The 139847-nt window shown below is 50.9% G+C and overlaps 5 protein-coding genes across 13 annotated transcripts; 3 read left to right on the top strand and 2 right to left on the bottom strand.

Moving 5' to 3' along the window:
* Positions 1-3319: 3319 nt before the first annotated feature.
* GIPC1 (GIPC PDZ domain containing family member 1) lies at positions 3320-17029 on the top strand. Of its 2 annotated transcripts, none has more exons than XM_066272415.1 (9): positions 3320-3561; positions 6981-7034; positions 10878-10964; positions 13433-13752; positions 14425-14610; positions 14682-14862; positions 15613-15725; positions 16019-16100; positions 16232-17029. In XM_066272415.1, exons 4-9 carry the CDS (start codon positions 13465-13467, stop codon positions 16381-16383), a joined length of 1002 nt encoding a protein of 333 aa, XP_066128512.1. In that variant the 5' UTR covers positions 3320-3561; positions 6981-7034; positions 10878-10964; positions 13433-13464; the 3' UTR covers positions 16384-17029. The 2 variants fall into 2 exon arrangements, with proteins under 2 accessions (XP_066128512.1, XP_066128502.1); XM_066272405.1 differs by lacking the exon at positions 3320-3561 and adding an exon at positions 4664-4789.
* Positions 17030-18922: 1893 nt separating this feature from the next.
* On the top strand, positions 18923-22483 carry PTGER1 (prostaglandin E receptor 1). The gene is made up of 3 exons (XM_066272364.1): positions 18923-19281; positions 20118-21073; positions 21664-22483. Exons 2-3 carry the CDS (start codon positions 20138-20140, stop codon positions 21928-21930), a joined length of 1203 nt encoding a protein of 400 aa, XP_066128461.1. The 5' UTR covers positions 18923-19281; positions 20118-20137; the 3' UTR covers positions 21931-22483.
* A 74-nt stretch (positions 22484-22557) lies between these two features.
* On the bottom strand, positions 22558-50851 carry PKN1 (protein kinase N1). 4 transcript variants are annotated; one of them, XM_066272065.1, is made up of 22 exons: positions 50697-50851; positions 46271-46574; positions 44827-44978; positions 42543-42678; positions 39470-39615; positions 38906-39119; positions 37996-38190; positions 34003-34112; positions 33772-33915; positions 29861-29936; positions 29640-29781; positions 29449-29542; positions 26542-26621; positions 26392-26467; positions 26206-26297; positions 24502-24678; positions 24246-24308; positions 24043-24119; positions 23738-23880; positions 23378-23485; positions 23215-23295; positions 22558-22830 (listed from the first exon to the last, which is right to left on the bottom strand). In XM_066272065.1, exons 1-22 carry the CDS (start codon positions 50715-50717, stop codon positions 22627-22629), a joined length of 2835 nt encoding a protein of 944 aa, XP_066128162.1. In that variant the 5' UTR covers positions 50718-50851; the 3' UTR covers positions 22558-22626. The 4 variants fall into 4 exon arrangements, with proteins under 4 accessions (XP_066128162.1, XP_066128164.1, XP_066128161.1 ...); XM_066272067.1 differs by lacking the exon at positions 50697-50851 and adding an exon at positions 49622-49686; XM_066272064.1 differs by lacking the exon at positions 50697-50851 and adding an exon at positions 47446-47575.
* Positions 50852-73161: 22310 nt separating this feature from the next.
* DDX39A (DExD-box helicase 39A) lies at positions 73162-80966 on the top strand. Its single transcript, XM_066272349.1, has 11 exons — positions 73162-73303; positions 77065-77276; positions 77411-77538; positions 78102-78194; positions 78559-78742; positions 79443-79561; positions 79901-80032; positions 80124-80233; positions 80324-80468; positions 80590-80737; positions 80818-80966. The coding sequence occupies exons 2-11, from the start codon at positions 77069-77071 to the stop codon at positions 80832-80834; spliced, it is 1284 nt and encodes a 427-aa protein (XP_066128446.1). The 5' UTR covers positions 73162-73303; positions 77065-77068; the 3' UTR covers positions 80835-80966.
* ADGRE5 (adhesion G protein-coupled receptor E5) lies at positions 80938-98474 on the bottom strand. 5 transcript variants are annotated; one of them, XM_066272089.1, is made up of 20 exons: positions 98346-98474; positions 94356-94406; positions 94038-94172; positions 93424-93579; positions 90115-90246; positions 89397-89543; positions 88188-88334; positions 88061-88104; positions 87873-87950; positions 86076-86259; positions 85887-85994; positions 85454-85677; positions 84313-84492; positions 83082-83273; positions 82600-82826; positions 82414-82480; positions 82189-82280; positions 81945-82113; positions 81751-81849; positions 80938-81665 (listed from the first exon to the last, which is right to left on the bottom strand). In XM_066272089.1, exons 1-20 carry the CDS (start codon positions 98383-98385, stop codon positions 81636-81638), a joined length of 2502 nt encoding a protein of 833 aa, XP_066128186.1. In that variant the 5' UTR covers positions 98386-98474; the 3' UTR covers positions 80938-81635. The 5 variants fall into 5 exon arrangements, with proteins under 5 accessions (XP_066128186.1, XP_066128201.1, XP_066128193.1 ...); XM_066272104.1 differs by lacking the exon at positions 89397-89543; XM_066272096.1 differs by lacking the exon at positions 90115-90246.
* Between the last annotated feature and the right edge of the window lie 41373 nt (positions 98475-139847).

Below are 139847 nucleotides of genomic sequence, written 5' to 3'. Positions count from 1 at the left end.
CTGGAAATGCCAGCTTACTAATAATGGCATTAGTAATGGGGTGTAATGGGGGCAGCTAGTCTGAGGAGTCAAATAGCAATTGAGTGTGCCCTATGACCCAGAATTTCTGCATCCAGGTCTCTCCTAGGGAGATTCTTACCAGCTCCCTAAAGGGGTATGTCCATGGCTGTCCACTCTGGTATGGGGAGCTGGACACTACCTGGTGACCATCATTAAGGGACAAATGGGTAAGATATGAGAGATGCATCTTGTCTACGGTCATACCACCCTGAATGCGCTCGATCTTGTCTGATCTTGGAAGCTGAGCAGGGTTGGGCCTGGTAAGTACTTGGATGGGAGAGATGCATCTCATGGAGCATCAGGCAGAATTTAGAAGAAAACAAAGTCAAGAAATACAGATGGATCTTTAAGGTATAATGCAAAACAAGCAATTCCATGCTAAGTGGAGAAAAAAGAAGCCCAACATAATAGCATGTCCGTATAAAACAGTGCATATTTTCAAGAAAAGACACAAACTAACAGGTGCACATTAAACTCACTGGAAGTTTGCCTTTGGGGATAGGAGAAAAAATGGGGATATTTTTCCACAATGTTTATTCTGAAAATTTCAAAGCCATAGAAAACTTACAAGAATAATAAAATGAGCCTGACCAGGCGGTGGCGCAGTGGATGGAGCGTCGGACTGGGATGCAGAGGACCCACGTTCGAGACCATGAGGTTGCCAGCTTGAACGCGGGCTCATGTGGTTTGAGCAAAAGCCCACCAGCTTGAACCCAAGGTCGCTGGCTCCAGCAGGGGCTACTCGGTCTGCTGAAGGCCCGTGGTCAAGGCACATATGGGAGAGCAATCAATGAACAACTAAGGTGTTGCAGCATGCAACGAGAGGCTGATGATTGATGCTTCTCATCTCTCTCCGTTCCTGTCTGTCTGTCCCTGAGGAGTCAAATAGTCTATCCCTCTCTCTGACTCATTCTCTGTCTCTGTAAAAAATAAATTAAAAAAAAAGAAAAAAAGGCCCTGGCCGGTTGGCTCAGCAGTAGAGCGTCGGCCTGGCGTGCGGGGGACCCGGGTTCGATTCCCGGCCAGGGCACATAGGAGAAGCGCCCATTTGCTTCTCCACCCGCCCCTCCTTCCTCTCTCTCTCTCTCTTCCCCTCCCGCAGCCAAGGATCCATTGGAGCAAAGATGGCCTGGGCGCTGGGGATGGCTCCTTGGCCTCTGCCCCAAGTGCTAGAGTGGCTCTGGTCGCAACAGAGCGACGCCCCGGAGGGGCAGAGCATCACCCCCTGGTGGGCAGAGCGTTGCCCCTGGTGGGCATGCCGGGTGGATCCCAGTCGGGCGCATGCGGGAGTCTGTCTGACTGTCTCTCCCCGTTTCCAGCTTCAGAAAAATACAAAAAAAAAAAAAAAAAAAAAAAAGAAAAAAGAAAAAATGTTTAAAAAAAAAAAGAAAAAAGAAAATAATAAAATGAATACCCATATACACATACCACTTTCCTGGTTCCAGAGGCAAGTGTTATTTTGCCACAGTTGTTTTCTCTCTCTTTCTCTCAATATATATATATATAATATATATATATATAAAATATATATAAAAAATATATTTTTTTTTTTTGTGTGTGTGTGTGTGTGTGGCAGAGACAGAGAGAGGGACAGATAGGGACAGACAGGAAGGGAGAGATGAGAAACATCAGTTCTTTGTTGTGGTTCCTTAGTTGTCCACTGATTGATTTCTCATATGTGCCTTGACCAGGGGGCTACAGCAGACCGAGTGACCCCTTGCTCGAGCCAGCGACCTTGGGCTCAAGCTGGTGAGCCTTGCTCAAACCTGATGAGCCCGTCAAGCTGGCAACCTCAGGGTCTCGAACTCGGGTCCTCCAAGTCCCAGTCTGACGCTCTATCCACTGCGCCACCGCCTGGTCAGGCTCTCTCCCTATATATTAACACTAATGTATACCGTATTATGATGCTATATATAAAATACTGTATGCATATATTTTTCTGAATCGTTTGACAGATGCAGCCATCACCAATTTACTGCTAAATAATTCACCATGTATCACCTAAAATTAAGACCATTCTCTTATATATGTAAGCACAATGCTTACCTTCAGGAAATTCAACATAGATATGCTTTTGTTATCTAATATTTCCTGAACATTCAATTATCCCTGATTATTCTAAGAATATCCTTCATAGATATTTTAGTTTTTGAAAATTTTGTGGAAAATCCAATCAAGGATCATACAATGATTTTGGTAGTTTTGCCTCCTTAGATCTAGAACTGTTCCCTAGACTACTATTCATTTATTTAAGAGATTGATTTGCCTTTCAGGACACAGATCTGTTTGAAAAGTGCAGGTCAGTTTTCTTTTTACTTCCTTCCTTCCTTCCTCTTCTTCCCTTCTTTGTGCTCTCTCTCCCTCCTTTCCTTTTTCTCTTCCCCTCTTTCTTTCCAGAATGTCCCTCAATCAGGATATGTCCAGTTTTCTCCTCAAGATTAAATTCAGGTTAAACACTTTAGGCAGGACAAAATATTTTGCAGGTGATGTTGTATGTGACTCAAGACATCACAGCAGGGGGCACATGAGCATGACCCGTCCCATCACTAGTGATATTAACTTTGGTCATTTGGTTAAGTTAGTGATTTCCAGGTTTCCCTACTGGCACCTTTTCCCCATTGTAATTAACAAGTAATCTGTGGCCTGCTCCTTTGAGATTGAATATCTACTTCCTCATTGATAAGACTTGCCTGAATCATTTATTCATCTACTGGCTGCAAAATGGTGATTTTCTAACTCAACCTTTTTTGTGCATGTAATATAGTTGGCATTCCAGCGTTTTTTTCCCCAAAGGGACAGAAGTAACATTCATATCTTAGCTCCTCACCAGCTTCAGTCTCCAGGCGTGCTTCTTGAGCTCTAAAAGAGAGTAGGAGGTGCCAGGTCTGCTCTGTGCCCTTGGACAACTCCCTTACCCCTCCCTGGGCACTTCTTCACAGTCAACAGGTAGATTCAGGAGATTCTGGCTCAGGACATACTGTTCCTATGGCCTTTATCCTGCCCTCTCCAGGTGTGTAAGGGGGCAACTCAGGTGCCAGGTGTACCAGGGCAGTGGGCACAATCCCACAGAAGGCACTGGCCCAGCTGAGGTAACCGATCGCTCAGTGGAAGTGGCAAAGGTCAGCAGAATAGGAAGAAGAGGACAATAGCTGAACCTGTTGCCATGGCAATCTCGGTGTTGGCCGACTGGGTGGGGCAGGGCCCGCCCCGCCCGGCAATCCTGAGCAGCTAAGCCCAGGGCCCACTCTCCTCATCCATTTTGCCACTCCTGTGGGCTTGGCGGGGCTGGGATGCAGAGCACCTAACTCTGGGGATTGCAGAGACCCAGTCATTTAATTAGGCTTGAGAAAGGTCGTAGCAGTTAGAGGCCTCCAAGAACTACATTTCCCAGAACACACAGCGAAATATTGGTCTAGCTCCAGCTTCCCCCGCAGCCGGCTTGGAGCTAGAACAAGGAAATCTCTCACCTGTCCTGGGACTGAGCGTCCTGGCCTTTGCAAGGTACGTTTGTTTCTCGGATCTCCCCTCGCCTAAGCAATCCCGGTTACAAGCCAAACCTGAAGATAGTGAGATTACCTGGTCCTTTCATACACATATGTGTGCTCTGTACGGCGTGGGGTGGCAGGTTTTTCAGTCAGATTGAAGAGACTGCATCATTGAAAGGTCAGCTCCCTGAGGGCAGCGGCTTGGGTTGCCTAGGTATCCTTTGTAATCTAGTACTTAGTATATGCTCTATAGATACAGTATTTGCTGGTCTATACTGAACAGGTGAACAGGCTACCTCTCTGTCTTCCATCCCATTCCATCCTTTCACACTGCTTTGCTAGTTCCCACGATATTGCACTATCCCAAAGGGCTTTATCTCTGTTTGGCCTCCAGGCCTTTGCACGAACTGTACCCTTTACCAGAAACAGCACATTCAGCTTTCTCGTTGGAGTGTCTTTAGAGATAGGACAGAGCCTGGCACCAAGCAGGGGCACATTAAACATTTGATTAGTTGAGTGAATTAATGAATGAATGAATAAATGCCCTTGTCCATTGTACACTTCAGGAAGCAGGGACACTCAGGACCCTCCCTATTCATCTCTTTCCCCCGCCCGCCAGCCTGGAATGAATGCCTCTTTTTATCCTCTCCGAGGATAGCCGGGCTCGAGCAGGAGCAGGCCAGGCGGAGAACTGAATTGGGGGCTCCCTCGGCCCTTTCCCAGGCCTCCTAAAGGGTCCACTTTTCAGTATATTAAGAGTTTACATCCTCTCCCCAAACCTCAGCCAAGGTCACCTGACTCCCACGACCAGCCCACTCCGTCCCTTACCACCCAGTACCCCCGCATTCAGCTCACAGCACGTGGTCCAAGGCCTCCAGCTTTCCATTGGTCGCTTGTCTCCTCCTTCCCCCTCAATTGGCCGGGGTCCAGACGCTGCAACCCCTGCACTGCTCAGCGGTGGTACAATCCGCTGCGGCTTAGGCGGAGCGGGAAGGTCCACTGCGCTGCAGCGCGGGGAGGGTCGGGAAGAGCTGAACAAGGCGGAGGGATCCCTCTGGAATGTTTCTGTCGACCCACCCCAACCCGTTGAGGCGCTGCGTTGATTGGCCGTGAGCTCTAGAAGGCCACCCCTGATTGGTCAGGCCCGATCTTTGGGTCCGCCCCTTTTTAAGACTGCGGCTGACGCCGGGGCCGGAGTTTGTGACTAGCAGAGCTCCGCGCGCGTAAGGGAGTTGGCGGCGCAGGTGAGTGGTCCCCGCAGGCGGGTCTCCTTGCTTCCGCTCGGGGGACCCTGTCGTGACCCGCAGGGTCGCGGACTCACGGGGATCCGGCCAATCGTACGGGGTAGGGCCTACCCCTTAGACGCGGCTGGGTGGGCGAGGGGGTCCTGAGACTCCTTCCCAGCTGGAAGCCTCCCTTCCCCCTGGGTGCGGGGGTCCGACGCCTCCCACCGCTGGGATGGGGTCTCCAGCTGCACCTGTGCCCCCTGCACCCCTCTGGACAGCCCCGGACCCGGCGGGGACAGCTGGGGGATCGATATTTCTGAGCCCTACTCAGGCGCCTCCCCAGTTTTGGCCGCGTCTCAATTCCCCAGGGCCCAGGGGGTCTTGGGAAGGACCGAGATGCGGATAATAATAGTGAAAAAAAAAATAACCTAAAAAAAAAACAAAACAAACAAACCTCGACTAGCATTGATTGAGCACTTCCGTGTCAGATATTTATCATGCAGATGATTGAATTTAAACACCTCATGAAAGATACTGTTACTTCTTTTAGGAGTGAAGCAGGAGACCCAGAGAGGTGGAATGACTTGCCCAGGGTCATACAGCTAGTAAATGGCAAATCTAGGACCCAAACCCATACTTTAGAGGCCAGAGCTGGAGTCTCAGCCACCAGACTACATGTCCAGTGGCTCAGATGTTCCTGAGCAGCTCCTCCGCCTGCTGCTAGCCACGCCCCCCCATACACAAACACTATACATACTACCTGGGCCACACCTGCTGGTCTTTGCTCCCCCCTCCCCCTCTCCCTCTCCAACCCAGAGGTCACCAGACACCAGCCACAGAAGCAATAAGCTGCCCCCATGTCCCTTCTTCCCTGAGCTGGAAGGCCAGACCCGAGTACCTGCGTCCTTCAGGGGAGATAGTCAAGGGGCCTCCCTGGGGAACCTGGGCCCATGCCAGAGAAGTAGGTGTTCTCCCAGGAGCTGGTTTTACAGGACTGAATCAGAGTCTTCCCGCCCTCCCCTCCAAAGCAATACCATGCTGGAAAGGGGAACCTGGGTGTGGTGTCCTCCCTCCCTGAGCTTAGGCGAGCTCCCAGGAACCCCATTCCTCAGTTTCTGCTTCCTGCCCCCCCAGTTCTGTGTGGTTGTGGGGTTGCTAAGTTTCAGGCCCCTCACAGGGAAGAGAGGGTGGGGATGCTGGAATTCCAGCTAACCCACTCAGTGCCAAGGCTGAAACTGCTTTTCTCCGGCCCTGTGTTCAAGTTTGAGAACAAGAAGAGAGCATGGCAGTTTGCAACTCCACATGTTCTGATGATCCGGGGCCTCAGAGAGCACTCAGAATGATACATAAGATACATTCATTCATTCTACAAATATTTATTAAGCACCTACTTTGTGCCAGGCACTATTCTGGGCACAGAGGACTCAATAGTGAACAAAACAAAAATCGTTGCTCTTGGGGAGCTATCATTCTGGCAGGGGAAACAGGCAACAAACAAGCTAACGTGTAAATAAAGAAGTACCTACTGATGATAAGTGTTATGAATAAAATAGGGGGTGGCATGGTAGAAATACTGGGCAAGGGGGACACTCAGAGGAGGTGACTTTGGAGCTGAGGCCTGAATGACAAAAAGAAGCCAGGCCTGCATAGATCATGCAGTGGGCACAGCCAGGGCAAAGGCTCTGAAGCTGTACCAAGCTGGGAATAGGGTGGCTGGGGCAGGAGATATATAGCCCAAGAGGCGATTCTGCGAGTTAAGGGGTCACATTACGGAGTTTGGAGCTTTTTCTCTGTAAGATTGGAAACCCTTGTAAGATTTGAGGCAGAGTAACACAGTCTGGTTTACATTTTAAAATAGAGACATAGAGTTAAATGACAGCCTAAGACTGGAAGACAAAAGAGTTCTGCCAGGGCAACATGTAATTAAGTTCATAGTCCTGAGCCATCTGGACCCCAGCGTGGTTCTAAGAGGCTGGGAAAACTGGGAAGGCTGCCTGGAGGAGGTGGCCTGGAATAGGCCCTGGCTGGCAGAAAGGACAGGGATATTCCTGGGCAGGACAGGGCAGGAGAGGAGGTGATATAATAATAACAATAATAATAACAGCTTCCTTAAATTGAATGTCAGGTGAAGTGCTAAACAGATTACATGCATAATCTCTTTGAATCCTCACAGGCACTGGGAGAGACAAGAATTCTGTTTGTTTTTCAGATGAGGAAATTGAGCCCCATTAAGTGAAGTGACTTACCTAGGGCCACTCAGCTGGTAAGTGGTAAGGGTGGGATTTGAACCCTGGCTACCCTGCCTTTTCCAGCCTGGAAATCAAATTCATTAATCACCCACTTTTCTTTACCATTATTATTCCTCCTTCACGAGTCAGGACTTGGCAGCCAGCTTGAACCAGGGTAGTGAGTATAGGCAGAGGGAATAAGGAGGGTGGGAATTGGTGAATAGAGTATGGGGGTCCTGCGGTAAAGAGGGAGTTTGAATCTTCCCATATTTATTGATGGAAATATTAATAATCACCAACATTTATGGAACCCTTATATTGTGTGCCAGGAACTGTTCCAGGCATATGTATGATTTCCTTAGATTTCAAAAGAACTTTAGACACTTTCCCAAGGCCACACAGCTATTAAGTAGAGAAGCCAGACTTCAGACTCATGTTCTTAGTATCCTGCCTCCCAGTGTATGGTGGAGGAGGGAAATCAGGGGAGGTGATGTGGGGTTTTTGTGTTTTTTTATCATTAACTAATGAAGTAACTTGAGGAGGCAGTACTGATTTATTCATTCAAAATTTATTTTTTGTAAAATACTCAGTTCCTGCTGTATGCTAAATCCAGTGATGGCTACTATTAGTGGAAGTAACTAATAAAAGACTAGTATTCAGAATATATAGTGTTAGTATCCAGAATATATAAAGAAAATAAGAAAAAAGACAAGCTGTGCAGTTTTCTTAAATGGGCGACGATATAAACAGGCAAGTCACAAAAGGGCAAATCCATTTGGAAAATAAATGTATTAAAAGGTATTCAGAAAAAAAAAAAGATATTCAGCATAGCCCTGGCTGTGCACCTTGGTTAGTTAGAGGGTCATTTTGACGTGCAGAGGTTGTTGATTTGATCCTGGGTCAGGGCACATACAGGAACATATTGATATTCCTGTTTGTCTCTCTCTCTCTCTCTCTTAAATCAATAAATTAAAAATATATATTTTAGGTGAGAGGAGGGGAAATAGAGACAGACTCCCACTAGCACCCCAACTGGGGTCCACCCAGCAACCCCTGTCTTGGGCCTATGCTCAAACCAGCTGAGCTATTCTCAGCATCTGAGGCTGATGCTTGGACCAGCTGAGCTATCCTCAGTGTCCAGGGCTGACTCTCGAACCAATTGAGAGGGGAAGAGAGAGAGAAAGGGAGGGGAAGAGAAGCAGATAGTCGTTTCTTTTTTGTTTTGTTTTTTTAAGATTTTATTTATTCATTTTAGAGAGGAAAGAGAGAAGTGGGGGAGGAGCAGGAAATCAACTTCCATATGTGCCTTGACCAGGCAAGCCCAGGGTTTCAAACTGGCGACCTCAGCGTTTCAGGTCAAAACTTTATCCATTGTGCCACCACAGGTCAGGCAGATGGTCGTTTCTTTTTTTTTTTTTTTTTTTTTTACAGAGACAGAGAGAGAGTCAGAGAGCGGGATAAACAGGGACAGACAGACAGGAATGGAGAGATGAGAAGCATCAATCATTAGTTTTTCGTTGCGCATTGCAACACCTTAATTGTTCATTGATTGCTTTCTCTTACGTGCCTTGACCGTGGGCCTTCAGCAGACTGAGTAACCCCTTGCTGGAGCCAGCGACCTTGGGCTCAAGCTGGTGAGCTTTTGCTCAAACCAGATGAGCCCACGCTCAAGCTGACGACTTCGGGGTCTCGAACTTGGGTCTTCCACATCCCAGTCCGACGCTCTATCCACTGCGCCACCGCCCGGTCAGGCAGAAGGTCGTTTCTTATGTGTGCCCTGACTGGGGATTGAACCTGAGACATCTGCATGCCAGGCTGCTGTTCTATCCATTGAGCCAACTGGTCAGGGCCAAAAAAATCTTTTAAAGCTATTCAGCATCATTGATTAAGGGGAGTAAAAAGATAACCACAATGAAAGGTAGAGATATAGTACCTATTTCCATAGCTAGATGAAGTGTCTGCTCTGTGCCCAACTCTATGCTGAGAAGCAATAGATAGGGGACAACAAGGTAGGGCTTATACAGTGTCCATAAAGTCATGGTGCACTTTTGACTGGTCACAGGAAAGCAACAAAAGACGATAGAAATGTGAAATCTGCACCAAATAAAAGGAAAACCCTCCCAGTTTCTGTAGGATGATGTGGCAGCATGTGCACATGCGCAGATGATGATGTAACAACGTGTATACAGCGGAGCAGCCCACGGTCAGTCGAGATATGGATGGTACAGAGGAAAGTTCAGTGTGTTCTGTGGCTCACTAAATTTGAATCCGTGACCAAAGTGCAATGTGAATATCGGCGCGTTTATAACGAAGCGTCACCACATAAGAATAACATTACTCGGTGGGATAAGCAGTTGAAGGAAACCGGCAGTTTGGTAGAGAAACCCCGTTCTGGTAGGCCATCAGTCAGTGATGAGTCTGTAGAGGCTATACGGGATAGCTACCTAAGGAGCCCTAAAAAATCTGCGTGAGCCCACATCAAACTGCACTGAATAGTATGAAACTGGGAGAGTTCTCCTTTTATTTGGTGCAGATTTCACATTTCTGTCATCTTTTGTTGCTTTCCTGTGACCTGTCAAAAGTGCACCATGACTTTACAAACACACTGTATTTTTTTTTTAATTATTTTTTACAGAGAGAGAGGGATAGATAGGGACAGATAGGAACGGAGAGAGATGAGAAGCATCAATCATCAGTTCTTCATTGGGACTCCTTAGTTGTTCATTGATTGCTTTCTCATATGTGCCCTGACTGTGGGCCTTCAGCAGACCGAGTAACCCCTTGCTCGAGCCAGCGACCTTGGGTCCAAGTTGGTGAGCTTTTTTTTTTTTTTTTTTTTTTTTTTGCTCAAGCCAGATGAGCCCGCGCTCAAACCTTGGGGTCTCAAACCTGGGTCCTTCCGCATCCCAGTCCAACGCTCCATCCACTGCACCACCGCCTGGTCAGGCCAAACACACTGTTTTTTTTTTTTTTTTTGTATTTTTCTGAAGCTGGAAACGAGGAGAGACAGTCAGACAGACTCCCGCATGCGTCCGACCAGGATCCACCCGGCACGCCCACCAGGGGGCGATGCTCTGCCCCTCTGGGGCGTCGCTCTGTTGCAACCAGAGCCACTCTAGTGCCTGGGGCAGAGGCCAAGGAGCCATCCCCAGCACCTGGGCCATCTTTGCTCCAATGGAGCCTCGCTGCGGGAGGGGAAGAGAGAGACAGAGAGGAAGGAGAAGGGGAGGGGTGGAGAAGTAGATGGGCGCTTCTCCTGTGTGCCCTGGCCGGGAATCGAACCCAGGGACTTCTGCATGCCAGGCCGACGCTCTACCACTGAGCCAACCGGCCAGGGCCAAACACACTATATTTTTGGTGGGGAGATAAGACCCTCTCAAGGGCAGAGACTACAGCCTGTGCCCCATTGTTGCCCCAGAGCTGGGCCCAGACTCTGGTGGGCTGGTGAATATTAGGGTAAGTCATTAAACAAATATTTATTGAGCGCCTGCTGTATGCCAGGCACTGTTCTCTGAACTGAGAATATAGGGATGAATTGGACAGAATACTCTGCCCTTTCAGAAAACAGACAGTGAACAAGATAAATGAATGTAATATATTTTCCACCTAAAAGAGGTAAGAGAGTGAGTTGTGTGGCTACCAGGGAGCACAGCCAGTGCAAAGGCCCTGAGACGGGACTATGCCTAATGTGTTGGGACAAGACTGTGTGACTGGAGGGAGTGAGCAAGGGGAGAGTGGGAAGGCACAGAAGTAATAGGAGGCAGATCTTTGGGGGCCCATAGGCCAAGGGAAGAATGTTGGCTTTTATTCCAAATAAGTTAGGAGCCCTGGGGGGATTCAGAGCAGAGAACAGATGTGGTGTGGCTTATATTTTATAGGATCACTCTGGCTGCTGTGTTTACAAGAAACTGGGGGGACAAGAGTGGAAGCTGGAAGATCCAGAGAAGGCAATTGCACTAGTCTAGGTGAGTAATGATGGGGCTGGACCAAATGATACTAGATGAATTGTTGGAGAACAGATGAATGATTGAACAAATGAATGGATGCATGAGGATAGGTGCAGCCCACTGAGCTCAACTGAATCCAGGACAGCTCCTGGAATAGGGAGGGAACAAGAAGCCTTTTGCACAGAAAAAGATAATTTGGTATAATTTGATCCTCACCACAACCTGGCCAAGGATAGAATACTGTATTCCTACCTGTAGGCCAAGCATCTGAGGCCCAGTAAGATTGAGCCCTTTAGGGGACAGCTTTGTGGTTGTGAACTTGGGCTTGGGAGTTGGACCCTAGGATGCAGCCAGCCTTTATGACTTTGGACATGGGTCTAAAAAATGAAATCAGAACTCTCCCAGTCTATAAGGTCCTGAACATTCAGGTAATGTCACCTCTTTTACCTTCTCTCACACCTTCCCAATGCTTTCTCCACTCCATCCGCACTGGTGTCTAGCTGATCTGTGAGCCTGAGGCTGTGAGTCTGCTTAGACCCTCCATGGCTGTTACTTCTATCAGAGCAAAAGCCCAAGTCCTCCCTGCAGCCCACAAGGCCCTGCTATATCTGCCTGTCACCTCCCTACCCTCACTTCCTCCTGCTGTCCCCCTCACTCACTCTGTTCGAACTACACAGGCCTCCTTTCTATTCCTTTTTTTTTTTTCGTTGTGCATTGCGACATCTTAGTTGTTCATTGATTGCTTTCTCATATGTACCTTGACCGCGGGCCTTCAGCAGACTAACACCTTGCTCGAGCCAGCGACTTTGGGTTGAAGCTGGTGAGCTTTTACTCAAACCAGATGAGCCCGTGCTCAAGCTGGTCTCGAACTTGGGTCCTTGACATCCCAGTCCGACACTCTATCCACTGCACCACTGCCAGGTCAGGCTTTTTTTTTTTTACAGAGACAGGGAGAGAGTCAGGGAGGGGGATAGATAGGGACAGACAGACAGGAACGGAGAGAGATGAGAAGCATCAATCATTAGTTTCTCGTTGCGATATCGTAGTTGTTCATTGATTGCTTTCTCATATGTGCCTTGACCACAGGCCTTCAGCAGACCGAGTAACCCTTTGTTCAAGCCAGCGACCTTAGGTCCAAGCTGGTGAGCTTTTGCTCAAACCAGATGAGCCCGCACTCAAGTTGGCGACCTCGGGGTCTCGAACCTGGGTTCTCAACATCCCAGTCCGACGCTCTATCCACTGCGCCACTGCCTGGTCAGGTGTCCTTTCTATTCCTTAAACATGACAAGCACCTCAGGGACTTAGTACTGGCTATTACCTCTGCCTAGAATGTTCTTGCCTCGCATTCTTGTGTGAATGCTTCTTCCCATCAGTCAAGTCTCAGGTTCAGCTTCACCTGCTCAGAGGCCCTCCCTGATCTTGTCTATAGAACTTGTCTTATTGTCTTCATGGGACTGTTAGAAGTTATATTAGATATTTACACTTCCTTCTCTGAACTGCATGCTTCTGGACAGCACAGATAGGGCCCCATCTAGCCAGTTTCCACCTAGGAGTGATTTAGAAAAAGGCAGCCCTTCTTCCCAGCATGCACATCACCACACCAGGGGCCTTTGCTTTTGCACAGTGAATAACCTGTGTAACTGCACATGGTGGCCCTATTCAGGGACCTTGCTTATTGAAGTCAGTATCTAAAATGGTGTATGGAATGTTGTAAATGTCCAAACAATATTTGAAGGGAGAGAGAGAGAGAGAGGAAGAAAGAAGAGAAAGAAACAGAGTGAGGGGAGAGAGGAAAGAAAAATAGTATATCGGGCAGGACAGGTTGTGCCTCAGTAACAAACAGCTTAGTGGCTGAATTCAGCAAAGGTTTAATTTTTATTTCTGCTCCATGTCCATTGTAGTTTGCTGGGAAGTTCCATTCACTGTAGTTACTAAGGGCCTGGCCTGATGGAACCACCGCCACCATATCAATTGTGGCTGGTCACTCTGCCAGGGAGAAACAGACCTCTGGAGGCTCTCGCTCTAGTAATTAAATGCCTCAGTTCAGAAATGTCATGTGTTACTTCCTCTTAAAATTCATTGGCCAGAAGTACTGACATGTCTGCCCAGTCATAATGGGAGATCAGTGAGTACCATCTTCCTACGTGCTTTGAAAGGAGAATCAGAAATGTTTTGCACAGCACCAATGACTGCAACTGATAGAAAAATAAAGAGAAATTTAACCACTCTGAGCCTCCACTGTCTCATCCATAAAATGGGTATAATTGTAATATTGTATGACCCCTGTATCACAATGTAGCATAAAGATTAATAAGTAAGGTCATGGAGCAATTAGCATGGGGTTGTAACAGATATTAGCTGCTAATATGATATATGAGTGTAAAAGTGCTTGGATGAGGATTTGCATGGAGCCCAATGTCATTGGGCTGACAGGGTGCTGATGGCTCGGGGCCCCTGCCTACCCTAAGCCTACTTTCTCTCTGCAGATCTCCTGGGTGTGCCCCTCTTCCTGCTGCTCATGCCTCTGGGACTGGGGCGGCGGAAAAAGGCACCACCTCTGGTGGAAAATGAAGAAGCTGAGCCAGGTCGTGGGGGGCTGGGCGTGGGGGAGTCGGGGCCCCTGGGTGGAGGTGGGGCAGGAGGCCCCCAAATGGGCTTGCCTCCCCCTCCTCCGGCCCTGCGGCCTCGCCTCGTGTTCCACACCCAGCTGGCCCACGGCAGTCCTACTGGTCGCATCGAGGGCTTTACCAACGTCAAGGAGCTGTATGGCAAGATCGCTGAGGCCTTTCAGCTGCCAGCTGCTGAGGTACTTGCCTGGGAGCCCCCGGGTCCTGATGGTGGATTAGAGACTTGGACTTGCATTCTGGACCTGTGCTGGGCTCAGGTGCCAAAGCAGTAGATGATGAGACCTGCACCACACTGAATTATGGGGGACTGGAGGCCAGGGCTGGCTGCTGAGTTTCCATCAGGTATTAAGAAACCAGTGCCCCAGTGGATTATGGGAACTGATGTCCAGGACTGGGTGGTGCAGTCTCCTCATGCATTGAGAGGCTTGCACCTGGGTGGATTGTGGGTGCTGGAGGCCGGATATAAGATTCACTTCTCCATGATGTACAGGGAGGTCTGACCCCAAGAACTTTGGTCACAGAGAAAACAGGCCAGGAGGGCAATAGTGGGATTGAGCAAGAAGTAGCTACAGGGGTCTCAGTAGGCTAGGTGGGTGTCTCCCCTTTATTCATTCCATAAGCATTGACTAAGCACCAAGAATGGGCCAGGCTCTACCCTGGAACCAGCAAGGAGGTTTTGCTAGGACAGAAAGTCCAGCTCTAGCAGAGCTGATATCCCAGTGCGGGCCCTTCCCTCATTCCCAGGGGTGGGGACTCCGGGGCCTTTCTGGACTCTCCACCTGTCTCCCCCAGGTTGGGGTTGCAAAGGACAAAGGGAGGAAGGTGAGAGTGAGTGTCTGCTACTTCTGCAGGTGATGTTCTGCACCCTCAACACCCACAAAGTGGACATGGACAAGCTTCTGGGGGGCCAGATTGGGCTGGAGGACTTCATCTTTGCCCATGTCAAGGGGCAGCGTAAGGAGGTGGAGGTGTTCAAGTCCGAAGAGGCGCTGGGGCTCACCATCACAGACAATGGGGCTGGTTACGCCTTCATCAAGGTGCCTGAGGTTAGGGCAGGCTGTAGGGCCCAGGGGTGGAGCCATGGGGCTGACAGCTCCTATCTCTGCAGCGCATCAAGGAGGGTAGCATCATGGACCACATCCAACTAATTAGCGTGGGTGACATGATTGAGGCCATCAACGGGCAGAGCCTGCTGGGCTGTCGGCACTACGAGGTGGCCCGGCTGCTCAAGGAGCTGCCCCGAGGCCGCACCTTCACTTTGAAGCTCACGGAGCCCCGCAAGGCCTTTGGTGAGGGGCTGCCACGTGAACCATAAGTATACTACTCCCCGTTCACTTTTGTCCAGGCTGATGTACCACAAGCTACCAAAAGGTGGCGCCTAAGCCCAGCTGGCTGAATTAGAAAGTGGGACAGCTCCGCCCTGTGTTGGAGAGGGGGTGTTAGCTCTCTGCCCAGTCTGGGTGGAGAGTGGAGGCAAGGAGGAAGTTTCCCCCACACCCAGCTTCCAGGAGCCATTAGCCCAGCCAAGTGCCCCCAACCCTGGCCAGCCTTCCCTGCTCCAATAAGCCAGGCTTGGCTGCCCTGTGTCAGCCCCCCCACTTTTCAGTCTGGCTTCACTAACTTTAAGGAATGGGCTCCAGGCCCCTAGGATGGGGGTGGGAGACTTTGAAACGCTTCCCCAGGCAGATAGGGCTGGTCTAAGGCTCAGCAGCAATACCCCCTTGGCCCTGGGGAGAGCAGCTAGAGATCAAGGCCCCACCCCCTTCCTGTCCCTCAGGCCTGGGAACAGAAGTGGCTCCCTTCAGTCTCCTCTTCAGCCTTTTCCATTCCCAGCCCCTGGCTGCCCCTCCCCCATCCGTGCCAAGCTTGAGTCAGGAGTCCTGCCTTCCTGGGATTACCTCAGCCCCCAGCTGCCCCCAGAGCCTGCAGGAGTTTGGAGAAGGTAGAAAGGGGTGCCTAAGGCCAGGATGTCTAGGTTCCTGTCCAGGACATACTGGAATTGGACTTCCCCCACCCTTACACTTCCCCTGCCTCTGCAGACATGATCAGCATGCGTTCAAGGGGTGGCCAGCCGGGCTCTGGCCCCCAGCTGGGCACTGGCCGAGGGACTCTGCGGCTCCGCTCCAGGGGCCCTGCCACCGTAGAGGATGTGGTGAGTGTTCCAGCTAAGCTCCAGCCCCTCTTCCCTGCACACTCACGTAGCAGCATCACCTCTGCCTCCTCCAAGCTCTAGGACCTTTCTTGGATAAGTGGGTCTTATTAGTTTCCTTGTCTATAAAATGGGGGGGGCTAATAACACTGATTATGTCAGGATTGTCAGGAGAATGAACTGTGGATCAATATACGTAAAGTGGCAAAAAGAGACCTGGCACTTAGTAAATACAATCACAGTTATATATTCACATTATTATGATGCTGCTGTCCCTCTTCCCACCCTACCTCTAGCCCTCAGCCTTTGAGGAGAAGGCAATTGAGAAAGTAGATGACCTCCTGGAGAGTTACATGGGCATCAGGGACACAGAGTTGGGTGAGTGTTTGGCACTTGAATCTGAGTAGGGGTGGGAGTCTGGGGGGGGAGGCTTCCGGGTACTGTGGACTGAATCTCCCCTGAGCACCTCTCCTTGTCTGTGCCTCCATTCTGCTCCTCCCACACCCCAGCGGCCACCATGGTGGAACTTGGGAAGGACAAGAGGAACCCAGACGAGCTGGCTGAGGCCCTGGATGAGCGGCTTGGTGACTTTGCCTTCCCTGATGAGTTTGTTTTTGACGTCTGGGGTGCCATTGGAGACGCCAAGGTTGGCCGTTACTAGCCCTCCCACTGGACTTTGCAATGACCTAAGCCCAGACTGGCGGGAGCCTCTGGGGTAGGGACACCAGGGCCAAGACTCCAGCATCTGGCTTGGACTGGCCCTGGCCCAGCAGTCCCAGGATGACATGACGCAGAGGTGGGGCAGAGCCCCTGTCCTACTCCAATTGGTACCACCCCCTCCTTGGTTCCCAGCCTGGCTGGGGTCCCCAGCGCCCCCCCCCCCCCCACACACACACCTGTTCCCCACCTACCTCAGCCAGGTCCGGCTCTGGGAGGGACCATCCAGAATGGGCAGCCAGTCCCCACCCCCAACACTTTCCACATCAGCTGCCAAACTGGTCCCTCCATCTCCCTGGGGCCTTGGATTCTGTTTGGGGGTCCTGACCTCCCTGGTTTTCAAACACAAGGAATCCAAAAGAGGGGTATCCCCCTTAGCAAATGCAATAATTTCCTCCTCCTGCCACCCCCTTGCAGTGGAGCTCCCTACCTCCACCTTTGAAACACGAGTCTGCTGTGAACCCCCAACCTCCCACTCCATTCCTGTGTTCCCCTCAGCCCAGGCCCAGATGGAGAGGGCATGAGGGGCGATGGCAGTGGGCTTTTGTATCTGAATTTACTGTCTGGAACATAAAGGCTCTGCTGTTGGACCTGTCTGGTGGCCTTGGGGTGGGGGAATGTGGGGTGGGCCTAGGCTAGGAAAGAATGTGGCAGCTGAAATCCATCCTTCTTGGGCTCCAAATTGAATTAGGAGCTGGCCTGGCCGCACACGCCCTCCCACCCGTTCTGCCTGATGAGGCTCCTGGCTGTGGGCCACCAGGCTTCCAGGCAAGGCCTGAGCTTTTTGGCCTACTGAAGGTTCAAGTCTTGCTCCCTTTTGAACATGGCCTCCTGCCACCCTGCCTGATGTTAATAGTGGGCATAAAGCTGTTGCAATACAGCCCAGGGTTGTGGGGAGCACCAGGGCTGGTGGGGGGCCTGATTTGGAAAAAGAACGATGGGGGCAGGGGCTTAAATGGAGTCTTGGGGCTGCTGGGGCAAGAGCTATGGGTAGGAGCCAGCCTGTGAAGCTGGAGAAACGGTCATGACGCCACTACATACCACCTGTTAGGACACGCAAGGTTTGTGGGTGTCCATGGCGGGCCGTATTGTGTACTGGACATAAAACCCAGCCTGCTTGTTTTGACAACCCACTTCATACTTGAGGATTGGAGGGGGATTAGGGAAGGGAGGGGTTGGTGGTTGGGACCATGGCCAGACTTGGAGGGAAGAGCCAGGATTGAAGGGAGGAGAGCCAGCTAGGCTGGAGGTCCCTGCAAGAATGTTTGGGGTGAACCGAGAGGGGAAATGTGAGCCCAGCCTTCTCTCCATTTCCACTGGGTGGGCAGTTGGCCTCCGGGTTGAGAGAGGTGCAGGGACTGCTATGCTGGGGCTGCATGACTATTCTCTGGCAGGGCAGGGGCAGCGGCTGTCTGGGTTACTCCATGCACTCCTGGGCACCAGTGGGTGTTTCATATGTCTGTGCCAGTAAAAGACTCCGGTTTGAAGGGTTTGGTGTGTGTCTCATTGTTGAGAGTAGGATATGTGTGTATCAGTGTTGATGATCTGTGACCAAATGGAGGGCTGGAGGCATGGAAGGATGGGGCTGTGGTTCCCTCTGTTGAGGAAACTGGGTGCAACGACTGTGTGCGCCTGGGTGTTTGTGTGTGTTAACTGGCAGTGTCTGCGTGGAGTTTGGCCACGAGACTGGAGAATGTGGAGCATAATATGTCTGGATGTACCTGTTTCTAGGGTAGGGGGTGACTGGCAAGATCTCAGGGTATCCAAGGTATTGCGACTTGTATCTCAGGTGTGGAGTGTGCCTATGGAACTTATCTTGGACTATTAGTGAGAATCCCTAGGTGATACGAATGTGATTGGGGGGCTGTATTTCAGGGTGTTGAGAGAAGTGCCCAGTGTTAAGAGTTGGTAACTATGGGGATATCTCTGGTACTGGGCCTGCAAATTTCTCAGTGATTTCAGGGGTGTGACAATGGCTGACCCCAAGGCTCTCAGGAATGTGGCTGGCTGGGGGCAGGCTGAGATGGTGGCTATCTCGGGGTATTAGGAGATATGACAGTATTCAGGTGTGAGACCGTGTGTGTGTGTGTGTGTGTGCCTACTTCTCAGGGCAGAAAGTGAGGCTGCAGCTGTGTGTCCACAGGTGTGTCCCAGGTGTCACTTGCATCTTAAGCAGGATCTAGGAGAGTCCCCTGGTCACTTGGCCTCCTTCTCCCCTCCAGGGGTATGACTCTGCTGCTCTGTCCTAGCTGGACCCGACCCAAGCTACTCTACCCAAAGCACTGCCTACTGCCCACCACCACCCACCCAACACCCATGAATATTCTGGCAGGGCAGAGTGCTGCTTCCTCCACAAGGGCTAGCCCCCCAACCTCACAGCCCCCATGGGCGCAGCGTCACCCCCTGCAGTTGTCCCAGCCCGCCCCTGGTGACGCTCACATTTTCCAGTGTTTAGATTTTATCTGCTTTATTAATGAGGCAGGCTAGAGGCCCAAGTCTTGGGGGGAGGGGAGGTGCTCCTGCCCTGCCAGGAGGAGGGGGTCACCAGGGCCATAACTCCCTGGGAGCTCCCCTTCCTCATACCAGGTGCTGGGGCCTAGAGTGGCCCCCCACATTGCCAGGAGCACAGAGAGGGGTCTCTGCTACCCATGGCCCCTTGGCAGGCTGATGCTGGGTGGAGCAGCCCCTGGAGGCCTGAGTGGGCAGCAGGAGGAGGCAGGGAGCTGAGGAGCCGCCCCTATTGGAAGGGAGGGAGGAAGCTGTCTGCCGAGGAGCTCTTGCGCAGCGGGCAGCAGGAACTGAGAAACAGGCAATGGGGACCCAGTGTCCCAGGCACCACCTGGTAAGAAGGCTGGGGTGCAACGATCTCAGGCGGGGCTGGAGGGCATGGAAGGATGGGGCCATGGTTCCCTCTGCCTGTCTGTCCTGTGTTCCTTGACTCTGTCCTGTCCTTATCATCTGTTCATTCTCCTTTCCCATCTGATTCAGGGGGCAGTTCTGCCCTCTCAGTCCTCACCATCGGGTATCAAGGGGTGGTGTTCTGGGTCAGCCTGGAGGCTTCTGGGACAGGGACATGGAGTTGGCAGAAGTAGAACCTTGGGCATCCAGCATGAAGTAGCTGTGGTCAGGGGTAGGGCCTGAGTGAGAGGCAGCAATGGAGCTCAGAGATCAGGCTGTGGGGGACAGAAATGCAATCATGGGGACAGATGAGTCTGGGGACAAAGATGTGGCAATGGGGAGAGATGGGTCCATAGTGGTCGAGGTGGAAGTGTGGGCATCGAGGATGAGACTGGAGTTGAGGTGATATGATGACTGTCAGAGACGGGCAGTGGGATCATGTGGGGCCCCAGGATCAGAACTGGGTCAGTGAGTATCAGATGGGACCAGGGACCAGGAATTGCTGTGGTGTAAATGAGAAGTGGGTCTGTGAGGCCCAGAAGCTACGACAGGGCTGGAGCTGGGGGTACCAGAGTGAACAGAGAAAGGGGCGGTGACGCTGGAGCAAGAACTGGGATGGTAGGAGGCCAAAGAGGAGTCAGGAACTGGGCAGCCAGGGTTATTGGAGTTGCCATGGGTCACTAGGGCCCTAATGCTCTGAGAAGGGACCATTAGCTGGTCCCAGCCCTACAGTGGGCACTGCCCTGGGTCAGCCTCAACTTGCCCTCCTATTTTCCCCAGCCCCAACCCCGGGACCTGACATGAACCCTTACGGGCCCCTCAATCTGAGCCTAGCTGGCGAGGCGACCACGTGTACAGCAGTTGGGGCCCCCAACGTGTCTGCCAGGCCGTCGTCTGGGGGTGCATCGCCAGCGCTGCCCATCTTCTCCATGACGCTGGGTGCCGTGTCCAACGTGCTGGCTCTGGCGCTGCTAGCACAGGCCTCAGGCCGCCTGCGGCGGCGCCGCTCAACGGCCACCTTCCTGCTGTTCGTCGCCAGCCTGTTGGCCACTGACCTGGCTGGCCACGTGATCCCGGGCGCTCTAGTGCTGCGCTTATACGCCGCGGGGCGCTCACCAGCCGGAGGTGCCTGCCACTTCCTGGGTGGCTGCATGGTCTTCTTTGGCCTGTGCCCACTTTTGCTGGGCTGTGGCATGGCAGTGGAGCGCTGCGTGGGGGTCACGCGGCCTCTGCTGCATGCAGTGCGTGTCTCCGCGGCCCGCGCGCGCCTTGCACTGGCCGCGGTTGCCGCGGTGGCCTTGGCAGTGGCGCTTCTGCCGCTGGTGCACGTGGGCCGCTACGAGCTTCAGTACCCCGGCACATGGTGCTTCATCGGCCTGGGCCCAGCGGGCGGCTGGCGCCAGGCACTGCTCGCCGGCCTCTTCTCCGGCCTCGGCCTGGCTGCGCTGCTAGCCGCGTTCGTGTGCAACACGCTTAGCGGCGTGGCCTTGCTGCGCGCCCGCTGGCGCCGCCGTTTGCGACCGCAACCCCCGACCTCAGGCCCTGACAGTCGCCGGAGCTGGGGCGTGCGCGGACTCCGCTCAGCCTCCACCTCATCAGTCGCTTCAGCCTCCGCTGCCTCCAGCGTCGTCCTGGGCCGTGGCTCAACGCGTAGAGCTCGAGCCCACGATGTGGAGATGGTGGGCCAGCTTGTGGGTATCATGGTGGTGTCGTGCATCTGCTGGAGCCCGCTGCTGGTGAGGGGCACACAGGCTCCTACACCCAAGTTTCTTCCCTCTCCCTCTTTAGGCTTTCCTACCCTTTCCCCCCAGGGATACTTGGATCCACTATCCCTTCCCAATTCAAGGCTCTGTCCTCTCGAAGTCGTCCTCTCAGGAGAGCCTGCTCTTTGCCCTCTCCCTCTGACATTCCACCCCTCCTCCCAAACTTCTTGGGGTTTTTGTAGGTAACTCCAATCCACACAAGCCTCCTCCCCAGCCACACCCCTCTAGACCCCGAGGCTACTTTCTCTGGCCCCCTTTCACCGCCCCCCCAATGCGTTTATCTTCTCCCCTTCAATCCCTTGCCCTTCGTTAACACTTGAGACTTCCCTCCTTTCAAGCCCGAGTCCTCACCCAATGAAGGCCTTTGCTTCTACCACGCCAAGATCCCTGTTCGCCAGTCTTTTCATAGCTTATTTTCACGAAGACAACCATTTACCCCCGTGATGCTCCGCCCTCCTGACATATCCCCTTACTTTCCAGACACGCTTCCATCCATCCCAACCTCACCCTTTGCTGGTCCGCTTTTACACCCACCCCAACGCTCACATTGGCCTCTCCCGCAGGTATTGGTGGTGCTGGCCGTCGGGGGCTGGGGCTCCAGCTCCCTGCAGCGGCCATTATTTTTGGCTGTGCGCCTTGCTTCATGGAACCAGATCCTGGACCCCTGGGTATATATCCTGCTACGCCAAGCTGTGCTGCGCCAAGTGCTAAGCCTCCTGCCCCCGAGGGCCGGCGCCAAGGGCAGCCCCAATGGGCTGAGCCTAACCAGAAGCGCCTGGGAGGCCAGCTCACTGCGCAGCTCCCGGCACAGTGGCCTCAGCCACTTCTAGGCACACTCGGAGGCCCAGGAGCTAAGCCAGACCACTTCGGGCCGGGCAAGGTTCTTCGAGGAATAAAGCCATTTTGCGGACCAGTCCAGGGAGGTTTGTCCGGTTGGTGGCGCAGCACACCTGTAACTGCGGGGTGGCAGAGGCACAGGGTGTTCCTTTGGGGGTGCAATTCAAGGACTTACCACGCGGGGGCTCAGGGACACCCGACGTGGAACCAGAGCATGCGTAGAATGCTGCGCCTGCAGCCCCAGGATCCCAGCTCTGCTGGGAGCTGAGCGAGAGTGATGTGGAGAGCTTCTTGATCCTGCTGCTGCAAGGACTGACTCCCGCAGCCATTTGCCTATTGTGGCTCTGAGTTCTCCCAAGACTGTACTCTCAAGCCACGCCCCATCACAGCCTGTAATTCCTGCTGTCCCTCAACACAGTTCCTAACCCTGCTCCCTTCGCAGCCTGTCCATGCTCCCACCATAGTGATAACCTCCCCTTGGCCTTCTTCAAATAACCCCCCACCATAACCCAAGGTGCCTCCCCATCTCTCCCTAGGCCTCCCGCTCCACCCCACTCTCCCCATCTCCAATCAAGCCCCTCCATTCCCATTTCGAACAAAAAGAGCTGGGGATGCATGGAGGGGGCAAACCTCAAAGGCATTTTTAAAAACTACTAACAGCTGGGTAGGAGCAAGGACAGGGGAGAGGGCTAACAGCCTCCGGCTACAAATTCAAAGTCCTGGAAGGCCGCCTGCTCTGTGGCCGTGAGGGGCCTGGAGTCTCGGGGTGGGCTCAGCGTGGGGGCCTCCCCTGTGAACTCCTCGTCAAAGTTGCTGACATCCGTGCGGCCGGACAGCGTGGGCACGAAGGGTGGCGGCAGGCGTCGGGCCAACAAGGCATCCCAGCCCAGGGTCTGCAGGGGAGTGGAGGGGGGTCAATGTGGAGTGCTGGGGCATAGGCAGCATAGGGGCTTGGGACTCAGATGGTGAGGGGCCAGCCCCTTGTGCCCCATCCAGCCCTGGATCTGTGGGATCGTTCTAATGAGTCACAAGATACAGGGAAGGGTTGGGGCGACTCAGAGCTCAGGAAGGATCTCATGAGCGTGGGGAGTCCTGGGGATTGGGAGGGCACCTGGGCTCACACACAGGGCAGTGGTTCCCATCAGGCCAGCCTGGAGTCGATGTGGGCATAGGAGGGTCAGTGTGGGAAGGGGAAGACGAGGGGGTGAGAATGTTGCAAGTGCAGTGATGAGGTCTTAGGGGGAAATGGCCAGGCCGTTGAGGGTGGGGGTTCTCACCCTGAAGAAGGGCTGTTTCTTCACATCCTCTGCATCTCTCTCACTGGACCCCAGCCTCCGCTCAGGATTTCTCCGCAGCAGCTGGAGGGGGACATTGTGTCAGTCTTCCCCTCTGGACCTCAGAGCCCCTTCCCAGACCCACCCATCTAGGAGTGTTCCTCACCCTGCGCATGATGCCAATGGCTTCAGCTGACAGGAATCGGGGATAGCGAACCTCATCGTTGACAATGCTATCAAATACTTCTTCCTCATCATCCCCTGGGAAAGGGGACTGGGGACAGGGAAAATAGCATAAATAAATTAGGTACTTCCTCTGGCCATGCCCCACCCAACCCCACCCAAACCACCTGCTCTGACTACACCTTCAATATAGAAGGTAAGTACCCCATTTTACAATTTAGAAACTGAGGCCAGGGAGAAGCCACCTGCCCCTGATCACACAACACTGATTATAGCCCTGGGCACATGGAGATTAGAGTGCCATCCTAGGGACAAGTAGAGTGGTAGCAACCTGGGACCTCACCTCGCCAACCAGCATCTCATAGAGCAGCACGCCTAGTCCCCACCAATCCACTGCCCTTGTGTACGATGTGTCTGTCAGCACCTCGGGGGCCAGGAATTCCGGGGTTCCACAGAATGTGCTGGTCCGGTCCCCATAGCCCATCCCTGGCACAGCAGGGATATGTGAGGTTACTGGGAGGCAGGGGGCGTCCAGCCAACCCTGTCCCAGGATCAAGGGTGGGGCTGAGATATAATCTGGGTATGGTTGGGGACTCCATTCCTCCCCCCGACTGTCTAATGCCCTCAGATCCCAGCCCCACCCCTCACCCTCCTTGCAGAGGCCAAAGTCTGCGATCTTGACATAGCCCTCGGTGTCCAGGAGCAAATTGTCCAACTTCAGATCCCTGTGAGGAGTTGGGGGGATGTAAAAAGGGATAAGTGGGAATGGGGACCCTGCCTGTAGCCTGTGGGCCCCCAGTGGGCAGAGCATGCATGCACAAGCATGCATGCACATGGAAATGCACACACACCTGTAGACGATCTTGTGTTCGTGGAGAAACTGCAGCCCCAGCACCACACAGGCTGAATAGAAGCTGCAGAGAAAGGCTAGTATGAGGGAGCCAGGCTTCCCCACATGGAAGGTCATATAAACCTGACTGCCACATCCTCAAAAGCCCCATTTCCTCAGACTCCAAGAACTAGGGGGTGGAGGGATCTTCAGGGAGAAGAGTGGGGAGGGGGCTGAGAAATGAGGTGCAGGTGGGTGGGCTCAGGGGCCAGGCTCACATGGCGCGGGGTTCAGAGAAGACATCGCTGTGGATGTGCAGCATCAGGTCCCCACCGGCCGAGTACTCCATCACGAAGCACACGTGCTCCGGTGTCTGGAAACAACCAAAGAGGTTCACCAGGAAGGGGTGTCCTGCGCTGGTCACCGTTGTCAAGATCCGCTTCTCACACATCAGGCTGGGCAAGGTGGGGATAGGGGTCAGAGAGCACAGAAGCTCTCTACCCCCAACTCTCACACTCCCTAAAGTCCTCGAGCGTCAAATATTTGTTGAGGGCCTTGTGGCTGTGTAACCCTTGGCAAATTGCTTAATGTATCTGAACCTCAGCAGCCTTGTCTGCTAAACAGGCAGTTAGAATCCATTTGCCATACAAGTCATTTGCCATCCATTTGCCAGTAAAAGTCCTCCAACTTTCTTTTGGGGAACTAGCAGGGGTGGGCTGTTTGGAGAACCCCATCTCCCTGGCCAGGAATGAGGAAGCCAGGCCAATGGGACTCAATCTCAGGATTTCTGCTGGAATTTTTTTTTTTTTGTATTTTTCTGAAGTTGGAAACGGGGAGGCAGTCAGACAGACTCCCACATCCCACATGCGCCCAACCAGGATCCACCCGGCATGCCCACCAGGGGACAATGCTCTGTCCATCTGGGGCGTCGCTCTGTTGCGACCAGAGCCATTCTAGCGCCTGAGGCGAGGCCATGGAGCCATCCTCAGCACCCGGGCCAACTTTTGCTCCAATGGAGCCTCGGCTGCGGGAGGGGAAGAGAGAGACAGAGAGAAAGGAGAGGGGGAGGGGTGGAGAAGGAGATGGGCGCTTCTCCTGTGTGCCCTGGCCGGGAATTGAACCCGGGACTCCTGCACGCCAGGCCGACGCTCTACCACTGAGCCAACCGGCCAGGGCCTCTGCTGGAATTTTTAAGGAAAAAGAGCTAAAGCTGGTGGATGAGCCTTAAATTGCTGAGTAGGAAGCATCTCTGTACCCATGAGGGAACTGCAAGCAAAGCCCAATCACAGGAAAGCAGAATTGAGACACATCATCTGAGCTCCTGGATATAACCATGCCTGAAGGCAGACACCCCTGGAAATGTCTTATTCAGAGTAATAAATTCTATTTGCTTAAGCCTGTCTGAATTAGGTTCTTGATTAACAAAAGGATGTCAAGAGGACTGGGGACAATCTCAGTGCTTCTTCCAAGCATTTACAGGGAGCCAGGCACCGTGCAGAAATTTCTAGATTTAGTCTCTCATTGAATCTACCTGATTACCCTATAAGAAGGGCATTATTATTCCCTTCATAGGAGGCTGAGGTTCAGAAGGGCCTCCCTAGGATATCTAACCATGTCTGTGACAGAGACGGGATATGAACTCAAGAGTCCTGACCCCAAAGCAGAGGCAATGCAGTGGCACTATTAAAAGCACAGGTTCCAGAGCCTCAGTCCTTAGGTCTGAACCCTGGTCCTGCTGTTTATGTCTGTGTGACCTCAGGCAACTTTCTCAACTTCTCTGTGCCATTGGCAGAATGGGAACTATAACAGTATTTATCCCATAGGGCTGTTATGGGGAATAAATGAGTTACTGAGTATAAAGTGCAGAGTGGGTGTTTTCTAAGAGTTAGTATTTAGTACTAGCTGAATAGATACAAAGAAGGATGCTCTGTCTCCCACTTCCCAGAAGAGAAGACTGAAGTCTCAGAGAGCAGGGTCCCCACCTCTCCACCTCATCCCGGGCCACAATGTCCCCTTTCTTCAGAGCCTTGATGGCAAACAGCTCCCCACTGGGCCGGAACTCCGAAAGCAGCACCTGGAACCACAATGGGCATGGGTGGCCTCAGCATCTAGTCCAGGGGCCCAAGGGTACAGACTTCCAGACCTCAAGCCCCTTGCCCCCATCTCACCTTCCCAAAGTGACCTCGGCCCAGCACCGCCAGGAATTTGAAATCCTCGAGGGTCAGGGGTGACTTTCTGAATGGGCTGTGGACAGAGAACACTGGTGGGTATGGGGACAGTGGGCAGGTGGTAGGTGGCGGGCAGGGGAGGAGTGTAACCTGCATAAGGTGGGGCCTGGGGTCTCCTGGGTCTCTGAAGACAGCTCAGATATGGTGGAGGTGTCCTGGACTGGTGAACTCTGTGGCAGAGAGGAGGGCAGAGTGAGGGATGTCAGAGGCACCCTAAAGCACAATAGCCACCAAGGCTCCTGCCACCTCTCCAACCTCACCTCTCCTCCCACTTGCCCCCTCATTCACTTTGCTCTAGCCACAAGTTCCTCTCGCTGCGCCATGAACAGACCAGGCATGTTTCCATCCCAGTACTTTGCACAGGCTGTTCCTACTGCCTACAACTCTCTTTTCCAGACACCTGCATACCTCGTCCCTCACTTCCATCAGGCCTTTATTCAAATGTCACCTTCGTCGGTGACCAATCTATTAAATAAGAACAGAGACCCCCAACACCAACACTCTCAGTCTGCCTTCTCTGCTTAATTTTTACCCCCAGCACATTTCATGCTATTAACATATTTCATTTATCTACTAATTCCTTTTATTGGTATTAGCCCTTTGGAGCCACTTAATTCTTTATATCACATGCATATGTAACTTTGAAAAGAATTAGTATTTTTCTGGGGGAAAAAGTACCTACTGCTCCACCATCCTCCACTGTAGGCACAGTTCCAAAAATTCTATCAGTGCAAACAACTGAAAACTCAGTCTTTCCCCGCCTCAGCTGCCCTCCCTAGCACCAGCTGCTATTAATGACTTTCTAGATGTATTTTATACGAATATGAGCAAAAGTGCCAGTCTTGCCTCTCCCACTGAACAATCTGTCTTGGAAATCATTCTGTGCCAGCACACCAGACCAGTTTCATTTTTCACAGCTGTGTACCATTCCACCTTGTCATTTCTTCAGCCCTGATTCCTATGGATGGACCCTGAGGTCTTCATTTTTTTGCCCTTACAAAGCTGTCGCAGTGAACATCCTGGTTGTGTGTGTGTGTGAAGATCCAAGGTAGATGTCCAGGAGTGAGATTTCTAGATCAAGACAGTGTCCATTTCTAACTCATCCAGCTAGACCCTCCCAAGTGGATATTAATGATGGCATGCCTCTCACCAGCTGCCTGTTTTTCTGCATCTTTCTCAGCCATCAGTGTTATTAAACATTTGGATTTTTTTTTTGCCAAACTCATTTCATATAATGAGGTATCTCATTTAATTCTATGAAGCATATATATATATATATATATATATTTATTTATTTATTTATTTATTTATTTATTTATTAGTAGTAGTAGTAGTAAGTGAGAGGTGGGGAGGCAAGGAGGCAAAAGACTCTCACATGTGCCCCAACTGGGGTCCACCTGGCAAGCCCCCTACAGGGTGATGCTCTGCCCATCTGGGACTGCTGCTCCATTGCTCAGGAACCGAGCTATTTCAGCACCTGAGGCAGAAGCCATAGAGCCATCCTCAGCACCCATGGCCATGGCCAACTTTGTTCCATTAGAGCCATGGCTGCGGTAGGAGAAAAGAGAGAGAGAGAGAGAGAGAGAGAGAGAGAGAGAGAGACCAGGGGAGGGGAAAGCAGATGGTCACTACTCCTCTGACCAGAAATTGAACCCGAGACTTCCACATGCCAGGTCAATGCTCTACCGCTGAGCCCTGGTTGATTCCCGGCCAGGGCACACAGGAGAAGAACCCATCTGCTTCTCTACCCCTCCCCCCATTCTCTCTTTCTTTCTATCTCTCTCTTCCCCTCCTGCAGTCATGGCTCCAATGGTTTGAGCAAGTTGGCCCCAGGTGCTGAGGACGGCTCCATGGCCTCCGTCTTAGGCGCTAGAATGGCTCTAGTTGCAATGGAGCAACGCTCCAGATGGGCAGATCATCACCCCCTAGTGGGCTTGCCAGTGGATCCCGGTCAGGCACATGCTAGAGTCTGTCTCTCTGTCTACCTGCTTCTCACTTCAGAAAAATTAAAAAATAAAAAGAGATATAGGCCCTGGTCAGTTAGCTTAATTGGTTAAAGCATCATTCCGATACTCCAAGGTTCTGGTTTCAGTTCCCAATCAGGGGACATACAAGAATGAACCAATGAATGCATAAATAAGTGGAACAACAAATTGATGTCTGTCTCTCTATCCCCTTTCCTCGCTCTCTAAAATCAATAAATTTTAAAATTAACAGATGAGATATAAAATGCACTCAGTGAAGTGGGTGAAGGCACTAGCTGTCATATAGATATGTCCACACGGGTTCCCATGCCTAGGCCAGGGGTGGGTCAATGCTGTTTTCTATGGTCTGTGAGCTAAGGATGGTCTTTAAAGAGATGAGAAAACAAAAGACTATTTCCTGATCTATGAAAATGATATGATACTGAAACTTCGGTGTCCATCAGTAAGGCTTTCCCAGAACAGCCACGCTCATTCGTGTAAGCAAGTATTTTGTGTGGCTGCTCTCTACAATGGCAGTGTTAAATAGTTATGACCGAGGCTATCAGGCTCACAAAGCCAAGAATATTATATCATTCTTTAGAAAAAAAGTATGCTGACCTCTGACCCAGTTCAAGATGCAGAACACTCCCATCACCTGGCAGGCTCCTTTGTGTTCCCCTCATATCAATAACTACCCCCCAACCATCCTGCCCAGAGAAAACCATCTTCACTTCTATCTTGGATATGAGTTTTAAACATGCTCATTTGAACAGGACAGTGCACTGAGCACAGACAGGTGAAGTGGCTTGGCATGGGTCACATAGCTATGAGGTGGCAGAGCAGGAATGTGGTCTCTGGAAGCCTGGCTCTTGAGCTCACATTTTTATCCAAGATTAAGAACTGGACCCTGGTTCTGCCAAAGGGGTGCTGTGTGACCCAGGGAAACTCCTGGTGGTCTCTGGGCCTTGACCTGGGAACGAGGCTCTCTGATGCCACCTAGCCAGGTTGAAGGGGGAAGGAGAAAGACACCTACCAGACAAGATGGGCTGGAAGGAGGGCCCAGAGCGTTCTTCTGGGGGGAACTGTCCAAATCAGCCCCAAGGTTCAGCTTCTCCATAGATAAGTCACTGCAGTGCCAAAAAGGAGGGTGTATCTGGAACCTAGCACCTTAGGAAGCAACCAGGGCACCCCCAAGGCTGGGACTCCCAAGGCTGCTCTCCTTACCCTGTGGACCGAGCCTCAGCTCCGGGAGAGGCTCCTGGGCTGAAGGTGCTGGTGGCCGTGGCATTGGGAATGAACCTTCGAAGCAGCCGCACCCAGGTGGCGACATCGATGTTCATCTGCCTAGCACGCTGAAATGTCTTCCCTTGGGGGATACAGGTAGTATCACCTCTTTAATGCTCCTGGGACACCTGGCCTCTCCCCGCCCTGACCTATCCACTCACCTTGCTGTTTGGAGAAGATTTTCTTCTGCCTCTGAAGCCGGGGAATCCTCTCAATGACAGGGTTGTGGAAGGTGACCTGGGGAGGGGGTCAATGGGTGAGGACCCTCGCCCACCTCCAGGCAGCTTGGTGGAGTAACACTTAGGAGCACAGGTGTGCACACTCATGTTTTAGAGGCTCTGATCACTGTGGCATTGCATCCTATTAAAGGGTTACAAACTCAATGCATTGCTTGGCAGGACCACCTCCTAAAGTGCCATCTTGGAAAGATAACAAGCAGGCACCCAGAGGGGTGGGGAGGGAGTCTGACCCAACAAGATGCACATTCAACCTGGCAAACATCATCTTGTGCTCTGATTCCCGTGGGTAGTCCCAGACCTGCAGATCAGTATTACCTGTGCTAGAAATGCAGATCCTTGGCCCCCCACCTGGACCCACTGATTCATAAATGCTGAGGTGCTGGGGAACGGTCTGTCGGGCAACCACTGGTCTCGCTGAATTCACCCAACTCCAACACATCTTCTACAAAGTGATAAAGTCACAGAACTGTGTATTGTACATGTGTCCAATATGGTTGCCACTAGCCACATGTGGCTAATTAAATGAAGAAAGCCTAACCTGTGGTGGCGCAGTCGATAAAGTGTCAACCTGGAACACTGAGGTTGTCAGTTCAAAACCCTGGGCTTGCCCAGTCAAGGCACATATGAGAGACAACTACGTGTTGTTGCTTCCTGCTCCTCCCCCTTCTCTCCCTCTCTCTCCTCTAAAATCAACAAATAAAATCTTTAAAATAAACGAGTAAATAAATAAATAAGTGAAGTAAAATTTGAGTAATATTAACATTCAATTCGCCTGGTCATACTGGCCACAGTGACGCAGACATAAACATGTCCTTCCACAAAAGAATGCAACTATTGTTGGCTCACAGACAACAGAACTGCAGAAAATTCTGGCATTTTGAGGAAGCATTAAACAAAATCAAATGCTGGAGCTAAACCTTGAAGGCTACAGAGCTTGGCCCTGGTGCCACACCTCAACATTCTCACTTGGTTTCAGACGGTTCCTAACGGAAAGAACTGCCCTTCCACTGAAGTCAGCCCCTCTCGTTTCCTTGAGTGGTCCTGGATTATGAAGTCACATAAGAATTTCCACATGGGTATACGGATATGGGCAGATAGGCATATATACCTACAACATGGCACATGAATAGGTTAGAGAGAAATTTAAACATTTTTTGCCCTGTCTAGATAGCTCAGTTGGTTAAAGCGTCATCCCAATACACACAGGTTGCCAGTTCAATACCCTCTCAGGGCACATAAACAGATTGGCCTGACCAGGCGGTGGCGCAGTGGACAGAGCAGCGGACTGGGATGTGGAGGGCCCAGGTTCGAGACCCCCGAGGTCGCCAGCTTGAGCGTGGGCTCATCTGGTTTGAGCAAAGCTCACCAGCTTGAGCCCAAGGTCGCTGGCTCAAGCAAGGGGTCACTCAGTCTGCTGTAGCCATCTCACCCCCCACTCCCGGTCAAGGCACATATGAGAAAGCAATCAACAAACAACTAAGGTGCTGCAATGAAGAATTGATGCTTCTCATCTCTCTCCCTTCCTGTCTGTCCCTCTCTCTGACTCTCTCTGTCACTGTCACTAAATAAATAAATAAAAATAAAAAATAAAAAAAAGAAACAGATAGATGTTTCTGTCACTCTTTCTCCCTTCTAAAATCAATAAAATAAATTAAAAAAACAATTTTTTTAAGGTAGCCCTGGCCAGGTTGCTCAGTGGATAAAGTGTTGTCCTCGAGTGCCAAGGTCATGAGTTCAATCTGCGGTCAGGGCACATATGAGAAGCAACTGATGAGTGCACAACTAAATGGAACTAAGTGGAGCAACAAATTGATGCTCTTCTCTCTCTCTCTCCCTTCATTCCTCTCTCTGTCTCTCCCTTCCTCTATCTCTTTCAAACTAATAGGAAAATTAAAAACTAATTTGGGGAGAGGAGACAAGATGGCGATGGAGTAGGCAGACGTACCAACTTCCACCTCCCAGAACCAAAGTGGATTACAAACTAATTTTAAGAATCATCATCTGCCTGACCAGGTGGTGGCGCAGTGGATATAGAGTGTCAGACTGGGATGCGGAAGGACCCTGGTTCGAGACCCCGAGGTTGCCAGCTTGAGTGCGGGCTCATCTGGTTTGAGCAAAAAGCTCACCAGCTTGGACCCAAGGTCGCTGGCTCGAGCAAGGGGTTACTCAGTCTGCTGAAGGCCCGCGGTCAAGGCACATATGAGAAAGCAATCAATGAACAATTAAGGTGTTGCAATGTGCAACGAAAAACTAATGACTGATGCTTCTCATCTCTCCATTTCTGTCTGTCCCTGTATATATCTCTCTCTGACTCTGTCTCTTAAAAAAAAAACAACCATCATCTGGAAAAACCAACTTTGGACTAAACTAAGAGGACTCTTCAACCAAGGAACACTGAAGAAGCCACACTGAGACTGGTAGGAAAAGCAGAAACACAGGGAGGGCTCCCCAGCTCCCCGGAGAGAACGGCAGCCAGGAGAGACTCGCGTGGCAGGAATACCCTGATTTATCAATGTCACCCCATTAAAATTAATTTAAAAAACAACAACAAAAAAACTAATTTGGGGGGGATAACTTTGGCTAAAAGGAGCCAGGGATGTCCCTTCTCCGTGCCTCAGCTCCCTCCTCTGTCAGCTGTGCATTGGGTTGCTACGAGGACTAATATCAGCAAAGCACTTGGGATAAGGCTTGGCTCATACTACAAGGGGTCGGCTAAGAATGTTATTTAGACCATGGTCTCTTGACCTGGGGACACTGGCAATGTCTGTCACAACTGGGGTGTTGCTACTAGCATCCTAGGGGTGGAAACCTGGGGTGCGGCTCAATACCCGATAGTGTACAGGATAGTTCTTGCAGCTGAGAATGATCTTGCCCTCCACATCTAGAGTGCCAAGGGCAGGAAGCCCTGAAACAAGTGCTAACACCACTGCAAGAGGAATCTCTCCACTCGACTGTGGCTCTGCTAGCACATGCTCCCACGTGCCATGACATGTTGCCATGTTTTTTCTTTTCTGGTTTGACAAAATTTTGTGATTTTAATTTTTTCTTAATTTTTTATTCTTTTTTATTTTTTTAATTTTTCTTTTTTTATTTTAGTGAGAGGAGAACGGAGAGAGAGAAAGATAGCAACACAAATCTGTTCCTGTACGTGTCCTGACCAGGGATCGAACCAACAACCTCTGCACTTTGGGACAATGCTCTAATCAACCAAGCTGTCCAGCCAGGGATATTCTTTTTTATTTTTCTTTGTGTGTGTGTGGGTGTGTGTAACAGAGAGACAGATAGAGGGACAGCTAGGGATAGAGAGGAAGAGAGATGAGAAGCACCAATTCTTCATTGTGGCTCCTTAGTCGTGCATTGACTGTTTTCTCATATATGCCTTGACCAGGGGGCTAGAGCAGAGTGAGCGACCCCTTGCTCAAGCCAGTGACCTTGGGGCTTAAGCCAGAGACCATGGGATCATGTCTATGATCCCACGCTCAAGCCAGCAACCCTGCACTCAAACTGGTGAGCCCACGCTAAAGCCGGATGAGCCTGCGCTCAAGCCGGTGACCTCAGGATTTCGAACACAGGTCCTCTGCATCCCAGTCCGATGCTATATCCACTGCGCCACCACCTGGACAAGCTCTTGTTTGTTTCTTAAAAAAAATTTTTTTTTTCATCTTGCCTCAAAACAAAACCAATTCAGGCTTAAGGTGTGTCCTTAACTAATTAGATGTACTTTTCTATCAAGGTTCTGAGATTGACTGAAAACATATCTTCCCTTCCCTTTCTAGAAAACTGGGATCTGGAGATGCAGGAAGCATTTTCTTAGGGTCAGGAGTCAGCTGTACCTCAGCCACCAGGCAGCCCTGGGGTTCCATGTCCAGCTGGACCTCATGTCTCTCGTTGTCCAAGAAATCCTCCAACTTCAGGAATTTGAGGGCGCACAGGCCCCGCTGGTCCCGCCAGAACACAGCCAATTCCAGTTCCCGTGCCTCAAGGGAAAGGAAGAGAGCCATCATTTAGGGTGCCGAAACTCAGAGCCTTTCCCTCTCACACTGCTGTTCCCCACCCTCGCTCACCCTCTCCAGCTCCAGGGTGAAGCTCTGGTTCCAGGCGTTGGGGCCGCATGGCTTCCAGGCTGTCTGTCCCACAACTGTGTTATCCAGCTTGAGCACAGTGCTAACCTCACCTGGAACAGGGGTGGGGGGGGAAGAGTCAGGAAATGCTGGGGTGCGGGTATCTCGCTTACATCTTATCAAATATTTTTTGTCATAATATTTCCTATCATAATATTCTGCTATGCTATCTTAACAAAGTTTTATAGTTCTTCTACCTTTTACATTAAGGCCTTTAATAGACCTCCAGTTAATTTTTGTGTATGATTTACCTGAAACCTATGTACTCTTATTGATCCTGTTAAATTTAATTTTCTAAATAAAATTTTAAAAATAAAAAATTTTATTATGGGACCCAAACCAGGAGCTCTTAACGCTGTGACCTAAGATTGACGTTCTCCATAGGATGTAATAGACACTCAGTAGTGCTATGTTTCCCTGAGGAGAATACATTTAGAAAAGAGAGAAAAAAATTTTTTTTCTTTCTTTTTTTTGTTTTTGTATTTTTCTGAAGTTGGAAATGGGGAGGCAGTCCAACAGACTCCTGCATACGCTCGACCGGGATTCACCCGGCATGCCCACCAGGGGGCATTGCTCTGTTGCAACCAGAGCCATTCTAGTGCCTGAGGCAGAGGCCATAGAGCCATCCTTAGCGCCCGGGCCATCTTTGCTCCAATGGAGCCTTGGCTGCAGGAGGGGAAGAGAGAGACAGAGAGGAAGGAGAGGGGGAGGGGTGGAGAAGCAGATGGGCGCTTCTCCTGTGTGCCCTGGCCGGGAATCGAACCTGGGACTCCTGCACGCCAGGCCAATGCTCTACCACTGAGCCAACTGGCCAGGGCAGAAATTTTTTTTTTTTTTTGTATTTTTCTGAAGCTGGAGAGACAGTCAGACAGACTCCCGCATGCGCCCGACCGGGATCCACCCGGCACGCCCACCAGGGGCGAAGCTCTGCCCACCAGGGGGCGATGCTCTGCCCCTCCGGGGCGTCGCTCTGCCGCGACCAGAGCCACTCTAGCGCCTGGGGCAGAGGCCAAGGAGCCATCCCCAGCGCCCGGGCCATCTTTGCTCCAGTGGAGCCTTGGCTGCGGGAGGGGAAGAGAGAGACAGAGAGGAAGGAGAGGGGGAGGGGTGGAGAAGCAAATGGGCGCTTCTCCTATGTGCCCTGGCCGGGAATTGAACCCAGGTCCCCCGCACGCCAGGCCGACGCTCTACCGCTGAGCCAACCGGCCAGGGCCAGAAATTTTTTTTTTAATTAAAAAAAAAAATTGTGTATGTGAGGTAGGGATCCTAATTCACTTTCATTCTCTATGCACATTCCAGCAATATACTGCTAAATAGTTATCCTAGAAAAATACATGCAGATATACAACAGGAGATGCATAAGTATAATTTCTCATATAATGGCCCCAAGCTAGAAACATTTCACTGTCCACTAACAGAAGAACTAATATATAAATGACAATATAGTCTTATTAGCTGAACCATGAAACTGCTGACATTCAACTATTTTTGACTTAAAAAAAGCAGAAGACATCAATTTAATATGACTTGGTTTAAAACAATACACTATTAAATAGGAGTAAAAATGAATGAATGAACTAAACTGCTCACAAAAATTAGGGAATATTTTATAGCTGCATATTCATTTTGAAAATATCCCCTAATTTTTGTGAGCAGTATATATAGTTCCACACAACAATATGGACCATCTCCCAAACAATGGTGAATGAAAGAAGCCGCTGCTATGGAATACATTCTCTATGCTTCCACATACATGACGTTCAAACATCAGACAAAATTAAACTACATATGCTGAAATGCATACATGGGTGCTAAACCTACAAAGAAAAGCAAAATAATAATAAAAATAATAATAACCAGCCTGACCAGGCGGTGGCGCAGTGGATAGAGCATTGGACTGGGATGCCAAGGACCCAGGTTTGTGACCCTGAGGTCACCAGCTTGAGCCCAGGGTTGCTGGCTCAAGCAAGGGGTTACTCGGTCTGCTGGAGGCCACGGTCAAGGCACGTGTGGGAGGGCAATCAATGAACAACTAAGGTGTCGCAACAAAAACAGAATATTGATGCTTCTCATCTCTCTCTGTTCCTGTCTGTCTGTCCCTGTCTATCCCTCTTTCTGTCTCTGTAAAAATAATAATAATAATAAATAATAATAATAATAACCATAAAGTCAGAAGAGTCCTAGAGGACTTCCTCTGTCCTAGAGGAAGGGGCTGGAATTAGGGAGGAGACCTGAGGGGCTTTCCAGAGAACTCTATTTCTTGACCTGGGTGGTAGAAGCATGGGTGTTTGCCCTATTGTTATTCTTCTTTGATACATACCTTTAAATATATATATATATATATATATATATATATTTTAATTGTGGTAAAATTCACATAAAAAATTACCATCAAAATTTTTAGGTGTATGCATACCTGATATTAAGTATATTCACACTGTTGTGTGATCATCACCACCATCCATCGCCAGAACTCTTTTTTTTTTTTTTTTGTATTTTTCTGAAGTTGGAAATGGGGAGGCAGTCAGACAGACTCCCGCATGCACCCGACCGGGATCCACCCGGCATGCCCACCAGGGGGCGATGCTCCACCTATCTGGGCCATTACTCTATTGCAACCAGAGCCATTCTAGTGCCTGAGGCAGAGGCCACAGAGCCATCCTCAGCGCCTGGGCCAACTCTGCTCCAATGGAGCCTTGGCTGCGGGAGGGGAAGAGAGAGACAGAGAGGAAGAAGAGGGGGAGGGGTGGAGCAGATGGGCGCTTCTCCTGTGTGCCCTGGCCAGGAATCGAACCCAGGACCCCTGCACGCCAGGCCGATGCTCTACCACTGAGCCAATTGGCCAGGGCCTCCAGAACTCTTTTCATCTGCCCAAACTGAAACTCTGTCCCACTAAATATTAACTCCTCATCCTTCCCCAGTCACTGGGAACCACCATTCTTTCCATTTCCATAAGTGGAACTACTCTAGATATCTCACATAAGAGGTATTTTGTGTATCTCACAAAAACATAGTATTTGTTTTATTGTTTGGCTTATTTCACTCAGCATAATGTCCTCAAGTTCATTCATGTTGTAGCATGTATCAGAATTTCCTTCTTCTTTTTCTTTTTTTTTTTTTTTTTTTTGAGAAAGAGAGAGAGGAAGGGAGAGAGATGAGAAGCATCAACTTGCAGTTGTTCATTGATTGCTTCTCATACGTACCTTGACCAGGGGAAGGGGGGGCTCCAGCCAAGCAACTGACCAGTTCTTCATTGTGGCTCCTTAGTTGTACATTGACTGTTTTCTCATACATGCCTTGACTTGCTCAAGCCAGTTCTTAGGCTTTAAGTCAGTGACCTCTGGGCTCAAGCCAGAGACCATGTTGATAATCTCATGTTCAAGCCTGCAATCCTGCACTCAAGCCAGCGACTTTAGGGTTTCAAACGTGGGACCTCAATGTCCCAGGTCGATGCTCTATCCACTGTGCTACCACTGAGTAGGCAATTTCCTTCCTTTTTAAGGCTAAATGATATTCCATCACATGGTTATACCATTTGTGTTTTATACATTCATTCATCAATGGACATTTGGGTTGATTCTACCTTTTGGCTATTGTAAGCCATGCTGCTATGAACACAGGTGTACAAACATCTCTTCAGATCCTCTTTTCAATTATTTTAGGTATAAACTCAGAGGTAGGATTGCTGGGTCACATGGTAATTTCATGCTTAATTTTTTGAGGATCTGTCGTGGCTGCATTATTTTACGTTCCCACCAACTGTGCATAAGGGTTCCAATTTCTCCACATCCTCCCTGACACTTGTTTTGTTTTGCTTCATAGCACCTATCTTCATGAGTATGATGTACTAGTTTGTTCAAGTCTTACAAAAGTGGGGCATCCCAGGATCCCCCCCCCACCCCACATTATCCATCCCAGCTCTTGATGCTGACTCACTGGTGTTCTCAGCTTCTGGTTTGAGGCTGCTCCGGCCACTAAGGCTTCCACTTCGGCTGTAAAGGCCACGGGCTGGGCGGCTCAGGAAAGGGGGGCGGCTGTCCAGAGTCCCAGGCCCTCCGGTTGAGGGTGTGGGGTTCCAGGGGATGGTCTCTGGAAGATCCCTGCAGCCCACCACACGCACCTCCAGGGTACCTGAGGGAGGGTCGGGCTCAGGGGGGACCACATTTGGGGCAGGTCAAAGGGAGGGGCCCCAGATAAAGTGGACATATACAGAAATAGCCAGCACACAAGCGGGAGTTGGTGAGGGACAACCAGAGCGGGCCTGGGGGGCGAAACTACCACGGACCAGGCTGGGAGGAGCTCTGGATGCTGGGGTTTAAGGTTCAGGGCATAGACTGGAAGTTCAGGCAAGGAGAAGCAGAGTAAAACTAGGGGGTCCTGGGTGTGACTGAGAGAGCTGGGACAGGGGCTGGGGCCTACAATAGGGCTGGTTTGATGAGGTAGTTAGTGGCTGAGGGGGTCTAAGGAAGATGGGGCTGGAGTGGGGTCAGAGGTTCAGGACTGAGGGTTCTGCCAGTAAATGGCTGGACTGTGGGACTATGGCTGCGGGAAAGAGACCGGACCACGTGGCAAGGGTGGAGAAAGTGAAGATAGAGATATGGCGGACAAGAGTCCAGAATCAGAAAGCAAAGTGGGGCGTTAAGTCCAGGGTGCATGAGGCAGTCTGACTTGGAGGAATGGAGCCCAGGCTAGAGGGGTGGAGTTAATGGAAAAGTGAGGGAATAATGCAGTGGGAATCTGGGAATCTGGGTGGGGGTGAAGGGTGGGGTCCTAGGGCTGGGGACACTTACGGTTTGGGAGTACAGAGCTGTCGGGGTGGGTTCGGGTAGGGGAGGTCGAGACCCACCTGTGAGTGGTGCGGGCTTGCACAGGGTGCTATAGTGAGTAGCAGGGAAGGGCCCGGCCATTCGGGCACTGAAGGCTGCGGATGAAGCCGCAACAAGCTCCTCACGCAGCAGCCGCCCCTTGGGGTGGTCGGCGGGCAGTTCCCCGAGTCGCCGCTCTAGAGCCTCTCGAAGTAGTCCCAGCTTCTGGTTGGACTCGGTCAGCTTCTCCTGGGCCTGCGGTGGGAAGGGTGGGGCCGGGCTGGGGTTGCAGGTGGGCTGGGGTTGCAGGTGGGCTGGGAGTGCACTTCTCCAAGTGCAGACCCAGGCGCCTCCCCTAGACCAAGACCTAGCTAGGGCTCCTTTTCCCTGGAAGCCCCAAACCCAAACCTCCTTGACCCTACGCGTGAGCTCCCGGAAAATCAGGTCCAGTACAACCGATGGACGGACGGACGGACTGCCCCTTGCTGAAGTCCCACCCCTCACCATCTTCCTCCCAGGCTAAGGCCACGCCCCATCAAGGTCCCACCCCCTCGCCAGCCAACGCCCTACCCTCAGCCTTCTCTTATCGAGGCCTTCCTGCTCACCTCACTGACCGCCTTGCGGTCAGGAGCTTTAGCGGCACTGAGCAGGCGCAGTACATTCTTGGCACCTTCAGCCACCGCATGCTCAACTCGGAAGTGGTGCCGCAGCTCCTCAATGCGCAGCTCCACGCCCCCCAGGTCCGAAATCCCTGTGGGCACGGACATGGGTAGGTGAGTCCAGCCTGGGACCCAGGTCCGGCCAACCTAGCCCAGACACATAGCCTTATGCAAGAACAGGCACTGGCCACAAACATATCGCCACCTACATGCATCAGTTTCACCCAAGGGGCAGTCAGGCATTTTTACCCAAATATCATCAGCCACAGGATGGTCCTAGGGACAGAGGTTGTCACACTGAGGCAGTCATATACACAGGTATGCTGTCAACACTGGCTTAGGGACAGAAATATTGTCAGGGTCTCACTGAACCCCAAGGGACTGTGATGGGGACACCACATACAATTGGACAGCCACAAGGATATAGTTACATAGACACAAGGACACTTTTTCAAAAAGTAACTTTTATTCATTGCTGATGGGAATACAAGTGGCTTTCCAATGGAGGCTGTTTGGCCATATCTATCAAAATCATAAATATAGCCTGACCAGGCAGTGGCACAGTGGATAGAGTGTCGGACTGGGATGCAGAGGACCCAAGTTCAAGACCCCAAGGTAACCAGCTTGAGCGTGGGCTCATCTGGTTTGAGCAAAAGCTCACCAGCTGGGACCCAAGGTCGCTGGTTTGAGGAAGGGGTTACTTGGTCTGCTAAAGGCCATGGTCAAGGCACATATGAGAAAGTAATCAATGAACAACTAAGGTGTCGCAACGAAAAACTGTTGATTGATGCTTCTGATCTCTCTCAGTTCCTGTCTGTCCCTATCTATCCCTCTCTCTGACTCTCTCTCTCTCTGTAAAAAAAAAAAAAAAAAAAAATCATAAATATATTCACTTTTTGATGCAGCTTCCCAATTCAGTGACTATGTCCCATAAGAATACCTCTGCACTTGACATACGTACATGGTTATTTATGGTAGCCTTCTTTCTAAGAGCAAGAGACTGGAAACAACCCAATTTCCCTCAGCAAAGGGACACTGTCACAGGAGCAGATGGACATGATCACAAGACCTTTGTAAGACATAGTCACACCATGGCAGAACTCCCAGGATTCTAACTGCAGCCCAGGGAAAATCATAAGAATGCAGTTACACTGATACATAGATAAGGAATAGAGATAGGCAAAGAAATGCCATCACATTGTCACACAGGCAAGGCAGTGTCACCAATACCCACAGGCATGGAGACCCAATGTCAAAAAGAAATAGGCTAAAATAAAAAAAAAAGAAATAGGCTTGCTGCCACACCCAATATGAAGTCACAGGAACATAGCCATAGCCTGACACAGGACACAACCAATCACCCAATGGCATACAAACAGGCACAAGGACATACTTGTCACCCAGAGGCACATGGCCATGATCATATCACCATACATTGTCACTGAGAAACCCTCAAGGATATTCACAATATAGATAGACAATCACACTGACAGTTACACTGATTCCCCCTCAAAGACATACACTGTCCTCTGAGTTACAAGCTATGTAACTCACTGCTATGGTCTGAATGTTTGTGTATCCCCAAAATCCATATATTGAAACCCAGTCCCAATGTGGCAGTATTAGGAGGTGGGACCTTTGGGAGTTTAGATTATGAAAGTGGAGCCCTCATGAATGGAATTAGTGCTCTTATAAAAAAGACTACAGAGAGCTCCCTCACCCCTTTCACCACATGAAGACACAGCTAGAAGACAATGCCTATGAATCAGGAAGTGGGCCTCATCAGATACCAGAACTGTCAGTACCTTGACTTCCAGCCTCCAGAACTGTGAGCAAGACATTTCTATTGTTTGTTAGCCACCCAGCTATGGTTCTGTAATAACTGCCTAAACACCTAACACCCACCGAGGGCTGGCACTCCTCCATCGTCATGGTGACACACAAACTATCATAGTTTCCAGGGCATACACTCAACCACTGGTCCCCACAGTCAACATCACATTAATACTTACATACATCAGCAGCACAAACACGTCACACAACACATCAAGACCCTGTCACCAATTCAGGCCGACAGTGAGGTTGAGACAACCCCAGGCATTCACTAACAGAGACACACACGCTGTGGGTACCCACAGTTCTACACAGCAGGAACCAGAACGACAAGGCATACATTTAGTCCGAGTGTCTGTAATTTTCTTCTATAAAGAGCCAGGGAGTGCCCTGGCCGGTTGGCTCAGCGGTAGAGCGTCGGCCTAGCGTGCGGAGGACCCGGGTTCGATTCCCGGCCAGGGCACACAGGAGAAGCGCCCATTTGCTTCTCCACCCCTCCGCTGCGCTTTCCTCTCTGTCTCTCTCTTCCCCTCCCGCAGCTAAGGCTCCATTGGAGCAAAGATGGCCCGGGCGCTGGGGATGGCTCTGTGGCCTCTGCCTCAGGCGCTAGAGTGGCTCTGGTTGCAACATGGCGACGCCCCAGAGGGGCAGAGCATCGCCCCCTGGTGGGCAGAGCGTCGCCCCATGGTGGGCGTGCCGGGTGGATCCCGGTCGGGCGCATGCGGGAGTCTGTCTGACTGTCTCTCCCCGTTTCCAGCTTCAGAAAAATGAAAAAAAAAAAAAAAAAAAAAAAAAAAGAGCCAGGGAGTAAATATTTTTGGCTTTGTGGACTAAATAAATAGGCTCTGTTGCCACTACTCAGCTCTGCTGTCCCATTGCAAAATCAGCCTAAAATCATTGACAGTAAGCAAATGGGCATGGCTGTGTCAATAAAAATTGATTTACAAAAAAAAAGCAGTTGCAGGTTGGCCTGTGGGCTATAGTTTGCCAATACCTGATCTAGTGTAACCTCTTGAGTGGGACAAAATAGGAAACTGAGGCCCAGAGAGAATTGGAAATGGGTTCCAGTCACAGAGTGAGTCACAGCATCCACCTGCCCACCACAGAAAGGGCCCCCTCACAGGGTTGGGAGCTGGTCTCTGCAGGGTGGAATGCAGGCTAGGCTGTCTCAAGGTGAGAGGCTCACCTTGGGCCTCGTCTGGGGCTGCCTGGCTCTCCAGCTGGCAGGCCTGCAGCGCCCGGCGGAGCTGCATGCGGATGATGTCAATTTTGGTCTTACTGTCCTGTAGCATCTGCTGGGCTGTCAGCAGCAGCTTCCGGTCCTGGGGACAGAGATGGCCATGAGAGGATGGCTGGACAGCTGGGGTCCAGCCACTAGTCCTACTGTCCACATAGTGCAGGCCCTGGGTGACTATGTGAGAGTATTTGTGTCTGTGTGTTCCTAGATGTAGAGGGATGATGTAGTACATGGGGCTTTAATCCTGGCTTTGCCACAATGTGTGGCATTCGGGCTTGTTTCCTCCATCTGTAGGAATGGGATCATGACTAAGAGCACCAATCCTCATTGGCCTGAGGATTAAAGGAGCCGGTCTGTATGCGCAGAGATCAAGGCTGTATTCACGTCAGCTATTAGCACGCATGCATGTCCCCATAGCAGGTGTAGCCCTGACTGTAGTCACGTGGGTGTCTCCAAGAGTGACCAGGTGTGTGTGTGAGACAGTTTGCTAGAAATAGGGCTCCAGATGTTTGTATGTGCAGTTCAAGGGAAGACAATGACTGCACACAGGCCAGGACTCTGTCTGTGCACAAAGTGCTGGAAACTGATTGTGGATTTTCCCATCCACTTTGTGCTGTGTTTCAAAACCAGGCAAAGCTAACCTGTAGTGACAGAAGCCTGGGTATTGACTAAAAGGGGCAGGAAGGACCTTTCTGGGTGATTGGAAATGTTCTGAATTTTGTTGGCAGTGGTATGTACACAGGTAAACATTCACCAGGTTGTACACTTAAGTTTTCCACACATTACGTCTATATGTTATACCTCAATAAAAAGTAGAAAAAATAGGCCCTGGCCAGTTGGCTCAGCAATAGAGCATCGGCCTGGCGTGCAGGAGTCCCAGGTTCCATTGCCGGCCAGGGCACACAGGAGAAGCACCCATCTGCTTCTCCACCCCTCCCCCTCTTCTTCCTCTCTGTCTCTCTCTTCCCCTCCCGCAGCCGAGGCTCCATTGGAGCAAAGATGGCCCGGGCGCTGGGGATGGCTCTGTGGCCTCTGCCTCAGGCGCTAGAATGGCTCTGGATGCAACAGAGCAACGCCCCAGAGGGGCAGAACATCGCCCCCTGGTGGGCATGCTGGGTGGATCCAGGTCGGGCGCATGCGGGAGTCTGTCTGACTGCCTCCCCGTTTCCAGCTTCGGAAAAATGAAAAAAAAAAAAAAGTAGAAAAAATAACCCTGGCCAGTTGGCTCAATGGTAGAGTGTTGGCCTGGCGTGCAGGAATCCCGGGTTCGATTCCCGGCCAGGGCACACAGGAGAAGCGCCCATCTGCTTCTCCACCCCTCCCCCTCTCCTTCCTCTCTCTCTCTTCCCCTCCCGCAGTCGAGGCTCCATTGGAGCAAAGATGGCCTGGGTGCTGAGGATGGCTCTGTAGCCTCTGCCTCAAGCACTAGAATGGCTCTAGATGCAACAGAGTGACGCCCCAGATGGGCAGAGCATCGGCCCCTGGTGGGCGTGCCGGATGGATCCCGGTCGAGCGTATGCGGGAGTCTGTCTGACTGCCTCCCCGTTTCCAGCTTCAGAAAAATACAAAAAAAAAAAAAATTAGAAAAAATGTTCGGTCTCCATGTAATATCTGTGTTTGTGTGTGCACATGAGCATGGATGAGCAAGTGTCTCTAGAAGCAGGTCTGACTGCACTTGTCTGTATGAGCATCTCTGGGTTTTGGTGTAGACCTGTGACTGCATCACCCATGCTGGTATGACTGGAGGGTTGGATGTGTCTGTGTGACAACCGTGGTCTCTGGGTATGAATTTATTGGTGTATCTGTGGGTCTAGGTAGTGTCTCTACATGTTATGATGATGTGTATGTGTGTCTAGGTGTTGTTATGACTCTGTAACTCTAGATATGACCATGGGTGTGTCTTTCTGTGTCTCTGGATTTAGGATGACGTGTGCATCTAGGTGTTGACCTAACTGTGTGGATAGGTGTCAGAGAGATGCCACTACCAGCAAGTGGCTGTGTGTTGACCTGACCATGTATGCACTCAAGTCTCTGGGGTGTGACTAAGCTGGCAGGACAGTCTCTGGCGTTTATCTAACATCACACAGTCACTCCGTTTCCCATATGCCCCTAGGAGCTGCCTGTACCCCAGTCCTGCCTCCCAGCCACCTGTCAGCCCTTGTCCTCCCCCACCCCCTGCCCATGACCTGTTCACAGGCGTGCATGCATATGGGGGTGCCTGCTTGTGCCCCACCTTGGTGCTGCCGTTGCTGTACATCTGGATCATGTTCTCTGCCCCCTGCTTCACCTTCAGCTCGATGGCCAACTGCTTCTCCAGGCCGGCCACGCGGCTCAGGTTGGTGGCCGAGCAGGCTGGGCCACCTTCACCAGGGGACTGGGGGGCATCTGGAGAAGGTGGGTGTGACAGAGACACCAGGGCTTTCATCTCCATCTGTCCAAGAAGTTTGGCCTAGCTGAGAGGATCTGCCCTCTGCCCAGCCTGGATTCGTAGCTTCTAGGCCAGGGCCCTGAGGATCCAACCACCCAAGACCCCCCAGGGCACCCCCTCAGGGGTAGAACAGGATCAGCATGAATGGACATGGGCAAGTGTCCAGGTGTACGTGAGTCCTCAGTATTGGTGGGACTGTGAACAGAAGCTCCTAATTCTTTACAGAACTGTATGGAGTCCACAGATGTGGGTGTAATTATGTCTGCAACCCCCAGGATATCGGCAGGATGAAGTGAGTATCTCCCTAGGTGCTTGTCTAACTATGTGAGGCAGCAGTGTTAGGAGGACTGTGTGAGATTCTGGGTGCTGGGCAGCCCATACATCTGTTTCCAACCATTGGCACAACTATGTGTTCAGATCTCAGGTGCTGGTCCAACTGTGCCTGAGTGTCTAGGTGTGGATACAGCCAGTATTCATGTCCCTAGATGTTGGCATGGCTCTGTGTGACTGCAGCGGGTACTCTAGATGCAGATGTGACCATATGAGATTCTTGGGTGCTGGCTGAACTCTCTCATTGTCTCAGAGTGCTGACATGACAGTGTGGGTCCCTGGCTGTTGATATGCTATGTGTATGAAAAGGCTGGATGTTGGTGTTGAGTCTTCAGGCCTGTCCTGCCCACTGTGTGTATAACTCTCTGGCTGTTGATGAGACAGTGTACATCAGAAGAGCTAGGCACTGTGTATGTGAATCTATGGGGGTTGGTGTGATCATGTGTGAGTCTCTTAGTGTTAGTGTGACTCTGTGTGCATTTGTTTGGGTTCTGGGTAGCAGTATGGAAGTCTCTGGGTATTGTTGTTACACTGAGACTTTCTGGGTATTCATTCACATGATAATGTCTAGGTCCTTGGATATTAGTGTGATTGTGTGATTCTAGACACTGGTGTGACACTGTGTAGGTCCTTTGGTGTTGTCCAGGTGTCGGTATGACTCTGTGTGTCTTTGGATACCTGTGTGACATTGTAAGTCTCTGGATGTCGTTCAGGTGTTGCTGTGACCACATATACCTTTCTCTGGGTACTGGTTTTGAGTTTTCTCTAACTATATTTTGAGGCTGAGGACTGTTGTGACCAAGTGTGTCTACCTGGGGATCAGTGGAGATAGGGCTGGCCTCTCTCTAGGAGCCTGCAGCTGAGCCCCTGGCCGTGGCACCCCTGAAGCCCCACCTCCCCTGGGGAAGGGCCTGCTCACCATGGGCGGCAGCCGCAGTGTCAGGCAGTACCACATGGGCGTGCAGCTCCTGCAGCTGCTGGTGCAGCAGGTCCAGCCGGCGTGAGGAGCCACGCAGCAGCAGCTCCACAGGCCCAAGGCTGCAGCCCAAGTCAGTGGTGGCCCGTCGCAGGTTCTCGGCACCCTCCTTCAGCTTCAGCTCCTTGCGGATCTCTCTCCGCAGCCGCTCCCGCTCTAGTTCCAGCTGCTGTTGCACCCCAGGGGCCGCCAGGTCCACACCTGCCAGGCCCAGCTGTTCAAGCAGGGACCAGCTGTGGGGCTCGCTCTGTGGAGGATGGAGCAGGGTCAGTGGGGCCAGGAGGATGTGGGGTACAGATTGTACTCAGCCAGCTAGGCCTGGCTTCCTCCCAGCCTGGGGCTCCCAACACAGGGCCTGCTCTACATCTTCTGACCCCCAAAACATGAAGGTGAGACAAGGTCCCATCTCAGGGACCCCACAGGTGCAGTCCTATCTCCCTTCACCCGTTTCTTACACAGTGGGATTCTGGAGGACAGACCCCATCACCCACCCCCACTGTGCTCCCCAAACTAGGCAGGTCCCCTAGGACAGGCTCTATCTCCCTTCCATTGTCTTTCCAAATACAGGGTCCCAACAATAGGCCTTGTCTCCCTTTTGTTGCCCCCCAAATGACAAGGTCCTGAGGGCAGACCCCTTCTCCCATTTGCTGTCCCTCCAAAATAGGAGGTCCTAAACGCAGGCCCCATCTTCCTTCTGCTGCTCCCCAATCAAGGAATTATCAAAGCAGGCCTCTGTTGACACCCAAAACTATGAGGTTAGGGTCCTGAGAGCAGTCTCCTTCTCCTCTTTTCTGTGCCTCAAACTAGCAGGTGCCTAAGACAGGCCTCATCTTCCTTCAGCTATACTCCCAAACTACAAGGTCCCAAGGACAGGCCCCGTTTCCCCTCCTCCCCTCCTCCCATCCTCTACAACCAGGACCCTATGGAGCAGAGCCCGGCCTCCTTCTTCCTCTATCTCTCTGACATGAGAGCCCCAGAAGGCCCCAGATAGTTTTATCTTCGAAACAGAAAACTCCAACCCATCTCTTCCCCTCAGTTCTGGACTGAGGGCAGGGCTTCCAGCCTGTGCCGCTTGCGGTCCTCTTCTGCCCTCCACCCACAGAGTCCCCAGCCCCTACCTCCAGCTCCTGGTCCAAAGGGAGATCAGCTTCCGCCATCCTGGGTCCTGCCCGAGGGCCCTGCCCTCTTCCTGAACCTCACTCAGCCCTGCCAGGGCCTCTCACCAGCCACTTCCTCTTTCCTGCTAGCTCCCAGCAACCCCCGCGCTGGGCCAACTCTGGGTCTCTGGTACATCTAGTGAACCTTTCCTCCGAGCCCCTGTCTGAGTGGACTTGAAGGCAGGTTCCCCCAAATTATATAGGGTCGTGGAACTGACTTGAGGGTATGCATACTATCATATACCTAAAGGCATGTGCACAGAACATGGGTGTACACTGATAATGCAAATGCCCATGAGTATTTACATGAACCAGCCCCCTGCCTGCAAATGCAAGCCATCACAACTTCCGGCTTCCTTTCTGCATGCCCACTGCTATTGATCACAGCTTGGAGGCCGTGGAGGTCTAGGAGGCCTGACTGGGCCAGGAGTACATCCCTAATACCTACATCATGAGAAGACAGCACTGCAGAGATGGGATGAGGATACCCTCAAACCAGTGGCCTTCTGTAACTGAAGTATGGCTTGAGTAATAATAGTAATAACAGTAGTTACTACAAACTGCACCTAGGTCAACTAGTAAAGTACATGAAGCAGGTGCTATTATCACCCTATTTTCTAATTGAGGAAACTGAGGCCCAGAATGTTGACATAACATAGCCCAAGGTCTCACAGCCATCAAGAGGCAGAACCAGGATTTAAAAAAGGAGTGCCCAGAATCCTAGTGCAGGTTAGGTTGTCAGGCGCTCTCCCCCAACTAAGGGGACCCGTTTCACAGAGGAAAGTCTTCCTTGACTCCTGACCAACCTAGAGGGAAGCTGCCCCCAGTGTGGATTTATGGCAGGCCAAGAGCCTCACTCTTACAATCCTACCACCACTCACATTAATCCTGAGCAGCTGCCATGATTTCCCCTACTTTACAGGTAAGGAAACTGAGGCTCAGAGAGATGACAGAGTTCTCAATGTGGGTAAGAGGGCGTGCAAGGCCCAGCTCTTGGGGCATTTGACATCATCCAGAAACATTTTGGTTGTCACAACTGAGGGTAGGGAGGAGGTGCTACTGGCATCTAGTGGGTTGAGACCAGGGATGCTGCTCAACTACCTACAGTGCACAGCGCAGTCCCCATCTCAAAAAAATGATTTGTCCCAAATGTCAATAGTGCTGAGGCTGAGAAACCCTGGGTTAAAGGACACAGACTGACACCCTGGATTGCTGACTGTGACTATCCGTATGAATTTCACAGCAGCCCCTCCTGCAGAGCGCTGGTTTATGTCTCTCTCATGAGCACCCTCTTAGTCCCATTTTTCTAATGGCAAAACCAAGGCGCAGAAATGCAAAGACACTTTGTCCAGGACACACAGCGAGGAAGCAACAGCATTGGAATTTAATCCCAGGATCATCTAATGCTACCCACTCCCAACCAGGCCGTGTCCACTGTTCAGCCCCACCCAGTCCCTAGCAGGAAGAGGAGAGGTACAGCCAGGAGCAGAACCATCTCAAATGGGGGTCCAGGCATAGAGGAGCAGGCAGCTCTGGCAGCTGAGGTCGAAGAATATGCAAAGCAGGAAGGGAGGAAGGCCTGGCCTCATTGGGTTCTCCTCCTAGGGTGACTCACTCCTACCCAGGGGGCAGGGGTTACCAGAGGGCCAGCGGGGTGAAGCCATAAATCAGAGGTCTGGTCCAGCCTTAAAGAATCCCTGCTCCCCCACCTCTCACTGTAAAGCAGGAGACCTCAGGTTCAGAGGGCCTACCTCCCAGAATCCCCTCTTCCAAGAGCAGCCAGGGACCTAGACCCCCACGTCCGGAGATTTCAATGCTTTGGGCGTTTCCGGAATCTGGACAGGACATCCGTTTGCCGGACACAGAACAGACAGGCCCAAGTTGGGACAGACAGAGGGACAGAGTGGCAGGCCCAAGCATCCATAAGAAAGGGATGAACAGGATGGGAGTGAAAGTGGGCAAGGGATGGGAAAGGGAATCAGGGCACAGGTCCAGTCTCATTCCAGGAGCCACAGCCTCCATCCAGATCATGTTTGGTACACGCCAAGCACATGCATGTGCCGGGGATTCCTAAACAGCCCTCCCAGGGCCGGGGGAGAGACAGGAACCCTGGTCCTCCCCAGCCCCAAGGTCTGACCTTGTGTGATCTGCAACACCAGATACGCCCAGCTCCTCGGCAAGGCTGGCAGGCCATCAGCAAGGCTGGGTTGGGGATGAGGGGACATGGGGGAGACACAGAGGGGATGAAGGGCAGATGCAGAAGGAGACGAGAACCTGGTTACACAGCACTACACAGCACCACAGGACGACAGAAAGACAGTGAGGCATTAAAGGGGGCATAGGACCGTGTCTCAGATTTGGGTCACTGAACCAAAGAAGGTCAGAAGTCACCCTGACCCTGCTTGTCAAGGGTGGGAAAGGTGAGTTCAGGACTGTCATGTCTACAAGGTGGCACAGAGAGAACATGACTGGCAGCAGGTTGGTGCCAGTCACCTGTGCCTCTGTGTGTACATCCATGTTGGGAGGAGGGCGTGCAGACCCAGTCTTGCAACCCACGCCCAGGTAGGATTCCAGGTATGAAAGAATCCCCAGCCTGTTGACCCTGGTACTCCCACCTGGGATCAGGTTCCACTGGCAGCCCAGAGGAGGGCCCTGTGTATTCCCAGTCTCCCCACCTAATGAGGTGCCTCGGGCACTTCTGCCAACAGGTGCCAATCGGGGTGGCGTCGGGACCCTTGTAAAGCTCAGTCCGGAAGCAGGGGCCGCTGGAGCTTTGTTGTGCGGAGGAAGGGCACGGGCCAGGCCAGGTGGCCTCCTCCCCTCCCGGGGCACCATGCCAGGCACCTGCCCCAGAGGAAGAAGCACCTCTGCGGAATCGAACGCTGATGGGGAGGGGGCCGAGTAACGGGGGCGACTGGCACAGCCTGCCTCAGACAACCGAAGTCACGCCTATGGGACGCCCTCTCAATTTCTCGGGGAGGGGTGGAGCATAGGGATGTGGCTAGGGCCTCCAGGACCTCCCCGCTCCCCCCGGTGCGTACCTACACCTGCCGAGAAGGTGGCCGTGCTGGCTCCGCGGGACAGACCCAGGGAAGGGACGCCGAGCGCTCGGGAGGCTCCCGACCTGGACGCCCCGGTCTCGGGGATCCCGGCAGCGCGCGGGCGGGGGTACCCAGAGCCCGCGAAGCGGCTGCGGACGCAGGTGCGCCTACCTGCACGGCGTCGCTGGCCATGTCCTCGCGCCGCCCGCCAGGGGTCCCCGCGCGGAGGGTGGGGTGGTGGGAGGAGCGCGCGTGCGCCTGGCGCGGGGTGTAGAGGGCGGGGCGGGGGTGGGCACTGAGGGACCCAGGCCCCGCGCGGGGCCCGCTCCGGCCTGCTCTGCTCCGGCCCCGCTTGGCCAGGCCGCCGCGACCGCGCGCCGCGCCCTCCGGCCCCAGCCGCCGCCGGCCCGGTCACGTGACTGCCGAGGTCGGCGCCCGGGGAGGGGGCGGGGCAGAGGGGCGGGGTTCCCGGCGGGCCCCGGGGCTGCGGGGCCCAGAGGGCGAAGCTTACTCTCTCCTCGCAGCACCTCTTCTGCACCGCACACCATTCTGAATCCGCACTCTGCTCAGGGGTCCTGCATTTGAGTGTGCGGAAACCTGAAAAGGGTGAGCTCCGTCAAAGCAGGAGCGGCGGAGGCCTTTGGGCCTCCCGGGACCCCTCAAAAAACAAACAATTCATCACCTTGTGTTTGCAAGCTCAGCCCTCCTGGACCCATTCGGCCTACAAGTGCACGGGAGTTCCCCCATTGCCTGCAGTCAGATTCTGAGGAGATCTGGGTTCAAATCCCAGCGCCCCATGCTTTTGGGGGAGCCCCAAACCCCTAAGACCGCCTCATCTGTTAAATGGGATTTACCCACCCATCCCTCCGGTGTTGATAACATGAGATAGTGCGGGCCACGTGCTGAGAACACAGAGCTCGATAAGTGTTAGTTGCTGTTTGCCGTTGTTATGAAAAGGGGTTTGACTCCTAACTCCGTCACTACCTCGCTTTGGGCTCTGTGGATCCTGTTTTCCCCTGTAAAATGGAGACCAGCGTCTTCTTGGAGGCTGCTTTATGCAGTTGGCGCTCCAGAAATGCAGACTCGTGCCCTACTAGAGACAGAGGGTGGAGGCTTCTGCAAAATTTCTCCAGGGTCTCCCAGAGTATTTGCAGAGCGCAGCTCGGCCCAGGGCCCACCCGCACTCCCTCTACAACCCTTGACTGGGCCAAACCGCGGTCCCTGGGGCGTGAAGAGGGGAACGCTCCCTGGCGGCGGTGCCTGCACACTTGCGCCCTCCTGGGTCCCGCCAAAGCGCGGAGAGCTGTGGGTACCCTGGTGACTGGCAGCTGGCTGTGCATGGTTTGCGTGGTCCCAAAGACCAGGGCGTGATGTTTCTCTTTCTCTTTTTCCACTGAACGACTTTTTTTTTTTTTAACAGAGAAAGAAACAGAAAAAGAAATTATACCAATCCTGAATCCATCTACTTCTCTCGCCTCCCAAGGTCCCCGCCAGATCCAGTCTCCCTCTATCTCCCCAGTGCCCAGTGCTGTCTCCTCCTTTTAGGTCTTTCAGCTCCGCCCTGGACTCATAGTCTGTTATCTCCGTAACAGGCTGAGGGTGTCTGCGAACAACTGTGTCAACTCACCTCCCTCTTCTGCTTAGGTAGCTCCCACCTTTTCAGAGTAAAAGCCAAAGTCCTACCCATGCCCCACAAGACCCTGCACGATTGCCTCCTTCACCTTCCTTCTCTCCTTCCACCTCCCACTTGCTCACTCCCTTCAGCCACACTGGCCTCCTGTCCCTTGAATATTTATTGATTCAATGAAAGAACCTTTGAGCTAGTTCCTTTGCTCCAGATTTACAGATGAAGAAACTGAGGTTCAGAGAGAAGCCCTTCACCCAAATTATGGAGCCAGGATGTTTATAGTCCTTGCCCTGAGGGACAGCATGTCTTCCTCTAATTCTCCCGCCCACCCATTTTACAGATGGGGAGAATGTGGCAGAGTAAGGCTCTGAGCCAGCCCAGGGCCTGGGTCACCCTGATTAACGATGGGGCTTCTGCTGCCTGCCAGGTTCCAGGCTGCCTCCCTGGATAGAGCTGGGGAAACCTGCCAAATTCTTACTCCAGCCTTTCGGCATTCATTTACTCAGTGATTATTTATCAGTGCCCACCGGGGACTTTGGTGGCACTGGAAACAGAGTTGCATGCACTCCAGGCTTGAAACTCAAAGATCAAGCATTAATTGTACAATTTCAACTAAATATGATAACTGCAGCTGCTCTGGCTCCTCTCCAATCCATTCTGGGGCATTGGAAAGCCTAAATCATACCCCACCCCCACCTCTGCCTGCTGAAAACCTATTCCCAGCTCTCCTGAACTCTTAGGGAAAACTTCCCATCTCTCACTTGGTATACAAGGTGGTCCTGTCAGACCTCTGCCCACCTGTCTAGCCACATCCCCCTTCACATCCCTCATCCCCACCCAGAAATACTGTTCTTTTCTCTGTTCCTCAAATATTCTCACCTTACTTCCAATCTTAAGGCCTTTGCATTGATTGTTCCCTGGTCTGGAATACCCTTCCATCACATGTCCTCAAGACTCTCCTCTTCTGATCATTTAGATCTCTGTTTAAATGTCACCTCCTGAGAGACCTTCCCAGAGTACCTCCATGCCCTGTCATATCTGCCCCTATTTTATTTACTTTAAATGTCACTCCCTTCTGAAATTTCCCAGTGGCTGGTCTATGCTCGCTCAATCTTTGTGGAGTGAGTAAATGCAGTGTGAGGAGAAAGGTATTCCAGGCTTGTGGAGGCTTTGAGGAAGCAGTCACCCCACTGCGAGAAGGCAGAAAGATGGGCATTCAAATTGAGTTGTGGAAGGACATATTAGGAATTGGCAAAGTCACTAAAAAGGAAAACAGTATCTGGTGGAAGGAACAATAGGAATAAAGGCCTAGAGGTAGGTGAGACAGAACGTGGCATGTCTTGATTCTTCTGCCTCATCTCTCCTCACTCATTCCCCTCTGATCTCACAGCCTCTTCACTGCTCCTCAGACATATCTATTCCTATCTCAGGGCCTTTGCACTGCCTGTCCCCTCTGCTTGCAATGCTTCTCCTCCTCATCTTGGCATTCTCTCTTCCTCACTTCATTTTCATCTTTGCTTACTTTCTTAGAGAAGTCTTCCCTAAATATAACTCCACCTAAAACAAGCCTCATCCTCTCCCTACCAAACTCTACCTCTCACATTCCTTGATTTTTCTTCCTTGAAAATTAAATAGATCTGACTTTACTATCTTCTTTTTTGTCTGTCTTGACCAGAAAGATATCAGCTCCCAGGATAGGAATCATTGTCTTATTCACTGCTAGGTCTCTGATTGTAAAACAAGATCTAGCACAGAGAATATGCTCAATAAGTTGCTTCTGGGTGTACAAATGGATAAATAGCCTGACCAGGCCATGACACAGTAGATAGAGCTTCGAACTGGGATTTGGAGGACGCAGGTTCGAGACCCCAAGGTCGCCAGCTTGAGTGCAGGCTCATCTGGTTTGAGCAAGGCTCACCAGCTTGAGCCCAAGGTTGCTGCCTCGAGCAAGGGGTCACTCGGTCTGCTGTATGTCAAGGCACATATGAGAAAGCAGTTAATGAACAACTAAGGTGCTGCAACGAAGAATTTATGTTTCTCATCTCTCTCCCTTCCTGTCTGTCTGTCCCTATCTGTCCCTCTCTCTGTCTCTGTCACAAAAACAAACTAACAAACAAACAAAAAATGGATGAACAAACATGGCATCATAGGGGGCATGACTAGGATTTGTAGTGCAGACGAAACTGGAGCGGGGAGCAGGCTCCAGATGCTGCAGATGGTGGGGGTGGAGTTCAGATTTGACCCTGAGAACTGTGGGAACAAGATAGATTCTTTTTTTTTTTAATTTTATTTATTGATTTTTAGAGAGAGAGGAGTGAGAGAGAAAGAGAGAGAGAGAAGGGGGAGGAGCAGGAAGCATCAACTCCCATATTTGCCTTGACCAGGCAAGCCCAAGGTTTCAAACCAGCAACCTCAGTGTTCCAGGTCGACGCTTTATCCCACTGCGCCACCATAGGTCAGGCACCAAGATAGATTCTTAGCAGGGGAGGAACTGAATGAGAATTGTTTCTAAACCAGGGGTGGGGAACCTATGGCTTGCGAGCCAGATGTGGCTCTTTTTTTTTTTTTTTTTGTATTTTTCTGAAGTTAGAAACGGGGAGCCTGACCAGGCGGTGGCGCAGTGGATAGAGCGTCGGACTGGGATGCGGAAGTACCCAGGTTCGAGACCCCAGAGGTCGCGCGCGGGCTCATCTGGCTTGAGCAAAGAGCTCGCCAGCTTGGACCCAAGGTCGCTGGCTCCAGCAAGGGGTTACTCGGTCTGCTGAAGGCCCACGGTCAAGGCACATGTGAGAAAGCAATCAATGAACAACTAAGAAGTCGCAATGCTCAACGAGAAACTGATGATTGATGCTTCTCATCTCTCTCTGTTCCTGTCTGTCTGTCCCTGTCTATCTCTGCCTCTGTAAAAAAAAAAAAAAAAAAAAAGAAACGGGGAGGCAGTCAGACAGACTCCCGCATGCACCCGACCGGGATCCACCCGGCACACCCACCAGGGGACGATGCTCTGCCCATCTGGGCCATTGCTCTGTTGCATCCAGAGCCATTCTAGTGCCTGAGGCAGAGGCCATGGAGCCATCCTCAGCACCCGGGCCAACTTTGCTCCAATGGAGCCTTGGCTGCCGGAGGGGAAGAGAGACAGAGAGGAAGGAGAGGGGGAGGGGTGGAGAAGCAGATGGGCGCTTCTCCTGTGTGCCCTGGCTGGGAATTGAACCTGGGACTCCTGCACGCCAGGCCGATGCTCTACCACTGAGCCAACCGGCCAGGGCCCAGATGTGGCTCTTTTGATGGCTGCATCTGGCTCACAGACAAATCTTTAATAAAAAAAAAATAATGTTAAAAATATAAAACAGGCCTGACCTGTGGTGGCGCAGTGGATAAAGCATCGACCTGGAAATGCTGAGGTCACCAGTTCGAAGCCCTGGGCTTGCCTGGTCAAGGCACATATGGGAGTTGATGCTTCCTGCTCCTCCCCCCTTCTCTCTCTGTCTCTCTCTCCTCTCTCTCCCTCTCTGTCTCTCTCTCCTCTCTAAAAAAAAATAAATAAATAAAATTTAAAAAAAAAAAAATATATATATATATATATAAAACATTCTTGCCTGACCAGGCGGTGGCGCAGTGGATAGAGCGTCGAACTGGGACGCAGAGGACCCAGATTCAAGACCCCAAGGTCGTCAGCTTGAGCGTGGGCTCATCTGGTTTGAGCAAAAAGCCCTCCAGCTTGAATCCAAGGTCGCTGGCTCCAGCAAGGGGTTACTTGGTCTGCTGAAGGCCCGCAGTCAAGGCACATATGAGAAAGCAATCAATGAACAACTAAGGTGTTGCAATGCACAATGAAAAACTAATGATTGATGCTTCTCATCTCTCTCCGTTACTGTCTGTCTGTCCCTGTCTATCCCTCTCTCTGACTCACTCTCTGTAAAAAAAAATAATAATAATAAAACATTCTCATGTATTACAATCCATTCATTTCCTACCTCTCATGTTCATGGTTGCGGGTGGCTGGAGCCAATCACAGCTATCTTCCGGACAACACCAAATTTTTATTGGATAATGTGTAAGGTACATGGGTAGTTGTATGGCTCTCACAGAACTACATTTTAAAATATGTGGCGTTCAGGCCCTGGCCGGTTGGCTCAGTGGTAGAGCGTAGGCTTGGCATGCGGGAGTCCCGGGTTTGATCCCCGGTCAGGGCACACAGGAGAAGCGCCCATCTGCTTCTCCACCCCTCCCCCTCTCCTTCCTCTCTGTCTCTCTCTTCCCCTCATACAGTCATGGCTCCATTGGAGCAAAGTTGGCCCGGGCGCTGAGGATGGCTCTGTGGCCTCTGCCTCAGGCACTAGAATGGCTCTGGTTGTAACAGAGTGAAGCCCCAGATGGGCAGAGCATCGCCCCCTGGTGGACGTGCCGGGTGGATCCCAGTCAGGCGCATGCGGGAGTCTGTCTGACTGCCTCCTCGTTTCCAACTTCAGAAAAATACAAAAAATAAAAAATAAAATAAAAAAATATGTGGTGTTCATGGCTCTCTCAGCCAAAAAGGTCCCCGACCCCTGCTCTAAACACTCTTTGCTAACCAAGTCTCCACCAGTAGGGGCCAGACAAAGAAATGGGATTGGATTTATCTAACAGCAGAAAAACTAAATGTGTCAACAAGGCTAAGGTCAAAAACAATTCCTTGAGGGGGGCTAGAAAAGCAAGTAAAAAAAAGAGAATGATACCATTTGATATTGTTGATGAACAATACTAAAAAATCAGAAAGTGAAACCATGTATCAAGTTTGTGGATATGTATGGAGTAGTATGTTTGTAGTGTGCCTTGCATCCTGCCTAAGGAGGGAGGGTCAGGCTATCTAGGTTCAAATCCTGGCACAATCACTGTAGGGAAAACAGCTATGTTAGGCTTGCTCACTTGCACTATGTATGATTAGTGAATAAGCACTTGGCAGAGCCATGTGTGTATAGCGTATATAAGGCTATGGCTGCTTGCCCTCAGGTGGGTTGTGGATTACCTGCCCACCACTGCGAGGGGCTGTTTTGCTGTTCGTTCCCCTGATGCCATGAGAAGTGGTCTTCCTCTGCCTGTTTGCTCATCTGCTGTTGCAAGGATCTATTAAATAGGAATGGCCCACCGCCTTCTAGCTCTGCAGTTCCTTTACTGTCTGCCCAAATCCAGTGTGGACTTGCCTGACCTCAGCCACCGGCATTACAATCACACACTAAAAGTGAGACCCAGAACAAATTACTTCACTGCTCTGTGCCTCAGTTTCTTCATCTGTAAAAGGGGATGATAATAGCAGAGCCTACATCATAGGGTTGCTGGAAAACAAATGAATTGAGTCTTGTAAAGCACAGAAGAGGGGTGTGGTCATTATTCAGTCTCATTTTTTTCTTTTTGTGACAGAAACAGAGAGACAGATAGGGACAGATAGGAAGGGAGAGAGATGAGAAGAATCAATTCTTCGTTGTGGCACCTTTGTTCATTGACTGCTTTCCCATATGTGCTGTGACCGGGGGGCTACAGCAGAGAGAGTGACCTTGGGTTCAAGCCAGCGACTTTGGGCTTCAAGCCAGCAACCTTTGGGTTCAAGCCAGTGACCATGGGGTCATGTCTATGATCCCACACTCAAGCCCTCACCTGATGACATTGGGGTTTGAACCTGGGTCCTCTGCATCCCGGTCCAACGTTCTATCCACTATGCCATCACCTGGTCAGGGCAGTCTCATTTTTATTGATGTTATTTTTGCAATGGGGGAGAGGAATGGAGTTGGGGAGGTAAACATAAGTGACTGTAATGTGTTTGTATTTATTTATTTATTTTGCAAGAGAGGAAGGGAGACAGCAAGAAGCATCAACTCATTGTTCCACTTAGTTTGCCATTGATTGCTTCTCATGAGTCCTGGCTGGGGCTCCAACTGGTGACCAATCTGGTACAACACTCTATCCACTGTGCCACCACCCAGGGCCTTGTCTTTTATATTTATTATTTTGATTGAGGTACAATTTACATATGGTAAAGTACACAGATATTTTGGCGCATGGCTCTTTTTTTTTTAATTGATTTTAGAGAGACAGAGAGAGATAGAAGCATTCATTTGTTGTTCCACTTAGTTGTGCATTCATTGGTTTCTTCCTGTATGTACCCGGACCATGGATGGAACCTGCAATCTTGGCATTTCAAGACAGTGCTCTGACTGAGCTAACCTGTCAGGGCCTCTGTAGCCATTAGCCAATCCACTTTCCAGATGCATAAATTTTACTAGTATCCTTTGCCAGGCAACCTTGTCTGTAGGTTCTAACATCATAGATTTATTTTGCCTTTTCTTGAACTTCATACTGCGTGGAATAAATTTATGATTTTTAAAAATTTTTTATTTTATGTATTCATTTTAGAGAGGAGAGAGAGAGAGAGGAGGAGGAGGAGGAGGAGCTGGAAGCATCAACTCCCATATGTGCCTTGACCAGGCAAGCCCAGCGTTTCGAACCGGCGACCTCAGCATTTCCAGGTCGACGCTTTATCCACTGCGCCACCACAGGTCAAGCATAATTTTATGATTTTTTTTAATGTGTAATACCGGTGGTCATGGACAGGCAGGTTCACATTGTATTCAGGCAGATGGTAGAAGAACTGCAGAGCTGGAAAGCGTTGGGCTATCCTTGTTTAATAGATTCTCGTTGGGCCATTCTCTTGTTTAACAGTGGATGAACAAACAGGCAGAGGAAAATGGCTTCTCATGGCAGCAGGCAAATGAACAGCAAAACGACTCTTCACAGTGGCAGGCAGGCAATCCGCATTTCGCCCTGAGTTAAAGCACTTGTAGCCTTATATAGAGTGTGTACATGTAGCACTGCCACGTGCTCACACACTAATCATGCAAAATGCAAGTGAACAGGCCTAATACAGCTGTTTTCCCAACAATTCACCCCTTTAGGGTTGCTTGTCTCACAATCTGCATGACAGGTAGGTAGGTATCTTCCACGATGGTCCCTGTGTGAGGAGTGAGGTATGTCACATAAACAGAAACAGACTACAGCAACCAAATTACAAAGGCATAAGCAGTGATGGGATACAAATAATTTAACAACCTATTCTCTACCCTAATGACCATTTTAAGTGTAAAAAAATATATACTGCCTGACCAGGCAGTGGCGCAGTGGATAGAGCATTGGACTGGGATGCAGAGGACCTAGGTTTGAGACCCCAAGGTCGCCAGCTTGAGTGCGGGCTCCTCTGGTTTGAGCAAAAAAGCCCACCAGCTTGAACCCAAGGTCATTGGCTCTAGCAAGGGGTTACTCAGTCTGCTGAAGCCCCGTGGTCAAGGCACATATGAGAAAGCAATCAATGAACAACTAAGGTGTTGCAACGCGCAGTGAAAAACTAATGATTGATGCTTCTCATCTCTCTCCGTTCTTGTCTGTCTGTCCCTGTCTATCTCTCTCTCTGACTCACTGTCTCTGTAAAAAATAAATAAATTAATTAAAAATATATATATACTGAAAAGTAGTTTATTACTTCATGCATTTAATACTTAAATAAGAACAATAAAAGAGGTACACAAAACTAGATTATAAGAGTTTTAAAATATTAATGAAAAAATATTAAATAATACCTGACAAAAAGCAATAAAACTGTTATTTAAGATATTTCCACCGGTGAGCATGCCGGTGGATCCCGGTCGGGTGCATGCGGAAGTCTGTCTGACTGCCTTCCCGTTTCCAACTTCAGAAAAAAAAAAAAAAAGATATTTCCATATTGCTTCTTGATTGGCATCCTCACTTGCAATTTTTTGCACCTATGAATGGAATGAACATTATTATGGGTGCTTAGAATACACTGTTGCACAGATGAATGTTAAAAAGAGTAAGGAATGTAAGTTTGTGATTTTCATATTGGGCAGCTGCCCAGACACCCACCTTAGAGAGAACCCTGATTACAAGTGCCATTGTAACAACCAGTTCACGGAACTCAACAGAAAATTAGATATTAGTTTTGCCAAACTGGTGCAAACCAGCTGAATCCCACCACTGGTCACAAGCTATACCAAAAATGACAATAATTACAAAGGTGCCCTTCACAACGTCTCCCGGAGCACTCTGCCCAGGAAGTTAACTGGAGGCCCACCTCTAACCCCCTACCCCATGGTGCCAACAAGGCACCTATCGTAGGTAGGGGGACTATACAGTCCAGGGCTATGTCCATAGAAGAAAGTATCCTTGGTGCCTCTCTGCAACTGAATAGGAACAGCTTCCTGGAGCAGGAGGGTTTCCACAGGTGCCTAAACTCTCCCTTCATTAAGGTCTCTTGTAGTACTATCCACAAGCAGCGTGTCCATCCAAAAAGGGAACCAGTCCCTGCTTTAAGAGTTCATTACAGACCTGACCAGGTGGTGGTGCAGTGGATGGAGCATCAGACTGGGATATGGAGGACCCAGGTTCAAGACTCCGAGGTCGCCAGCTTGAGCGCAGGCTCATCTGGTTTGAGCAAAGCTCACCAGCTTGGACCCAAGGTCGCTGGCTCAAGCAAGGGGTCACTCAGTCTGCTGTAGCCCCCCAGTCAGGGCTCATATGAGAAATCAATCAATGAACAACTAAGGAGCCACAACGAAGAATTGATGTTTCTCATCTCTCTCCCTTCCTGTCTGTCTGTCCCTCTCTCTGTCTCTGCCAAAAAAAAGGGGGTCCATTACACTTCTCAAGGATCAGTCCATGACAGACAACCCAGCTGTCTGTGCAAATCACCCAAGATGAAGGTCTATTTCAGGCAATTAGCTATAAAGCTCTTTGAAAACAAACCTCAGTACTTTTCCATAAGCGCTTTATCCATTGCCACAGCCCCTTCTAAATCCCTCAGAGGTCAAGCCCACAGGGTCAAATACAGTCAAGTCCTCTGCTACCTTGACAGTCCTCTTAGCTGCTTTTGCCGCTGCAAAAAAGCATCTATTATCTTCTAACACCAAACACCTGCCGCATGTTAAAAGGAGATCAGTAGAGCGTCGGCCTAGCGTGTGGAGGACCCGGGTTCGATTCCCGGCCAGGGCACATAGGAGAAGCGCCCATTTGCTTCTCCACCCCTCCGCCGCGCCTTCCTCTCTGTCTCTCTCTTCCCCTCCCGCAGCCAAGGCTCCATTGGAGCAAAGATGGCCCGGGCGCTGGGGATGGCTCTGTGGCCTCTGCCCCAGGCGCTAGAGTGGCTCTGGTCGCAACATGGCGACGCCCAGGATGGGCAGAGCATCGCCCCCTGGTGGGCGTGCCGGGTGGATGCCGGTCGGGCGCGTGCGGGAGTCTGTCTGACTGTCTCTCCCTGTTTCCAGCTTCAGAAAAATGCAAAAAAAAAAAAAAAAAAAAAAAGGAGATCAGTAGATTGCCAATTTCACTTGGGGTCTCTGGCCTTCCCGCCCACCCCTGTTAGCAGGTCCTTCCGGCTTACCCCTATTCAAACTGGAACAGTGGGGCCCTGGCCGGTTGGCTCAGTGGTAGAGCATCGGCCTGGCGTGCAGAGGTCTCGGGTTCGATTCCTGGCCAGGGCACACAGGAGAAGCGCCCATCTGCCTCTCCACCCCTCCCCCTCTCCTTCCTCTCTGTCTCTCTCTTCCCCTCCCGCAGCCAAGGCTCCATTGGAGCAAAGATGGCCCGGGCGCTGGGGATGGCTCCTTGGCCACTGCCCCAGGCGCTAGAGTGGCTCTGGTCGCAACAGAGGAACGCCCCGGAGGGGCAGAGCATCGCCCCCTGGTGGGCAGAGCGTCGCCCCCTGGTGGGCATGCCGGGTGGATCCCGGTCGGGCGCATGCGAGAGTCTTGTCTGTCTCTCATTTCCAGCTTCAGAAAAATACAAACCCCCCCCCCAAAAAAAAACCAAAACAAACTGGAACAGTGGGTTTTTTGGTTTATTTTTTGAATTTTTGAGGAGTTTATTGACCGGCAACTGCAGGGGGCTAGTACAAACCCAAATCCTGCAGCCGGAACAGTGGGTTTTGGGGGGAGGGAATCCTCCTCTCCCACAGCTGTCTCTGTTATATAATCCTGCAACCATGCAACCTGTACACCAGCCATTTTCATGGTTAGCTGCCAAGGCTGCCTGCTTCTCCTACTTTTTCAGCAGCTGGAACCTTTGTCCCGCGTAAGCTGCTGCCAAAGCTCTAACAGGACTCTATTAGACCTGCCATCTAATTTCTCTCTATCTGCAATCAAGTCTACCTACATCTGTGTTTGGTTCCATGCTGCCTCTACATCCCCAAATCTGCCACCATCTGTGTAATAGTGTTGATGCCCCACATAGGGGTCCAAAATAGCCACTAGTGACCCAAAAAGGGCTGATGGGGTGCAACAGAGAATAAGATCCCTCATCCTTGCCATAAATACTTCTTCATCTGGCCCATGGGACCTCAGGTTGAAAGCAGCATTCTTCATATCTAGTTCCCGGAGGACTTGCTACAGCTCAGTATATGACTGCCACCAACTTACTGCCCCCAGCAAATCTCCAGCATTCTGCTAGACTGTATTAATGGCAGCCACCACCCATTCTAATAGAGTATAGTTTCCTGGGTTGTCATAGCAGTTCTGAAGACACTGCTTCAAGGAGGAATGTGTGGTAATGGCGGCCAATTTCTCCATCTCTATTGCAGAGAGCATGATGCCATCCACCACTATGTCCTACAACTGTAGCAACCAAGCTGCCAGGGGCCTGGTGGGTTTCTGATTGAATTTCGCCCCTAACTGCATCAACTCTGCCTGGGTGTAGGGCCAGACCACAAAGTGCTCAACTACTGTGGAGGGGGTTGTGCCTGCCCCTCAGGCACTTTTGGCTGCTGAGTTTTTACCTTCTGGTGACCACCAGCCAGGCTCTGAGTCTGCCAACAGTACTTTCAGCCTGAACCTCCTTCTCCTCCTTCAGAGACCACTTTGGCTCTTGCAGCTGCTGGTTCTTGGCCTAAAGTTGAAACTAGAGCTCTTGAACTTATACTGTAGTTGTTTCTCTAACAACTACTGGTGCCATTGTTTGGCTTCTAGGGCAAACTGAAGCTCTTGAACCCATGATTCCTTCTCCATCAATTGTTCCAGTTCCAGGCACTATTGGTGTTCAGCCTGCATTTTGCACTGGAGCTCTCGAAAGTGGTAGGTCTTCTCTTGCAACTGTTGCAGTTCATGCTGTGCTGTCGCTGTTGGCGCTTAGTCTGCAGCTCATCCTGGAGCTTTTGACCTCACACAGCCTTTCACACAGAGTTTTTGGTTTCTTCTCGCAGGGCTATAAAAAACATTCAGAAAAAAAACAAAACAACATTCAGCCTACAGCCCCCAAAATCCCCCACAGGGAACCATATGCTGGAGAACAATGGCCACTCCTCTATTCCACCCTTCAAGGGTGTTGGCAGCTCCATACCAATTTGATCCAAATCCTGCCCACTATGCCAGATGTAATTCTGATGGCCGTGGCCAGGCAGGTTCACACTGGATTTGGGCAGATGGTAGAGGAACTACAGAGCTAGGAAGCACTGAGCCATTCCCCTTTAATTCATTCTTGCTATGGTGAATGAGAAAATAGGCAGGGGAAAACCACTTCTCACGGCAGCAGGCAAGTGAACAGCAAAATGGCCCCTCACAGTGGTAGACAAGCAATTCGCAATCCGCCCTGAGTCAAAACACTCATAGCCTTACATAGACTATGCACATGTGGCACTGCCATGTGTTCACACAGTAATCATGCAAAGTGCAAGTGAGCAAGCCTAACACAGCTGATTTCCCAACAATGTCTGGATTCCTTTTTTTTTTTTTTTTTAAGTCAGAGAGAGGGATAGATTGGGACAGACAGACAGGAACAGAGAGAGATGAGAAGCATCAATCATTAGTTTTACGTTGCAACACCTTAGTTGTTCATTGATTGCTTTCTCATATGTGCCTTGACCGTGGTCCTTCAGCAGACCGAGTAACTTCTTGCTCGAGCCAGCGACCTTGGGTCCAAGCTAGTGAGCTTTGCTCAAACCAGATGAGCCCGTGCTCAAGCTGGCGACCTCAGAGTCTTGAACCTGGTTCCTTCCGCATCCCAGTCCAACACTCTATCAACTGCGCCACCGCCTGGTCAGGCTACACCATGTTTTTATGATTATTTTTATTTATTCATTTTAGAGAAGAGAGACAGAGAGAGAGAGAGAGAAGGGGGGAGGAGCAGGAAGCATCAACTCCCATATGTGCCTTGACCAGGCAAGCCCAGGGTTTTGTTTTTTTTGTTGTTGTTGGTTTTTTTGGTTCTTTTTTCAGGGACAGAGAGTCAGAGAGAGGGATATACAGGGACAGACAGACAGGAACAGAGAGAGATGAGAAGCATCAATCATCAGTTTTTCTTTGCGAGACCTCAGTTGTTCATTGATTGCTTTCTCATATGTGCCTTGACCGCGGGCCTTCAGCAGACTTAGTAACCCCTTGCTCGAGCCAGTGAGCTTGGTTCCAAGCTGGTGAGCTTTTTTTGCTCAAACCAGATGAGCCCACGCTCAAGCTGGTGACCTCGGGGTCTCGAACCTGGGTCCTCTGCATCCCAGTCCGACGCTCTATCCACTGCACCACCGCCTGGTCAGGCTACCCCATGTTTTTTAAAAATATTTTATGGCTTGACCTGCAGTGGCCCAGTGGGTAAAAGCATCGACCTGGAATGCTGAGGTCACTGGTTTGAAACTCTGGGCTTACCTGATCAAGGCACATATGGGAGTTGATGCTTTCTGCTTCCCCCCTTCTCTCTGTCTCTCTCTCTTTCTGTCTCCTCTCTAAAATGAATAAATCTAAAAAAATATTTTATGTATTGACTTTAGAGCAAAAGGAGCAAGAAACATCAATTTGTAGCTGCCTCACTTTAGTTGTTCATTGACTGCTTCTCATGTGTGCCTTGATGGGGCAAGCCCAGGGTTCTTTTTTGGGTTTTGGTTTTTTTGTTGTTTTTTTTTTAACAGGGACAGAGAGAGAATCAGAGAGAGGGATAGACAGGGACAGACAGACAGGAACAGAGAGAGATGAGAAGCATCAATCATCAGTTTTTCGTTGCAAGACCTTAGTTGTTCATTGATTGCTTTCTCATATGTGCCTTGACCACGGGTCTTCAGCAGATCAAGTAACCCCTTGCTCAAGCCAGCAATCTTGGGTCCAAGCTGGTGAGCTTTTTGCTCAAACCGGATAAGCCCATGCTCAAGCTGGTGACCTCAGGGTCTCAAACCTGGGTCCTCAGCATCCCAGTCCGACGCTCTATCCACTGCGCCACCACCTGGTCAGGCAAGCCCAGGGTTTTAAACCAGCAACCTCAGCACTGCAGGTTGAGGCTCTATCCACTGTGTCACCACAGGCCAGGCTCAATATACACAACGTTTTAATGCAATAATTTAAAAAAAGGATTAATGCAAAAAGTCCAAGTAAAGATAGGATCAGTAATCTTGATCTTTTTCTTCTGCCTTAGGCATCAACATGACGTGACTTCATGCAGCACTGTTACTGATTTCTGTCTTTACTTAAAATTTTGATATTTTGTTTATCATTAATTGAAAACATTAGTTTAGATTTTATTTATTGATTGATTTAAAGAAAGAGACAGAAAGAGAGAAGAGAAGCATCAATTCATAATTGTAGCACTTTAGTTGTTCATTGATTGCTTTCTCACATGTGCCTTGACCAAGGGGGCTCCAGCTGAGCCAGTGACCCCTTGATAAAGCCAGCAACCTTGGACTCAAGTCAGTGACCATGGTGTCTACGATCTTATCGCTCAAGCTGGCGACCCCTCGCTCAACTTAGGATCTACCAAAGCTACATGCATGACCTAGAGCCCACCATTCCATGGAGAAGTGATCTTATGTTCATAAGAATACCTATACAAGCTTTATTCATAATGGTCAATGTAAAACCCAGTAGCCACAGCCATCTTCACAGCTGCCTGGCCTGTGCAGGTTCGCATTTGATTCGGAAAGATGGTAATGAAACAATGGAGCCAAGAACTGGTGGGGCATTACCTTTAATCCTAGCTCGCACCTGGCGGATGAGAAATACACACAGTGGGAAAACACTTCCCTTTCCATTCAGGGCTCCCAAAGCCACTGACTTACCCGAGTTTGCTAGAATCAAAGGTTTGTACCTCACCAGCCTTATAGACTTCTGTTCCCCATTTCTTTCTCTCTGCACAAACTGGCATCTCCTTCAGCACTGCACCATCTTGGCTGCTTCTCCTCTTCTCCACATGGCCTTTCTCTGCTGTTTTTTCTCTGCTCTCCTCCTGCATGGGCTCCTCTGCCCCATTTTAGAGTGTAGAAATCAAAATCTTTAATCCAATATACAAACAAGGAAGTCTCTGATACAAAGTCACTTATCTGAGGCATAATGGAATTCCTCATGAGAGTGCACCACCCCACCATCCAACAGTCAAGGGTGTGGGAAAAAGCTTAGTTTTTTTTTTAAATTTTTTTATTTTTCTGAAGTTGGAAACGGAATGGCAGTCAGACAGACTCCTGCATGCGCCCGACCGGGATCCACCCAGCATGCCCACCAGGGGGCCATGCTCTGCCCATCTAGGGCGCTGCTCTGTTGCATCCAGAGCCATTCTAGTGCCTGAGGCAGAGGCCACAGAGCCATCCTCAGTGCCCGGGCCAACTTTGCTCCAATGGAGCCTTGGCTGTGGGAGGGGAAGAGAGAGACAGAGAGGAAGAAGAGGGGGAGGGGTGAAGAAGCAGATGGGTGCTTCTCTTGTGTGCCCTGGCCAGGAATCGAACCCGGGACTCCTGCATGCCAGGTTGACGCTCTACCACTGAGCCAACTGGCCAGGGCCGAAAAGCTTAGTTTTAAAACTAAGCCCTTGCCTGACCAGGCAGTGGCACAGTGGATAGAGTGTCAGACTGGGATGCGGAAGAAACCAGGTTCGAGACCCTGAGGTTGCCAGCTTGAGCGTGGGCTCATCTGGCTTGAGCAAAAAGCTCACCAGCTTGAACCCAAGGTCGCTGGCTCGAACAAGGGGTTACTCAGTCTGCTGAAACCCCGTGGTCAAGACATATATGAGAAAGCAATCAATGAACAACTAAGGTGTTGCAATGAAAAACTGATGATTGATGCTTCTCATCTCTCTGCGTTCCTGTTTGTCTGTCCCTATCTATCCCTCTCTCTGACTCTCTCTGTCCCTGTAAAAAAAATAAAATAAATAAAATTAAGCCTTAGGCTATAAGGATCCTGCCTACTTACTGTTGAAATCCATGGGAGTCCAAAAGACCAGAGTAACAGGCTTTATTAAAAGGAAGAAAGGAACCCTGCTGGGGGAGAAGAGCTTAGGTTACAGACTAGGGGCGAGTTATATAGTGTTTGGGAGAGCCTGAGGGGATACCGAGGCAAAAGTCCTGGTTTGTCCAGAGCCCCTCCTTGGGGCGGCTTGTCAGCTTTTTGGAATTCCTCTGTCTCAGGGGCGATAGTCCAGTAAGGGTGAGGTCTGACAGATAAGTGGAACATCAAGAGGGCAGTTTGGAATACACATATCTATCACTTATAGCCTGTCCCCCACAGCCAATGCAAACTATAAGCGAGCAAATATATATATCATATATTTACAAACTTATTTGACCAACAGTCAAACACTGTAAACAACAAAATGTCCATCAGTAAGTGAATGGAAAAATTATATTGTGATATAACCACACAGTGGAATAGTATGCATCAATAAAAAAGAATGAAGTATTGATATGTGCAGCAATGTAGACACATCTCAAATCATTTTTTTGAGCAAAAAAAACCAGACACAAAAGACAATCTGTAAAGCCAGTAGCCAAGGCCAGGGCCGCCATCACAGCAGCCTTCTGGCCCATGCAGGTTCGCCTTGGATTCGGACAGTGGGTAAAGAAACAGCGGAGCCAAAAACTGATGGGCCATAGTCTTTAATCCTAGCTTGCACCCGGCGGGCAAGTAAAAAATACACACTGGGCTCCAAAACCCAGTCACATTCAGTGCTCACAAAGCCACTGACTTATCCGAGTTTCCTAGAATCAAAGGTTTCTAGCTCACCAGACTTATTCACCTCTGTTCCCCATCTCCTTCCTTATCCCAAATACAAACTCTACACAAATTGGCATCTCACTCAGCATTCCACCATCTTGGCTGCTTCTCCTGGCCTCCTCCACGTGGCCTTTCTCTGCTCTCCTCTGCTCTCTCTTCTAATGATAATCTCAGGAACCAAGAGCACAAACTCTGTTCTGCCCCCATTTTATATTGTAGCTTCACAACCTCTAATCCAATATACAAAGTAGGGAAGTCCCTAATACAAAGTCACTTCTCTGAGGCATGATTGGATTGTACCGCCCCACATCCAAAAGGGTGGGAAAGGCTTAATCCCAAAACCAAGCCCCAGGCTACAAGGATTCTCAACACACATTAATATCACCTGGGCGACGGCCTCCTTATGGGCAGCACCGTCTTTAACAAAGTGAGCATAATATATTTTATCTGCCCAACACAATCTATGGCATGATTCTGTAGTAAGGTGCCAGAGAACTGTAAAACTTAGTATTGGCAACGCCATTTTTTTTTTTTAATATTTTTTTTAATTTTATTGATTTTTTAGAGAGAGAGGAGTGAGAGAGAGAGACAGAGAGAGAGAGAAGGGGGAGGAGCAGGAAGCATCAACTCCCATATGTGCCTTGACCAGGCAAGCCCAAGGTTTCGAACCGGCGACCTCAGTGTTCCAGGTCAACGCTTTATCCCACTGCGCCACCACAGGTCAGGCAGGCAACGCCATTTTAAAGAGGAAAAGTCAGGTTTTCTGTCCTGTCCTTTCTTTGGAAAATGGAGGGGAAAGGATATAGAAATCTCCTGACTGACAAGGACAACTGGGTCATTTGGTTTTAGTTCTCTGAAAGGATTAAAGTTATCTGAAGAGCTTCCTTTCCCTTTCAATAAGAGACAAAATTTACATACCACCCTACACTGATTTTAACTCTCCTTCCCTTCCTGGAGTCCTGAGATTAACGTGTACCTAGGCAAAGGAGGAAAGATAGATACTAAAAGGTTTATGAATGTCTCTGATTGTATTACCTTGAAAGTTTTAACGTTTTTTGTAAATCCCCTAGACAAATGTTATACTCTTGTTAATGATTGTGTCATGATGTCATGCTCCTCCCAACCTGTATGTGGTCAAAGGGTATATAACCAATCTCTGAGATGTGTTTGGCGCACACGATTTGGGTCGGCAAATGCCCCATGTCAGCCATATGTGGCTGGCACATTTAATAAATCTCCTCCTTTAATCAAACCTTTCAAAACTCATCTGGACTTGATGTCTCTACGTAAATTCGCTGAAGTGAGGTACGGTACTTTGCAGAATCTGGGGTATGGTACTTTACAACAATTCCATTAATATGAAATTCAAGAACAGACAAAACTTTAGTGATCAAAACCCACATAGTGGTTGCCTGGTAAGGGCGAGGAGGGTGGTAGCGTGGTCAGGGGTGTGGTTGACTTGAGAAGGACACAAGGGAACTTGTAAATGTTTAATGTCTTCACTGGGCAACAGTTACTCAGGTGGCAATCTGTTTCCTTTACTATGAACTTTACCTCAGTAAAGAACTGAGAGGAAACATCTTGATTATGATTTTGTGGCCTGAACCTGCTTGGCCACTAGCACAGAGTGTGACTAAGGACATGCCTCGGGCAAACATAAACTGTTACTTGTCCATTTTTTTCACTCCAGCTCCTGAAAGACCCTTTCCCAATTGTAGGTCAAATAAGTTTGCAAATTTGATGTTTATCTTTGCTGGCTTATAGTTTGCAAGGGGTGCCGGAGACAGGCTGTAAACTGGCCAGGTCCTTATAGCCTAAGGCTTAGTTTTAAGACTAAGGCTTTCCTACCCTTTTAATAAGATCTTTTCAAAACTAAGCTTTCCCCCACACTCTTGACTATTGCATGATGTAGGTGGTGCACTCTTATGAGGAATCCCATTTATGCATCAGATAAGTGACTTTGTATCAAAGACTTTCTTATTTGTATATTGGCTTAAAGGCTTTAATTTTCTACACTATAAAATGAGACAGACCGGGGCGCGCGCTCTCTCTCTCTCTCTCTCTCTCTCAGATCTTTCCATTAGCATTGCAGAGGAGAGGCAGCCAAGATGGCTGAGTGTTGAAGGAGAAGCCAGTTTGTGCAGAGTTTGTGCAAGGAGAAGGAAATGGGGAATAGAGGTGAATAAAGTTCTCTGAAAGGATTAAGGTTATCTGAAGAACTCCCTTTCTCTTTCAATAAGAGACAAAATTAACGTACCACCTTACACTGATCCTAGCTCTCCCTCCCTTCCTGGAATCTGAGATTAACGTGTACCTCTAGACCAGGGGTCCCCAAACTTTTTACACAGAGGGCCAGCCAGTTCACTGTCCCTCAGACCGTTGGAGGGCCGGACTATAAAAAAAACTATGGCCTGATCAGGCGTTGGCGCAGTGGATAGAGCGACGGACTGGGATGCCGAGGACCCAGGTTCAAGACCCCGAGGTTGCCAGCTTGAGCACGGGCTCATCTGGTTTGAGCAAAAGCTCCCCAGCTTGGACCCAAGGTCACTGACTCAAGCAAGTGGTTACTCGGTCTGCTGAAGGCCCACGGTCAAGGCACATATGAGAAAGCAATCAATGAACAACTAAGGTGTCGCAATGCGCAACGAAAAACTAATGATTGATGCTTCTCATCTCTCTGTTCCTGTCTGTCTGTCCCTGTCTATCCCTCTCTCTGACTTTGTCTCTGTAAAAAACAAACAAACAAACAAAAACTATGAACAAATCCCTATGCACACTGCACATATCTTATTTTAAAATAAAAAAACAAAACGGGAACAAATATAATATTTAAAATAAAGAACAAGTAAATTTAAATCAACAAACTGAACAGTATTTCAATGGGAACTATGGGCCTGCTTTTGGCTAATGAGATGGTCAATGTCCGGTTCCATATTTGTCACTGCTAGCCGTAACAAGTGATATGACGTGCTTCCAGAGCAGTGACGCAAGCCTTTCGCGTCACAGGAAGTAGTACTGTACGTGAGTGACGCCGCGCTTTGCGGTGCCACCGCATACAGTACTCCAGGAGCACAGGATGCATCCACCAATGAAAGAGGTGCCCCTTCCAGAAGTGCAGCGGGGGCCGGATAAATGGCTTCAGGGGGCCGCATGCAGCCCGTGGGCCGTAGTTTGGGGACCCCTGCTCTAGACAAAGGAGGAGAGATAGATACTAAAAGGATTTGTGAATGTCTTTGATTATATTACCCTGAAAGTTAATGTTTCTTGTAAATCCCCTAGATAAATGTTAATCTTGTTAATGATTGTGTCATGCTATCATGCCCCCCAACCTGTATGTGGTCAAAGGGTATATAACTAGCCCGAAGTATTTTCGGTGCACCCAATTTGGGTCTGCAATTGCCCCGTGTCAGCCATATGCGGCCGGCATATTTATTTATTTATTTATTTAAATTAATTTATTTATTTTTACAGTGACAGAGAGAGAGACAGATAGGGACAGACAGGAACGAAGAGGGATGAGAAGCATCAATCATCAGTTTTTCATTGCGACACCTTAGTTGTTCATTGATTGCTCTCTCCTATGTGCCTTGACCGTAGGCCTTCAGCAGACCAAGTAACCCCTTGCTTGAGGTGAGCCTTGCTCAAACCAGATGAGCCTGTGCCCAAGCTAGCGACCTCGGGTCTCGAACCTGGGTCCTCCACATCCCAGTCCGATGCTCTATCCACTGTGCCAATGCCTGGTCAGGCTGTGGCCGGCATATTTAACAAATTTCCGCCTTTTTTTTTTTAAATTAATTAATTATTTTTTTTGTATTTTTCTGAAGCCGGAAACGGGGAGGCAGTCAGACTCCTTCATGCGCCCAACCGGGATCCACCCGGCATGCCCACCAGGGGGCGATGCTCTGCCCATCTGGGGCGTCACTCTGTCACAACCAGAGCCATTCTAGCCCCTGAGGCAGAGGCCACAGAGCCATCCTCAGCACCTGGGTCAACTTTGCTCCAATGGAGCCTTGGCTGCCAGAGGGGAAGAGAGAGACAGAGAGGAGAGGGGGAGGGGTGGAGAAGCAGATGGGCACTTCTCCTGTGTGCCCTGGCCGGGAATGGAACCCGGGACTCCTGCACGCCAGGCCGATGCTCTACCACTGAGCCAACTGGCCAGGGCCACAAATTTCCTCCTTCAATAAAACTCTTCAAAATTCATCTGGGCTGGGTTTCTCTATGTGGACCCGATGAAGTGAGGTACAGTGCCTTTCAGAATCTGGGGTACGGTACTTTATAACACCACTAATGCAGGTGCAAAATGTCCTCTCCACGCTGGAGTCATTTCAAGCTCCCAATCTTCCTCTGAGCCTTTTCAGAGCCTCCTCCATGGAGAAACAGGAAGTCGCGATTATTGCCAGTACAAAAGCCCTAAGTTCCATGCCCAATGTAGAGGTCACATTTCTTCTTTTTTTTTAGAGAGAGAAGGGTAGACTAGACAGGGACAGACAGGAACGGAGAAATGAGAAGCATTAATCATTAGTTTTTCGTTGCAACACCTTAGTTGTTCATTGATTGCTTTCTCATATGTGCCTTGACCGCAGGCCTTCAGCAGATCGAGTAACCCCTTGCTCGGGCCAGCGACCTTAGGCTCAAGCTGGTGAGCTTTTGTTGAAACCAGATGAGCCTGTGCTCAAGCTGGTGACCTCGGGGTATCGAACCTTCGTCTTCCGCATCCCAGTCGGATGCTCTATCCACTGCGCCACCGCCTGGTCAGCTAGAGGTCACATTTCAGAAGAGTGACAGAGTTGTTACACACAGGTCAATCATCCAGGCTTCAATTGCCAGTATCAAAAATGGCGGTACCCACCGTGAGGCAAACCATGATCACGTGATACACGCAGCAGCCGATGGCCCAGCCCACTCGAGCGCCTATTTTTAGATTGAGCAATGAACGTGAGGTAGGTAGGCACGCCCTTTTCTCTCTCCACCAATAGTCTCCTGATTTCTTCGCAGAGCTCAATCACTGCTTCCACCTCTCTTGACTGAAAAGCCAGAGGTCCAGTGAGCAGATCCTCAGTCGGACGCAGGAGTCAGGAAGTGCTCTAGCTCGTGTGGAGGAGCGGGACCGGTAATCTGGGACGGTAGGCTCTCTTCGGGGCACGCGGAGGACAGGGATCCAGGTGAGCGGTACGTCTGGGGCGCGAAGTCGTGATGCGGCACGTTGGACCTGTGAGAGAGCGGGCTAGGGGAGACGCCGGGAGCTGCGGAGAGAAGGAGGAAGGGGCGCGGGGCGAGGAGGCGGAGCGGTTGGGGTATCTGCGCGCGCGGCTGCGGCCGTTGGGCGCCGGGGCGCATGCGCCAGGGGCGGGACGTCAGTGCGCGGGACGCGGGCTTGTTTCCCGGAGGTGCTGTCATGGCGCCACACTTGTGTATCTCAGTTTGGGGAGAGATCCTGCCTGTCCGAGGAGACCTCGCGGCATCCCGGGACTGTTTGGGAAGGGATTCGGAGGGTGACGCCGGGGTCTGGGGCCGCGATGAGAGAAGCTGGAGCTTGTGGAAGCGACAGGGTTCTCCGAGCCCAAGGGACTTCCCACTCGCCCGCTCGGCTCTGTTCTTGCTCTGGGTTTAGGGGGGATTCGTGGTTCCAGAAATTTGGGGTAAAAAAATGTGTCCCAGTAGGGAACAGGCTCTGAAGTGCATATCCTTCCTGGGATTTGTGGATGAAAGGGTACGCGCGTGTCTGAGTTGTCATGGTGTCGGCTTCAAAGTTCATGGGCTTCTCCAGCCTCAGCATTCTCTGTCACCCACTCTTAGTGGGGCAGATCTCGCCAAATTCTCTCCTGAGCTAATTTGTTTTGAGTTTTAGGTCCTGGCTAGATACTTTGTAGAAAATTTTGTATTTCACACTTAGTGTGTTCCCAAATCTGTCTACCCATAAAAACGACTTTGATTATTTCTTTCAGACACACCATCTCCTCTGTGTCAGTTAGGTTTGAAGCCCAGCGTAGTATACACTGCTCTCTTTTGCCCACAGATCACCCAGGACATGGTCCCACCTGATAGTGTTCCACACTCTTCCCTACTTAACAAGGCCCCTACCTTGATTAATCCTCTTTCCCTTGGTGACTGGTTTTTCCTGATGCTGGTCACATCCTCTACTCCTACTCCTAGTAACTTGCACTTGGTCAAATGAAGGGGAAGTACTTATTGAGTCACTCAAATCTAGAACATAATCAGAGATTCCTAGTTCAAACACCCTGGACCTGTCCCTCTCTTCCACCTTTGTCTTCTGCCTCTATGTCAACCAGGCAGCCCTACTCTTCCCAAAAAGGGCCTGGTGCTTTGGGGACTGCTGGTCATTTTCCTGCTGCCTGGGAAATGACCCTTCCTGTCTTTGCCAGTTGGACTCCTCAAGGCTTGTATCAGATGACTTCTTTGAAGAATCAGATAATATGTGCTCTCTTTAGTCTTTAAACTCTTCCTTGTGGCCTTGATTTTAGTTCCATTTACGCAGCCATTACTGTTGAGTGCTTACCTGATGTATGCCAGGTCCTGTTAGGCTTTTGGTTAGGCAAAGGGGCTGTCATGACTTGGGGTGCTTTTTAGATTGAGGTCAGCAGGAAATGCCTTTTTGGAGCAACGTGCCTGAATGAAGTGGGGGAATTCGTGACCATTTTGGGCAGCAGAAGCAACAAGTGCAAAGGTGCTGAGGAATGTTTGAGGCCTAACAGTTAAAGCCAGTGGGGAGGGCAGTGGGAGAGATGAGGTCTGACCATAGAGGGGACCAGGTTGTGGAGGGCCCTGTAGGATGGTGAGAACTCTTGAATTTTATTCTGACTATAGTGAGAGCCTGTGGGGGTTTCTGAGCAGCAGTGACAGTCTCTAATTTAGCTTCTACAGGCTCCTCGCTGCTGTGGGCAGAGTAGATGAAGGGTCATTGGGGATGGAAAACAAGGAGACCAGTGAGAGGACTGTTGCCATAAGTCAGGCAGGAGATGATGGTACCCAGATTTCTATCAGCAGACAATGGATAAACTGGTTTTGTGTTCCGTACAATGGGAAATTCTATTGTGAAAAGGAATCAAGTAATGATACGTGCTACAGCATTGATCTTGAAAGCATGCTGTGTGAAAGCCAGACACAAAGGACCACATGTTGTACGATTCCATTATATAAAATGTCTAAAGTATGCATGTTTACAGGAGAGAAAGTACACTAGTGGTTACCAAAGGTGTTGGGGGGATATGATGACAGCTAAAGAGTACAGGGGTTGTTTGAAGTGCTGAGAAGTTCTAGAACTGATGATTATATGTATCTAAGATTACACTAAAAACTGTTGAATTGTACGCTTTAATGCTGTAGCATGTGACTATGTCAGTAAAGCTGTTCTAACTTAGAAAAGGTAATGGCAGCTGGGGACCTGCAAAGTAGCAGGGGTGAGAACTGGCCTGATCGTTCTGGTGGGCCTCATCGACTGATGGCCAGAATGATGGAGAGAAAATAGCCATTGAGAGGATGGAGTTCCTTTTCTAGCTGGGGAAGCAGGCCTGTGGGGAGAAGTGGAGGGTTTACTCTGGCCCTTTTGAGCTCTGAGTCTGGAACTTGAGGGGATTTGTTGCTGTTACTGCCACAACTTTGAAAGACCTCAGTACAGAGATGGTGAAAGCCCTGGGGCCAGATGAAGTTACTGGAGAGAATGAGTGACAGGAGGGCCAGAAACTGGGCCCAGGACCCTCTGTACCCACCTCAGGAAGGGGGGCTTCTTCAGCACTTCTACCCCTAGATTGGAAGCTGGAATGGGGCAGAAGTGACAACAGACAGTATTATCATATTTGGGTCCCTGTAGCACCTATGGCACTTCTCGCCGCTAGTAGGCACTCTGTATGTATTGGATTAAATAAAACCAGGAGGTGAGCTAGCTTTGTATTAATTCCATTTACCATCTTGACTTTATTTTTATTGGCGCAGGTCCAGTGGGAGGCCTTTTCATGAGAGCACTTAATTATTCCCTAGTGCAGACCACAGAGTGGGAGAAGCCAGGGCTGAGCAGACGCTGATCTCATAAACTCAGGTCTCTGCATCAGGTGCAGGCTGGGTGGGTTCCCTGGGAATTGATAAAGACAGGGCTCCTTTAGGCTAGGTGGTCTCAGGTGGTTCATTAGAACAGTTCAGAATGCTGAGGAGGCATTTGTGCAAAGACCTAGGATTCTGGTAGCATCAATGGGCTGTAAAAGCTTGGAACAGGCGTCCCCAAACTATGGCCCACAGGCCGCATGCGGCCCCCTGAGGCCATTTATCCAGCCCCCTCCGCACTTCCGGAAGGGGCACCTCTTTCATTGGTGGTCAGCGAGAGGAGCACTGTATGTGGCGGCCCTCCAGTGGTCTGAGGGACAGTGAACTGGCTCCCTGTGTAAAAAAATTGGGGACCCCTGGCTTAGAGTAAGGGCTCAATGAGTCTGGGCACCAAGCAAGGCTGGGGGTATTTTGAAAGGGATGGTATGCAAGAAGATGGGCTGGGAGAGCTGTGGGGTGGAATTAGAATATCACTCCGAGAGCAACTGAAGCCTTGGTGAGGGTGTGTGCACATGTGGATGCAGGAGAGCTGCCAGGATATAGGAGGAGCTGAAGCAGCTTGGAGGAGAGTAGTAGAGATGTGGCCACAACCGGCTGAAGCTGGGAGGTACTGCACAGATGGAGCTGCTGGGACATGCTACTGGGGTCAATGTAGGGATGAGGGAAAGAAGGGCCACCAAATGATATCCTTTCTCAGCTTTATCAGCTGGATGGCTTTTTGGGCCAGCCTCTAAGGTATGACCCCAGTGCATTGCTTTTCTTGGACCTGTGTCAGTAGCCTGCAGCCTCTGCTAAGCCTCCTCCCTTCTGGTGGGTTTTCCTACATGCATTCAGTTGTTTCTCTGGGCCCTTCCTCCTCTGTTCTCAGCACTATGGCAGAACAGGATGTGGAAAATGAGCTTCTGGATTATGAGGAAGATGAAGAACCCCAGGCTTCTGCAGAAAGTACCCCAGCGCCCCCCAAGAAAGATGTCAAGGGATCCTACGTTTCCATCCACAGCTCTGGCTTCCGGGACTTTCTGCTGAAGCCTGAGCTCCTGAGGGCCATAGTGGACTGTGGCTTTGAGCATCCATCTGAGGGTATGCCTTTCTGGTCCTCCCCACTATACCTCTTCTCTGACCGCCTTCACTGTGGTTCCCTCAGCTACCTGGTGAGGGGCCCACACAGAGGGAGCATCTGGTTTCCAGTCACTCACATGCTCTCTCTCCCTCAGTTCAGCACGAGTGTATTCCCCAAGCCATCCTGGGCATGGACGTGTTGTGCCAGGCCAAGTCCGGCATGGGCAAGACGGCGGTATTTGTGTTGGCTACCCTGCAGCAGATCGAGCCCGTGAATGGACAGGTGGGTGGGCGCTCTCCCTCCCAGGCCTAAGCTATTTAAGGTAGCAGGTACCACAGCTCCTCCTGTTAACAATTCCTGTTCCCATGTTCTCTTTGTGGGCTCCTAAAGTGAAGTATAGTACTTAGATGTAACAAAACATCCTCCAAAAGAATAAGGCAAGAAGAAAAACTGGAAAGTTCCCAGTTTTATTATCCAGAGACATGGCTGTTACTTGTTGGATACTTTCTAAATTGTCCCTGTTCTGAAGGTGGTTTACAGTTGCACACAGCTTTATTACTAATGCTGTTGCTGAGAGGCCATCGTGTCACAAAAATTATGTTCCACTCTCTTAGGGGATAATTGAGGTGAATGCCGGTGTTCTGTTCTTGTCGTGCTGGGCATCATTCTTGGACTGTGGGTGCACAAGCCTTGTTTCCTTAGGGTAGATGGGGAAGGAGGGAGGTGTAGTGAGAGGTGGTGTGGTTTAGAAACCCTGGGTAGCTGGCTAGAAAGCAGTAGTGTGGGCTCTGGCCAGGATAGATTTAGGACATTGCCTGAGTGAGTCTCTCCTGCCCTCCTCATAGGTAACAGTCCTGGTCATGTGCCACACTCGGGAGCTGGCCTTTCAGATCAGCAAGGAGTATGAGCGCTTCTCGAAGTACATGCCCAGTGTCAAGGTGAGCCCCGGTGGGCCAGGCCTGGCGCCTGTGGTCCTCTGCGCTGGCTGGATGGCTTCAGCTCTGACCCAGTTAGCATTTACCAAACTTGGCTGCAGAGCTGCCTCTGAGGTTTGCGGTGGTTTATGCTTCTTAAAAGCCTGATGAATTACGCATGGCCCCCAGAGGCCTGTGCTGGTCCCAACCCTGGGCTGCTTTTTAGTGGCGCTGTGCCCAGGCTCTCAGGCCTCTCTAGCTGTGGGATATTGGGGCCTACAACAGCCATAGTTGGCAGGGCTGCAGGCTGAGTGGCTGTTAGCGTGGAGTGGGGTGCGAGGCTTCAGCCCCTAGACAGGTAAAAGTGACTTTCTCTCAACCTACACAGGTGTCTGTGTTCTTTGGGGGCCTTTCCATCAAGAAGGACGAAGAGGTGTTGAAGAAGAACTGTCCCCATGTTGTGGTAGGGACTCCAGGTCGCATCTTGGCACTCGTGCGGAACAGGAGTCTCAACCTAAGGAATGTAAAGCACTTCGTGCTGGACGAGTGTGACAAGATGCTGGAGCAGCTGGGTGAGTGTCCTCGCCGGGTCTGTGGGGGCTTCCAGAGACTCACCCAGCTGTACAATACCCCTTTGCAGCCCCCTAGACTTCAAAGCTAGGTAGGCCCTGACAGGGCAGGCCAAGAGTTTCCCCAAAGTGGGTTCATGTGGGTGGGTGGCCGGCACACAGGTCTCCTGTAAACAATTTTAGGGCAAGTTTTTGTTTTGGCCTAGTGTGATCTGTTACTTCTGACCCCAGCGTGAGTGGGACCACAGGGCCCAAGTGAGCCACTGACTGACACACATGCATGTTAGCTTTAGACTTGCTGTGACCTCACTTGTTGCAGGTGTTTATAGTTCGAGGCCCCATGCCTGCCCTCAGTGAGCCTGGACAGGGCCGGTCAGAGATGGGGCTTGTGTCCTGGGAGGAGGCTGCAGCTCTCACCCCAGTGGCTGTCTCTGCCTCAGGCTCGCCGCCCTGAAGCGTGGCTCGAGGTGCGCTGGCACGGCTGCTCCGCTCTGGCAGCGTGTAAGTGGATTGCAGCTCCTCCCGGGCCTGCGCTCACTCCGAGTCCAGTCCTATAGGCATTGGGGACTCAGCCCTTCCTCCACTCCTTGCTCACACCACCCTCATCTTGGTGCCAGGTCGGGCGGGGCTGGGTTTGGTCTCAGGTGGGGGTTGAGGTCTGGCAGCCACTCAAGCCCACCTGTTTGTTGCCCTGCCCACCCAGACATGCGGCGGGACGTGCAGGAGATCTTCCGCCTGACTCCCCACGAGAAGCAGTGCATGATGTTCAGTGCTACCCTGAGCAAGGAGATCCGGCCCGTCTGCAGGAAGTTCATGCAAGATGTGAGTAGAGCAGTGGCCAAGACCTCAGTGCAGCAGCTTTGGCCCTCCTGGGTCCTAGGGTCCAAGCTGCTGCTGCTGCATGACACCCATGCTGCCCTGACAGCACAACAGTGCTGAGAGTCTGTGGAGTCCGCCCTCTCCCCTCTGTCTCGTCAGATTGGGAGCTGAGCTTGGTCCACACCTGAGCCAGACCAGAGCTTAGAGCCAGCTGTTGGGAAAGAAATGTGTACTGGGTACAGCAGCCTCTCTGGGAAGCGTCGCAGCATGGAATCTCTCCTGGAAGGTTCTGGGTAGTCAGAGTGCCCAGAAGTAAGCCCTGCCCGTCCCTGCTCCCCTCAGCCCATGGAGGTGTTTGTGGATGACGAGACCAAGCTCACGCTGCATGGTCTGCAGCAGTACTATGTCAAGCTCAAAGACAGCGAAAAGAACCGCAAACTCTTCGACCTCCTGGATGTGCTGGAATTTAACCAGGTGACGCTGCTGCCTATTGAGGGGTTCTGGGCCTTGGGGAAGGACAGTATGTGGGGACCCTGGCCCTGACTCCACTGCCTCTTTCTGGCAGGTGGTGATCTTTGTGAAGTCAGTGCAGCGCTGCATGGCTCTGGCCCAGCTGCTTGTGGAGCAGAACTTCCCAGCCATTGCCATCCACAGGGGCATGGCCCAGGAGGAACGGTGAGTACATGCCACCATGACCTTCAGAGGGGTTGCTACCTCAGAGGAACTGCATACCTGATGGGTGCCTCTCGTTCCTCCTGGACCCAGCCTGTCACGCTATCAGCAATTCAAGGACTTCCAGCGGCGGATCCTGGTGGCTACCAATCTGTTTGGCCGAGGGATGGATATTGAGCGAGTCAACATTGTCTTCAATTATGACATGCCTGAGGACTCGGATACCTACCTCCACCGAGTGAGTGGCTCTACAGAGGTGTCACCTCCCTAATGTCCCCTTCCTGGGGACGTGGCCTGGCTTGTCCTCTGAACCCCAGGGTATAGCTGTGTGGCCGCCCCATGTTCCTATCTCCTTGCAGGTGGCCCGTGCTGGTCGCTTTGGCACCAAAGGCCTGGCTATCACTTTTGTGTCTGATGAGAATGATGCCAAAATCCTCAATGATGTTCAGGATAGATTTGAAGTGAATGTGGCAGAGCTTCCTGAAGAAATTGACATCTCCACATACAGTAAGAGGCTGGGCAGGAGGGATGGGTGGGGCCTGGGGGCCTCTCTGCCTCTCACTGACCTACCCATGTGTGTCTTACAGTTGAACAGAGCCGGTAACCACGTGCCAGACACTTCCCATGTGCTTCCCATGTGCTGCTTCAAGTCTCCTTTCTAAGCGACTGGGTTTTTCTTTTTACTGTTTAAAAGCTATAGATCTGTGTAAGAATAAATTTTTATTATGGAAGCTTGGCTCTGACCCATCTGTTTCTTACTAGTCTCCACATTCAGAGGTACAAGGGCCTGGCCAAGGAGCCCCTAGCCAGTCAGCAAAAGCTACTTTCTGTATCAGTGAGTGATTTAATTTTAAATGTCAACATTGAAAAATGTATACAGATTTAAGAAAAAAAAAATTACACAACATCCATCCACACACTACACAACATCCATCACCTTCAAAACAGAACCATCTGCGCAGGAGGCTGACTGGCCTTTGTACCGTGAGCCACAGGCATCAGGGCCAGGAGGGGCCTTGCCCTTCTCCCATCCTTGACCTTAGTCTTAGCTTAACAGGAAAGCTGAACCCTAGCACCCTGACCTCATTCTGTAACAAAGACAGATGAGTGGTAGGCCACGTGGGTACAGGAGCCCTCTCTGTCCAGGTGTTGTATTACCAGGGCAAGGTATTACAGTCCTGGGCCAGTTCCTGCCCACCCTGGGTCCCAATGAGGGGCCCCATCAGGTCTGACTCTACCCTGGCTGTGTTCCAGGTTTTGGTGCCAGACAGCTGTCAACTCCCCCTCTCAGGAGCACGTGAGGCAGGAGGGCAAAGGGAGCAGAGCGGAGGGAGAGGAGAAGACAGTCTTTAGCATGTGCAAAGCTGCTGAGGCCACAGGAGCTGCTGCCCTGGCCAGAACCTCGTCACATGCCAGACTCCGACGGCCTGAGAACCTGGAAAGAGAGGAACCCAGTGAGGACTGAGTCCAGCCCAGGGCTGCCTTTGGCCAGGCACCTCCACACTAGGGTTGGCCCTTACCCTAGTCTGGTTGTGGCCGGAGCTGGTTGTAGACGTGGCAAACTCGGAGTACTTGTTCCCAGTGACCATACAGGCCCACTTGCGGTACTCCTCCCTTACCTGCGGGAGCCAGGATGCCAGGTCAGTGGACAGGCAGTCCCGGAAAGGAAATGGTACTGTCCCTCCCCACTCCCTGTAGCTTGACCCCAGCCCACCTTCTTGTTGAGCAGGCAGTGTAGCAGGAAGAGGAAGAAGCCCTGCAAGCAGTTGAGGATGCTGAAGACATAGGCCAGCACCTGGCTCCTTGGGTCGAAGAGGAACAGGCCGAAGACCCATGTGCCTCCCAGAACAAAGAGCTGTGCGATGGCCGTGATGGTCAGCACCCTGGGGGGAGGAGGGCAGCTGCAGCAGGGGGCCACCTCACACATCCCCCCTCTCCCGGTCAGCCCCTGCCCTCACTTGGCCTTCTTTAATTTCTTCATGTCTGGGTTGATTTCGGAGAATTTCTGAGTGAGCTTCCAGACAGTTGTCACGAAGATGACAGCATTGCACTGGGTGGGGAGCAGACAGTTTGCATTAGGGGTTGTCCTTGGAACTTGGCAAGGAGAGAGCTGGTCTATTAGGTTTAATGAAGGGCCAGGTGGCTGGAGCTTTGAGGGTGGACTGTGGGTGGGGTATTGTTACCAAAATGATGAAGGTCACAGGACCTAGGAAGCTCCAGAGAAATCCGTCTTTGGGGTCCAACCAGCAGCTGGATTAGAAGGGAAGAGTCTGGTCAGAAGCCAGAGAGGATCCCAGGGAAGTGGAGCACTGGTGTAGTCCAGCGGCCCCTGCCAGCCCATGGGCGCCTCTGGATAACCCCTCACTTACTAGATAAGGCGGCCGTAGTTCTCGGGTTTGACCGCAGCCGAGATGGCCACGATGAGCCCTGGCACGCCGTAGCCAATCAGGTAGAGCCAGGGCTTCCTCAAGCCCTGGCCTTGGAACACGCGCACCACGAGGAAGTAGAGCTCCAAGCCTTCAAGGCTCATCCAGCAGAAGGCGGCCAGGAAGCAGTAGTGCAGCAGCCCTGCCACCAGGCGGCAGCGCGTCCCCACCTGTGGGGCCAGGCAGAGCGACGTCAGCGTAGGGTGGGGCCACGCTGCTGGAGCCAGTCCTTGGCAGGAACATTATTGAGCCAGGCCACGAACAGAGTGTAGGGGGGTCCCGGCATAGCCAGGCGGTGCTCAATCCGGTGAGTGGGCAGGGCCACAATCTCCCCACCAAGCCCAGGGAGTGCGCGGAGCTACTCCTAGGCCTCGCTGGCCCAGCACCTAGGTGTGAGGGGGCACTGCACGGAGCCACGGTCTCACCTGTCTACCTTCATTCTCGATACCCGCTAGAAATATGGTGGAGCCCACGAAGAGGCATATGCAGAGGTGCAGGTGCACGGTGGTGCGCGAGCCCTGGATGGGCCGCACTAGCAGGAAGGTGAGAATGCACAGCAGCAGGCAGACCAGCGACAGCGACAGTCCCAGCTTGGTGATCAGGGCCAGCTTCTGGTCCTAGATGCAGGATGGGTGGGAAGGGCTCAGTCAGCACCCTGAGGCCTTCTGCCCTCCTTGTGGGCCCTACAGCCCAGACCCACTCGGGACGTGCCTGGCCTGCAGAACTCAGATCAGATTGATCGTCTCACCCCACCTCTTCTGCCTTCAACATCTGAGCAAACCTGCTCTGTTTCTGCCATCCTAACTATACCCCCAAACCGCATACACACACCCAGGATCCCACCATGCACCCAGCCTGTTCTCCCAAAAAGGTCCCCAGTGAAGCCATGACTGTCACATTCTTTTCCAACACTGATGGGTCGGTCCCCTTTTCTAACCTCATCTTTTGCCCCTCCCACACCTGGCCACACCTATCAGCTCACAAATCCCACTTTTTTTGTTTTTGTTTTTTAGAGAGAGAGACAGGAAGGGAGAGAGAGGAGAGATGAGAAGCATCAACTTGTAGTTACTTCACTTTAGTTGTTTATTAGTTTCTTCTCATATGTGCTTTGACTTGGGGACTCAAGCCAAGTCAGCGACCCCATGCTCAAGCTGACAAACCCACCCTCAAGCTGGCGACCTCGGGGTTTCAAACCCATGACCTCAGCATTCCAGGTCAACGCTCTGTCCACTGTGCCACTACCAGTCAGACACAAATCCCACATTTTAGTGCTTCCTGGGCCTTTAGCCTGCACCACCAACCTCCCCTTTTCTTTCTGGCCCATTCCAGTTATCCACATGGCTCAGTTTATCTATGGATTTCTTCAGGCCACATACAGAAAGTTGTGCTCCAGCTTTTAGTGATATTTAGCAACTGGATCAATTGGATTGGGATTGGGGTAGGTAGTCAGAGGTGCATGAGCGGTAACAGGGCCTCCAGTGTCAGGCCATACTGTTTAGTCCTAGGGCAAGGGCTGGACGGATATGGCATGGGGCCACTTGGGCTGTGCAATCATACAGAATCAGTTGGGCCACACCATCAAGAACCAGCTGCTTGTCTCACCTAGGCCAACCATGCCACCTGTGGGCTTTTGAGGGTGGCCCTGGGGTTGCTCACCTTCACGTCATAGTGGGCCATGAGGATGGCGAAACTGCTCAGGTGGTCGCATTGACAGGTGGTGCTGACACTCCCGCCGCCCAGCTTCTTGCAGCCTGTGGTGGCCCAGTACCCACCGCTGTTGTTACCCTTCCAGAAGGCACAGATTAGCTCCTGCCATGGCTCAAGTTTCTCAGTCTTCTGTGGGCAGGTGGGGGTGGTTAGAGATGTTAGCCTAGACTAGAGCATACTCTTGGGTTCTGAGCTTGGCTGGATCTGAGGAAGACTGCTTTTCATTGACAAGTATTTGCTGAGAACCTACATGCGTGCCAGCTGGGGGACACAGCAATGAACAGGGCAGATACACGCCCCTGCCTTGTGGGGCTGATATCCTCATTGTGGAGACAGACAATAAAAAATAAACCTCATAGATAAGTAAACTAGATAGTGTGTTAGAAGGTGATAAGTGCTATTTTAAAAAGAAAAAATATAAAAGGAGAAAGGTGGGGCATGATTGATTAAATTAGGTCAAGGAGGGCCTAAAAGAGAAGATGGCTTGCCCTGGCTGGTTGGCTCAGTGGTAGAGCATCGGCCTGGCGTGCAAGAAGTCCCGGGTTCAATTCCCGGCCAGGGCACACAGGAGAAGCGCCCATCTGCTTCTCCACCCCTCCCCCTTTCCTTCCTCTCTGTCTCTCTCTTCCCCTCCCGCAGCTGAGGCTCCATTGGAGCAAAGATGGCCCGGGCGCTGGGGATGGCTCCTTGGCCTCTGCCCCAGGCGCTAGAGTGGCTCTGGTCGCAACAGAGCGACGCCCCCTGGTGGGCACAGCGTCGCCCCCTGGTGGGCGTGCCGGGTGGATCCCGGTCGGGCGCATGCGGGAGTCTGACAGTCTCCCCGTTTCCAGCTTCAGAAAAATACAAAAAAAAAAAAAAAAAAAAGAAGAAGATGGCATTTGAACAAGGACTAGAAACAGTTAAAAGATTGAGTCATCTAAGGGAAAGTTGTACTAGGTAGTGAGCACAGCAAGTGCAAAGGCCCTGGGATACATTTAAGGACATAGCAGAATGGGCAGAGGTGGGGAAATAAAGTCTGAAGAGGGGCCATCATGACCTTGGCTATGGGGTGAACAGTGGGGCTGGTCCCCCTCCCAACCAAAGGACTCACAGGATGGGAGAAGGAGAAGTTGACAGGGGAGCCTAGTTTCTCTGTGTTCTTGTTGCTCAAAAAGACCGTGTTGATGGCGGAGAGGAGACTGTACTCGTTAGCCTTTACAGAACTTTCATGTATCTCTTCCAGCTTGGCTTTCTTCTTAGGGTCCAGCTCCAAGGAGGCATTTTTCAGCAATTTCTGCATGTGTTCGCTGGAGAATATGCCTGCCACAATGGGGCCTGAGGGACAGACACATTGGCTGCCTTCTCCCTCTCTCCCTCCTCCCTCATACGACAGCTAAATCAGGCTCGGCTAGTCCACCATGATGCTTGGAGTCCCTTGCAATGGCTCAGTTTTCAATTGTTACATATTTGGAACTTCCTCCCTAGCCACATCCCATCTCTTTCTTCCCTCTCCCACAGGTGCCCCTCTGGATCCCTGCTGTCACCTGAGTCCCCGACTTCGGCTGCCTCAGCCCAGTTCAGCTGCATCCGTGCATGGCTCTGGCCGATGATAATGGTCCCATTCCCGCGCTCCTGGATCACCAGGGACAGCTCTGAGGGGAGAGGGACAGTGACTGGGGTCTCTGAATGCAGGATGGGGCACAGGGCTGGGACAGGGCAGGAGGAGGCCTCACCCGAGTTCGAAGGGGAATTGTAAGTGAAGGAGGATCCAGAAGGTATGGTCTTGGCCAGCTTCCTCAGGACGTCTTCGAGGTATGACAGCAGGTGGGTAGCCATGCGGTGCTGGTCACACAAGTCCACTAGGTCATTCGGGACCCCAGTGGATTTCAGTAGCTCATCCAGTGACTTGATGAGTTCCTGGGGGTGATAGGTTACAGCTGCTGAGTCTCTGCACCACAGGGACCACCCAAAACCCCTGACTTCACCCCCTCACTAGGGGTCACACTGGAGAACCACCCAGGTTGCCTGTGGGACAGGCATAGGGGAATCATCGAGACACTGCAGTAGCCAAAAGACAAGTAGAGGGATTGGGTAGAAGCCTGTGTGCACATATAAAAATGACACCTGACATATATCAGTCACTGACTTCACCCAGGCTTTGTTCTAAGTCTGTACTATCCAGAACAGTTGCCATGAGCCATATGTGGCACTATGTTAAAATGGTAATTATTTTTGATCTATTGGGTTAAATGCAATCTTCACATTACTTTTACTTTTTTAAAAAAAAATAAAGCTACTGGAAAATTTAAAATTATATAAAGTGCTCTCATATATTTTTACTGGGCTAAGTGCACATGTTAAAACTTATATCTGTTTACTGTATGCCAGCCACTAATTTTTTTTTTTTGTATTTTTCTGAAGTTGGAAACGGGGAGGCAGTCAGACAGACTCCCGCATGCGCCCGACCAGGATCCACCCGGCACACCCACCAGGGGGCAATGCTCTGCCCATCTGGGGCGTCACTCTGTTGCAACCAGAGCCATTCTAGTGCCTGAGGCAGAGGCCATAGAGCCATCCTCAGTGCCCGGGCCAACTTTGCGCCAGTGGAGCCTCGGCTGTGGGAGGGGAAGAGAGAGACAGAGAGGAAGGAGAGGGGGAGGGGTGGAGAAGCAGATGGGCACTTCTCCTGTGTGCCCTGGCCGGGAATGGAACCCAGGACTCCTGCATGCCAGGCCGACGCTCTACCATGGAGCCAACTGGCTAGGGCCCAGCCACTATTTTTTGAGCCTTCTCTTAGTTCACTTAAAACCTTCACAACCATTGCCTGACCAGGCAGTGGCGCAGTGGATAGAGCGTTGGACTGGGATGTGGAAGGACCCAGGTTCAAGACCCCGAGGTCGCCAGCTTGAGTGCGGGCTCATCTGGCTTGAGCAAAAGCTCACCAGCTTGGACCCAGGGTCGCTGGCTCCAGCAAGGGGTTATTCAGTCTGCTGAAGGCCCGCGGTCAAGGCACATATGAGAAAGCAATCAATGAACAACTAAGAAGTCGCAACGTGCAACGAAAAACTAATGATTGATGCTTCTCATCTCTCCGTTCCTGTCTGTCCCTGTCTATCTCTCTGACTCTCTCTCTGTCTCTGTAAGAAAAAAAAACCCTTCACAACCACTGTATGAAAAAGGAAACTGAGACCAAAGAAGGGGAGTCACTTGCCTGAGGGCACAGCAGGAAGGTGGTGGTGGATTTGAACCTTTGTGGCTCAGCTCCAGAGGCAAAATTATTGCTTCATTCTGTTGCCATTATAGCCCTCTTGAGTGTGAATGTGCGTGCAGGCCCTGTTCCAGCTATTGGGGAACTCAGGTGTTTGTGGCCTGTGTGTGTGATGTGGATATATACTTTATATATATATTGTGCATACAGCCACATGTTTCTCTGATCAGAGGCCCTGCTTGGGCTGTCTCCATTCACAATGAAGCATCCCCAGCCACCCCAGCATGTCCCAGGGTCCCCCCCCACCAGGTCCTGCCTTTACCGTCATAGTGTCCTGGGCTGAGGCTGGCTTGAAGTCTCTGCCCAGAGCCTGGACTTTTTCAAAGAAGCGGGAGAAATTCTGGAGATAAAGGAGATTGGGCGTCAGAGAGCCTTACTTGTGGGTAGGGGAGCATGGGGGAAGTTAAATGGAGGGATTCTTGCCTTCTAGTCCCTGCTGGAGTCACTCACCTGGCTCTTGACTCCAGGGGGCGGGGTCCAGGTGGGGAAGATCTCTGCAGGGAACAGAACAGCCATTCATTAGGCCTGAGAGTCTGTGTTCTGGAGGCAGGGTCTAGGGACAGGTCAGGCTGGGTACCTTCACACTGGGTAGTCCTTTGATTATTCCGGAATCCAGATTTGGGCACCCAGCCTGGGCGGCAGAGGCATGTGTATGAGCCCAGAGTGTTGTTGCAGAGGGTGGAGTTGTCACACTGATGCTTCCCGGAGCTGCACTCGTCCACATCTGGGGACATGAAGAAGGAGTCAGACCCTGCCTGTCCCGGCCAGATCAGGCTTCTCTCCTCTCCGAGCTCCTCCCACTTCCCCGTGTTGGTGCCCCCTACCCCTCACCCTTTGGATGGAGGTGATGCCACCTGGTGACTGCACATCCCTGAGTGGTGGACATATGTCAGGTGAGGCCCATACAGATAGATGCACAGGGTGTGAGGTGTTTCAATACCTCCCTCCCCATTAGTTATTTAGTTATTGCCTGGGGTCCTCCAGGAGCCTTTATCTTGATACCCCAGCTCCTTCCCCGGGATTCCCCAGGTCTATTCCCATTTAATCTCAAGGAATTAAATAAAGCCTGGCCCAGCAGGGCACCCCAGCATTCATTCTGCTGGGTTTGTGTAGGTGCCACTGAGTATGTGATCAGATGGTTTGAGCTGTGAGCCTTTGGGGGTGTGGGATCTGAGCTCTGAACCTTCACAGGCGGTGCTGTTTGGGCCATTGGGGGACCCAGGAACCTCAGGCCCTTCCTCCACTCACTGCACACATCCTTCCTGCCCCTTCTCTCAAGTCCCCTAGTGTTCACACTGAGGACACCCCACTATGCCCTGCTTACCAGCCACCTAGCCCATCAGGACACAAATCTGTGATGATGTTTTTCACTGTAAAAGCACCATAATCTCAGAGCATCCCCACAACATAAACAGGGCAGGACTGTGGGTATGCAAGTGTCATCCCCACACTGTGTCCCCTAACGTGTGGTGCAGGATGGACTGTGGGGTCCTGTGATGGACCTTTAACTGGGAAGGCTGCAACACTCATAGCTCTCCACGTGTTGATGCTGTGGGCTGTGGCACTGATGCCACCCAGAGCGGCACCTTGCCCTTATTAGAACAAAATCAGAAGGCGAGCCCTGCCCAGCCCAGGCCCCCACTCCTCACGGCCTGCAGAGGACACACCATCGCTGAAAGTGCTGCCACCTGTTGTTCTCTGCCAAATCTCAGTGCAGCCGCTTCCTTTAAGATGGCTAATCAAAATAATGAAGATGTGGTACATTTATGGGAGGGGAACTTCGAACCTTCACAGATGGTGCTGTTTGGGCCATTGGGGGACCCAGGAACCGGCTTCCAGCCAGGGCGGCAGCGGCACTTGTAGCTGCCCACAGAGTTGAGGCAGTGGGTGGATTTGTGGCAGGGGCTTTGCCCCGAGGTACATTCATTCACATCTGAGGACAAAGCCAGAGCGTCAGGCCCTCCCTCCACTCACTGCACCACTTCTTACTCTCCGGCACGAAGGACCCCACCTTTAGTACACATGCCACCACCTGGTGACCTTCAGCTTCACCCTCAAAGCCCCTTATGGTGGACTCCCTGCAAGACGGACATGTCAGGGACCATTGTCCCAGTTTATAGGTGGCAAATCCAGGAGGGAAGCTGAGTCATGGGGGCTGGACCTCCTGACCAAGGACTCCTGCCTACTCTCTCCTGGGCCCTGGCCCAAGTTTCCTTTCTGGGAACCAGAAGTCACCCCCTCTGCTTGCCTGTGACAGATGAGGAAGGGGAAGGGTCTGGGGGTGCTCTCAGGGGCTCCACAAGGAAACCCCAGGCCCAAAGTGTCTGCCACCTCCCTGATCTGTGGCAGGACCTTCCAGAGAGGTGAATCCCTGGGCAAGGCCTTGGCAGGCCCTTGGCATCTGGGGACCTGAGAATCTTCTCCCGCCCCTTCGGCTGTAGGACCTGCCTCGGCTCCTTCCCCAGCTCCAGTCCAGCCGCGCAGCGTGCTCCCGGGGGCTCTACCTTTGCACAGCTTCGGGTCCTCTGGGCTCATCTCCAACCCAGGCGGGCACTTGCAGGTGTAGCTGCCCTGGGTGTTGACACAGTTGCTGTGCCCTTTACAGATTCTGGGGTTCAGCTGACATTTGTCCACTTCTGCAATGGGAAGGAGAGAGCGGTGGACGCCTGCCGCAGTGGGCAGCCTTCAGGGATAGGAGTCAGCCATGTTTCCTGGCATAGAAGCATCTGGAAGGCCCCATCGTCTCCTCCCAGGTGAGTGGGTGCTTTTTCTAACCCACATGGAAGTGTCCTATGGGTAAGCATGGTGGCCTAGCCTCTATGCCCTGTTGTCCAGATGTGGCCAGAGCAGCTCAAGTCCTCCCTGCCAGCTCTGATCCCCTCAGACTCCTGGGCCACTCCCAGCTAGAGCAGGGACATTGCTGCCACCTGTGTCCCAGTCTGAGGACTTGGGCAAGGGCCCAGGTGGGCCTTCCTAGAACCAAGAGCAGGAGAAATGCTGCATTCCCTGAGTAGGGGTCATTTTGGTGGCCTTTGTCTTGACTCCCCCAGGGTGGGTCCTGTTGGCTGAGTTCTCCTTGGAATCCTGGTGACTTGGTGAGACAGTTCTTTCCACACTAACTCTGAGACTCCAGCCCATGGACTGGACTAAGAACACCCTGAGCCTGAACCCTGGAGGGCAAGGCTTTTAGGCAGGGACCCAAAATGAAAATTTTTGCCAGATGGGCCAGGGCCACCTGGACAGTGGGTGCCAGGCTGTGATGGACAGTGGGCTCACATACAGCCATGTGGCTCTGGGACAATAAAAGTGCATCTTCTGATCCCCATGAAGGCATGCCCTGGATTGGCAGGAAGTGATGAGAATGCACGTGTGAGCAAGGCCAGCAGTGGGCAAGGGCCAGTGCCTGGAGCAGGGAGCAGGTGCCAATGGGTGAAGAGTGTCAGGGGTTTCTGGCTCCTTGTCCTCTCACCAGGGACACAGACCTGTGGGCCTTGCCAAGTTGGGTTCAGCCTCCATCTTCCGTCATCCAGTGGTCTGGGCCCCCACGGCACCTGGGTTGACTTTCTTGGGAAAGGGTCGAGCGTGGGGCAATGGTCCCTGATGATACTCTCTCTTATCATTTGGTCCAGATGGGAGCCTCTTCATTGATCCAACTCTAAGTTTGGGGCAGGGTGGGGGCGGTCAGTGTCACTCTGCCCACTCCTGATAGGTAACCCGTCTGGGTCCCAGTCATCCAAGCTGCCCACAGTCCAGTGAACTGAAATTACTGAGGAGAGTCAGGGTGAAGGCTTGCTTGGGAAAACAGATGGAGGCTGAGTGGCTGAGAATTGGGGTCAGGGTGGCAGAAGGCATCTTCTCCAGGTGGCATTGACCAGAGTCAGGGCCAGGTGAGCCTGATTCTCCCTTCTCCCAATTTCCTTGACAGGGTCCCAGGCTCCTCATGGCCCAGGGGGTCTGTGAGGGCTCCTGGCATGGCCGATCCTGTGTGCTCTGGTGACTTTAGGTCTCACCCGGCAGTCACGGACGATAGTGAAGATGATGGATATAGCGCTGGAAAGCACTGCACCGTGAGCTCTTGAAGCAGCTTGAATGCCTCCCCCTCATTTGTTTTATAGGTGAGCAGGGAAGCATTCCGAACTCCTAGAAGTGGCCTCTGCAGAGGGTTCTGAGCCTTGGGGTTCAGAGAGGTTTGGGAGAGCAGGTAGGTGCCTGGAGTGGCCCTCTGATGCCTGGAGAAAGTGGGGTGAGCAGCTGTGGAAGTGGCCTGGGTCTTCTGCTCAAAGCAGACCTCGTGGGCCATGACACGAGAGGACGTCCTCAGGGGCGGCAAAGGCTGGAATGCTGAGGGGTCCGTGCAGAGACGGCCCAGCTGAACCCGTTACAAAGCCAGGTGGCAGGTCCTGACCCAAACCAGCAGACTGCTCTCTTCTTTGAGGTCCCACCTGTCCCACCTCACTCTTGCATCCATGTCTCTGCCCAGCAGCCCCAGCCCTTTCTCTTGGCCCTGGCCTGACATCTCCTCCACACTCACAGCCACCACCTGGGCCACACGGCTTGCAATAGTCTGGGCGCACTGAGTGGGACCCATGACCACCACGTGCATCGCTTACTGCACACAGGGGTCCGGCCAAGGAGACAAATGGGGGCTAAAAACCAATTCATTCTCCATTCCCCAACCACATTGTGTTTACATGGAGGAGAGAGACCTTTCTCCAGTTCGCATAAAGACTGTGCTCTCTGGTCAGGCTACATATTTGGGACATAACATCCGACCACAGAGGTCCCTGTGGACCAGCAGCGCGGTGGATGGAGCCATCCCACTAGGCTCTAGGCAGGTGCAGATGCGCACTTCCCTCCCTCCCTCCCTCCCACCAGGAGGCTCTGCCATCTCCCTCTGCATGCAGGGCAGGAGGGAAGGGGCTGGGACGCTGGTGTTGGGCTCTCCTCTCTGCCGCAGGGCGGGCCTGTGGACCCTGCTCAGAGTCCCCCAGGGTCCTCAGCTCAGACTCCTCCTCCCCTCTCTGTATTCTGCACTAACCCCTCTCTCTGGGTGAGTCCCGGCTTCTGCCTGACCACTGATGGCCCCATCTGCCCCTGTGGATGCCAGAAGCCCCTTCCCTGCCCGCCTGCTCCACCTGGAAAGGAGCAAAGCTGAGTGATGCATGGAGGCCTGGCTCCTCCTGGGTCCCTGGTGAGGGGATGGACTAGTCCAGCTGTTCTCTGAGCAGCCACTCTGGGGCACTGTCCCCCGGGGTGTCCATCCTGGAGAGGGGCTGTTAGGTCATAATGATTATAATCTAAAAACCCAGCAGCCACCACTGTGTTGTGCTCTCTGATGTCATATACCTTCCCAGCAATTAGAACTAAATGAGGTAAGCACCATTGTCACTCCCAGATGGGTAAACTGAGGCAAAGAGAGGTGAAGAATGTGTCCAAGGTCATACAGTTAACAAAACGCAAAGCTGCTTTTGTTTTTATCTGTAAAAGAAAGGCACTCTATTTTTTTCTTTTTTCTTTTTTTTTTAACATAAAATCACAATACTATCACATCTTGCACATTACCAGTGATTTCTGAATAAGTGTCCTGGCCAGTGTCACATACATACTCATCAGGTAGCAAAACCAGGAGTTGGGTCCTTGGCTCTCATGCCATCTTGCCTGTCTGTGCTGGAGGGACAGGCACACTTGTCCCCACTCAGACCTGGGCACTGCCACTGTAACCAGGGCCCTGCACCCTGTGTGCTGCAGGAATGGCTGGGTCTGGTGACTCCAAACCTCATGGACGGGGGGATGGAAGATGCGGGTCATCTTACCTTCACACGTGTTTTCACTCTCATTATGGAACTTGGCTGCCCCAGAAACAAGCCTGTATCCCCGGGTGCACATGCAGTGGTAGCTTCCCTCCGTGTTCTGGCAGTCTGCGAATCTTCCACAGGTCACTGTCGACGGTGGTGCACATTCATTGATGTCTGGAACAAAACGAAGTAAAGGGTCACCTCCCAAAGACACGAGTGCCCTCAGGGCAGAGAGCCTGTCCCCTTCCTAGCAGGGGGCCTGCTGCTTAATCAGTGCCTTTCAGGAAGGACTAGACTCTGGGGTAGCCCGCTGCAGCAAGCCATCCACCCGGGAGCTCACGGTCAGCTCTGCTTTCCTCAGCCTCCTGCCTGTCACCCTGGGTTTGGGTGCTGGAGGAAGTGCTAAGTGAAGGTGGTGCACCCCCTCCCCAGTCCTGGAAGGGCAAACTGAGGCACAGGTTCCAGACTCCTGGAGACTCAGCGCCTCTTTCACTTTAGGAAGCCATGTTTATTCACTTTTCATATTCATGTTTTCTTTTCTCTGTCCTTGATGACGGTCAGAGAGCAAAGGCTGAGGCCCCCACAACCGTCTACATGTCCATGTGGCCCTCCACCACCCCAAGCCTCTGTACCTTCACAGCTCTCCGCAGGGCTGGTGAAGATCTCCCCAGATGAAGAGTTGAATCCCGGAAGACAGCGACAGGCGGAGGCACTGACACAGGTGGAGTGCTCAGGGCACCAGGGAGCACAGGCTGTGGGGGCCGAGGCTGTGGGGACCAAGACCATGGTCAGAAGAGGAGGGCTGAGGCAGGGGCTGGGGAGGGTGGTGAGAGGGGTGACCCTGAGCCTCCCCCTGCAACAGCCTTTCTCCGGCCTGAGCTGAGAGGTGGGGGGTGGGGGGTGGGGTTGGAGGGCTCTGGCTGTGGGCTGAGGGACTCTCAGAAACTCACCCCTGGTGTTCTGGGGCCCATCTTCCAACAGAGTCAGCAAGACACACAGCGCTGGAACAGAGAGATGGAGGGTGGGAGACACAGAACACAGAAGGGTTAACAGAGGCCTGCAGGTGACACATCTGAGGGAAGGGGACTGCTCACCCCTCCCAGGCTCTGGCCATCACTCAAGCAGAGGGGCACAGGTGGCACCTCCCTGGCTTCCAATGCTCCTGGTCAGAGGATCTGCACCCATAGCCAGAAGGTGGGTTTCAGAAGCTGAAGGATGGGGCGGGGCCGGAGCCTGGTGGAGGTCTTGGTTTTTGTTGACCTGTGGGCAGCAGTTCAGGGAACCAGGTGGCCTTGGTTCTAATCCAAGACCTTGGTCAGGTGCCTCAGTTTCCCCTTCTGTAGAATGGGGATGAAGAGGGGATCTCTCTTTTTTTTTTTAATTATTTTTTTAATTTATTCATTTTAGAGAAGAGAGACAGAGAGAGATAGAGAAGGGAGGGAGGAGCAGGAAGCGTCAACTCCCATATGTGCCTTGGCCCAGCAAGCCCAGGGTTTTGAACCGGGGACCTCAGTGTTCCAGGTCCACGCTTGATCCATTGTGCCACCACAGGCCAGGCTTCTTTTCTTTTTTTCTTTTTTCTTTTTTTTACAGGGACAGGGACAGAGGGGGGGGGGGATAGATAGGAACAGAGAGAGATGAGAAGCATCAATCATCAGTTTTTTGTTGCGACACCTTAGTTGTTCATTAATTGCTTTCTCATATGTGCCTTGACCGTGGGGCTACAGCAGACCGAGTAACCCCTTGCTCGAGCCAGTGACCTTGGGTCCAAGCTGGTGAGCTTTGCTCAAAGCAGATGAGCCCGCACTCAAGCTGGCGACCTCGGAGTCTTGAACCTGGGTCTTCTGCATCCCAGTCCGATGCTCTATCTACCGCGCCACCGCCTGGTCAGGCAAGGGGATCTCTTTTCTAAAGTCATGTATGAATTAAGCACACAAGTACTGCCTGGTGTGTCAAAGTGTTTACTGTCATCATTTCTTTATGTGAAAATGAAGGGGTTGGAGCAGGTGTTCTCTCAGATCCCCCAAACCTACAGTGCTCTGACCTCACACCATTCCTCAGGAACAGGGGTGTAAACACACCTTACCCACATCTGTCAGCCCTGATGACCACATGGGCCCCAGTAGTGAAATTTCACCCCCTGGCTCCCTGCACACAGGAAGATGCTGTGGGCTCACGTTGGGGGTGCTGCTGCACAGCCCCCCAATCCTGCTGTTTCTGTCACTCAGGGCACCCTCCTCCCCAGGGCATGTCCTGGGGGTCCTCCTCAAGTCAGCAGGGGCTCTAGAGATGGGGACCTCCTTGCCGTACACCAGAGAGACAGGCAAGGGGACAGAGATGGACAGAAGAGGGACAGAGAAGGATCTAGAGCAGGGGTCGGGAAACTTTTTGGCTGAGAGAGCCATGAATGCCACATATTTTAAAATGTAATTCTGTGAGAGCCATACAATGACCCGTGTATGTTATGCATTATCCAATAAAAATTTGGTGTTGTCCTGGAGGACAGCTGTGATTGGCTCCAGCCACCCGCAACCATGAATGTGAGCGGTAGGAAATGAATGGATTGTAATGCATGAGAATGTTTTATATTTTTAACATTATTATTTTTTTAAAGATTTGTCTGCTAGCCAGATGCAGTCATCAAAAGAGCCACATCTGGCTCGCGAGCCATAGGTTCCCGACCCCTGATCTAGAGACAGAGAGAGGAGAAATAGGGAGAAAGGAGATGGAGAGGTGGAGAAAAAATTGAGAGATAAGGAGATAGAGATGGAGAGAGAAACATAGAAGCAGAAGTTAAGAAAACAGTGACGGAGAGAGAACAGAGAAATAAGGAATTCCTAGAGATGGACTGAGAACCAGAGATTGTACACGGAGACACAGAGAGATAATTGAGAGGGAGACAGAGAAACAGAAAGAGAAAGAGAAGGGGAGGGGCAGAGGGAGGAGGGGACCTGGGCAGGAGGTGGGGATGTGTAAGGGCTTCAGGGAGCTGTCCAGTCCCTGCTGATCTGGAAACGCTGGGAAGGCAGCCCAGACCCCGATAATCTGGGGAGATCAGATGGGCTGGGGGGCTCAGAGGGATGGGAGCCAGGGAGGAAGGACATGAGTCACTTCCTGGGTCAAATGAAGGGACAACTCATGGCTCAGTCTCCATGGAGGAGCCCCCAGGGGAATTTTGGGGTCAGTCATTGTGAGCAGGGCTTGAGGAGCTGTGGGGGGTGCAGGCAGGAGGGTCCCCTGAGCACTCAGCCCCAATGTCCAAACTTGACACCCCCCAGGTCAGCGGAGGGCAGAGTCACCCCCCAGGTCCTCCCGGTGGGGTAAACGAGGTTGGAATTCCTCTTTTCCTCCTCTCTGGCCACAGGGTTTTGTTAGTTCTCCTCTTGGCAGGACCCGGTTCCTCTTTGTAGGACAGGCCACAAAATGACCTTCCCTGGCAGGGCGGGACCTGGGCTGATTCGTCCCCAGCTTCCAAAGCCCCAGTAGCAACTTTCCCGCTCACAGCTGCCCTAGGAGGCAGAGGCTCTGTTCATGTGTCCACTCTGCAAACGGACACACTGAGGCTCAGAGCCCAGGAAAGGCTTATGGAGAACCCGGTGAAGAGGGGGCTGGGGAAGGTGGAAGTGAGGGGTTCAATTCCCCAGACCCTGCAGGGAGGGGCTTCTTTGTGCCCCATCAGGCTGAGCTGGGCTTTCCTCCCCCTCCACAGAGGCTGCTGGGCCAGACCTCCATCTGGGGCCTTGGAAGTCGCCCAAACAGGAGCCCAGAGAGGAGCTGCGGGCCATCTGCTCCCAGTGCCATCTGGTTCGCATTCCCCTAGCTGAGCCCTGGGCAGCCAGATTCCTGCTTAGGGACCCTGTGGCAGGGGTGGGGCAGTCATTCTCTCCTTGTTCCTCCTGCTAAGGACCCTCCAGCCCATCCCCAGACCCACCAGTGAAATAATAGCAATAAATAATAAATACTGTTTACTTAATTCTTACCGTGACTCACTCAACCATTTAGCACAATCCTGTAAAGTGGAGGCCAGTCTTTTCCTGCCCCCTTTTACAGATGTGGCAAGTTTGGATCAGGGCTCTGTGACTTGGCACCTTCCCCTTCAGGTGTGCTCCACACAGACTCGGTAAATTTACTAACAATCATCTAATTGTATGCATGCAACAGGTGAATTATATGCTATGTAATGACACCTGAATAAAACTATGAAACTCATGCTTGTGGCCCTGGGCCAGGACAGGGAGCTCCATCTTGGTGGCCTGGGGAAGCTCTGATTGGCACCCCAAGTGTCATTTCTTAACTCTCTTTGTTGCTTGGTTACCCAGGCAACAAGCTGCCCTGATAACCGTTAGAGCTACCATGGGTGGGGCGGGAAGGGAGGCATGGGGGAAGTCACAGCAAAACTCAAGTTCAAACCCACAGCTGAGTCTCAGCCAGGTCTGAGGGAGCTAGAATGGGGGTCTCTGGGCCTCCCCTGCTACTGGGACAATGAGAGATGCACTGGGGACACCCTAAAGTGGAAGGGCTTCTGTCCTTAGCTCCCTAGCACCCCTCTATGCCATCTGTTAAGTGACTTCCTGAGGGGGTCACAGAACTCACTCTCCCCCCACGTCACAACCCCCCCCCCCCAGCTTTAGTTTCCCTCCTTAGGGAGCAGCTTCCAGAGTGATCCGGCAGGGAGCTTAGAGATCCCTCCAAGGTGGGGAACAACCTCTTGGCGAATCCAGAAATTCCTGCCCCGTGGGGGTTCCGGCACTGCCGGCTGCTCTCCCCATGTGCTGCGGCACTCGCCTAACCATGTGGTTTCCTCCATGTCAGGCCCCAGAGCTGCCAGCTGTGCCTCCTATTTCTCCACACATGGAGGGGGAGGGACGGGGAAGCAGAGGCACCAAGGGGTGCTGCCAGGGGCTCCCTAGCCCCTCCCAGAGGGGCCCCCAAGTACTCACCCTGTAGGACCAAGGAGACGCTGAGGCGGGGACCTCCCATGGCCTGAGTTGCTGGCAGGGTTTGGGGCAGGGTGGTCCCGTGTCCCCAGGCTGGGCAGCTGTGTGTTGTCTAGTGGCCTCTGGGCATTTATAAAGTGGGGGGGGAAGCCACTGCCCCAGGCCCCTCCCCGGAACTGGTGGGGCAGCTGGAAGCCAACAGGAAAGTGAAGTAAAAACACAGACCCAGGGGCACTGCATATGTACAGACACACACACACACACACACACACGCACACTCTGAGCTCAGATCCTTTGCCAGCAGTTTCACCATTTGAGCATCTGACAAACACTCTGACTCCTGTGTGCTCACGGGCACTTATCCCAGGGGAAAGTGGGGCAACAAGGGCAGGAATAGGGGAGTCTTCCCCAGGGGGCTGTTTAGGTTGGAGAGAAACCACTTCAGAATTAGCTTGGGGCTTCCACGTTGGGGACCCCCTGTGCTCATTGCCTTGACTGCCCTAGTCTCCAAGGCTAGCCCCTGAGCTAGCAGTACCCCCCATCCCCATGGTTTTCAGAAAAGGAAACTGAGGCACAGGGAGTCCAGCATCCAAACAGGAGCTGGAGGAGCGTGGAGGTGCCCTTCACGAATACCAGGCAGGACCAAGAAGAGAAAGTTCAGACACCACGGGGCCATAATGCTACAGAGGGACTTCTGGGTCAGCATTTCCCCTGGTGGGAAACTTACACTTCAGGGGATCATGGGCACCACGTTAATCAACAGAGAATCACATGATAGGAGGGTTGTTTCCTTTTTGAATAAGTCACACTACTGGACGTCTCTGAGACCATCTAGTAATTTTGAAAATACGCTATTATTATCAAGCACTTAATGTGAGCCAGGCCTGACTCTAGGTGCTGTGTCTATTTCAACGCATTGACTCTGCAAAACACCTGAGGCAGGTGCGGCTCTGGTTCCCATTTACAGAGAGGCACAGCTAACAAGGGAATCAGCAGAGACCCATGGGCAGGAGGCCTGGTCCCCAGGGTCCAGGAGACAGTGTCTGCCGGGTGCTAATGTGTCTTAACACCTTGGTTGATCGTGCTAGAGTCCATGGTTTTATGTTTCTTATATTCGTCATTTTTAAGTTTATGGAGTCTCAGGGGGAAAAAAAAGGGTTTTCCAGTTATGACATCCATATGTAGTTTCCTTTTTAAGTGAATGTATTCAAGGTTGCAAAAGTGTAGAAAATTAAAGAAAATATTAAGTCCACATAGTTCAAAAGAGGAAGATTATAGTCATGGAAGAATGAGGTCACCAATGGCTGAAGGCAGAGAGGCATCATGCCAGGAACCATGGAGCCCCGTCCCTAGAATTAACCCCGTCTTACCCACTGCCGTTCCCTTGACCTGAACAGATGTGGGAAGGAGTTCCAGCAGGGTGCCCCAGGGGCCTGGAGGAGGCAGTGGACACTGGAGGAGGCTGGGAGGGGAAGGGGGCAGATCAGGTCTAGAGTGTATTTTGGCATTTTCCCTCAAAAGCTGGAAACCTCAGGACTGGACATCCAGCCCCTACAGACCAACAGCTGGTTCTGGAAGAAGCTGGAAGGGAGAGTTCTAGCCTGGAAAGGTGGGCGGTGAGGCCTCATGGCATTGTCCCCTCCCCCATCCACGTGATCACACATTGTTTTTGCCTTCTCCTCCCGGGATATGTGCCTTGGACCCTTGGTCTTACTCAGGGGTAGTCAACCTTTTTATACCTACCGCCCACTTTTGCATTTCTGTTAGTAGTAAAATTTTCTAACCGCTGACCGATTCCACAGTAATGGTGATTTATAAAGTAGGGAAGTAACTTTACTTCATAAACTTTATAAAGCAGAGTTACAGCAAGTTAAAGCATATAATAGTAATTACTTACCAAGTACTTTATGTCGGATTTTTGCTAAGTTTGGCAGAATAAATCTTTATAAAACAACTTACTATAGTTAAATCTATCTTTTTGCGACACCTTAGTTGTTCATTGATTGCTTTCTCATATGTGCCTTGACCGCGGGCCTTCAGCAGACCAAGTAACCCCTTGCTCTAGCCAGAGACCTTGGGTCCAAGCTGGTGAGCTTTTTGCTCAAACCAGATGAGCCCGTGCTCAAGCTGGTGACCTAGGGGTCTCGAACCTGGGTCCTCGGCATCCCAGTCTGATGCTCTATCCACTGCATCACCGCCTGGTCAGGCTAAATCTATCTTTTTATTTATACTTTGGTTGCTCCACTACCACCCACCATGAAAGCTGGAATGCCCACTAGTGGGTGGTAGGGACCAGGTTGACTACCACTGGTCTAACCCATCTGGGACTCAGTTTTTCTGTCTGATGAATGGGATTAAAATGTCTGCCCACTGGCCTCACAAAGCAGGGTAAAGAAGAACTGGGGTAACACAGGAGAAAAGGCATTGAGCTGTCTGCCGCAAGCTTGGGGGAGGCACGAAGAGGAACATCCGCACCGCCACCACTATAATCTGGCCTGTCAGTGAGCCTTATGGCTCTGACTTCAACTATACTCAAGTCCTCTCACTTCTCCCCACTGGCCCTCAGCCAGTCTTGCCTCATCATCTCCCACATTGATGCTCTGGCTCCTGTCCCCTACACTCTGTTCCCCTCACAGTGACCAAGGGTTTTTGGTACCACCTGAGTCAGGGCGCATCCCTCCTCTGCTCAAGAATCCTCCATGGCTCCCACGTCACTCAGCGTAAAACATCCAGCAATGCGGAGGACCCTGTAAGCTCTGCCCTGTCACCTCCTGCCCTCAGCTCCCCTCTCCCCATTTCCCCTGTTACTTGACTACCATTTTTCTTGTGGGAAACACCAGGCACATTTGACCTCAGTCTCTGACCTTTGCAAAGGCAGTTATCTCTGCCAGGAGCACTCCAGCCCCAGATAACCTCCTGGTTCCCTCCCTCCTGTCCTTCATGGTTTCGCTCCAACATTCCCTGACCTACTTCCCATGTCTCATATGTAATCCTTTCCCATCCTCAGCAAACCCAGTTGCTCCCCACTTTCCCTAATCCCTGGAGTACTTCATCAGACCCCCATCACGGAACAGAATGTACCTGCTTCCCTGCTTACTGTCTGCCCCCACCTATAGACTGTCAGCCCACAGGGGAGGATTTTGATCCCTTTGTGTCCTGCACCTTGCAGGGTTCCACAGTTAGTGATACCACCCCTGCTGCTGGCGCCTCAGAAGGAAACCCCTCAGCCTTCCTGATCTGGCCCCCGTTGGAGTGTTGACAACAGTCCTGCTCCGTCCTTGCAGTTGTCTGAAGTTCCAGCCCTGCTGACCTATTTGGCAGCCTCGTGACCTCTGTTCCACAATAGGGTGAGGCAGGGACATGGGTCCCCATTTGTCAGATGGGAAAGGGGCTTTGGGGTGTTGTACCACTGGCCCGAGATTCCTCAGCTAGGAAGTGGCTGAGCCAGGATTATTCAACCAGTAATAATAAAGGTATTATTTACTATATTATAATATTATTTTCATTATTATAGCTGCAACAGGAACAAATCTTCATGGTAAGTAATAGTGGTGTAGGGCCAGTAGTCGCGGCTATCACTGCCATTCACTTGCAGATTCTCATTGGATTCAGGCAGATGGTAAAGAAACAGTAGAGCCTGACCAGGCGGTGGTGCAGTGGATAGAGCATCAGACTGGGATGTGGAGGACCCAGGTTCGAGACAACGAGGTCACCAGATTGAGTGCAGGCTCATCTGGTTTGAGCAAAGCTCTCCAGCTTGAGCCCAAGGTCGCTGGCTCGAGCAAGGGGTCACTCCGTCTGCTGTAACCCCCCTCCCCCCCATCAAGGCACATATGAGAAATCAATCAATGAACAACCAAGAAGCAGCAATGAAGAATTGATGTTTCTCATCTCTCTCCCTTCCTGTTTGTCTGTCCCTATCTGTCCCTCTCTCTGACCCTCTGTCTCTGCCACAAAAAAAAAAAAAAAAAGAAACAAGAAATGGTGGGCCATTCCTTTATCAAAGTCTCTCACCGGCCAACAAGCAAACACAGAGGGCTCCCAAAGCCACTGACATCTTCTCTGGTTTCTCCTAGAATCAAAGGCCTCACCAGTCTCAGCAGAGCTTGCAAGAGCCCCTCACCTCTGGTTCCCCATCTGCACACCTCCTCTCTGCATAGACTGGCTTCTTCTTCAGCACTCTGCATTCTCTCTGCTCTCCTTGCAAAACACGGCTTTCCTCTTTTCCTTCTTCTCTTCTCTTTTTCAAAACCTTCTGGTGTGAAAACCCCTCCTCCAGCAAACCTTAGCAAGACAATGGCCTTTCCCAAGCAGGAAGGTAGTTTGCAATTTCACAAACATATACCTGGTACTGCCCAGCACCATTTTCTAACAATAAATGTAAGCAAACTAGCCCTGGCCGGTTGGCTCAGCGGTAGAGCGTCGGCCTGGTGTGCGGGGGACCCGGGTTCGATTCCCGGCCAGGGCACATAGGAGAAGTGCCCATTTGCTTCTCCACCCCCCCCCCCTTCCTCTTTGTCTCTCTCTTCCCCTCCCACAGCCAAGGCTCCATTGGAGCAAAGATGGCCCGGGCGCTGGGGATGGCTCCTTGGCCTCTGCCCCAGGCGCTAGAGTGGCTCTGGTCGGGGCAGAGTGACCCCCCGGAGGGGCAGAGCATCGCCCCCTGGTGGGCAGAGCGTGGCCCCTGGTGGGCGTGCCAGGTGGATCCCACCTGGTTGGGCGCATGCGGGAGTCTGTCTGACTGTCTCTCCCCGTTTCCAGCTTCAGAAAAATACAAAAAAAAAAAAAAAAAAAGTAAGCAAACTAAAAAAACACAGATTTTACAAACTCATTTGTCCAACAGGTGGTCATCCAGCACCTACTATATGCCTGGCCCTCTTCTAAGCACTTCATAGGGATCCAACTCACTTAGCTTCCCAGGAGCCCTAGGAGGCAGGTGTTGTGACCTGTATTAGACAGATGGGGGAACTGAGGTACAAAGGGTGAAATGACTTCCATAGTCACAGAACACCCCCATCTCACATCAGAGGTCCTAGGCAAACCCTGTCTCTTCCACTTTTGGACCATGTGGCCTCAGGTAGGTTAAATGACCTCTCTGGGCCTTAGCTTCTCTGTTTGTGAAATGGTCAGAACCTCAGCAAGCACAGGTGAAGGTTGTAGGCAGTGACCAAATCACAGGGGCGCTGCTCAGAGTGGAGGTGCAGTCAGCATCAGCAGTGGCAGTTAGGATGATCGCCTTCTCTGCAATGCCCTCTGCTGTAGGGAAGAAGTCAGGGGACCCCAATGCCCTGCCTCCCCCCTTCTTGTACCACCAGCCCATGCCCAGCACCCTTACGAGCCCCAGCTGAGGTGGGGGTCAGGTGGGGTCTCTGGATGGAGGGGGGCATAACAGGAAGCCCCCTGACTGGGAGACAATGGCAGAGGAAGGGGCCGAGCCAGCCCCCACACGGATGAGCCCAGCTGCTGGCTCCGGGAGGGCGGAGCAGCTATTGTGAAGCCAGACAGTTGTCCCCAAGCAGGAAGCCCCAGAGAGTGAGGGAAAAGGGTGGGAAGCTGCTGGCTAGCTCTGACCCCAGACCCAGGGGCAGGCGGGACAATAGACCCTTTGTCTCCTCCTACAGGCTGGACACCTGAGATTCCCTCAGACCAAGCTTTCAGTGCTTGACCAGGTACTCCTGGTCAGACCCTGCCCAGCCCCAGCTGACATCCTCCTAATCCCTGCCCCTCACCCAGCCAGCCCCAGGGAGTGGGAGGCAGCACTGAGCTGGGCCTGTTTATAGTTCCCTGGCACTGATGAGTGAAATCCTAAATATAGAAGCCAAACTATTCAGGCCTTGGCCTGGGGCAGAGTGGGGGTGGGGGCACTGCAAGTGTATCTCCCTGGCTTGGGTCTCCAAGACTTGCTTGGGCCTCTCAGTTTCTGGGGTTGGGGGCTGGGGGGGGTGTTTCAGGTGGGGGCAGTATATCTGCTTGAATGGGGATATGACAGTCCTGGTGGCAGAGCCACAGTGATGAGAAGGGAAGCAAGGCATTGGGATGCCTTAGAGCACCGATTATCAACTTTTTGTTCTTTTTTCCACCCCTCTCAACTTTTTCATCTCATGGCACACATAAACTAATGACTAAAAATCTGCGGCACACCAAAAAAAATTTTTTTTTGCCGATCTGACAAAAAAAAAATAGGTAGAATTTTGATTCATTCAATTCAGACAGCTATTGTTGTGTTAACTGTTGTCATTTTTTAAAATTGGCAACCTAAGGGAAAAGGGGTCAGTGCCCCTGACTACATATGCAGGTGTTACTTCTATTAAAAATTCATGTAGCGGCCCTGGCCGGTTGGCTCAGCGGTAGAGCGTCGGCCTAGCGTGCGGAGGACCCGGGTTCGATTCCGGCCAGGGCACACAGGAGAAGCGCCCATTTGCTTCTCCACCCCTCCGCCGCGCTTTCCTCTCTGTCTCTCTCCTCCCCTCCCGCAGCCAAGGCTCCATTGGAGCAGAGATGGCCCGGGCACTGGGGATGGCTCTGTGGCCTCTGCCTCAGGCACTAGAGTGGCTCTGGTCGCAACATGGCGACGCCCAGGATGGGCAGAGCATCGCCTCCTGGTGGGCAGAGCGTCGCCTCTGGTGGGCGTGCCGGGTGGATCCCGGTTGGGCGCATGCGGGAGTCTGTCTGACTGTCTCTCCCTGTTTCCAGCTTCAGAAAAATGAAAAAAAAAAAAAAAAAGAAAAAAAAAAAATTCATGTAGCACACCTGTGCTTTCTGCCGCATAGGCATGCAAGTCTCTCTAAGGCTGAAAATCTCTGTCTTTGAGGGATGTGGTTCTGAGAGGCAGAGGAGGAGGGTAGATTTGTGGCTGGGGTCCCAACACAGCACCCAGCTCCTCTGTGTCCTTCACCCCAAGGCCCCTATATTGCGTTACAAAAAGGAGGTTGAGCTGTCACCCCAAGTGTTCTCTGATTCTAAGAAACGAAGTCCTCAGGAAGCTGCTGGGACACCCCCAAACCCCAAACAAACACCAGCTCCTAGAAACCCACTTCCCCTTCCCCATCAACGCAGACCTGGGGGGGGCGTGGCCAGGGCTAGGAGTGGGGGGAGGAGTTATAAATAGCCGGTTTATAAGCTGCTGCCAAGGCTGCCAGGCAGGGCCTCTCTAAGCTAGCGGACAGGGCTCCCAGCAGGGCAGCTAGATCCCAAAGTGTCCGTAGCTACACCCCCTCCCAACGATTGCCAAGATTTGGGGAAGTAAGGGCAAACTGAAGGGTGAGTTATTTAAAAGGGGCAATGCCAATGTTCTTTAAGGCAGCCCAAGAACCCGACGGCCATCAAGACTTTAATGAAGCATAAAGCTCACTCAGCCGCTGGATAAAGTGAATTAGAATATTACACACCTGTGAAAAAGAACCAACCCCAGGGGCATCCAATGAGATGGCTGAGTCTTAGCAACATACTCCTTTTTTTTATTTTAAAAACTGAGTCAAGTACAAACATCTTAATTTGCTTGATAGGTTTTATAGTAGAATCTTATTTTTTCAACTTTATTGAGGTACAAATGGCAAAATAAAAATATATTTAACAGATATGACTTAATGATTTGGTTGTAATAGAACCTTGAGTTAAAAAAAAAAAGTCCCAGTGTCCCATACAAAAGCCACCTTTATCATAAAGCTTAGATACAAAGAAAACGAAACTAGATAAGGCCACAGCCCACAATCGTGTAAGAAAAGAAGGAAAATAAAAACGAAATAGAGGATAAGAAATTCGGGGTTGTGGAGGGAGAGAGCAGGGTCATGTCCCAGTTCTCGGTGGGGGGTGGTTGAGGGGGCTTCATAGAATTAAAAAAAATAAATGAATAAAGTAAACTAAAGCTGGCCATGGCAGATCGACTGTCATGATAATTATATTTAATTCATTCCGTGAACCTGAGACACTGTAAAGCTTTTTTTGAAACTTTCAAAATGTTTTAGGTTTCTACTGAGAAGTAGTTAGAGGAAGCACAGACGGGATGGAAAGAGCTGCCCAGGGCGGGAGCAGCCAGAGCGGGGAGGCCCAGCTGGGGAAGGGGGTCAGCTGGGGGTGGGGGTGGGCAGGGGAGGAACTGACAGTGGCCAACAGGAAGCTGCGCAGTACTGAGCTGGGAACCCTCAGTGCTGTTTCTGCCTCTTTCTCGAAGCTCGCAGCCTCTTCCTCATTCTGCAAGGGCATCTGGGAGTGGCGGGCTGGGGGCTGACAGTGCCCAGTGAGAATGGGCTCCAGCCTCCCAGGGACCCTGAAAAAGGGTCCCAGAATGTGGGGCAGGGTGGGGCAGGAAGGGGGTTTAGTCTGAGAGCCCAGGTCAGGTCAACTTCTCTTTGTGCCTCAGTTTCCCCAGATGGGCCCCCCATCACTGGTTTCTGGGGTTATGGGCAATGGTGCTGGTGGTCATGATCAGTCTCAGAAAGACATGATGTATTCTGGGAGCCAGGGGGCTTCAGTAGGATAAACCCCTCCTGAGCACTATTAGATTGGGCTCTCCCTTCACCAGCTGTGGAGAACAGTTTGGCATTTCCCCTAAAAGTTAAACAGAGTTCCCCCATGACCTAGCAATTCCACTCTTGTGTAGATACCCAAAAGAACTGAAAGCAGAACTCCAACAAATACTGTACACTCATGTTCATCACAGTGTGATTCCCAGTCGCCAATAGGTGGAAACCAGTGTCCCTCGATGGCTGAAAGGATGAAAAAAATTTGGTCCATCCATACACTGAAATAGTATCAATATTTAGTCACAAAACAAGAGTGAAGTTCTGATAGAGGTGGTGGTCACATACCGTTGTGAATGTGCTGAATGCTACTGGACTGTTCACTTTTTCTTTCTTTCTTTTTTTTTTTTTGACAGTCAGAGAGAGGGACAGATAAGTACAGACAGGAAGGAATAGAGACGAGAAGCATCAATTCTTTGTTGCAGCACGTTAGTTGTTCATTGATTGCTTTTTCATATGTGCCTTGACTGGGGGACTATAGCAGAGCAAGTGACCCCTTGCTCAAGCCAGTGACCTTGGGCTAAAGCCAGCAACCATGGGCTCATGTCTATGATCCCACGCTCAAGCCAGCAACCCCGCACTCAAGCTGGTGAGACTGCTCTCAAGTCAGATGAGCCCATGCTCAAGCTTGTGATCTCAAGGTTTTGAACCCAGGTCCTCTGCATCCCAGTCCGATGTTCCATCCACTGTGCCACTGCCTGGTCAGGCACTTTTTTTTTTTTTAACTAAGAGGAGGGGAGGTAGTGAGAATCTCACATGCTCCCAGACCCAGGTCCACCCAGCAACCCCTGTCTGGGGCCAATGCTCAAATCAACTGAGCTATCTTTAGTGCCCAGGGTCGACACTAAACCAGTCAAGCCATTGGCTGCAAGAGGGGAAGAGAGAGAGAAGGGGGAGGGGGAGAGGTGAGAAGCAGATGGTCACTTCTCATGTGCGCTCTGACTGGGGATTGAACCTGGGACATGCACATGCCAGGCAGATGCTCTCTCCACTGAGCAAATGGCCAGGATACTGTTCATTTTTATTAAAAAAAAATTTTTTTTTTTTACAGAAACAGAGAGAGGGATAGATAGGGACAGACAGACAGAAAAGGAGAGAGATGAGAAGCATCAATCATCAGTTTTTCGTGGCGACACCTTAGTTGTTCATTGATTGCTTTCTCATATGTGCCTTGACCCTGGGCCTGCAGCAGACCCAGTAACCCTTTGCTCGAGTCAGCGACCTTGGGTCCAAGCTGGTGAGCTTTGCTCAAACTGGATGAGCCCACGCTCAAACTGGTGACCTTGGGGTCTCAAACCTGGGTCCTTCCACATCCCAGTCCGATGCTCTATCCACTGCGCCACCGCCTGGTCAGGCCTTAAATATTTTTTAAGACTTTATTTATTCATTTTATATAGAGAGAGGGTAGGGGGGAGCAGGAAGCACCAACTCCCATATGTGCCTTGACCAGGCAAGCCCAGGGTTTCAAACCGACGACCTCAGCATTCCAGGTTGATGCTTTATCCACTGTGCCACCACAGGCCAGGCTGGCACTGTTCTTTTTTTTTTTTTTTTGTATTTTTCTGAAGCTGGAAACGGGGAGAGACAGTCAGACAGACTCCCGCATGCGCCCGACCGGGATCCACCCGGCATGCCCACCAGGTGACGCTCTGCCCACCAGGGGGCGATGCTCTGCCCCTCCGGGGCGTCGCTCTGTTGTGACCAGAGCCACTCTAGCTCCTGGGGCAGAGGCCAAGGAGCCATCCCCAGCGCCTGGGCCATCTTTGCTCCAATGGAGCCTTGGCTGCGGGAGGGGAAGAGAGAGACAGAGAGGAAGGAGAGGGGGAGGGGTGGAGAAGCAGATGGGTGCTTCTCCTGTGTGCCCTGGCCGGGAATCGAACCCGGGACTTCTGCACGCCAGGCTGACACTCTACCACTGAGCCAACCAGCCAGGGCCCACTGTTCATTTTTAAATGGTCATTTTATATCATTGTGAATCTCACTTTTATTTTTAAAAATCCTGCATGGGTGATGGTACTGTCCACAGTCCCACACTGGGCATCTCTGCTGTCACAACCCCCCTTGGTTGCTCACAGGTTGCCCCTCTGTTCACCTTTCCACTGTCTGAGGTGAAGTAGGCTTTACTCTCCTTCTTTTACAGTCTGACAGTCACGTATCCACTCCACAAACACTGTGCGCCAGGCACTGTTTTAGGCACTGAGGGTGCAGGATTGAACAAGCCAGAGCAAAACCTCTGCCCCATGGGGCTGATATTCCCACGTGGGAGATCATGACCATGATGCATGAGAATGCCGTGAAGAACGTCAGGAATGGCAACATCAGCAGGAATGGAGGAAGGGGGGCTTGAGGGGAAGGTGCCAAGCTAAATAGGGTGGCGGGGGAAGGCCTCACTGAGAAAGTGACACTTAAGGAGAGACCTGAAGGAAGTGAGGAGGGAAGAGCCATGAGCGTATCTGGGGAAGAATGTTCCAGGCAGGAGGAAAAGCCTGTGCAGAGGCACTGAGGCTGGAGAGGGCCTGGTGTGGAGGAGCAACGGGGCCCGTGTGGCTGAAGCTGAGTGAGCGAGGGGCAGGGAAGTAAAAGATAAGGGTGGAGAGATAACGGGGTGACACTGCATGCAGCAAGCAGTGAAGTCAGAGGTGAATTCAAAATACAGTGTGTCCGTAAAGTCGTGGTGCACTTTTGACCGGTCACAGGAAAGCAACAAAAGACGAAAGAAATGTGAAATCTGCACCAAATAAAAGGAAAACTCTCCCAGTTTTATATCTATTCAGTGCAGTTCGATGTGGGCTCACGCACAGATTTTTCAGGGCTCCTTAGGTAGCTATCCCGTATAGCGTCTACAGACTCGTCACTGACTGATGGCCTACCAGAACGGGGTTTCTCCACCAAACTGCTGGTTTCCTTCAACTGCTTATCCCACTGAGTAATGTTATTCCTATGTGGTGGCGCTTTGTTATAAACGCGCCGATATTCACGTTGCCCTTTGGTCACGGATTCAAATTTAGCAAGCAACAGAACACACTGAACTTTCCTCTGTACCGTCCACATCTCGGCTAGCATGGCCGTGGGCTGCTCCGCTGTATACACGTTGTTACATCATCATCTGCGCATGCGCACATGCTGCCACATCATCCTACAGAAACTGGGAGGGTTTCCCTTTTATTTGGTGCAGATTTCACATTTCTATCGTCTTTTGTTGCTTTCCTGTGACCGGTCAAAAGTACACCATTTCTTTACGGACACACTGTATATAACTCCCAGCCAAACATGGATTTTGACCAGCTAGACTGGAGTTGTCAGCCCTGCGTCGGTTTTCTTCTGCACCTCCATTTCTGATGGACTCTGCTGAGGGCCCTGGGGGACTGGGAACTTCCACAGCAGCTCCCCTACCCCAGGAACAGCACAACCTCACCCCCCATACACACATATCAGACCAAGAAGGTGAATGGTCCAAGAAGGACCATTCATCCTTTACAGGTGGGGAGCAGGCTAGAGTCAGGCAGGATCGCTCAGGGCTACACAAATGCAGGCAGACCTGGGGATCCTGACGTTCTCTCCTCCACTGGCGTGGGAACGTGGACTCAGGGTAACTTCCTGCATCCAGCCCCCATCCTGACTCACCTGGACCAGTGCAGTCACCACCCTGTCCCCGACTTCCACCCTCCCTCTCTGCAGCAACCAGAGGGTACCTGTGAGCACCCAAGTCAGGGACCATCTCTCCTCTGCTCAACAGCCCTCCATGGCTCGCACCTCACTCAGAGCAAAAGCCTAAATCCTCACAAGGCCCTGATCATTCTGCCCTGTCCCTTCCCTGCCCTCATTACTTTCAGCTGTCCTCACACACTCTGCTGCAGCCACATACGCCTCTGCACTGTTCCTCAATGCTGCAGGCACATTCTGCCCCCGGTCCTTTGCACGGACTGTTCCCTCTGCCTGCACTGTCCTTCCTCCCCTAGACATTCACACATTGCCCCCTCACCTCCTTCAAGTCTTTGCTAAAATATCACCTCCTCACTGAGACCTTCTCTGACTGCATCCTTTATATTGCAACCATCTTACTCTCCCTTAACCTGTCATACTTTTTCACTTTTCCAAAGCACTGATCTCCTTCCAAGTTACTTGTTTCCATTGTTCGCTGTCCACTTCCCTCCAGCGCACCTGCCGTGGTCATGGCTGCGTCCCCTGAACCTTCAACAGCGCCTCACACACAGCTGGTGTCCAATAATGGCTGCATAAATGAATGTCAAAGTCTGAGTTTATTGCAGCTATATCTTTGACATCTTTAAACACCTCAATAATCTTTTTCCATTTTCTTTTCGTTTACCTTTTCTCTTGTTTAACAAAAGGAGCAGTCTCTCTGATCCACAGCTGTAATAGAGGGTGAGGCTTCGGCTCTCAGGACCCTGGGAGTGCAGGCACAGTCCTGAGCACGAGCAACCCCTACATTTTGCTCCTGGAAATCTCACTCTCCTCACTCTAGTCCAGATGCTGAGCCTTCAGAATCAGGAACATTAACCAAATTTAGTATCACCCTACCTGCCCCGCCCCCACCGATGTTGTTTTTTTGGGTTTGTGGGTTTTTTTTTTTTCTGCTTTACACTTATGAAAATGGCCCTGGCTTCCTTCTATGACAGTAGAATAAGATTCCTTTCTAAATAAATTTATTTAAGAAAAAGAAAAAAAGGAAATTGAATTTGATTGGAGGAATAATCTGTGGTTCATGGAGAGAGGAATAAATGATGTTTGTAGGCTGCCAATCAACTCCACGCTGCAGGAAGCAAGGATGGGGGGGCGTGTGGGTCCTGTGTGCAGGTGGGACAATGCCTTGGCAAAGTGACCTGTAGGGGATGCCATCAGGAGCCGGGGAGGGGAGAGAGTGCCTCTGGGGAAATAGCATCATTTTTTCTCTGAATGGTCTAAGGAGAGACTTTTTCTGAGATAATTTCCTGTTTGCATCCCCGTATCTGGGGGCGTAGGTGTCACTGGGGTTTTTCATGGCCCCTGGTGTGGGTCCTGGTGCCGAGTGATGAAGTTCAGTGGCAGCGCCTACATGGATGTGCTGCCACTATGCCTGCCTCTTGCCCCTAGCATCTGCCTGATACAGAAAGCTAGTCCTGGGGGCCTCTGCTCCCCACCTACTTGATGTCCAGCAAGCCAGGTGGCCCTGGCATTGGCAGAAAGACTGGTACCCACATCCTGAGCTTTCCTTGAAACAGAGTCATTTAAATCCCTATGGCCAATAAGCCCATGAAAAGATGCTAACTGTCACTAATCATCAGGGAAATGCAAATCAAAACCACCATGAGATATCTCCGCACTTTTATTAGGATGGCTACTACAAACAAACAAACAGAAAATAACAAGTGCTGGGGAGGATGTGGAGAAACTGGAGCCCTTGTGCACAGTTGGTGGGAACAGAAAATGGTGCAGCTGCTGTAGAAACGCTATGGCAGTTCCTTAAAACCTTAAACATAGAATTAGCACACGACCCAGCAATTCCACTGCTGGGTGAACGGCCAAAAGAATAGAAAGCAGGGCCTCAAAGAGATCCCTGTGCACCCATGTTCATAACAGCATTACTCACAATAGCTAAAAAGTGGAAGCAGCCCAACTTTCCAATGACGGATGAATGGAGAAACAAAATGTGGTGTACACACACAATGGAATATTATTCAGTCTTAAAAAGGGAGGAAATTCTGACACATGCTGTAACATGAATGAACCACGGTGACATTATGCTCAGTGAAAGAAACCAGTCACAAAAAGAAATACTGCATGATTTCACTTAAATGGCATATCTAAAGTAGTCAAATTCATAGAAACAGAAAATAGAATGGTGATTGCCAGGTGTGGGAGGAGGGGGACTAGCGAGTTAGTGTTTGTGGGTGTAGAGTTTCAGTTTTGCAAGATGAAAATGTTCTGGAGGTTGGTTGTACAACAATGTGAATGTACTTAACACTGTTGAACTGCACACTTAAAAATGGTTAAGGTGGTAAGTTTTGTTATGTGTTTTTACCATTTAAAAATTTTTTAAAGGAAGGAAATTCTGACACATGCTACAACATGGGTGACGTTGAAGACATTATGCTGAGTGAAGTAAGCCAGTCATAAAAGGACAAACACTGAATGACTCCAATTTTATGAGGTCCGTAAAGGAGTCAAACTCACAGAGAAAAGAAGTGGAATGGTGGGTACCAGGGGCTGGGGAAAGAAGATGAGAAATGAGTGTTTAATGGGGATAGAGTTTGTGGCGATGGGAAAGTTCTGGAGATGAATGGTAGTGATGGTTGCATGTGAATGTACTTAATACACTGAAATATACCAGTATACTTTAAAAATGGTTAAGGTGGGTCTGACCAGGCAGTAGCGCAGTGGATAGAGCATCTGCCTGGGATGCTGAGGTTCCATTCTGATGTCGCTGGCTTGAGCGTGGGCTTACCAGCTTGAGTGCAGGGTCACCAGCTTGAGTGTGGGGTCATTAGCTTGAGCATGGGATCATAGACATGACCCCATGGTTGCTGGCTTGAGCCCAGGGTTGCTGGCTTGAGCAAGGGGTCATTGGCTCGACTGGAGCCCCATCCCTGCCCCTGGTCAAGGCACATATGAGAAAGCAATCAATGAACTTAAACTAAGGTGCTGCAACAATGAGTTGATGCTTCTCATCTCTCTTTTGCTAAAAACAAACAAAAAATGGTTAAGATAGTAAATTTTATGTTATGTGTACATTACCACATCAAGAAAAAACAGACACACACACAAAAAAAAACAAAAAACCAGGGCAGGAGGCTAAGAGAAGCCACACACTTTTTTTTGTTCCTTTTCACCCAGACAGCCAGGTGAGAAGGAGAATCTCTAACATCTTATTTAGTTTTTAACATTTTATTGAATTTATTGGGGTGACATCAGTTAATAAAATTATATAGATTTCAAGGTTCAATTCTATAATCCATAATCCATACATTGTATTAGGTGTTTACCACCCCAAGTCAAGTCTCCCTCCATCACCATTTATCCTCCTTTTACTCTCTTCTACCTGCCCCCACGTTCCTTTCTCCCTTATAATCCCCATACTGTTGTCTGTGTCCAGGAGGATTTTTTGTTTGTTTAATCTCTGACCTTCTACACCCGGTCCCCCACCCCCCACCCCATCTGAGAGCTGTCAGTCTGTTCTCTGCATCTTTGAGTCTTTCTCTCTTTCTTTCTTTCTTTCTTTCTTTTTTTTTTTTTTTTTTTTTTTTTTTTTTTTTTTTTTTTTTTTTGCATTTTTCTGAAGCTGGAAACAGGGAGAGACAGTCAGACAGACTCCCGCATGCGCCCGACCGGGATCCACCCGGCACGCCCACCAAGGGCGACGCTCTGCCCACCAGGGGGCGATGCTCTGCCCATCCTGGGCGTCGCCATGTTGCAACCCTCCTGGGTGTCGCCATGTTGCGACCAGAGCCACTCTAGCGCCTGGGGCAGAGGCCACAGAGCCATCCCCAGCGCCCGGGCCATCTTTGCTCCAATGGAGCCTTGGCTGCGGGAGGGGAAGAGAGAGACAGAGAGGAAGGCGCGGCGGAGGGGTGGAGAAGCAAATGGACGCTTCTCCTATGTGCCCTGGCCGGGAATCGAACCCGGGTCCTCCGCACGCTAGGCCGACGCTCTACCGCTGAGCCAACCGGCCAGGGCTCTTTCTTTTTTTCTTTCTTTCTTTCTTTCTTTCTTTCTTTCTTTCTTTCTTTCTTTCTTTCTTTCTTTCTTTCTTTCTTTCTTTCCTTCCTTCCTTCCTTCCTTCCTTCCTTCCTTCCTTCCTTCCTTCTTTCTTTCTTTCCTTCTTTCTTTCTCTCTCTCTCTCTCTCTCTCCTTCCTTCCTTCCTTCCTTTCTTTTCTTTCTTTCTTTCCTTCCTTTTTTTCTTTCTCTCCCCTCCCTCTCTTTCCTTTAAAGATTTTATGTAGGTAGAAAGAAGTATCAACTCATAGTTGCTTCACTTTAGTTAATCATTGACTGCTTGTCATGTGTGACATGACTAGGCAAGCCCAGGGTTTCAAATTGGCGACCTCAGCATTCTAAGTGGATGCTCTATTCACTGCGCCACCACAGGCCAGGCTATGAGTCTGTATCTATTTTGTTTGTTAGTTTATTTTATTCATTAGATTCCACATATAAGTGAGGTCATATGGTACTTGTCATTCTCTGACTGACTTATTTTACTTAGCATAATAATCTCCAGGTCTATCCATGCTGTTGCAAAAGGTAAGATTTCCTTTGTTTTTAATTTTAATTTTTTTTTTGTATTTTTTTTTCTGAAGCTGGAAACGGGGAGAGACCGTCAGACAGACTCCCGCATGTGCCCGACCGGGATCCACCCGGCACGCCCACCAGGGGGCGATGCTCTGCCCCTCCGGGGCATCACTCTGCCGCGACCAGAGCCACTCTAGCGCCTGGGGCAGAGGCCAAGGAGCCATCCCCAGCGCCCGGGTCATCTTTGCTCCAATGGAGCCTTGGCTGCGGGAGGGGAAGAGAGAGACAGAGAGGAAGGAGGGGTGGGGTGGAGAAGCAAATGGGCGCTTCTCCTATGTGCCCTGGCTGGGAATCAAACCCGGGTCCCCCACACGCCAGGCCAACGCTCTACCGCTGAGCCAACCGGCCAGGCCCAGGATTTCCTTTGTTTTTAATGGCTGAGTAGTATTCCATTATGTAAACATATCACTCTCTGATGTTTTAAACCCCTGAGCTTTGGGGTTTGCTTGTTACTAAAGCAGAACCGAGCCCACCCTACTCGAAGGTGGCAGCTGCCACTCGAGTCCTCTCCTGTGGTGCTGATGCCTCCACCATGAACTCCAGAGCTGGAAATAGGCTGAGAAGTAAGGCACTTGTCTCAGAAGCAGAATTTAAGGGGTGCCAAAGAACTCAATAGTCACGATGACTATTATTCAAATGCAGTGTTTTAAAAAATCAAACTTACTGCAAAACACTCATGATTAAAATAGCAAAATTTCAAATTGAGACCAGATCTGTCATGGCAATGTGTGAGACATTTTAGAATGGAGGCAAAGGGAACGATCAGTCTTTGTGCCTCATTCATCTTGCTCTAGTCCCAGCCCGAGGGGCGCCCATGACGCTCTGCCTGGGGGCTTTCTATGGCCCATGCAGCCACACATCACGTCAGCATTGATAAGGGGCTAACATCCCCGGGAATAACCCTCCATCACTTTTGGTGAGCCAACGCCTAGCTCCCTCACTCGTCAAGTGTGCGTCCTACACCCTCAGTCAGAGGTCCCTGGAGGGGTGAGCCCAGGTGCTCACCACAGAAATGTGCTCATTCAAACTCTCAGTATTTGCTGCCCACACCTCCCTATCTCACTTCCCCTCTCTACTTATGCTTTCTAAGATCCCTGCTCACGAAGTACCTGCGCTCAAGCTTGTCTCAGGCTCTGCAGTTGGGGGAAGCCAGCCCAGGGCAGATGTCTTCTGCAATTTTATTTCAACATGGCAAACACTGTAACTCCCAATCACCTCCTAATCTCTGGCCAGATCTGCTGCATTAGTGATGTATTGTTGTGCAACAAACTGCCTGAAACAGGGGCTAGCCCTGACCGAATAGCTCGGTTGGTTAGAGTGTCATCCTGAAGCATAGAGGTTGCTAGTTCGATCCCCTGTCAGGGCACATACACAGGAACAGACCAATGTTCCTGTCTCTCTCTCTCTCTCTCCCTTCCCCTTTCTTTCTTTCTTTCTTTTTTTTTTTTTTTTTTGTTTTTTTTTTTCCCTGAAGCTGGAAACAGGGAGAGACAGTCAGACAGACTCCCCGCATGCGCCCGACCAGGATCCACCTGGCACGCCCACCAGGGGCGATGCTCTGCCCACCAGGGGGTGATGCTCTGCCCCTCGGGGACGTCGCTCTGCCACGACCAGAGCCACTCTAGCGCCTGGGGCAGAGGCCAAGGAGCCATCCCCAGCGCCCGGGCCATCTTTGCTCCAATGGAGCCTTGGCTGTGGGAGGGGAAGAGAGAGACAGAGAGGAAGGAGAGGGGAGGGGTGGAGAAGCAAATGGGCGCTTCTCCTATGTGCCCTGACCGGGAATCGAACCCAGGTCCCCCACACACCAGGCCGACACTCTACCGCTGAGCCAACCAGCCAGGGCCTCTCCCTTCCCCTTTCTATAAAATCAATAATAATAATAATAAAACATAGGGGCATAAAATAACAGCAAACAGTTATGAGCTCACAGTTTTTGTGGGTCAGGAATTAAGTATGACTTCTCTGGGTTCTTTGCCTCAGGGTCTCTCACAAGCTGCCGTGTCATCTGAGGGCTTGCTGAGGAAACGGTCCTCTCCCAAGCTCACTCAGGTGTTGTTGGCAGGATTCAGGATCTTGCTGGCTATTGAGCAGGTGGCTCTCAGCTTCTCATCACATGGGCCTCTCCACAGGGCAGCTCACAGTGTGGGAGCTGGCTCCACCAGAGCAAGAGAGAGAGAGAAGGAAAGGGAGAGGGAGTCATGGGAGCAAGATGGAAATCTCACCTTATTGCTGGTGACACAGTGGATAAAGCTTTCACCTGGGACGCTGAGGTCCCAGGTTCGAAACCCCAAGGTCACTGGCTTGAGCGGGCTCATCCAACTTGAGTGAAGGCTCACCAGCTTGAGCATGGGGTCACCAGCTTGTGTGCGGAGATCATAAACATGATCCCAGGTCGCTGGCTTGATCCCAAGGTTGCTGGATTTGACACAAGTGTTGCTGGCTTGAGCAAAGGGTCACTGGCTGGCTCAGCTGGAACCCCCAAGTCAAGGCACATATGAAAAGCAATCAATGAACAACTAAAGTGCCACAACTATGAGTTGATACTTTTCATCTTTCTCCCTTCCTGTCTGTCTTTCCCTGCCTGTCTCTCTCTCCCTCTCTCTTGCTAAGGAAAAAATAAGGGCTGAAACTCCACAGGGAGGAGACACCTGGAAGTTCATGCCTGGTGCCTCCTGAGTCCCACCCCTTTTGTCTTGTCCTCTGTTGATTTTAATTGGTATCCTTTCCCTGTAATAAATTGTGACTTAGAGAATAATAGCTTTTCTAGGTTATGTGAGTCTGCATGAATCATTCACCTCCCAACTCAAATCCCCATTCCCCCAGCCCCCCTCTTTTGAGATCTTCATTGCCTTTGTCACTGAATGGTATGTTTTCGCTCATTTGCTAATTCCTGTCTCTCTTGTCTGGACCAAATGTAAAGGCAGACTTTCTCTATGCCTCTCATAAAAGGCAGAATTGCAGAGTGGTCAGGGGTCAGGTCTTAAGTCTGCCACCGTCTAGAGGTGTGGCCCTGGGTGAGCAACATCACCTGTCTGTGCTCCAGTCTCCCTGTCTCTGAAACAGGGACGTGAACATGAGTTTCTCTTTCAGAGACCATTGGGAGATGCATGGGCTGGTTTACTAACGCCCAGAGAGGCCTCTATAAGTATCAGCTTCTAAGTGTCGGTCACTTTGCCTCCTCAGTAGCTAGAGCAAGGGTCAGTGCTCAGTGAAGGACCAATGAATTAAGAAAATCCCTCTAGGGCATTTGCTATGGGGAGGCAGGAGGAAACCAATGATACCCAAAAGGGGGAGAGGAGGACTGAAGAAGTGCCAGGGAGGGTTGGACATCTGCTCAGTGGCTCTGGCCACACACAGGCCCTGTCAGGGCTATTTGGGACTTATTGGAAATCCAGGCCCATGCTGGCCACTGGGGAGGAGGTTCCCAGTGAGTGGAAGAGCTTGGTAAAGAGAGAGAGGGTGGGGAAAACCAAGTCCCATGGTCAGGGCTCCTGTGAAGAAATGTGTGGGAGAGTTGGGGTGGAGGGAGGGTCAGGGCAGCTGGAACTGTGGCTCTGGCTGTGGGCCGCCACAGGAGGGACCCAAAGAAAGCTTGTGCTGGACGGTGGCCAGTCTGGTCCGGCCTGGGCCAGGGAAGATGCCTCCCTTCTGCTGGATGCCCGGGAGATGCTGCTGGGCTTCTGGACACAGCACTACCCTCCCCCACGGGGGAAATGTGCCCCCTCCCCACCCTCTGCTCCTAGACTCTTCCACATAAGGCTTTCAGGGATGCTCATGCCAGTGAGTTCAGGACAAAGGAATCAGAAGCACATGATCTGAGTCCCCAGGGAGAAGTAATTCTGGAAACAAGACTAAAAGGAAGAGAACAGAGCCAGAGGGGGAGTGCTAAAATGTGGACTTGAGAGGCAACAGGAGGAGGTGCCTGGCTCTGAGCAGGCTCTGAGCAGGCTCTGCCCCTCATGGTGTCCACATGGCTCAAGTTCTCAAATCAGGGCCATGCCTTGGCTGGGGATGAGGGCCACTGTGGACCCGTGTGTAACCTGGCACCTGCTCTGCCTCTCTGAGCCTCGGTGTCCTTCCTAGTGGCCCAGACACTCAGGTCAAAATACTTGAAGTTGGCTCTGGCTGGTTGCTCAGTGGATAGAGCACTGGCCTGGCCTGGGGACATCCAGGGTTCAATCCCCAGTCAGGGCACACATGAGAAGTGACCATCTGCTTCTCTTCTCCTCCTTCTCCCCTTTCTCTCTGTTCCTCTCTCACAGCCAGTCGTTCAAGGTTAGCCCCAAGTGCTGAGGATAGCTCAGTTGATTCAAGGGTTGTGGGGTGGATCCCGGTTGGGGCACATGTGGGAGTCTGTCTCACTATCTCCCCTCCTCTCACTTAAAAAAAATACTTGGAGTCATCTGTATCTCTGTCTCTCTCCACCACCCCCCACCCCCAAACCATTACTACATCAGCAAACCCTGAGGGCTCCACTTTCAAAATCTATCCAGAATCTACCCACTCTTCACCTTCTCTATGACCCTACCCTGGACCAGCCTCATGACCTCCCACTTGGAACAGCACAGTCACCTCTGCCCTGGTCTTCCAGCTCCCACTCCACCCCTGCAGGCTGTTTCCCCAACGTTGGCCAGATGGCAATCTCTGCTCAAGAACCCTGGGTGGCTCCCACCTCACTCAAAGCAAAAGTCAAAGTCCTCCTTATGACCCACAAGGCTCTGCATGTCCTACCCTGTCCCCTCCCTGCTGTTATCTCATCCCATTGTCCCCTCACTGTTTTCTCCAGCCCCATTGGCTTCCTACTGTTCCTGGCTCACTTCCATCCCCCAGGGCTTTTGCATTTGTGGTTTCCTCTGCCTGGTACCCTCCTCCCCCAGATCTCCACACTACTGTCTCTTCACTTCCCTCAGGTCTTTACTCAAATGCCACCTCCTCCGAGAGCCTTCCTCCCCTTCCTGACTCCCAACTTAAAACTGCACACTACTATGCCTACTTTATTTTTTTAACACGTCACCATCTGACACTGTAGATTTTGGTTCTGATGTTATCTTCCCAAGAGACAGTCCATTCCACAAGGGCTGGGCTGGTTGTCTAGCTTGTTCTCTGCCATGTCCTCAGTGTTCAGTGTTCAGAACAGGGCCTGGAGCTGCAGGTCCCTGTTGATTTAATTGACTGATGACAGTCCCATCTATAGATTATTGAGGTGACTTTTTTATAGCTTTTTCAAAAAGATTTTATTTATTGACTTTAGAAAAATAAGAGAGAGGTCCTGTCCGGTTGGCTCAGTGGTAGAGCGTCGGCCTGGCGTGCAGGTGTCCCGGGTTCGATTCCCGGCCAGGGCACACAGGAGAAGCGCCCATCTGCTTCTCCACCCCTCCCCCTCTCCTTCCTCTCTGTCTCTCTCTTCCCCTCTCTCACAGCCAAGGCTGCACTGGAGCAAAGTTGGCCTGGGCGCTGAGGCTGGCTCTGTGGCCTCTGCCTCAGGTGCTAGAATGGCTCTGATTGCAGCAGATCCTGGTCAGGCGCATGTGGGAGTCTGTCTAACTGCCTCCCCATTTCCAGCTTTGGAAAAATTCAAAAAAAAAAAAAAAAGAAAGAAAGAAAGAAAAATAAGAGAGAGAGAGAAAGGAAGGGGGAAGGAGAGAAAAACATCAACTCACAGTAGTTGCATGTTGTATGTGCTTTGATCGGGCAAGCCCGGGATTTTTTTTTTTAATTTTTATTTATTTATTTGTTTATTTATTTATTTTACAGAGACAGAGAGTGAGTCTGAGAGAGGGATAGACAGGGACAGACAGACAGGAATGGAGAGAGATGAGAAGCATCAATCATTAGTTTTCCATTGCACGTTGCAACACCTTAGTTGTTCATTAATTGCTTTCTCATATGTGCCTTGACCACGGACCTTCAGCAGACCGAGTAACCCCTTGCTTGAGCCAGCGACCTTGGGTTCAAGCTGGTGGGCTTTTCCTCAAACCAGATGAGCCCACACTCAAGCTGGCGACTTTGGGGTCTTGAACCCGGGTCCTCTGCATCCCAGTCCGACGCTCTATCCACTGCGCCACCACCTGGTCAGGCAAGCCCAGGATTTTGAACTGGCAACCTCAGCATTCCAAGTCAATGCTTTATCCACTGCACCACCACAGGTCAGGCTATAACTTTATTTAGGTATAATTGACATAGCATGTAATTTGCCTGTTGTATGCAATACAGTTAGGTGATTTTTTTTTGTGTGTGTGTTTTTTTTATTTTTATTTTTTTTTCTGAAGCTGGAAACGGGGAGAGACAGTCAGACAGAGTCCCGCATGCGCCCGACCGGGATCCACCCGGCACGCCCACCAGGGGCGATGCTCTGCCCACCAGGGGGCGATGCTCTGCCCCTCCGGGGCGTCGCTCTGCCGCGACCAGAGCCACTCTAGCGCCTGGGGCAGAGGCCAAGGAGCCATCCCCAGCACCCGGGCCATCTTTGCTCCAATGGAGCCTTGGCTGCGGGAGGGGAAGAGAGAGACAGAGAGGAAGGAGGGGGTTGGGGGTGAGAAGCAAATGGGCGCTTCTCCTATGTGCCCTGACCGGGAATTGAACCTGGGTCCCCCGCATGCCAGGCCGTCGCTCTACCGCTGAGCCAACTGGCCAGGGCCACAGTTAGGTGATTTCTAGTAAATTTATTGTGTTGTGTAACAGTCACCACAATCCAGTGTTTGAGCACAGTTTCATCACGCAAAAGTTCCCATTCCCCCTTTGCAGTCCACCTCTGCTCTCCTTCCTCAGTCAACCGCTGGTCTGCTTTCTGTCTATAACTTTACCTTTTCTATAAATTTCACTTAAGTGGAATCATATAATATGGAGCATTTTGTATCTGGCTATTTTCACTCATTATAATGTTCTTGAGGTTCATCCACATTGCTGGGTGTAACAATAGTTATTCTTTTTCACTGGTCAGTAGTATTCCATTGTATGGGTGGGACCACATTTTGTTTATTCATCTGTTGGTGGAATCTGGGTTGTTGCCACTTTTTGGCAATTGTGTGAATGATGCCTCTGTGGACACTATTGTACAAGTTTTTGTGTGAATGTATGCTTTCATTTATGAATAATATGGTAAATATATGCTTAATTTCAAAAATAATTCACCAGATTGTTTTCCAAAGTGATGGTACCATTTTATATTTCCACCACGAGTAGTTGAGGTTTCCACTGCCTCCATCCTCACTAACATTAAGAGTTGTTAGGTTTTTTTTTTAAGATTTTATTTATTGATTTGAGAGAGAGAGAGAAGCAGGGAGGAGCAGGAAAGATCAACTCATAGTAGTTTTTTCTTGTAGGTGCCTTCACCAGGCAAGCCCAGGTCCTTGAACTGGCGACCTCAGCATTCCAGGTTGATGCTTTATCCACTGCACCATCATAGGTCAGGTGGGAGTTGTCAGTCTTTTTAATTTTAGTTCCTCCAATAGGTGTGTACAGTTCCTACAATAGGTGTGTACCTGTGTACAGGTATCTCATTGTGCTTTTAATTTGCATTTCTCTAATGACTAATGATATTGAAGACCTTTTCCTATCCTTATTTGCTACCCAAATAGCTTCTTTGCTAAAAGCCTTTGCCCATTTTTAAGTTGGTGTTTGGTTTTGTTATTGAGCTTTAAAATGTTTAATTATTGATTTGAGAGAGAAACATCAATTTGCTGTTTCACCTATGTATCCACTCATTGGTTGATTCCTGCATGTGCCCTGACCAGGAATCGAACCTGTAACCTTGGTGCAGCAGGATGACCCTCCAACCAATTACTAACTGAGCTACTCAACCAGGGCTGTTATTGAATTAAAAAAAAATAGTTTTCAGCCCTGGCAGTTGGCGTAGGGGATAGAGCGTCAGCCCAGCATATGCATGTATCATGTTCAATGCCTGGTCAGGGCACACAGGAAAAGCAACCATCTGCTTCTCTCCCCCTCCCTCTCCCTTTTCTCTCCCTCTTCTCCTCCCGTAGTCAGTGGCTCAATTGTTTTAAGTGATGGCCCTAGTGCTGAGGATAGCTTGGTTGGTCCAAACCATCAGCCTCAGGAGCTAAAAATAGCTCCATTTATTTGGGAATCAGCCCCATACAGGGATTGCTGGGTGGATCACAGTCGGGGTGCATGCAGGAGTCTGTCTCACTATATCTCTTCCTCTCAAAAAAAAAAGTATATATATATATTTCAGTTGCTTGTTGCTGGTATATAGAAAAGGAATTTGTTTTTATATATTGACCTTGCATCCAGGGATCTTGCTAAATTCATTTAATTCTATTAGTTCATTACATTTTATTAGATCTGCTAGTTATATAATTGTGTCACAAATAGTGAAGTTTTTTGGGTTTTTTTGTTTTTTTTCATTGAAGCTGGAAACGGGGAGAGACAGACAGACTCCCGCATGTGCCCGACCGGGATCCACCTGGCACGCCCACCAGGGGGCGACACTCTGCCCACCAGGGGGCGATGCTCTGTTGCGACCAGAGCCACTCTAGCGCCTAGGGCAGAGGCCACAGAGCCATCCCCAGCGCTCGGGCCATCTTTGCTCCAATGGAGCCTTGGCTGCGGGAGGGGAAGAGAGAGACAGAGAGGAAGGAGAGGGGGAGGGGTGGAGAAGCAGATGGGCGCCTCTCCTGTGTGCCCTGGCCGGGAATCGAACCCGGGACTTCTGCACGCCAGGCCGACGCTCTACCGCTGAGCCAACCGGCCAGGGCCTGAAGATTTTATTTATTGTATTTCAGTTTAAAATTTTCTATGATTTTTCTCTGTGTGTTGTCCTGGCTAGGTCCTCTGGTGCAGTGTTGAAGAGAAGCGGTGATAGCAGCCATCTTTTTCTTGTTCCAATCTCAGTGGGAAAATCTCTCATTATTTCACAATTAAGTTTGATATTTGCTGTGGATTTCTTGGTACCTACCTTATATAAGAATTTAGAAATTCCCTTTTACCTTACTTAGCGTTTTAAACATGAATGGATGTTGCATCTGCATTGTTGAATTTTGAAAGCTCTTTATATACATTGTGGATATGACTCCTTTATCAGAAATATGACATGCATATATGTATTTTCTCTTGGTTTGTGGCTTGTCTTTTTGTTTTCCTGATGTCTTTCAAAAAGTACAAGTTTTCATTTTGATCGTGTTTTGGTAACAAATCTAAGAAATCCTTATGTAAGTCAAGGTCACAAAAATTTCCTCATAGCCTTGGCTGGGCAGCTTAGTGGGTTAGAGCATCATCCCAATATGCCAAAGTTGTGGGTTCAATCCCTAGTTAGGGCACATACAAGAATCAAACAATAAATGCCGAAATAATTAGAACAACAAATCGATGTTTCTCTCTCTCCCTTCCTCTCTTTCTAAAGTCAATAAGTTAAAATAAAAAAAATATTTTTTTTTGTATTTTTTTTCTGAAGCTGGAAATGGGGAGAAATAGTCAGACAGACTCCTGCATGCGCCCGACGGGGATCCACCCGGCACGCCCACCAGGGGCGATGCTCTGCCCACCAGGGGACGATGCTCTGCCCCTCCGGGGCATCGCTCTGCCGCAACCAGAGCCACTCTAGCGCCTGGGGCAGAGGCCAAGGAGCCATCCCCAGCGCTCGGGCCATCTTTGCTCCAATGGAGCCTTGGCTGCGGGAGGGGAAGAGAGAGACAGAGAGGAAGGAGGGGGAGGTGGAGAAGCAAATAGGCGCTTCTCCTGTGTGCCCTGGACGGGAATCGAACCTGGGTCCCCCACACGCCAGGCTGACGCTCTACCGCTGAGCCAACCAGCCAGGGCCAAAATAAAAAAATGTTAATGTTTATTGATTTTAGTGAGACAGAAAAGGAGAGAGATAGAGAGACAGGAACATTGATCTGTTCCTGTATGTGCCCTGACCAGGGATTGAACCAGCAACCCCCATACTTCAGGATGAAGCTCCAACTAAGTGAGCTATCTGGCCAGGGATAAGATCAATAAATTTAAAAAAAGATTTTCTTGTATGTTTTCTCCTAGGACTTTTATGGTTTTAGGTTTTATATTTATGTCTAGAAATCATTTAGTTACTTTTTGTGTAGGATGTGAAGGTCTCAATTTTTTTTTGTTTTGTTTTGTTTTTTTTTGCATGTATTTCTCCTATTCTTAGGAAAGATTAAAGAGGGGTTATTGCTATTTCTGGTAGAGTTAACAGTTGGAAGGTGACCAGTTGTCTTCCTTTAGGGAGGACAGTCTTTGTTTTGTAAGTTTCATCTCCCTTGAAAAGTGTCCTCCTACATGTCATCCTTTTTGACATTGGAAGACTAATCTGTAAATGTCTGTATTCAATCAATACAAAGTCAATCCATTGTGTGTGCTATGACACATTTGTATTTTTTTAATTATTTATTTTTTAAACAGTTTCTTTCTTTATTTTAGAGAGGAGAGAGAGAAAGGGGGGAGGAGCAGGAAGCATCAACTCCCATATGTGCCTTGACCAGACAAGTGCAGGATTTTGAACCAGCGACCTCAGTATTCCAGGTTGATGTTTTATCCACTGCGCCACCACAGGTCAGGCTGTATTTTTTTTTTAATCTTTTTACGTCTGTTAAATTTTGTCGTTTTTAATTTTTTTTTTTTTTACAGATACAGAGAAAGATTCAGAGAGAGGGATAGATAGTGACAGACAGACAGGAATGAAGAGAGATGAGAAGCATCAATTATCAGTTTTTTGTTGCTCAATTATCAGTTTTTTGTTGCGACACCTTAGTTGTTCATTGATTGCTTTCTCATATGTGCCTTGACCATGGGCCTCCAGCAGACTCAGTAAACCCTTGCTTGAGCCAGCGACCTTGGGTCCAAGCTGGTGAGCTTTGCTCAAAGCAGATGAGCCCGCACTCAAGCTGGCGACCTCGGGATCTCGAACCAGGGTCCTCCACATCCCAGTTCGATGCTCTATCCACTGCGCCACCACCTGGTCAGGCGACATATTTATATATTTTTTAAATTATTTATTTATTTATTTACTTTTTACAGAGACAGGGAGTGAGTCAGAGAGAGGGATAGACAGGGACAGACAGGAACGGAGAGAGATGAGAAGCATCAATCATTAGTTTTCCATTGCACGTTGCAACACCTTAGTTGTTCATTGATTGCTTTCTCATATGTGCCTTGACCATGGGCCTTCAGCAGACCGAGTAACCCCTTGCTGGAGCCAGCAACCTTGGGTTCAAGCTGATGGGCTTTTGCTCAAACCAGATGAGCCTGCGCTCAAACTGGCAACCTCGGGGTCTCAAACATGGGTCCTCTGCATCCCAGTCCGACGCTCTATCCACTGTGCCACCGCTTGGTCAGGCAACATATTTGTATTTGACATGACGATATGTCAAGAAATATACTGAGTGCACAAATGGCTTTGTGTACTTCGTACTGAAACAGGGAGAGAGACAGTCAGACAGACTCCCGCATGTGCCCAACCGGGATCCACCTGGCATGCCCACCAGGGGGTGATGCTCTGCCCCTCCGGGGGCGTCTTTTGAGACCAGAGCCACTCCAGCGCCTGGGGCAGAGGCCAAGGAGCCATCCCCAGCGCCCGGGCCATCTTTGCTCCAATGAAGCCTTGGCTGCGGGAGGGGAAGAGAGAGACAGGGAGGAAGGAGAGGGGGAGGGGTGAAGAAGCAGATGGGTGCCTCTCCTGTGTGCCCTGGCGGGAAATCGAACCCGGGACCTCTGCACGCCAGGCCGACGCTCTACCACTGAGCCAACCGGCCAGGGCAAAGTTGGTCACCTTAAACAGTTGCCACATGCTCCCCTGGCTGTAATTCTCCCACCATGGCCAGGGCAGGGCTGCAGAAGAGAAAACCATTGGTGCTGCCCAAACAGGAAGCTGCCCAACCCTCAGGGCTGAAATCCAACTTCAAGGTTCCTTATCAGCACTTCTATCAACAGCTCTGGCTGCAGGGCCTGCCACTCCAGCCCTACCCCTTCCTATGGCTTTGGCTTAGGCAGGGCAGCCTTAATACCCAAACAGAGCAAGGTGCCAGCGAGGCCCTGTGTCCTCTTGGAGGGAGCTGCCCTGCCTCTGCAGTCTTTCCCTCTTGGGTCTGGAGTCTGGGTGACCCAACTTCCCACCTCAGCCCCATCCCCACGCTAGATTGGGCCTCCCTCTGCCCCCAGCCACACCTGTTCCCACCAACTTAGTTCAGAGAGCAAACATTCCCAGCAGCCCTGCCCAAGTGTATCCCGGATTGGGGTAGCCCTGTCTCCTGGGGAGGCAACTGCAGGTGACCTGTCCTCCCAGCCCCTCCCCCCACCTGTTCCTCCCCCCATGGATGATGGGAAAAGGCAGCAAACCAAAGGAGAAGGAGGGGATGGCAGCTGACAGACATGTGGAGACCACGGGGAAATAGAGACCCAGCCTGGGGTTAAGGACTCACTGCCCTGAGGCCAAATCCAAAACCACATTAAATATCTCTCTGTATATTATATACTTTGTTGGTCTGATCATCAATCTGACCATATATCCTTCCTGTGAACCACTGAGTCAGATCAGATCCCAACTCTCTCTGCTCAGAGCCCTCTCTGACTCTCACCTCACCCAGGGTAAAATCCAAAGTCCTCCCCAAGGCCCATAATGCCCTGCACAATTTGCCCCATCACCTCCACGCATCACCTCCCAATCTCCCCCTCATTCACTCCCTCCAGCCACACAGGCCTCCTCACTGCTCCCCAAACACACCAGCCACAGTCCAGCCTCAGAGCCTTTGATAATTTCATTTCGTATGCTTCTAGTCGCTCAGATACCACCTCCTATTTAAAATCTCAGCTCCCTTCCCCTCACCATCCCTGTCTTTTATTCCTGCTTTAATTTTCTGTACAGCCCATGTTACGTTCTAATATCACTGTAATTCATCTTTACCAAGTGTCAGCCCCATAAAAGTAGAATTTCTTCTGTCCTGTTCACTACTGCATCCCCAGCGCCGACACCAGGCCCAGGCACATAGTAGGTACTTAATAAACATTTGTTGAGTGAATTGTCTTCCTTCTCTTCCATCCTTTGTCTACAAGGCGGCTGGCTCCACTTCTATCAGCAGGAGTGGTCACATGAGCCAGGCCTGGCCAGCAGGCACGGTCCATTCTTTCTGGCCACCGTGATTGGTTCCTAAGTGATATGTGACCCTAGCATGTCCAATGAGAAGTAGCTCCGAGATTTTTGCTAGAACTATTGGCCAAGTAGCTTTTGTTTTTTTCTTGTTTCTGACAAAATACAAGCCAGGGGCTGATAAGGCCATTTTACCCCAAGGGAAATGGCTGCCTGTGAAGCTCCCCACAGGAAAGCTTAGTTGGGGGGGGGGGTACTTTGTTTGAACTCCTGGCTCCAGCTATGCCTGAAGTTCGTTAGCTTAGACTTTTCAGTTACATGAAACAATAAATTCTTTTTTCTTTTTTAGTCAGTTTGGATTTGTATTCTTACTTGCAACTGAAATAGTTCTGACCAATCCTTCCTTCCTCCCTTCCTTCCTTCCTCCCTCCCTCCCTCCCTCCCTCCTTCCCTCCCTCCCTTCCTTCCTTCCTTCCTTCCTTCCTTCCTTCCTTCCTTCCTTCCTTCCTTCCTCCTTCTCTCCCTTCCTTTTCTTTCTTCCTTTTTTTTCTCCTCTCTCTCTCTCTCTCTCTCTCTCCCCCTTTCCCTTCCTTCCCTTCCCTTCTTCCCTCTCTTCTTTCCTTCTAATGCTAATTTAATCCTTATCCCATATTGGCCTGAACCACCATCCCCCAGCACACAGTCAAATCAAAACTACTTTTTTACCTTCCTGCCAAACCGCCCTCCTCCCGCCATGCCCTCCCATGCCTCCCCAGGCCTACCCCTCCCCCATGCTGGGCCTGTGAGACTCTTCCAAATGTGAGTGTGAACACCAGCTCCCCCACTAGAGGGCTTTGTGCCTTCTATAAGTGGCCACCTCTCTGGGCCCCAGTTTCTTCATCTGTTAAAAAAAAGGGGGCATAACATCCTGATCCCTGTTCCCAGGTCTGTCTCCTCTCTAACGTCTTCTGACTGTAGTCACCTGAGCCTCAGCCCTGCCCTCTGCTCAGAACTTCGAGTCCACCCTGTGACCTGCAGAAGGTTTCACCCCAATCAGACCCCAGGACCCTGAGGGGGACTGTTGACATTGCCCCCATTTTACAGATGAGGAAACTGAGCCCCAGGTCACTAAGCCAGGATATAAACAAGGCTGTATTTTGCCAGTTGGATAAATGCATGGTAGGTTGAAGAATTCCCAGGGAAAGAGTGGTTCCTAGGGAGACAGAATAGTCAGGGAGAGCTTTGTGGAGATGACATTTTAAGGCCAGAGTTTCCCAGATACAGCGCCACTGGGGGGAAGTAATTCAGCCGGAGAGAACTGCAAGGGCAAAGGGCCTGAGGTGGGCCCTTCAGTATAGTATATTTAGGCTCCAGCAAAGGGGTCAGGACCTAATACTGGCATTGCTATGAGCCCAGGTAGAGGGTGCCAGGAGAGACAGGATGGCTGAAGGGGCTGGGTAAGCTCCCATTGAGGGCTGTCACCTGAGTACCCATCCCGGTCTCCTCTCTGCAAGGACAGCTGTTCTTGGCATGCTGCATTTTGCTCAATCACAGTGCCTAGTTCATGTCAACTTTGGCCCCATTTAACAGAGGAAACTGAGGCTCCAAACAGCAGCCCCCCCCCCCCATCAGAATCATCAGCTTTTGCAGGCCTTCTTGCTGTCCCCACACACAAGTAAAATAGGATATTAGGAGCCCTGGGCCTGAGAGTCACTTGGGGTCCTTAAAACTAGCCCTCAGCTACCTCTTCCAGGAATTTTCCTCAGTTTTCTCTGGCCAGAGACTTTCCTCCTCTGAATTCAGCCCTTGCCTGTGTGAGGCCCAGAAAGTGGTTTCTTTCTTTCTTCCTTTTTTTTTTTTTTTTTTTTATTTGCAGGCAGACTGGTAATTTCCGGTCTTCCTGACTCTGCCCAGCCCACCACACACCTCCACGCTGGGAAACTGAGAAGATGAGGGGGGGTTGCTTTTGGGAGGGGAAATATTTTGGTTCTCAGAAGGCTCAAGAATTGCCTGATTCCCAGCCCATTAGAAGTAATTAACCCTTCTCGAGACAGTAATTAAGCCTGTTCCTCTAAAACCATAATTAGAAGCTCCACGAGGCCCCACCCCCTCCCCAAGAGCCAGGCAGTCCCCAAAGCTGAGGCTGCAGAGACTGGGGACGGGGCCCTGTTCCCCTCGCGGAGCTGACTGATGGAGACCCACAGTGTTTCTTGTGTCCCCACCCCGCCCCCCAGAGCAGGGAACAGCATTCGTGGAACCTGAGCGCATCTGCACAATCCCTTTTAGAGTTGTCAGACCACACAAAGGGACTTTGCTCTTGGCGGGGATGAAGGCAGGGGGATTGCGCTGGGTTGGGGCCCGGGCTGTGGAGTTGGCAACAACCCTTGAGGGCTTTTCTCTGTGGCCAAAGGGAGCTGAAGCGGAGACTCCAGCCTCAAATGAGGGTGAGGAGACCAAAGGCACAAACTGCCACAGGAGGATTGGGGCAGTTCTGGGGGCTCATGGAAGACAGGCAATGCCCTCTGGTGCGAGCACTCACCACCACTGCCAAAAGGCATTGGTCAGGAGGCCAGACTGGCTGTGTGGTTCCTGGCTCTCAGAGAGGAGCAAGGTGGGGGTTTTGCCAGCAGAGCCAACCCACTGCCCCAGTGTTCATGGAGTGCCTGGTGTAGGGCAGTTGGTACACAAAGAACCTTGGCATGCAAGACCACACAGACATCCTGTTTTGCTCAGTCCCAACACTCTAACCCTTGTTGTCCCCCAACGAGCTGTCTCAGGCCAACTCTGGGTCCCCCAGCCCAATGCCAGTCACCATCCAGTTCCTCTCCACTGCGCATGCCCCTTGGTGGTATAATTGCCATCAATATCATCAGAGGCAAAGGTTAGGAAGAATGAGGTGGGGGCAAGTGGGCTGGGGGCTTTTCTCTGTGAAAGAGACCAGGTCCTGGGCTGTTGTGGTGGGTGAGAAGGATGTGGCAGGAGGGTGTCTGTGTAGAGCTGGGTAGTGACAAGTGCTTTCTGACCAGGGTGCGGTTTAGTCTTCCCACAAGAATACAGAACTACATTTATCTCCAAAAGGAGCCTGATGTCCTACCTCACCTCTCTCAGCTCTGGCCTTTTTTCTTGTTGTCCAGCAACCCCAAGCTCCTTTGTGTCCTAGGAACCTTGGTCTCAGTCTGCCCTCCCCTGGACTCTCACGCCCTTGACATGGCTGGGCCATATTTCCCTCAAGCCTTAGCACAAACATTATGTCATCAGAGAGCCCTCCCCACCCACCTTATCCAGGGTAGGCTGCCCCTCCTGTTACATCCCTTTGCTTATTTTCTCCTTTAAAACACTTATATCCACCAGCAGTGCCCTCCAAGGTTGTTGTCTCCTTCCTCTTCTGTATTCCCCCAGATAGTAAATTCCAGAAGGGCAGGGAGGTTTACCTGTTCTGTTCCTTTTCTTTCCTCTGAACCCAAAACAGAGCCGGGAACATAGTGGGTGTTCAATAAATGCTTGTTGTAAGTGGTGATGAATAAATGAACGACAAAGTTAGCATGAAAAGAGTGGCTTGGAATAAGGAAACGTGGAAGAGAATTTCGTAGGCGTGGGTTTTATTGTACACTGATGAGGGTCCCCGGGGTCCTAGGAGCGGTGAAACGCTCTCAACGACCCACTTTCTCAGGAGTCGCGCGCATCTCCCGCAGTGGCCCACAGGTGGCGCTCGTTTCCTGCGTTGCAACCACGAGAAGCTGAGGTGGGAAAATCCAACTGCTAGGTGGTGGGGAAGGCACCTCCAGATTTAGCCCTCTGCTCTGTTTTCCTCCTGGGGTCAGCCCCAAATTTGGACGCCAGGCCCTAGGACCCTTCCTCAGACTCCAGCTCCTGGGGTCTCAAAGACACGGAGGTGGAAGCTGAGGGTTATGGGAGCTGAGGGTTCCGCTCCTAGGCCGGTGCCTGGGGAAAGGGTAGGGGACTAGAAAGCACTTACTTTGCGCATGTCCTGCCTTTAGAGCTAGACGGTGCGCAGGGTTCTCGGTGGGTCCTCAGTGCATACCTGCAGAATAGTAAATAGGTGAATCCGAATTTTACAGATGGGGTAACTGAGGTTCAGGGAGGCTGCATGGCGTGCCCAAGTTCACAGAGCAAAATGGTGCTGGAAATGGAGCCTCAGGTGTGTCCAACTCCAAGGCCAGCAGTTTAAAAATGTTTGAAGATGGATCTCTTAGTTACCCGCTGTGATAAAGAAATCCCTCTGGAAGGTTAGTCTCCTGTGACCCTCCTTACTTCAGCCCCAAGATGACAGGTGTGCCCTGCCAGCCTGCTTCCTCTTCATTCGCACACATACTTGGGGCAGAGAGACAGGTCTCTGGGCATAAACTTCCCCTCTCTGGGCCTCAGTTTTTTCATCTGTGAAGTGGACTTGATGGCCATTAAACCATATGCCCAGATGGCTGTGAGGATTGAATGAGTTATATTCACAAAAGCCCTACAAGGAGAGGCTGGCATACACGGGCAGGGCCCAGATCCACAGGGGCCTCCTGGTGGTCTACACATACTGAGGGGAAACACACCAAGCTTGAGTTTTTTCTGTTTGCTTCCCTAGTGGGAGAGCCTGGTGCAAGTGTGTATCTGGTCTGAGGCCACCTGGGAACCCCACTGTGTGTCTGTCTGATGAGCTGTACTCAGCTGTTTCCACATGACTGTGCCAATACAGCTGGTTCCTGGAGACCAGGGTTCTTAACCTCAGCACTCTTCGCATTGGTAGCGGGTCATTCTTTGCTGTGGGGGGCTGTTCTGTGCACTATAGGGTGTTGAGCAGCATCCCTGGCCTCCATCTATGAGATGCTAGTAACACCTGCTCCCCCAACTGTGACAATCCAAAATGTCTGCAGACTTTTCCAAATGTCCTTGAGGGGCAAAATTGCCACTTTTGAAAAACACCACTGAATATTCTTCTGGTGTGTGTACACACCGGTCAGTGCACACTTCAGTGCACCCTGGTGAGCTTCCACTCTGGGTGCCAAAAGGATTACAGGGCACTTAGTTTATTTGGGAGATGCAATGGTCTGAATGTGCATGTGTCTCTCCCAAATTATGTTGAGCCTGACCTGTGGAGGCGCAGTGGATAAAGCGTTGACCTGAAATGCTGAGGTCACCAGTTCGAAACCCTGGGCTTGCCCGGTCAAGGCACATATGAGAAGCAACTTCAACAAGTTGATGCTTCCTGCTCTGCCCCCTTCTCTCTCCTCTCTCTAAAATCAATAAATAAAATCTTTCAAAAAAATTTATATGTTGAAATCCTACCCCCAATGTAATAGTGTTGCAATGTAGGGCCTTTGAGAGTTGATTAGGTTATGAGGGTGAAGCCTTCATGAGTGGGATTAGTCCCTTTATAAAAGAGAGCCAAAAGAGCTCTCTTATTCCTTCCACCATGTGAGGAGGACAGAACAAGAAAGAGGCCATCTATGAACTTGGAAGTGGGTCCTCACCAGAATCCCACCATAATCTTAGACTTCTAGATCTGTCAGAAATAAATGTCTGTTGTTCATAAGCTACCCAGTCTATGGTATTTTTGTTATAGCAGCCAAAGTTGACTAAGACAGATGTTCAGCCCTGGCTGGTTGGATGGAGCATCGGCCTGGCATGTGAACATCCCAGTTTCAATTCCTGGTCAGGGAACAGAAGAGAAGCAACTATCTGCTTCTCTTCCCCTTCTCTCTCCTTTACCTTCCCATAGCCAGTGATTTGTTTCAAGCATATAGCTCAGTTGGTCTGAGTATATCTGCCTCCAGCACTAAAAATATCTCAGTTGATTCAAGCATTGGCCCTAGAAGAGGATGGCTGGGTGGATCCTGGTTGGGGTGCATGTGGGAGTCTGTCAAACCATCTCCCCTCCTCTCACTTAAAAAAAAACCCAGGAGATATTCACAGGAAACTTGGGGAAGGGGGAGAAAGAAGGGAGACTGGCTTGGTCCCTCAGGGCCCTCTGGGATTCCATGTGGTCCATGCACCGGTCAGGAGAGGAAGCTAAGGTATTTATCCACTAAGTCCCTTTTGCCTTTGGCCAACGTCTGTTCCTGGGGCGTTCATTCCTGAACTTGTGACTCCTGGCCATATGCACTGCTGTGTTCAGGGCCCAGATGTCTGGCTCTGTAGCATCTGTGACAAAGAGGGTGTGGGGGTGAAAGTGGGGCCGTTCCTGGGGTATCTTTGGGCTGTTGGGACAGGACTGTAGAAGCCCAGACCAATTTCTGCAGCCGGCTGTGTGTGTATCTAGTGTGCCAGTGTGTGTTTATCTGCCGTGCATGTGTTTGAGTCTGTATTTATCTGGCATGAGTGTGCTGTCTTTGTTTTCCCTTCTGCTCCGTCTCTGAGAATGTGGGGGAAACTTCTGTTTTTAATCAGGGGCCAGGGAACTGTCTCATTGTTGCCGATGTAGTGATGGTATTATTAGCCTGATCTGAAATGATCCTTCTGAGCCTTCCATGACATTGCGCCAGAAGTGCCTTGTCCTGTGATCCTCACAGAAGGAACAGTAGCAAGAATGTGCTCTGCCTACTCCTTGCATGCCAAAGAGGGAAACTGAGGCACATGGCTGCAGGAGGACCCTTGATTGGCAGCCAGGGAAAGGGGGTTAACATCTACTGGAAAATAATTATGTGTAAAGCATTTTACATGTATAAAAGCTTGATGAATCCCCTTGCATATAAAAGAAAAGATATTCTCACACCCATTTACAGATGAGAAAACTGAGGCTTGAGGTGGAATCCAGGGCTTATGTAAGACCAGAGGCTCTCGGGTCTTCAAGACTTGGTTCTTTGTTCTTTCAAATGACAACCACTTCTGAAGATGTCCAGGGCTGCTTGGTCCTCCTCTGTGCCTTCCGGTCATCATGAGGCCTTCCCTGTTAGCCAGCCTGGGAAGGCTGGATCCATGTTGCCTGGCAGGGTGCCATCTTTTTCATACTTTACTTCGTCTTGGAGCACATAATAAAATGTGTGAAATCAAGGGAGAAAAGAAACAGCTGTGATTGGGCTAAAGCTTAGCCCAATGGGGGTCAATCCAAGCAGGAGAATGTCCCATCCTAATGGGAGTGCCCAAGAGTTTATCTCAAATGGGGACCGGAGCTGTCCAATGATGCTATAGGCTAGCTGAAATAGTGCTTCTGTTCCAGGGAGATCTGCGGAAGCTTTCTTAACCCATTTCATGGGTGCTGGGTACTGACGAGACTCTTTTTGGGGATCTGGTTTTGCCAACCCTAAACCCTGAGGGGGCTGGGGGACCCAGGATGTCCTCGATCTGGGACCTCAATCTGGGAGGTGAGCCCAGGAAGCATGGGAGGGGGAGAGGGGGAGTGAGGAAGGGAAGAGAGGGTGCCAGATAGAGGTGTGCTTACGAGTGAGTCTCCACTGTGGGAAACGGGCTCAGTGCAGCGGGGGAATGCTGAGACAGAGTAGAGCACCTCTCGGGATTTTCCTACCAGGGACTGAAGGAGCTGGGGTTCCTGTACCCCACCCCACCCCACCCACCCCATCAGTCACTGGGCAGGGCTGCCTGGAACTGGATTTGCTCTCCAGCACTTTCTATCCACCCTGGGAATGGCCCCAGTGTAAGGTCAGGACTGGTTGCTGGAAGCCACGGGGTCATTGTGCACAGGAATTCTGTGGGGCTGCGGGTGGGCATTGACATTCTAGGTAAGGCAATAAACAGGACAAGTAAATCCTAGGGCATATTTGAAGGGGTACCTGTTGGAGAAAAATGGACGATTAGAACAGGGCAGAGGTAAGGCTACAATTCTGTGGGTGAAGGTTTCCAACACGGAGCTCAGCACCCAGTAGGCAACTAATAAATGTTCTGTGCTTCTCTCTAGTCCATGGAGAGACAGCGAGAGATAGAGAGAAAGAAGCTGGTGTGAAATTGTTGCCTGGGCAGGGTGGAAGAGAGGGAGGGAGAGGCTGGTAATGATGTGAGAAGTAATCGGCCCTTCTCTCTGGGAGGCGGTGAAACTCTAATTAGAATGAAAATGTGGTTTAATGAGGATGAAAATGGTAATTGTGCCGGGCAGCTCAGTCCCCACAGTGCCACTTTCCCAGGAGGCCCCTTCTGAGTCTCTGAGGGGCTGGGCCTGAGGCCTAGGTGAGGACGAGTTGGGGCAGGGAAGGGGCGTTGTCGGGCCTCAGTTTCTCCAAAGAGGGTCCTCCCAGATGCTGTGCAGAGCCCCACTGGCCCCTGGCGCTTGTTCCAGGTGCTTTGGGCCCTGCTTTTCTGTCCCACACCTTGTCCTTTGTCCTCAATAATAACACAGCAAACAGCGGATTCAAAACAGTGATTTTGTCTGAGCATCTACTTTGTGCCAGGCTCTGTTCCAACTCCTTTACCGCTGCTAACTCATGTGATTGTTAAAATCATCTCCACTTTACAGATGGTGAAACTGAGGCACAGGGGAAGCATGGGCCCTGACAGGAATATACTAGAGCAGCGTTGGGAACCTTTTTGGCTGAGAGAGCCATGAACGCCACATATTTTAAAATGTAATTCCGTGAGAGCCATACAATGACCCGTGTACATTACGCATTATCCAATAAAAATTTGGTGTTGTCCCAGAGGACAGCTGTGATTGGCTCCAGCCATCCGCAACCATGAACGTGAGTGGTAGGAAATGAATGGATTGTAATGCATGAGAATGTTTTATATTTTTAACGTTATTTTTTTTAAAGATTTGTCTGCGAGCCAGATGCAGCCATCAAAAGAGCCACATCTGGCTCGCGAGCCGTAGGTTCCCGACCCCTGTACTAGAGAGTGGGTGAGAAAGGTAGGTTCAAGTAGCTAGGGGCCTCCTTCTTTCTTCTAACCAGGATGGTGTTGGGGGCACCAAGGGATTGCCAGACTTCAAGTCCAGGGGACCCCTCCTGCCTGCCTCTCCCTGCAACAGTTTCTCTGACTGGTGCTGCCCATTCTTCTCTATCCTCCATCCACCACTTCTGGAGGTGGGCGTGACCGATGGGGAGAGGGGCGTGGCTTTTAGGTACTGATGGGTGTGGCTTGGTGGAGAAATGGGTGTGGCTGACAGGCCTTGGGCGTGGCTGGACTTACCAACTCTCCTGAACTCAGGAAGCAGAAGCAGAGCCATTGCACTGGGCTGCAGAACTGGAACACAAAACCGGGGCTCCTGACTCCCACGGCTGAACTTTCTTGACATGGAAACCTGAGGGGTGCTTTAAGTGTTTGTCTGAATAAAACTGAGGTTTATAAAATCGTAGGGTTTCCACTTTTACTTCTCCAATGCAGCATACAGTAAGGACTCATCAGAACAGAAGCATTCACTGAGGCCAGGTGGGCAATAAAAGCAGACATGTCTGGGCCCTGGCCGGTTGGCTCAATGGTACAGCGTTGGCCTGGCGTGCAGGAGTCCTGGGTTCGATTCCCGGCCAGCGCACACAGGAGAAGCGCCCATCTGCTTCTCCACCCCTCCCCCTTTCCTTCCTCTCTGTCTCTTTCTTCCCCTCCCGCAGCCAAGGCTCCATTAGAGCAAAGATGGCCCAGGTGCTGAGGATGGCTCTGTGGCCTCTGCCTCAGGTGCTAGGATGGCTCTGGATGCAACAGAGCGACGCCCGAGAGGGGCAGAGCATCGTCCCCTGGTGGGCATGCCGGGTGGATCCCAGTCGGGTGCATGCAGGAGTCTGTCTGACTGCCTCCCCGTTTCCGGATTCGGAAAAACGCAAAAAAAAAAAAAAAAAAAAAAAAAAGGCAGACATGTCTGGCTTTTCAAAGTGGCCTCAAATTGAGAAAGATTAGATTGTTTGCCACACATGACAAAACACTAAGGGTTTTAATATATAAAAAGCACTTACAAACCAATAAGAAAAAGACATGCCAAGTGCAAAATTGGCACAGGGCATAAATAGGAGGCTTACAAAAGAATGACAAATAGACCACAAACCTCTGCAAAGATGCTCAATCTGGCCATTCATCAGCTAAAGAATTCCTTTTACTTGTCAAGCTTACCACTACCATGTGTGAATTTTGAGGTTGCACAAGCACACTCATGTACTCTCATGGGAATGGAAACTGATACAACCTTCCTAGAGGGCAGTCTAGATATCTGTGTTAAATATTTAAGTGTCTGAACTCTGACCCAGCAAACCCATCTTTAGGAATATGCAAAGATCTATAAAGAGTAATTCAGGGTGGTTAAAAGCCCTCAAGTCAGAAGCTGGGGTTCAAATCCTGGCTCTACCACCTGTAAGCTGCGATACCTCAGGCACATGACTTGATGTCAGGAAGCCTCCATCTTCTCACCCATACTATGGGTGTATCACAAGGACTCCATGAGGTTATGCAAGTGAAGTGAGCAGTTAGTCTCTGGCCAAGCACATAATAGATGCTGTTACCATCGTTATGAAAACCTTTAAGGAAAACTGGGGAACGACAGAAGTGTCTGTGCCTGGGGGCTGACAGAGTAGAAAATGAAAATGATAAAACCTATATTCACTGAAATTCTGTAACCTCTGTGATATATTAATTTAAAAACAAAAAGAGCCCTGGCCTGCTAGCTCAATTGGTTGGAGCACATGCAGGAGTCAATCAATGAGTGCATAGATGGGTGTAGCAACAAATCAGTGTTTTTCTCCCCCTTCCTCTTTCTCTAAAATCAATAAATAAATTTTAAAAAATTAAAAAAGAAAACAGACTTCACACATCATTTATAGCTGCATTTGGATCAAGAATCAGATAGTAGCCTGACCAGGCGGTGGCGCAGTGGATAGAGCGTCGGACTGGGATGCGGAAGTACCCAGGTTCGAGACTCCGAGGTCGCGCGTGGGCTCATCTGGCTTGAGCAAAGAGCTCGCCAGCTTGGACCCAAGGTCGCTGGCTCCAGCAAGGGGTTACTCGGTCTGCTGAAGGCCCACGGTCAAGGCACATGTGAGAAAGCAATCAATGAACAACTAAGAAGTTGCAACGCACAACAAGAAACTGATGATTGATGCTTCTCATATCTCTCTGTTCCTGTCTGTCTGTCCCTGTCTATCTCTGCCTCTGTAAAAAAAAAAAAAAAAAAAAAGTAAGAATCAGATAGCCTGACCTGTGGTGGCACAGTGGATAAAGCATCAGTCTGGAATGCTGAGGTTGCAGGTTCAAAACCCTGGGCTTGCCTGGTCAAGGCACATACGGGTAGCAATCAGTGTGAATTGATGCTTCCCACTCTTCCTCCCCTTTCTCTCTCTCTCCTCTTTCTAAAATCAATAAATAAAATCTTAAAAAAAAAGAATCAAATATTATTTTTTTACATTGCAATGTAGTCTACACAGATTCAAAACAGAAACAAGTTTCATAAAGTAATATTTACCCTTTCTCTGTGCAGTGGGTTTTGATGTTTTCTATTTGTTTTTTATATATATATATATTTTTTATTATTATTTATTTATTTATTTCATTTTTCTGAAGCTGGAAACAGGGAGAGACAGTCAGACAGACTCCCGCATGCACCTGACCGGGGTTCCACCCAGCACGTCCACCATGGGGCGACACTCTGCCCACCAGGGGGCGATGCTCTGCCCATCCTGGGCGTCGCCATGTTGCGACCAGAGCCACTCTAGCGCCTGAGGCAGAGGCCACAGAGCCATCCCCAGTGCCCGGGCCATCTTTGCTCCAATGGAGCCTAGGCTGCGGGAGGGGAAGAG

Source organism: Saccopteryx bilineata, chromosome 1, assembly GCF_036850765.1.
Source record: "Saccopteryx bilineata isolate mSacBil1 chromosome 1, mSacBil1_pri_phased_curated, whole genome shotgun sequence".
Lineage (NCBI taxonomy): Eukaryota > Metazoa > Chordata > Mammalia > Chiroptera > Emballonuridae > Saccopteryx > Saccopteryx bilineata.
Note: the sequence above shows the minus strand (reverse complement) of the source record. Positions and strands in the feature narration are given on the sequence as shown.

Bases quoted from the DNA above. Each gene is read 5' to 3' on its own strand.
- GIPC1 (XM_066272415.1), top strand. From the start codon at position 13,465: ATGCCTCTGGGACTGGGGCGGCGGAAAAAGGCACCACCTCTGGTGGAA. The intron at 14,611-14,681 runs GTGCCTGAGGTT...CTATCTCTGCAG, and splicing joins CTGGTTACGCCTTCATCAAG to CGCATCAAGGAGGGTAGCAT. The intron at 16,101-16,231 runs GTGAGTGTTTGG...CCCACACCCCAG, and splicing joins CATCAGGGACACAGAGTTGG to CGGCCACCATGGTGGAACTT.
- PTGER1 (XM_066272364.1), top strand. From the start codon at position 20,138: ATGAACCCTTACGGGCCCCTCAATCTGAGCCTAGCTGGCGAGGCGACC. The intron at 21,074-21,663 runs GTGAGGGGCACA...CCTCTCCCGCAG, and splicing joins TCTGCTGGAGCCCGCTGCTG to GTATTGGTGGTGCTGGCCGT.
- PKN1 (XM_066272067.1), bottom strand. From the start codon at position 49,678: ATGGCCTGCCAGCCTTGCCGAGGAGCTGGGCGTATCTGGTGTTGCAGA. The intron at 34,113-37,995 runs GTGAGTCAGCAT...CCCCTGTTCCAG, and splicing joins ACCAGAAGCTGAGAACACCA to GTGAGGTTAGCACTGTGCTC. The intron at 26,468-26,541 runs GTTACACTCCTC...CTCTGTCCACAG, and splicing joins CCAGGCCCCACCTTATGCAG to CCCATTCAGAAAGTCACCCC.
- DDX39A (XM_066272349.1), top strand. From the start codon at position 77,069: ATGGCAGAACAGGATGTGGAAAATGAGCTTCTGGATTATGAGGAAGAT. The intron at 78,195-78,558 runs GTGAGCCCCGGT...CAACCTACACAG, and splicing joins AGTACATGCCCAGTGTCAAG to GTGTCTGTGTTCTTTGGGGG. The intron at 79,562-79,900 runs GTGAGTAGAGCA...TGCTCCCCTCAG, and splicing joins GCAGGAAGTTCATGCAAGAT to CCCATGGAGGTGTTTGTGGA.
- ADGRE5 (XM_066272089.1), bottom strand. From the start codon at position 98,385: ATGGGAGGTCCCCGCCTCAGCGTCTCCTTGGTCCTACAGG. The intron at 89,544-90,114 runs GTAGAGCCCCCG...CTTTGTCCTCAG, and splicing joins GGACCCGAAGCTGTGCAAAG to ATGTGAATGAATGTACCTCG. The intron at 81,850-81,944 runs GTGGGCTGGGGT...TGGCTCCCGCAG, and splicing joins ACTGCCTGCTCAACAAGAAG to GTAAGGGAGGAGTACCGCAA.